The sequence below is a fragment of the Ceratotherium simum genome, chromosome X, assembly GCF_057802395.1.
Source record: "Ceratotherium simum simum isolate JZ-2026a chromosome X, ASM5780239v1, whole genome shotgun sequence".
Classification (NCBI taxonomy): domain Eukaryota; kingdom Metazoa; phylum Chordata; class Mammalia; order Perissodactyla; family Rhinocerotidae; genus Ceratotherium; species Ceratotherium simum.
The window spans coordinates 44,677,801-44,821,979 of NC_141940.1; the positions used below are offsets into that span (position 1 = coordinate 44,677,801).

Here is a 144,179-nt window from a genome sequence, read left to right on the forward strand (position 1 = left end):
TAGGTCTTCAAGCTGTCCCTTTTAGGCACTCACTTTGGCTTCAGCCCACCTCCAAATGCCCAATACACCCCTGTTTTACAAAGCCCTCTGCTGCAGTTCCCCATTCTAACTAACCCTTCTTGCCCAATGTCCCAATTACAGATCTTTCTGTTTTTACCTTGCCTTCAAATTTACCTGTCTTAGGTCCCTTTCTCTCTGGACTCTGCCCTCTATGAAAATATAATGAGTAATAGGTGATAGTGTGTTGATTATGACGTTACTTTCCTCTTCCTTGAGCAGAAGACCAACCTCACCCATCACGAGGTAACAATGAAATCTAACCATAGCCTCTGGGGACAAAGCTTTTTCCCAAAGGAATAATTCCAGTGGTAAGAATTTCCTGCCCTATAAAAGACGAATGAAAAGGCTATTTTTTAGTGGGGTGGGGAGGAGGAATATCTTTTTGAATTTCTCAAAAAATTATACAACACAGGAGACTGCCTATATGACCTACTTATACTTTCTGCTCTACCTCTCATCTGCTCTGGTCTCATTAAAAGCAACATTGTCTTATGTTAGAACTGGAGCCATGAAACTGTCAAATGACCAGCTATTTTATGTTTATGTACAAAGGAGTTACAATTCCAAAGCAAGAGAAGCAACAGAGATCTGAATGTAGGCTTTTCTACAGATGATAGTACATTACTTGGTATTTACTGAACCTTAAAGGATCCTGATACTATTTAACCAATATTTCACCCAATAATTTTCCTATAATTTTTTCATTTTTTTGGTAGAATTGAAACTAGTTATCTAAAACTATTTTTTTAGGCCTTCAACCCACAGCATAAAATATTTTAAATGGCTTGTTCTCATGCCCATTTATAGAAACAAAAATGGGCTCCTCAAGAGGTAAATTTTGCTATACTAGAGATGTAAATGATTGTCTGCTCTACCTATGCCATATCTATACCTAAAGTCTTTTCATGTCCTCCTCCTGCCTCAGTGGCCATGTTCTGCACTAATAATCACATTAATTGATTGGATGATCACATAACCCAGGGATAGGCAAACCCATCCAATAGAATGGCCAGCAAACACATCTGGCCTGGAGCATAAGAAAGGCTGGGTCAATCAAATTATATTCTTAAGAATATTGATGAGGGAACAGAAAAGATATACAGATGAGAGCAAAGGTAATCCATAGAAAGAACAGAAAATATACACTTGAAAATAGGCCCTCTTTTTTTTTTTTTTTTTTTTCTGTTTGCAGAATGTTGAGTTGGTTTCTGTTCTTTGAATCACAGGGGTGAGAAAATAAACAATAATGAAGGAAAAAGCATCGGAGCCTGGAGGGATAAATGAATGGTAGACTATGAAGTCAGTGGCTTCTGCATAAATAGAATATTAAAGACACTCCTTCCATCCCTGTGCTGCACTGTGAGCTCCTTGAAGGAAGGGACTATGTTTTATTCATCTTTGACTTCCTCACACCAATAAATATCGAATACAAAATTCAATTTTCTATGATGAACGCAAGTCTTCAAGATCAGGCAGCATAGTTTGGTTGATCCCAACCTTTTCATCATCTAGGACTTCTTTCCTTATATTTCTCTCCATAGACCTTATATTTTGAAAAATATTGTTTAACCTGTATTAAGTAATAATGATTTTTTTACAAAGTGGCCATGAACTTCATTAATTTTCAAATTATAAAGTCCTAAAGAATATCCATATTAGTGATTAGAATTAAAAAGAATTGGGGCTGGCCCCGTGGCATAGCGGTTAAGTGCGCGTGCTCCGCTGCTGGTGGCCCAGGTTCGGATCCTGGGTGTGCACAGATGCACTGCTTGTCAGGCCATGCTGTGGCGGCGTCCCATATAAAGTGGAGGAAGATGGGCACAGATGCTAGCCCAGGGCCAGTCTCCCTCAGCAAAAATAGGAGAATTGGCATGGATATCAGCTCAAGGCTGATCTTCCTCACAAAAAAAAAAAAAAAGAAAAGAAAAAAAAAGAAAAAGAATTGAGCTAGGTTCTTGGATACAAAATAAATGTATCAATTGAATCCTATATAGATGACAAATAGATAAAATTTAAAATACCATTCAAAATGCCAGGCAATAAAAAATATGAACTATGAGGAAGAAATATTCAGAAAAATATGCAAGACTTCTATGATTAAATAATAATACTTCATGGAAAGACACTTTAAAATACCAAAATGCTGTGTCCTAGCCCTGGGGTTTAAATTTTCTCAGCTCATATTCCCTCCCAGAACAGATGTGGAAGCTCATCCCCACTACCCCAATAGATGTCCAGGGCTTACAGGTGTTAAGAACTGGAGGGTCTGGAATTTTACCTTACTTACAAGCTAATAAGTGAGACTGCCTGTGTCATAGATGCTGGTGAAGACATGAGACTCCTGGGTCAGAGACAAAAAACTTTGTTACCCATGGCACAGCAAGCAGCATGAGCTTCATGTTGGTTTGCGTGGGTTCCCCATGCCTCTCAAGTCTCACAGGGGAGAGGTAAGCAGGTAGGGGAGGGCCAGGCAGATGCTATGCGTGGAATGGGTTTGCTTTGTGGCCAAGAAACACTCAGCTTGGGGGATTCACTGATTTATAGCAAGCAGAAGCAAGCCCACTCTTTGTCTGTCGGGAGATATTACCTCATCTCTCAAGGCTGCTTGCTGCAAATACAACTCTGAGAAATGGCCTGAGCAGATCAAGATCTTGCATTCTTGGCATACCCAGCAAGATTTGTAGGAGCGTGAGAGACTCATGAGAGAGTAGCTCCCCCAATAAGGGGTGTTTGTGGGTATTGTGGGGAGATATCTGCATGGGATAAGTAGTTGCTGAAAGAGCAAAATCTTTTTTTTATTGACATATAGTTAACATATTTTGTATACCTCACAAAATGATCACCAAAATAAGTCTAGTTAACATTTGTCACCATACGTAGTTACAAAATTTTTTTTTCTTGTGGTGAAGAGTTTTAAGATCTACTCTCTTAGCAACTTTCAAATATGCAGTACAGCATTATTAACTATAATCACCATGCTGTACATTCCCCTAGCAAAATCTTATTGTAAGTAAAATGGTGCAGCCACTGCAGAAAACTGTTAGACAGTTCCTGAATAAGTTAAACATAGACTTACCAAACGACCCAGCAATTTCACTCCTAGGTATATACCCCAAAGAACTGAAAACAGGTGTTCAAACAAAAATTTGTGCATGAATGTGCATAGCAAAACTATTCATAATAGCTAAAAGGTGGAAGTAACCCAGATGTCCATCAATGGATGAATGGATAAACCAAATGTGATATATCCATACAATGGAATATTATTCACCAAGGAAAAGAAATGAAGTCCTGATATATACTACAACATGGATGAACTTTGAAAACCTCATATTAAATGAAAGAAGCCAGTCACAAAAGTCACATATTGTATGATTCCATTTATGTGAAATGTCCAGAATCGGTAACTTCACAGAGACAGAAAGAAGATACCAGAGAGCAGAAAGCAGTTGCTAAGGGCTGGGGGAAGGCAGGAATGGGGAGTGACTGCTTAATGGGTACAAGGTTTTCTTTCATGGCGACAAAAATTTTCTAGAACTAGATACTAGTGATGATTGCATAACATTGGGAATGTACTAAATGCCACTCAGTTGTGCATAAAATGGTGAATTTTATGTTATCTGTTATTTTACCACAATAAAAAAGTCTCATTGAAGTCCAGGCATTGCTCCTTCCCACAGGATGGTCAGCTGGTAAAGCTTGGGGCAGAATAGAGGCACCTTCTTGCCAGTATGCAGACTGGAGAACCAATGGATACAGGCCCTGGGTGCAGGTATTGCCTTTTAGCATAGCTCTTCTCTCAATGCACTTGACTATCTATAGGTGTGGGGACAGAATTCTAGGATTGAGCCCCAGAGCACCTGGGCCACCTTCCCTAACCCATCAAGCAGTTCTCTTCCTTATCTCCCCCACTCCAAAACCTCCCTAGGTTTCCCGATACCTCCTCTCTATCCAAAGCCCAGTTCTGTTTTCTTTACCAAGAGACTGTGTGACCCATGGTAAAGAACCTCAAATCAGAGTCCAAATCCTTAACAATCAAAAACCTTTTTCTTGACAGCAAGGAAAGCTCAGTCTTCAAAATTTAGATAATCTCATCTTATACTCTCTGGAAGGTAGGGCAAATATTTGCATCCTGTTCTGGGAGAGTTCCCTTACACCTAGAAAGAGCTAAATGTTTCTAATACAACAAACGGAAAGGTTTTTTAAAAAGCAGTTGCATTTCCTTATTAAAAAGACCAATCATTTATATCCTGGTTTACTTGCAGCCAAAGTTCTAACTTATTTACCTCACATAACATGTTATGCTAATGGTAGGGACTAGAGACTGTCAATGTCTAGCTCTGAAAACTTGAGGTTTTATCTTCTTTTTCAGCAGAGTAGGAAACTGAGAGCCAGAATACAGTTGCAGGAAAATCATTTCTTGCTATCTGTATTAGTTTCCTATTGGTGCTATAACAAATTACTATAAACTTGATGGCTAAAAACAACACAAATTTCTTATTTTACAATTTTGGATGTTATAAATCTGCAGTGGGACTCACTACGCTAAAATAAAGGTGTTGGCAGGGCTGCATTCTTTTCCGTAGGTTCTGGGGGAGAACTCATTTCCTTGCCTTCTCCAGCTTCTAGAGGCTGCCTACATTCCTTGGCTCCTGGCCCCTTCCACCATCTTCAAAGCCAGCAACAGAAGGTCATGTTCTTCTCATATCACATCGCTCTGAACTCTTCTTCTGCCTCCCCCTTCCACTTTTAAGGATCCTTGTGATTACATCAGGCCCATCTGCATAATCCAGAATAATGTCCCTATTTTGAGGTCGGCTGATTAGCAACCTAACTCCATCTGCAACCTTAATTCCCCTTTGCCGTGTAAGGTGACATATTCACAGGTTCCAGGGATTAGGATGTGGACCTCTTTGGGGTTCCATTATACTGCCTACCACACCATCACTTGACAAATGTTTATTGAGCACGTACTGTGCATAGAGAGCTTCGTGCTCTGCCTTAGGGAGCCATCTGGGTGAGACAGGACTTATTCAGAAAAGGGTAAATAACAATAGAAGGTTTCACAGACTGTGCTAGAGGTAAGAAGATAAGAGGAACTACTGCTATGAAAATTAGTAAAGGGTGTGGTGTGATTGTTGAGGTGTTCAGAGAAGGCTTCCTGGAAGAGACAGAACTTGCTCAATCAGTATTAAAGGGCAAGACTTGAATATCGTTTCAACGATATTGAAACGTTGAACTGAGTTCAATGAGCTGAACAAGTCTTACATACTGTTAAATTAATTAAATAAGGAAGACACTAGACTGAGGTGGCTAATGCTTTGGTGGCCTACACAAGGAGACTAAAACCTATACTTGTAAATGCCTCAAGAGAAATAGAAACCTAAGGATAACCAATCAGAACCAACAAACTAGGCTTTAAGCTGTAGCAAATAAGATAATTTCCTTTTTTTGCTTCTGTACCTTCTCTATATAAGTCATTCCCTCAGCTCCTCTTGGTAGAGTGCTCCTAACTACTTCCGGTTTGGTGCTGCCAGATTTGAATTGATTTTTACTCAAATAAACTTTCAATATTTTTAATATGCCTCAGTTCATCTTTTAACAATGCACACTTTTGAGTGTAGCTTTCCAATGTAACAGTTGTAAAATGAAAGTACTCACTGCTGTTCAAGTGATGTCTCCATAACAGTTATCAGCTTAAAAAACACTGTTTTAAGCTCATTTGATGCTCATCACAGCCCTGTGAGGGAAGTAGAGAGGGCAGGGAGCCACATGAACCTTGCCACCATTAAGTCCCCAGGCCCCTTTCCAGGCCTAGGTCTGCTCCCCATATTCCTCCATGCTTGAAGCAACAGGGACACAGCCTGTTTTCTCTCCTTTTGGTAGCTACCTTCCTAAGCCTAGCTGCAGAATGAGACACAGTCTCTCCACCTCTCCCACTTCCTTGCTGCCATTGAAGCCAAGCATATAGGCTCATTCAATTTTAAGGTTTATCTGCTAACTACTCTGGAGAAACAGGGAATAAAGCTAACAGACATAAGGGAGTGGCAAAGATTCCATAATCTTACAAAGTTTTTATAATCATGGCCTCTAATCTATAATTTCTGCTCCCCTTTTCAAGGGCAAAAGAAAGTACCATTGCGGGGGCCAGCCCTGTGGCGTAGCAGTTAAGTGCGTGTGTTCTACTGCTGCTGGTCCGGGTTTGGATCCCGGGCGTGCACAGACGCACCACTTGTCAGGCCATGCTGTGGCGGCATCCCATATAAAGTGGAGGAAGATGGGCACAGATGTTAGCCCAGGGCCAGTCTTCCTCAGCAAAAAAAGAGGAGGATTGGCATGGATGTTAGCTCAGGGCTGATCTTCCTCATAAAAAAAAAAAAAAAGAAAGAAAATACCATTGAGTTCATGCCCTCTGCTTATATTTTCTTAGGGATCATCATCATCAAAGCAGCAAGCAACTATGGAATGCATTGTTCTAATTGCTTTACATATTTTAACTCATTAATTCTCACAACAACCCATTTTATGGATAAGTAAAATGAGGCAGACTTCAAATCCAGGTAGATTGGCTCTGGAATCTGTGTTTCTAACCACTATACCATACTGCCTCTGCCTCTTCCCTACCATCACTCCACCTTCTGCCTGTCAATATAGGCTACTACTTGGACATTTTCTCCATGAGGAATGAGTGCACTAAGTTACAGATGAAGAAACTGAGGCCTAGATAAGTTAGACTTTTCCAAAGCAGCCTTGGTAGTGAGTGGGGAGCTGGGAGTTAAATCCAGCTCTGTCGCACCATGTTGTCTTTAAGAAAGGCTACTTTGTGAGGTCTAGTTCTGATCCAACATAGTGAAAAGAATTGATGTTAACTCCACATACATCAATCTCTCTTATCACTATAGGAAGTTTCCTTTTTAGACGCTGTGATCAAGGCCAGATTAATACCTTAAGAGGCTCTAAGCTTTAAAAAGAGAAGGATGTCCTCCCAACACCATCCTCTACAGATTCAGCTTGCAAACCATTATAGACCATAAAATAAATACAACAAAGTACCAATTTTTCCCATAATGACTTTTTAAATTTTTCTTTTTGAAATACCAACAATTCTTAAAAAAGAATTCTTAAAATTATTTTTCTGGGTGTCCTAAGTGCATGTTTAAATGGTTAGCAATTCAGCACTGACGGTTACATACTAATTCCTGGAAAAGATGTACAAGGGTTATAATTGTAAAGGTAAGTTCGGGACGAATGGTGATGGAAACAAGTGATCAGGAAGGAAACAGAGCAAGCAAGTCAGGGAGTGGCTCTGTGTTTACAATTTACAAAATCCACCTACCATGGGTGGGATCAACCATCTACAGGAAATCTTTCCAAAAGAATACAGCCTGTAGTATAACTGTTACTGATGTCATTTAAGAACTCCCTACAGATCTCCAGGAAGAAGTCAACCTCAAAATTAAATAACATCAATCTATAAACCTGGGAAATGCAAACATTAAGACAGTCTGGAGAAACAAAGAGGGAGGGGAAGTATTATGAAGTCTTGAGGCAAAAGAAGGAAAGGAATTCTTGGAGAATTTACAAAAAGAGCAACTTGATGGTAAGAATTTTTTAGTGTGTCCAGCGTTGCCTGAGGAAGAGGGGCCTCAGATTTGCAGCATGAATTTTTTTTTTGTGAGGAAGATCAGCCCTGAGCTAGCATCCATGCCAATCCTCTTCTTTTTGCTGAGGAAGACCAGCCCTGTGCTAACATCTATTGCCAATCCTCCTCCTTTTTTTCCCTTTTTCTCCCCGAAGCCCCAGTAGATAGTTGTATGTCATAGTTGCACATCCTTCTAGTTGCTGTATGTGGGACGTGGCCTCAACATGGCCTGACAAGCGGTGCATCGGTGCGACCTGGGATCCAAACCCTGGCCGCCAGTAGCGGAGCACGAGCACTTAACCGCTAAGCTATGGGGCCGGCCCTGCAGCATGAATTTTTTAGTTGGATTAGCTAGTATCATCTTTTTTTTTTTTTTTTTGGTGAGGAAGATTGGCCCTGAGCTAACATCTGTTGCCAATCTTCCTCTTTTTGCTGAGGGAGATTGTCCCTGAGCTAACATTTGTGCCCATCTTCCTCTATTTTGTATGTGGGACACTGCCACAGCATGGCTTGATGAGCAGTGCGTCGGTCCACGCCCAGAATTCGAACCTGCAAACCCCGGGCCACCAAAGTGGAATGCACAAACTTAACCACTGTGCCACCGGGCCGGCCTCTATCATCTTGTTTTGAAAAAGTCCAACTGATCCTGCTGCTGCAGTTTAGTAATAATATTCCATTAAGATCATCTGACTATCTTTGCTTAGATTCTATGCTCATCAACTTATCAATTGACATCCTAGGAGTCTGATATTGAGAATGGGAGCCCCTACTCAGAGACACAAGGCTCCATTCAGCATGGCGTATATAATCCATTAGGTAATACATAAATTGTCATCTAGATTATAAATCATTCTCTTACAAATTACAGGATCTCAAGGTTGGAGGATACTTCAAAGACATTTACCCATCCATCTGGTGCTGACATTCCCCCTACAAAACAGCTGGCCAGGCGTTGTTCATTTTTCCTTGAGCATCTCAAGAAACAAGAAATTCATTACCTCTTCACTTCTTTGAACACCTGTGTTAGAAAATTCTGCTTTATATTGAACAAAAATGTGTTACTGTAGAGCCTCCAATACTAGGTTGACTCCTTGGGTCCAAATACAAAACGAACTAAACCTCCAAAAAAATATAGATAAGCTCCTGTCCCTGACAAACCTCTTTTCCAGGCCAAATTCCCTAAATTCTTTAACACTTCCTAATATAGGATGGTTTCAAACCATTACATCATCCTGATCACCCTCCCATGGACAGGCTTTAATTTCTATCTTAAGGTGTAGTCTTGGGCATGATCAAGTGTTTTTGAAAAATTGAAAAAGTGAGATATTTTCATCGCAAATGGTTAAGATGACTGTCTTTTTCTGTTCCTTCTTCCCCTCTGTCACACTTCTTTTCAAGTCAGGCAGTGCTGGAGTGGCCATGAGCATTTCTGGAATAAAGCTCCTTAGCTTTACTGTGTTGTGTTGTACTGATGCTGTGTTGATGGTGTATTTAGTTTGGGTTTAGGAGAATGTATATCATGTGCTTCACTGACACTTCCATGTATAGTTAACTGATTGCTAGCTGTCTTGGTGTAGGAATAGCTTCCAAGAATACTCCTAGCACTCACTATGCTAATTTCACTCAGCATTGTGACACTAAGTGGCAGGTGTGTTAGGCAGCTAATTAAAGTGTTATGAGTTTTGTAATATTAAAGAGATTTTTCCGCTTTTTAAAATATAAAATGTGCTATGAGTTTCCCCTTACAATGGGGAAATTTTATGGTACATAAATTATACCTCAATAAAGCTGTTAAAAATGTGCTGTGGGGGCCGGCCCAGTGACACAAGTGGTTAAGTGCGCGCGATCCGCTGCGGCGGCTCGGGGTTCGCCGGTTCGGATCCTGGGCACGCACCAAATCACCGCTTGGCAAGCCATGCTGTGGCAGCGTCCCATATAAAGTGGAGGAAGATGGGCATAGATGTTAGCCCAGGGCCGGTCTTCCTCAGCAAAAAAAGAGGAGGATTGGCAGATGTTAGCACAGGGCTGATCTTCCTCACACATACACAAAAAATGTGCTGTGATTTCTTTTCTTACTTTAAATAAATATTAGCTTTTGAGCCTAAAGTAAAGTAAAATAAGAATATACAGCCAGGTATCTACAAAAAGCTACACCAAACATCATACTTAAGGGTGAAATTTTGAAAAAAGTCCCCTTTGGAAACTAAGAATTAGACAAGGGACTCACTATTACTTCCTCTGTTCAACATTATATTAGAAGTTCTCTTTTTTTTTCACGAGGAAGTTTGGCCCTGAGCTAACATCTGTGCCAATTTTCCTCTATTTTATCCTCCACAGCATGGCTTGATGAGTGGTGTAGGTCTGCACCCAAGATCTGAACCTGTGAACCTGGGCTGCCGGAGCAGAGCACAAAGATCCCAACCCTGAAGAACTTCTCCAGAATCCAGGTTGCTGAATCTTCCCTGCTGCCTAGAGAGATTCCATATCACCTCTTGACAATGGGAAACTGGGTGATTAACCAGTGGCTCTCAGTTTTGATTCTGGTAAGTGGTGTTTCATTTCTATTCAAGCCATGCTGTGGCGGCCTCCCATATAAAGTAGAGGAAGATGGGCATGGATGTTAGCCCAGGGCCAATCTTCCTGAGCCAAAAAAAAAGAGAAGGATTAGCATCGGATGTTAGCTCAGGGCTAGTCTTCCTCACAGAAAAAAAAAAAAAACATAAACAACATGCTCAGCCTCACTAGTAATCAGGGAAATGAAAATTCAAATCACAATAAAATAGTATTTCACTCTCACTAGAATCATAAAAATAAAAAAGTCTAGAAAATACCAAGTGTTGGTAAGCATTTGAAGGAACTGGAATTTTCATTTACGGCTCATTGGAATATACATTTATGTGAGCACTTTGGAAAAGGGTTTGGTGTTATGTAGTAAAGTTGAACATTCCCAGGAGACAGAAATTCCACTCCAGGGTATATACCCTAGAGAAACTGTAGCATATGTACATCATTCCATCAACATTGTCCCATCATCATATCCAACAATAGTAGAATGAATAAATAAACTATGGTATATTCATGCAATGGAATATTATATAGTAGTGTAAATGGACTGAAACTACATGTACCAACATGTATAAATCTCAAAAACACAATGTTGAGTAAAAGAAGCAAATCACAGAAGCATACATACATATAAACAGCTAGGTTCCATTTATTAAGTTCAAAAATAGGAAAAACTAAACAATACATTGTTTAGGGATGCATTTAGTTAGTAAACTATAAAGAAAAACAAGGCAATGATCCCCATTGCCACCCTGCTCATTTCAGGATAGTGGTTACATTGGCTGGGGGAAGGAGAGGGAAAGAAGGGGGATGCGATCAGGGAGGGACACACAGAGGGCTTTAAGATCCTGGAAATAAAAGTTCTATTTTTTTAACCTAGGTAGTGAGTACATAGATATTCATTCCTTAATATTATTCTTTAAATTACAAATGTATGTTTTATACACCTTCTGTGTATGATATACTTCACCATTTTAGAGAAGGAAAAAAATAGTGCCCCCCAGAACTCGAGCTAATCCATTATACTAGGAGACAATCCCCTCCCTCATTTTGCATCCTCTGACTCTGTTTTTTGAACCGAGGTGTACATTTATATCTGCTAAATTTTCTCTTAGTCTACTTGGCCATTCTTTTCACTTGTCCTGCCAGCCAATCAAGCTGTCCCCAGAGCCAGATCATCCTCCAGATGCTGAAGTTTCTGGCTAGCCAGGCTGAAGTCCAAATTGCAGCTGGCAGATGCAGCGGCTCTTCTGAAAGCCCACCTTAAAGCAATTTCCTTAACGTGATTGCTCTCTGCCCTGCTTCTCCTGAGGTCATCTGTTTATAGCCCCAGCCAACTGTTTTTGTTGTGAGAAAACTTAGCAAATGTCTCATCAAGGAAGGCAATGCCTCACATTAGGTCATGTTGATAAGATGATGAGAGAGTATATTCTCACTCAAGAAGATTGCTATTTCCTGAAGGGATAAAACCCCACCAGGGAAAACCCCTGTGGTTCTCATAGGTAGGGCTGGTAATATAGTTCCATTCCGAGGAGGAAGGCAAAATGCACTTATTCATTCCTGGAAGCTTTGTGGGTAGATGTGCATCTTTCACATCTTAAAGACTCGCAGACACTGAGCTGGACAAAGATCCCAACCCTGAAGAACTCCAGAATCCAGGTTGCTGAATCTTCCCTGCTGCCTAGAGAGATTCCATATCACCTCTTGACAATGGGAAACTGGGTGATTAACCAGTGGCTCTCAGTTTTGATTCTGGTAAGTGGTGTTTCATTTCCCATTAATTACTCTTAACAGAGTAAGGAGACATCATGTTTGTTAATATTTGTAAAGTTATTTGAAAGGGAAAGATTCCATGCCAATATTGGGCTTATCAAGGCCAGTTAATTAAAAAGTCCAACTCTAGAATTACATATGTATGTTTTATGTACTCTTCTGTGTGTGATATATTTCACCATTTTAGAAAAGGAAAAAAACCAACTCGAGAAATTGATTGCTAAAGAGACAAAAGATATGCAATTGTTCATGTTGTCAAGCCACAAGTACTTAGAATTTCAATCAGTTTTCATTTTCTTTTTTTTTTATAATTTTATTTATTTATTTTTTCCCCCAAAGCCCCAGTAGATAGTTGTATGTCACAGCTGCACATCCTTCTAGTTGCTGTATGTGGGACGTGGCCTCAGCATGGCGGGAGACGCGGTGCGTCGGTGCGCGCCCAGGATCCGAACCCGGGGCGCCAGCAGCAGAGCGTGCGCACTTAACTGCTAAGCCACGGGGCCGGCCCTCAGTTTTCATTTTCTGTCTTCTCTTTTTCTCTTCCATCATTTCTAACTACTGCCATGGGGCATTAATTTCTCTTCGTCCTTCCTATACTGCCTCACATCAAGATTTCATAAAATCATTGAATGTTTGAGATAGAAGTGATCTTAGAGATCATCTGGCCCAGCGCTGTCCACTAGAAATATAATGTAAGCCACATATGAAATGTTTAAATTTTCTAATACTTACATTGAAAAAGGTAAAAAGAAATAGGTGAAATTAATTTCTAGTAATATATTTCATTTAATCCAATATATCAAAAATATTAGGGCTGACCCTCTGGTTAAGTTTGGTGCCCTCCACTTCAGCAGCCCGGGTTCAGTTCCTGGGCATGGACCTATACCACTCACCAGCAGCCATGCTGTGGCAGCGACCCACATACAACATAGAGGAAGATTGGCACAGATGTTAGTTCAGGGCGAATCTTCCTCAGCAAAAAAAAAAAAAAAAAAAAGTTATCCTTTCAACATGTCATCAATATTGAAAATATTAATGAGAATTTATATTCTTTTATTTTTACCAAAAGTTTGAAATCTGAAGTGTAATTTACACTTACAGCACATCTCAATCAGGACGCGCCACATTTCAAATGCTCAGTAGCCATATGTGGGTAGTGGCTATGGCATTGCATAGTGCAGATATAAACCAACTCCTTGATTTTACAAGAGAAAAAGTGAATTGATTGCAGAGCCGTCACTCAAACCCAGCTTCCTTGTGTTCAGGCCAGAACTCCTTTACACAGTACATGTGCACAATCCCTTCCTCCTAATGCACACACATTTCCCCACTCTTATTCTTCCATTTCTGAGCCACCCCTGAGCCTGGGACTCCCTGTGTCCTTTGTCACTTTCCTAGATCTTCATGTCATTGCTCCTCCTGGGCTTCTCTCTTTCTTCCTTGTTTTCCTTTGGGTCCCATAGGACTACCCAGGTGCTCCAGGGAAAAAGGTGTGCAGAGCAGTCATGTTCCCCTGGAGGGTTGTTTGTTTTGCATTTAGTGAAAGGCCAAGTGCTTATTTTGGCACATTATCCTATGACATATTTTCAACACTCAATGCCCTATATTTAATTCCTGTTGCACTAAATTAGGAGACAGGGAACCTTGGAATTAGTTTCAGTTATGCTATTAATTGGGTGACTTTGATCAAATTATTTATCCTCTCTAGACTTCAGATCACCTGTGTGTGTATGTGTGTGGCGGGGATTAATGAAGTGACTAGATTAGATACAAATATAAGGGTATTTCTCGCATTAAAATCCTCTGTGCTTTTTATCCCTCTCTTATTTTTTGCTTGAAGAGTTCATCGCCCATGGTGGTGACTCACATTTAACTATCTAGCTTTGAATTTCCATCCCCCACCAATCCTGCTGGCAGGCTCCGACTTCTTGCTATCTCTGACATATACTCCTATGCACTAATTTTTTAAATGAAAAATAAATTACTCAAAAAATATTTTTACTCCTCTTTTCTGCCAGGTCTTCTACTCCACTTTCTTTTCCATTCATAGTGGAGGAAATGATAGTGAAGGTGGGAAATGGAATTCCTTGCTCCCAGATGTCACTATTTTTCATCATTCACCTTGCCTACAATTCATGATGGGCTGACACAGAGTTCTTTGTTTCTGTGTCCCTCTAGGATCCTGAAATATTTCTGCTCCCTCTAAATAAATTTCTCTCCTCTGTCTTCTGAATCTTGAGGTATCTGTGGCTTTCATCTCTCTTTTTCCATTAGGATCAAAGAATCTCTGTGAGACATTCAACTCTGGAAAGTGTGTCTGAGCAAAGGATTCAGGAAGAAAGTGATTGGTAAAGCCAGTCTGGTAACGATGCAACTCTGTAGCCAGCATTTGTTAAGCTCTTACTATGCACCAAGCATTGTATTCATTACTTCACATGCATTATTTCACGTAAGACTCACAGCATTGCTGTGAGGTAGATATTGTTATTATCCTCATTTTACAGGTGAAGAAATTGAGGTTCAGAGATGTTAAATCACATGTCTGTCTAAAATTACAGAGCTAGAAAGTGGTAGAGCTAGACTTTGAGCCCAAGGAGTTTGACTCCAATATCACACTTTAAATCACTATGCCATGCTGCTAAAGGTGTGCGAGGGGTCCAGATCTAGGGAATCTGAATGGGCCATGTTCTAGGATAAAGGCCCTCTAGCCGTGGGGCTGAGATGGTTCTGATCCATCCTGGGGCCAAGGATATATATTAGAGGCATCCCAGGGCCCTAGAGTCCTGCTCAGTTACAGACCAGCAAGTCCAAGCTTGAGCTAGAGCCCATTTGGTTGGTCTCTAAGGCAATGGGCAGTGGGTTCCAAATCTCCCCCGCCCCTGCCGGTGCAGAGACAGAGCTTGGGATGGATAAAAGCAGTCTTAAGAGCTCAAGTGAGGGGCCGGCCCAGTGACGCAAGCGGTTAAGTGCGTGCGCTCCGCTGCAGCGGCCGGGGGTTCACCGGTTCCTATCCCAGGCGCGCACCGATGCACCGCTTGTCAGGCCGTGCTGTGGCGGCGTCCCATATAAAGTGGAGGAAGATGGGCATGGATGTTAGCCCTCGGCCAGTCTTCCTCACAAAAAAAAAAAGGAGAGAGCTCAAGTGAGTCCAAAGCAATGATAGGTTAATTTAAAAAAACACGCACAATCTAAAAACGGAAAAATGTGTGTCAGGGTATAATTAAAGAGGCAGGCCCATCTGGAATGGTTTAGTCCTTTGCAGATGGGTATTGTTATAGATGTTAAATTTATTTTTCGATTCTTTAGAAATCCATTTATTCACTTCTTGCCATCCTTTAGGTGCAATAGTTTGAATGCTGTAGTCTAGAAGTTGGCAAATGTTTTCTCGAAAGGGCTAGGTAGTACATATTTTAGGCTTTGCAGGCCATATGGTCTCTGTCACAACTATTCAACGTTTCCGTTGAGTCATGAAAACAGCCATAAACAATACGGAGATAAGTAGGCATGGCTAAGTTCCAATACCACTTTATTTATGGACACTGAAATTCGAATTTCATATAATTTTCAGCTGTCATGGAATATTATTCTTCTTTTGATTTTTTCCAACCATTTAAAAATGTGAAAACAAAAAAAAAATGAAAACCGTTCATAGCTTGTAGGCTTTACAAGCCACTAAACAAGTGGTAAACTAGATTTGGCCCTGGGCCTGGGCCCTGCTTGATAGTGGCTAATGCACATCTTGAAGTGCTAACTCACTCTGAAAGTAAGTTAGATACTAAAAGGCTTGTATTCATTTAAAATGAGAACAGATAAACACAAAATAGCCAAAATGGTGACACTATTTCCTATCCCTCATCTACTCCTTCTCATACCCAAATTTCACTTTACTCTTTGCTTGTTTTTTCCTCCTCTAGGCTATTTGGTTGGGGCTGAATGTTTTCCTGTTTGTGCACACTTTCCTGGTGTATGAGAAGGGTATCAAGTACTTCTACACAAGAGAAATCCTGGGGGTGAGTACCACAGTTGTGATGTGGGGAATATAGTTTTTTCTTCTCTCTGACCCTGGCTCCTTTGAGACCCAGTGCCTTGATTTCCTCTTGGACTAGGGTTTCCAGAAAAAATACAGGATGCCCAGTTAAATTTGAATTCCAGAAAGATAACAAATCATTTTTTTTGGTATAAGTGTGTTCCAAATATTGCATCAGACATAGGTATACTAAAAAATTATTCTTTTTTTTTTTTTTTTGGTGAGGAAGATTGGCCCTGAGCTAGCATCTGTGCCAGTCTTCCTCTATTTTGTATGTGGGACGCTGCCACAGCACGGCTTGATGAGCAATGTGTAGGTTGGTGCCTGGGATCTGAACCCACGAACCCGGGCTGCTGAAGTGGAGTGCGTGAACTTAACCACCACGCCACCAGCCCTGCCCCCAAAATTATTCATTTTTTTAATCTGAAGTTCAAATTTAGCTGAGCATCCTGTATTTTTGTTCACTAAATCTGACAACACTATCTAGGGTATACTCCCCGGACCCAATAATGAAAGCACACAATAAAGAAAACTATTAAGCAGTGATTTTCAAACTGGTTTCCACAGAAGCTCAGGTGCTCCTACAGGGTGTGAGGGGAAGGCTAACTGGGCAGTGCTTCTGCCCCTGCCCCTGTGTCAACCAAAGCAGCCTTTATCTGTCTAATGGACTCCTGCTTATGATTTTAAGAAAGAGTTTGGTTAAAAACAAATAAACGACCAATCCAATCTCTGTCCCTATGTGTTTGTTTATTGTTGTTATTATCTACTACTTAATGAAGGGAATCATACGGTATTTGACCTTCTCCCTCTGACTTATTTCACTTTGCATTATACCCTCAATGTCCATCCCTGTTGTCAAACCAATGTTACTGCAATAAACAAAAAATTTAAAAAAATTTAAAAATAAAAAATAAAGTGACCTAAAGTGAAAAACAAAAACAAAAACAAATAAACGGACCATTTGAAAACCACCGCTGTGGACTGATCTCACAAATACCTCTCTACCAGAGGAATACTGGGGGTGGGGTGGGGGCAGGGAGGAGGTGTCTATGGAGTGGATGGTGCTGCAGAACTCAAGGCCTGCAGACAGGTGGAGTTAGGTCAAAGTAACAGGTTAGAGAAGGCGGGGAAGTGGTGGATTAAGAACAGAAGAGGAAGGGTTGGGAGTGGGTAGGGCACTTTGGTGTGGAGGTGACCAGGAAGAAGCATAGAGGTGAGAATGGTTTTTTACAGGCTCATTAATCTGGCCACTACCTGATTAGAAAAGCAAATTTGACTGCTAGCTCTAGTCAGTTATTCAGTAACAGGTAAGGGATTTGGTTAAATCACTTTCATCTTGACGGTGCCTTTTTTTGTTAGCTTTCCACAAAGACCCACCCAATGTACATGTTTAAAGACAGCTTGTCCTTTTTAAAAATCCTTCTTTTCTCTCCATAATCAAAGGATCCATGTTGAGATTGCAACTAATTTGAATGTTTTGTTCATGGCTTATTTTACCCTGCTGTTTTCCATTTTAAATGTTGGTCCTTGATCCTTCTTTGGAAAATATAACTCCAAAGGAAGTGTTAATTTGTTTTAAAAATAGCTTTTTATTAAGAGAATGATGCAATAAATGTGACTAGTTATTAAGAGCTGAACTGTTTTATGACCAAAAAGCAGCAGAAAAATGAATCATGCTGATATCCTGTGGACATTATATTTTTAAAAATCCTCTTTACTAAAAAAATTAATTATAAATAATACTGCTTTCAAAAACAATAAAAGAAAATAAATAATACTGCTTTCAATGAGATCAAATGATCTAGAAGTGTACAAGTAAAATGTGAAAAGCCCTCCCATCCCTCTCCCCAGAGATAACCACTGTTAATAGTTTGGTGTGTGTGTCTATATAAACACACTGACATGCTCACAAATGTATCAGACATATAGGTTTTGTTGTTGTTTTTGAGGTAGGTACTATTCTTATTTACTTATTTATTTTCTGTATGCAGTAAAATTTGCTCTTTTTTGGTGTACTGTTCTATGAGTTTTGATAACACATAGAGCAGGACACAAAGTTTTTTGTTTTAACCAAAAAGAGATCACATTGTAGATATTGGCTGGAAATTGCTTCTTATACTTAATGTATCTCAGATATCTTTCCATGTGAGTATGGAACCGTGATGTGCTGAAACCGGCTCACACCGGCTTGCAATAGCCAGTTGTGTGTATCTTTTCACTACTCTGCATTCAGTGGTGTTCAGTGACATCAAGTTGGTATCTTGAAATCTGCCATGGTGGGAGAAGTTACATCATGTAAATAGGAAAGTGCTGGAAAAGACCTCCGCCTTCCCCTTAAGCTGATTGTTACATATTTACCACCCCTACACCACTGCATATAGCACTCATCCTTTTAAGAGCATAGTAGTCCATGGCATTGAGGTGCCATAATTTATTTAATCATTCTGTAGAGTATTTATTAAATTCGTGCTTCCTCTAGGAGAATACAAAGAGTTACTTGATTCATTATGAAGCAGAGCAAATAAGTAGCAGAGGAAGGAGTTTAAATCCATAGTCAATGAGGCATTAATGACAGCAGCAGTTGAATTAGAACATCAGTTAATGTCCATGTTGAAAAATCAATATGAATTAGGATATTTCAGTGTACTGCAATGGGGAAAAAAGAGTTGCTCTAAAAAGAATTCATCCCATATAGATAGCCCCCACAGAATATGGAGCTGTGAAATTATAGTCCTACATTTTCAATTAACTTGCCAATTTTAGCTTGAAGAAACCTCTGTGACTCAAATAAGCAAGCTGTGGGAACCAATGTGGAAATGCAAGATCTTTGAGATGAGCAGAGAAAATTTACTCAGAAATGGAACAGACTGGCTGTACCAAAAACAGTCGGACTGTGACTCAGCAGAGGGAGAAAACACAGGTCATGTGGAAGAGCCAGAAATGGAAAACAGTAGGGCAGCCCTTGTTCACTGCACTGCCTGACATTTGTAAGCCATTATCGACGCTAGACAGATCTCGACCTAGCTTATTAAACTGACATCACATTGTCCCGGGTTTAGGTTGTATGGAAAAATAGTTTTTGTGCCGAAAAGATAGTTAGAAAACAGCTGAGAAATTGTTAACTCTAATTCATATTCTTCCTTTTAGCAAGTCATTGACAGGCACATATGAAAGGCTGGCCAGTCAGCTGAAGTGCAAAAAAATTGCCTGGCTGCTGCCACCACCTCAGCTGCTGCTGCAAGATTATCACCCTCTGTAGCCTGCAGTCCCAAGTACATAGAACCGAGTCAGAGACCAGTTGTACAGAGTTGAGGAGAGAAGTCAAACTTAGCTCCCATGGAGTTGAGCACATTCCATCCAGCCTATACCTAATCAAGCCTGTTTCTGGGCTAAATACTTCTCTGAGGCACTGATTCCTTGTCTCCTTTTCTAGCAGCCTCTACTGCTGGATCAGATTGATCTTGATGTATGCTGCCTGGCCACCCAAGGAAATCAGTTTGAAATTCTGTTCTCAGTTCTCCCTTCTCAAATCTCTACCTAAGTTTAAAATTTTTGCTCTGCGGAATTCACTAATTTTATCTAAGCTTTATACAATTATTAAAGACATCTTAAATATAAGCAGTTAAATCTTTTTTATTACATGATTGGTACATGCTTATACTTGCAACATTAGAAAATACAGAAAAGAGAAAAAATAGTCACCATCTGTAATTATACCTCTAAATATATAGGCTTTATTTAAAATGCAAATAAAAATATATATGATCCTCAAGATTGTTTTACAAATGACAAAAAATAAAATCATAATTGAGGGGCCGGCCCGGTGGCGCAGGTGGTTAAGTGCGTGCGCTCTGCTGCACGGCCCGGGGTTCACCGGATTCGCTGGTTCGGATCCCAGGTGAGCACCAACGCACCCACTTGTTAAGCCATGCTGTGGCGGCATCCCATATAAAGTAGAGGAAGATGGGCATGGATGTTAGTCTAAGGCCAGTCTTCCTTAGCAAAAAAGAGGAGGATTGGCATCAATGTTAGCTTAAGGCTGGTGTTCCTCACACACACAAAAAAATCATAATTGAGTGCATTACGCAAAAATAATTCTTGCAAAGTATTACACCCATAGAATGTATTTGTTAACATGGGATCGTTAAATCCTGTTCTCATTCATATTGATACATGTATAGTCAAACATTTCCAAACCATTCTTATAGGAATTTCTTTTATTTTTTTGTGAGGATGACTGGCCCTGAGCTAACATCCGTTGCCAATCCTCTTCTTGCTTGAGGAAGATTGTTGCTGAGCTAACATCTGTGCCAATCTTTCTCTACTTTTTTTTATATATGGGACGCCGCCACAGCACGGCTTGACGATCGGTGTGTAGGTCCGTGCCCAGGATCTGAACCCGTGAACCTCGGCCCACAAAAGTGGAGCATGCGAACTTAACCACTACGCCACCAGGCTAGCCCCAGGAATTTCTTAATTGAAAATTAAGTTCATGGGCCAGCCCCATGGCTTAGCGGTTAAGTGCGCGCGCTCCGATGCTGGCGGCCCGGGTTTGGATCCTGGGCGCGCACCGACACACTGCTTCTCTGGCCATGCTGAGGCCGCGTCCCACATACAGCAACTAGAAGGATGTGCAACTGTGACATACAACTATCTACTGGGGCTTTGGGGGAAAAAAATAAATAAAATTAAAAAAAAAAAAAGAAAATTAAGTTCAGTGAATTTTATGTCGTTTGCAAACAGAGAGCCTGGACTGATTGTGCTAGCTAATGAGAAAGAGGGGAGGAAGCTGCAGCCCTGCCCATTTCCAGGTCTCAGACAAGTGGACTGGGCCCCTGCTTATCTGCTAAATGGTGAGATGAAGCAGCTGATGATCTCTTCTCTTCTCTGCTCTAGTCAGCGTTGGCCTGGGCCCGAGCCTCTGCTCGCTGCCTGAATTTTAACAGCATGCTGATCCTGATTCCCGTGTGTCGAAATCTGCTGTCCTTCCTGAGGGGCACCTGCTCAGTGAGTCCCAACCACTCATAGGTCAACTATCACATTAAAGACAAGAGACCCTGAACTCCTCAGTAGGACAGCCCAACACCAAACCCCTAGGAATGGAAGCCAGAGGTCTCCTTTGGGAGCCAAGGGGATGGCCAAGTGTGGGTGGTATTGGCATGCTCTGTGCAAGACATGTTGGTTATGGGTTAGTGAATTTCATAAAGCTGCCTGGAGACACTTAACCTTGATCACTTTACATTTGTAGTTTTGCAGGCGCACCCCGAGAAAGCAACTGGATCACAACCTCACCTTCCACAAGCTGGTGGCATATATGATCTGCCTACACACAGGTAACTGAGGCAAACCATGAAACTGTAGGCTCCCAGGCATTCCGAGTCTAGTTTCATTCATCCATGCATGTAGACATACAAAAAATATTTATTGAACACTTGCCACTATTTGCTAGGCACTGTTCTAGGCCTATTTTCATGGAATTTACATTCTATTCCTTTGGGAACAGAGTGAGTATAAAAAAGATCTTGGAGCTCTCTGCCCTCAATGTCCATTGGGCACCTTCTGTGGACTCAGCATTCTGCTAGACACTGTACATAGGATTCTCCTTTTCTAGTGGGGCTTGCTTGCCATTATGTTCCTGAGACACCTTTCACATTTCTTTGCGTCTTTCCATTTAGCTATTCACATCATTGCACACCTGTTTAACTTGGAACGATACAGCAGAAGCCGACAGGCCACAGATGGATCTCTTGCTTCCGTTCTCTCCAGCCTATCTCATCAAGAGAAAGAGGGGAATTCTTGGTTAAATCCCATCCAGTCCCCAAACATGGTGAGTTTACTCAATGGCAAAGCATCTGGGATCTGGGTATGAGCAGGAAGGACATGGTATCCTTGGTGGACATTGTATCAGGCTGAAATTTCTCCTTTCATAGACAGTGGAGTATGTGACATTCACCAGCATTGCTGGTCTCACTGGAGTGATCATCACAATAGCTCTGGTTCTCATGGTGACTTCAGCTATGGAGTTTATCCGGAGGAGTTATTTTGAGGTCTTCTGGTATACACACCATTTATTTGTCATCTACTTCATCGGCTTAGGTATTCATGGCATTGGGTAAGGTCCTCAAACCCCCATTCTCATGCCCTAGCTCCTGACCTTGCATAATTCTTTGCTGCAAACTGTCCTTCTTTGTCTGTCTCAGTGGAATTGTTCGGGGTCAAACAGAAGAGAGCATGGAGGAGAGTCATCCTCACAGGTGTGCAGAGTCTTTCGAGAAGTGGGATGATCGTGACTCCCACTGCAAGCGTCCCCAATTTGAAGGGCACCCTGCTGAGGTAAGAACCCTATGGACAAGGATAGACTCTTGTTAGGATCTGTTATTGTTATTGTTGTTATTATTATTACCATTATTAGCTCAGCCCTGGTCTGGGTCCTATGGAGGATATATCTACAATGTTCCTACCTTGGAGCTCCTATTAAGGACCTATTAATTATTATTAGCAGGGGGTCCTGAAAAGGAAGGAGTCATGGTTATTGCATGTTGGGAGACCCTCTCCAAAGCTAATAATGATAGCCCACATTATTAATGGTGTTTACCATGTGCCAGGTTTGCTGTATAACATGGATTTTTTCATTTATACATAGCAAAAACCTATGAGGTAGGTACTTTTTTGTCTCCATTTTGAGACAAAAGGACTAGGATTCAGAGATATGAAGAAAACTGTCAAGCTCTCACAGTAAGTAACTAGTGGAAGCAGAATTCAAGCCCAGGCCTTTCAGGTTCCAAAGATTGTGCTCTTGACCACTGTACTGTCCCAAAGCTTAGCTGTGAAATCCCAGTCAATTCTGGGGGGGAAGAAAAGCATTCTTTTTTCTGGCTTTATTAAGGGGTAATTGACAAATAAAATTGTATATATTTAAAGTATACAATGTGATGAATGATATATGTATACTTTGTGAAATGATTAGCACACTGAGGTTAATTAACACATGTATCACCTCACAGAGTTACCTTTTTATTGTGGTGAGAATGCTTAAGATCTACTCTCTTAGCAACTTTCAAGTACACTATACAGTATTATTAACTATAGTCACCCTACTGTACATTAGATCCCCAGAACTTATTCGTCTTGTCACTGAAGGCTTGTACCTTTTGACCAGCATCTCCCCATTTCCCTCACCCACTCGAGCCCCTGGTTAACCACCTTCCTATTCTCTGTTTCTATGAGTTCAACTTTTTTTTTGGAGCATTCTTGAAGTCAGCTTTCTTTGGTGTTATAAGAACACGCTTGGAAATTACTTTTAGTAGTGGATGATCAAGAAACTGGGTTCCAGGACACTTGAGATGTGCCTCAGGGTAATTATCGTGGATATTATGCTTTACCTTTGCTTGCTTGTAAAATACGTTAGATTGAGGAAAAAATTGAAGGGAAAGGTTGACTTGTGCGTCACGGTGCTCTGAGGATGATTCAAGTCTTTAAATCAGATGCAGAATTAAGAGCAACAGCTCAGTCCTCATCTAGAAAGAGAAAAATATCTTCAAAAAATCCCCTAAAGTTGGCATTTCAAATCAGTGGGAAATAAGATTATTCGATAATTCTTTTAGGATAATAAAATAGCCATCTAAGAAAAAAAGCTGTACCTTTATTCCACACTTTACACTAAAATATGGATCAAGGATGCATGGATCAAGGCAGAGAACAGATTGGTGGTTACCAGAGAGGAAGGAGGTGGGGGGAGGGCAAAAGGGGTAAAGGGGTACATTTGTATGGTGACGGATGGAAACTAGACTTTTGTGGTGAACACAATGCAGTCTATATAGAAACTGAAATATAATGACGTACACCTGAAAATTACACAATGTTCTAAACCAATGTGACCTCAATAAAATTAAAAAAAAGAAAGAAAGAAATCATAAAAGCACCCTAAGACCACATGGGAAATTTTTTTTCTAATACTGGAATATTAGTAAAAATACTTTCTAAATAAGAAAACGAAAGATAATAAATTTGAATAAATATTGAAATTTATTATCTATCTATCTATAATTTTTATGGCAAAAAAACCCACCATAAATAAAGACAGGTGACAAGTTACTAAGTAGGAAAAGTATTTACAACTCACAGACCATGAATGAATTTCCTAATATGTAAATAACTCCTATAAATCAATAAGAAAATGCCTAATAATCTGATAAAAAAGATATAGAAGATATGAACACAATGATCACAGAAATGAAGATATATGTTAATCTTAAATATATGAAGTGATGCTTAACGTTATTCATAATAGAAGAAATGCAAAATAAAACTACATTAAGATACTTTTTTTTTAATTGATTTTTTTTTTTTTTGAGGAAGACCAGCCCTGAGCTAACATCCATGCTAATCCTCCTCTTTTTGCTGAGGAAGACCGGCTCTGAGCTAACATCTATTGCCAATCCTCCTCCTTGTTTTCCCCCAAAGCCCCGGTAGATAGTTGTATGTCATAGTTGCACATCCTTCTAGTTGCCGTATGTGGGATGCGGCCTCAGCATGGCCGGAGAAGCAGTGCATCGGTGCGCGCCCGGGATCCGAACCCGGGCCGCCAGTAGCGGAGCGCGCACACTTAACTGCTAAGCCACGGGGCCGGCCCAAGATACTTTTTTTTTTAAACTAACAGATTAGCAAAGATAAAAAAATTTACTCATGTGCTATATTGACAGTGCTGTCATGCATTGCTGGTGAGAGTGTCATCTGACACATTGCTTGTAAGGGTGATTTGGCAGTATTTATCAAACTTTAAAATTCTACTTCCAGGAATATATTCTAAAAATATATTTGCATATGTGTTTTTTTTTTTTTTAAAGATTTTATTTATTTATTTATTTATTTTTTCCCCAAAACCCCAGTAGATAGTTGTATGTCGTAGTTGCACATCCTTCTAGTTGCTGTATGTGGGACGCGGCCTCAGCATGGCCGGAGAAGCAGTGTGTCGGTGCTCGCCTGGGATCCAAACCCAGGCCGCCAGCAGCGGAGCGCATGCATTTAACCGCTAAGCCACGGGGCCGGCCCTGCATATGTGTTAAATTACATGTATTAGGTTATTCATTGTATTCGTTGCTTGATAGAACAAAAGATTGGAAATAAGTGCCCATCAGTAGGGGACTAGTTAAATTATAGGACTTGCCTACAATGGAATACTCTGCAGTCATTAAAAAGAAAGAGGCATCTCTTAAAGGTACTAACATGGACCAGCCTCTAAGATGTTAAATGAAAAAAAGGCAGGGCAGTGTGTATAATCTGCTACCATTTGCACTTAATGCAATATTATCACTTAAATACATATTCTCCAGAAGGATTCACAAAGCAATAACATTGATTGCCCCTGGGGAGCTGGGGGATAGGGATGGAAGGGAGATTTACTTTTCATTGTGTACCCTTTTGTTCTTTTAAATTTTGTGCCATGTACATGTATTACATATTTAAAAAATAATTTTAAAGAGACATACCTGGCATTTGTTAACAGCACATTTCATTTCTAAAGTCAGAGGAACATGTAAGCTATAACCAGAGATCTATATTATTTGACCAGTAGACAAGAGGCCCTTAAAGACAGGAAGCTATAAAGCTTGATCAGCCCCTTACTAGCTAAGGCGATTAATCCCGTTTTACCTTGCACTTCAACTTTTGTCTTTTTCCCATCTATTACCTGAGATTAGGTAAATTTGGCCTATTTGAAGGTGTACTTACAACTCGGGGGTTGCTTTGACTGGTCACATAATACCCCAAGGGAGAGAACACCAGTTTTGCCATCTGTTTGAATGTATTGATTTGTTTCTTCCATAAACATTAAAAAAATACTCTCTCCATATTCTCTCCATTTAAAAATTATAAAAATAATACATGTTTATTGTAGAAAGTTTGGAAAACACAGAAAAATATTTAGAAGAAAATAAAAATTTCAGGGCCGGCCCCGTGGCTTGGCGGTTAAGTGCGCGCGCTCCGCTGCTGGCAGCCCGGGTTCGGGTCCCGGGCGCGCACCGACGCACTGCTTCTCTAGCCATGCTGAGGCCGCGTCCCACATACAGCAACTAGAAGGCTGTGCAACTATGACACACAACTATCTACTGGGGCTTTGGGGGAAAAACAAATAAATAAAATTAAAAAAAAAAAAGAATTCAATACAAATTTAAAAAAAAAATAAAAATAAAAATAAAAATTTCAGAGTTCTACCACCTAGAGGTAATAATTTTTTCCCCTTAATCTATATCATGGGTGCTTTCCTCTGTTATCAAATATTCTTCTGAAACATTTGTTCTAAAAAAGCTGTATGGTATATACTTTTTGTCATTTTTTTCTACATGGTAATTTTTTTTTATTTTATTGAGGTCATATTGGCTTATAACATTGTGTAAATTTCAGGTGTACATCATTATATTTCAGTGTCTCTATAGACTATATTATATTCACTACCAATAGCCTAGTTTTTATCCATCACCATATATATATGCCCCTTTACCCCTTTTGCCCTCCCCCCACCTCCTTCCTCTCTGGTAACTACTAATCTGTTCTCCTTATCCCTGTGTTTGTTTATCTTCCACTTATGAGTGGAATCATATGGTGTTTTTCTTTCTCTGTCTGACTTATTTTGCTTAGCATAATACCCTCAAGGTCCATCCATGTTATTGCAAATGGCATGATTTTGTCTTTTCTATGGCTGAGTAGTATTCCATTGTATGTATATACCACTTCTTTATCCATTCATCCATTAGCAGGCACTTGGGTTGCTTCCACATCTTAGCTATTGTGAACAATGCTGTGATGAATATAGGGCTGCATACATCTCCTTGAATTGTTGATTTCATGTTCTTTGGATAAATACCCAGTAGTGGTATAGCTGGGTCATATGGTATTTCTATTTTTAATTTTTTGAGAAATCGCCATACTGTTTTCCATGATGGCTGCACCAGTTTGCATTCCCACCAACAGTATATGAAAGTTCCTTTTCTCCATATCCTCTCCAACACTTATTTCTTGTCTTGGTAATTATAGCCATTCTGACAGGTATGAGGCAATATCTCATTGTAGTTATTTTGTTTGTTTTTTGGTGAGGAAGAGTGGCCCTGAGCTAACACCTGTTGCCAATCTTCCTCTTTTTGCTTGAGGAAGATTAGCCTGAGCTAACATCTGTGCCCTTCTCCCTTTATTTTGTATGTGGGTCACTGCCACAGCATGGTTTTGATGAGTGGTGTAGGTCTGCACCTGGGATCCGAACCCTCGAACCTGGGCTGCCGAAGTGGAGCACACGAACTTAACCACTACGCCACTGGCCCAGCCCCTCTCATGTAATTTTGATTTTCATTTCCCAAATAATTAGTGTTGCTGAACATCTTTTCATGTGCCTGTTGGCCATCTGTATATCTTCTTTGGAAAAATGTCTGTTCATATCCTCTGTCAGTTTTTTGATCGGGTTGTTCATTTTTTTGTTGTTGAGTTGTATGAGTTCTTTATATATGTTGGAAATTAACCCCTTGTCGGATATATGATTTGCAAATATTTTCTCCCAGTTTGTGGGTTGTCTTTTCTCGTTTTGTTGATCTGTTCAATAAATGGTGTTGGGAAATCTGGAATGCCATGTGCAAAAGAATGAAAGTAGACCATTATCTTACACCATACACAAACATTAATTCAAAATGGATTAAAGACTTTAATTAAGATCTGAAACCATAAAACTCTTAGAAGAGAATATAGGCAATACACTCGTTGACATTGGTCTTAGCAGTATCTTTTTGAATACCATGTCTAGTCAAGCAAAAGAAACAAAAGAAAAAATAAACAAATGGGACTATATCAGATTAAAAAGCTTCTGCACAGCAAAGGAAACCATCTGCATGGTCATTTTTAATGACCTTAAGAGCATTATGCTAAGTGAAATAAGTCAGACAGAGAAACACAAATACCATGTGATCTCAGTTATATGTGGTATCTAATTAAAAAAAACAAAGCCGAGTTCATAGATACAGAGAACAGATTGGTGGTTGCCAGAGGCAGGGAGTGGGGAAAGTGGGTGAAATGTGTGAAGGAGGGCAAAATGTATAAACTTCTGGTTATAAAGTAAATGAGTCATGGGGATGTAATTTACAGCATGGTGACTAGAGTTAATAATACTGTACTGTATATTTGAAAGTTGCCAAGAGAGATCTTAAAAGTTCTCATCACAAGAAAAAAAATTTTTTGTGACTATGTATGGTGACGAATGTTAACTAGACTTATTGTGGTGATCATTTCACAATATATACAAATATTAATGGTATATGTCAATTATATCTCAATACAAAACAATAAACAAAAATAAAAATTAAAAAAAGACAGTTTGGTATTGGCAAAAAAAAAAAAATCTGTATGGTATACCATTTTTGTCATTTTTTTTTAGTAAATAATGTGGCCATTACTATACTCACATACTTTGTGCATACCTTAATTATTTCTTTATGCTCCATTTCCTAGAAGTAAAATTCCTGGGTCAAAGAGAATGAATACTTTCAAGGCTGTTGAGATATATTGCCAAATTGCTCTCTGGGAAGATGCTACTAATTTGCACTTCCACCAGCACATGTAAATGTGTCCATTTCTTTGCATCCGAGTTAATGGTGGGCATTGTTGTTTAAAGCTATTTTCCAATTTGAGATGCTAAAATGCTATTTTGTTTTACTTTCTCCGTTGTATGCTCTTAGATGCTTTGTCAAAGATTGCTATTTTGTTTTAATATTCATTTCTCTGATTACTTCTGAGGCCAGTTTTTTTTTTTCCACATTGTTATAGCCATTTCTTAAATATATATTTTTTCAGGTCTTCTGAATTCAGCTGGGAATTTTTTTCCAAATAAGAAGTAACATCAAATTGTATAATGCCCACTCTCAAGTTTACTAGCCCCATTTCTGCACCTTTCTTCCCTAGAGATACCCAAGGAGGTTATCTTCCAGAAAGAGCATAAGAAACCTCATTCCACATATTCGGATGTGTCACGCTCGAGCAATTGTGCAAGAAAAGACATGACTTAGCATTGCTAGGAAATACATTTTTAGTAGCTCCTGTGCATGTGGAAGCAACCTGCTACCGTTGAGAACGCAGGGATAGGAAGTCTGCTTTTTAAAAAAATGTGGACAAGATAAAAAGTATATTACTATGTTAGGTGTTTTGAGTGCCTGAGAAAAGAGGTGATGGATAAGTACCAAGGTTTATATATTGTTGGTACCAATAGTGTCAGTACTTTCCCTTTTTTGTTACTTTGTTTTGTTTTTAATCATCTGCTTCTATTTCACATCTACCTTCTCTGTTGGTTTTTCAGATTGGACAGTTGTCCTGGAAAACAGTCTTGGATTCCTAAAATTAAATTTTATATGTAATTTAAGAATATATATATTATGTATATTAGTATATAATTACCATGTATTTTATTTCTGTGCTTTTCTTTTGCTTCCTGGTGAGACCTGTAAAATTTCAGGAAATGATCTGCTTTATAAGTAACAGATTAGGAAACAAAACCATTGTAGTTTATTCCTTTCCATTTCCGTCCTCAAGATTTGGTGAAAGTGGTGGCTTAATAATGATAAGCACCAGAGAACTCAATAAATATTTATTGATTGAAGGAATGAACTGCTACACAAATAAATCCTAAACGAGAGATTAATGTGTAATCTCATTCTTTACTCTCTGTACAGTCTTGGAAGTGGATCCTTGCACCAGTTGTTTTTTATATCTTTGAAAGGATCCTCCGAATTTATCGCTCCCAGCAGAAGGTTGAGATTATCAAGGTAAAGAATACATACTTTCCCCTTGCTGTGATAAGAGTTCTGTTCTTCCTGATTATAGAAATAAATCACGGGCCGGCCCTGTAGCTTGGTGGTTAAGTGCGCGCGCTGCGATGCTGGTGGCCCGGGTTCGGATCCCAGGTGCGCATCGAGGCACCACTTCTCCGTTCATCCTGAGGCCGAGTCCCACATACAGCAACTAGAAGGATGTGCAGCTACGACATACAACTACCCACTGGGGCTTTGGGGGGAAAAATAAAATAAATAAAAAAAAAAAAAAAAAAGAAATAAATCACCATGTTGTCACCCTGAAGGGAATATAAAAGAACTTGGAGGCAACATACTTCAGTTCCTCCAATGCTGGACAGAACTATGGGAAAGAGCGGTTTGGCAGAAATCATCAGCATGGGTCTATGTCAGAGGCTGCAAACAGGTGGCCTGCATCAGATCTAGCCCCACAGACATATTTTGTTTGGCTGACACACTGATTGTTTAGAAAGTCGAATTAGGGCCGGCCCCGTGGCTTAGCGGTTAGGTGCACGCACTCTGCTGCTGGCGGCCTGGGTTCGGATCCTGGGCGCGCACCGACGCACTGCTTCTCCGGCCACGCTGAGGCCGCGTTCCACATACAGCAACTAGAAGGATGTGCAGCTATGACATACAACTATCTACTGGGGCTTTGGGGGAAAAAATAAATAAATAAAATTATAAAAACAAAAAGTCGAATTGGTTGCTAACATTTAAAAATCTGGATGGCGGCTTTCACATTAAAAAATGGCATTTCTGGCTTCTCTTGGAATCAGGCAACCTGACAACGCTGAGTCGTGGTTCCGTAGTGCAACCGTTGTCTGGACTAAGTAACTGCTGCCCCCTTTAGAAAGGACTTGTGCTTGCAGTTCACCACCGTCACCAGCCCTCCAGCTTTACTCATCTACTTTATCTGCCTGCCCCTGTCGCCATTTGAATTTGCCTCCTTTGGTCTCTGTGCTTCATTCATAGGTTGTCATGCACCCATCCAAAGTTTTGGAATTGCAGATGAACAAGAGTGGCTTCAGCATGGAAGTGGGACAGTATATTTTTGTTAATTGCCCCTCAATTTCTTACCTGGAGTGGCATCCCTTTACCCTGACTTCTGCTCCAGAGGAAGACTTCTTCTCCATTCATATTCGAGCAGTGGGGGACTGGACAGAAAATCTCATAAGGGCTTTTGAACAACAGCATTCACCATTTCCCAGGTAGGTCCTTGAGAGCAGCAGAAAGTCAGATCAGGATGCAGAGAGGCAGAAAAGAGAAAGCAATTCCTCATTGAACCTTAAGTCTGGTACAATAGAATATGATTAAAATAAATTGGCAGAAGTCAACCGTGGGAACAGCTATGTCTCTGGAAGGATATTTGAGGTTGGGGGTGGAAGTGAGACTTCATTTGCCCATTGTCTTCTGTCTTCTGCCAGGATTAAGGTGGATGGTCCCTTTGGCACTGTCAGTGAGGATGTTTTCCAGTATGAAGTGGCTATGTTGGTCGGAGCAGGAATTGGGGTCACCCCTTTTGCTTCCATTTTGAAGTCCATCTGGTACAAATTCCGGCGGGCTGATCACAACCTCAAAACACAAACGGTACACTCCTGCATACCACTTTTCATCTGCTCTGGGCCTTCCAGTTCCGTTGCTTTCATGGGCTAAGCTCTTTACAATTGATAACCCTCCCTGGAGTTATGAGAGTGAGTGATCACTTCTCTCTGCCAAGGCATCTGCTTCTACAGATTTACCATAAGAACAGGGTCTTCATTTTCAATTTGGAGTTTAAAATCGCCTTGAACCAAAGATGATGTTGGAGATCTCTTTCTATAAGGGAAGTTGTCAGGACTCTGGACATTCATGCTGCTTACGGTCTGTGGCTTTGTAGAGGTGATTTTTCAGGTCACCCTTAGACTTGATCAACAAATATAGAGTATATATACATAATCACATCACCGCAGTGTACATCGTAAAGGGCACTTAGTAAGGTTATGTTTTTTCTTGCTGATTCCAGATCTATTTCTACTGGATCTGCAGGGAGACAGGTGCCTTTGCCTGGTTCAATGACCTATTGGCTTCCCTGGAACAGGAGATGGAGGAATTAGGCAAAGTGGGTTTTCTAAACTACCGTCTCTTCCTCACCGGATGGAACAGCAACATTGTGAGTTCGAACAACACACTAATTCCTATGTTAGATACAAGATGAATGTTAGACAAAAGATAGTGCATGCTGATTGGAAATAATTATTTCTTATGATTTCCTACCTGCCCTCGCCCTCACACCCAAGTTTAAAAGTGGCTGAAGGAAGAGACAGCTATCAGGACGGCTTTTTCTAATTTCTTATTTCTCTGACTCCAGGCTGGTCATGCAGCATTGAACTTTGACAAGGCCACTGACATCCTGACTGGTCTGAAACAGAAAACCTTCTTTGGGAGACCCATGTGGGACAATGAGTTTTCTAGAATAGCTACCACCCATCCCAAGTAAGTGTATGCTCTTCTAGTTAGTTGAGTTTGCAGAGTTAGGGTTTTGGAAAGGTAATACAGCCTGTTGAACACTCTTGGGAAAAGATCTCTGGGGCAGAAACTATTTGCACCATTCTGAGATTCTTGCTTAAAACTGAGGAAATTCCATCTAGGGTTTTAGCCAAATAAGGGTCATGATCTTATAATTGATGAGAGGTATTTGCTGTCCCAGGAAGCCTCATTCATACAGTGAGGCAAGGAGACTCAGTTTCAATCTGTATTGCCAAACACAATAGAGAACTGGAACAATTCAAATGTGTTGTTTTTGGCCTTAATGACCTCTACTTAAAGTAACAAGGGTTTGGAGTGTATTACCTAGTTAATTGATGACCTCACCTTGGTCTTTCTAGAGGGGTTTTGAGACATGCTGGAGCATACAGGAAAAACTGGTGCCATGAAATCAGCCATCCCAATGGGAAGGAGATTAAGCTGATAGTGTTAGATAAATTTCTGGAACAATTTGGCAGGTGAAGATCAATTCAATTCCACAAACATTATTGTTTACCTTCTATAAGCTTAGCACTCACTATTCTAGAAGCATTGGAGGTTGAAAGAGAAATAGGATGTGGTTCTTGCCCTCAAGGAACAAACATTTTAATAAGAGATGCATACAATCAATTCAAGGCAGAATGATGCACTCCATGAAACAGGTACATGGACACTGAGGGAAGGAAAGTCTATGCCGACGTGGAGTGATCAGGAAAGGCTTCATGAAGGCAGTGGTGAGAACATGTAGTGACTCAGATTCAGATGATCCTGGGTTCTAATGCTAGTTCTGACACTTTCTAGTTCTGAGACCTTGAGCTAGAAAGTCCCCTGATCTTCAGATTTCTTATCTGTAAAATGGGAGTTATGTTAGTAGTTGCCTGCTCTACTCACTTGCAGATTGTCAACTCACTTGCAGATTGTCATGAATTTTAAGCGAGACAATATATAAAAATGCTCTGTGAACTGTAAAGCAGCATAGAAGCAACAAATATGATGTTAATTATTGTGTCAAGTTAACCATAGTAGAAGATGTGAGAATGGATGAGGTTGCTAGGAGAGAGAGAGTGGCACAGGACAGAGTATTAAGGAATGCTTACATTATGTGGAAAAGGAGAAAGATGAACCAGGGGAGAAGCAGGAGAATGTGGAGAAGTGGTGTCACAGAAGCCAAAGGAGGAAATATTAGAGAAGTGTGATCAACAGTGTTGGAGGAGTGGCAGGGTCCAGGAAATGCCTATTTAGCATAAGGACAATCTAAGCATTTTTATAAACAGAACAAGAGCCAGTAGATAGATAGGAGTAAAATAAATATACAAAAGGGAAGAGAGGGCTAGAATGGCCATAATACAAAATAGGCAATAAGAGTTGGAAAGAAAGTGGGGAAATTGTAGGAGGGTTCCTCTTACATTGCTTGTCGGAATGTGAAACAGTGCAACACTTTGGGATAACTGGCGTTTCCTCAAAATGTTAAATGTAGAGTTACCACATGACCCAGCAAGTTCACTCCTAAGTATATTCCCAAGAGAAATGAAAACATATGTCCACACAAAAACTTGTACACGAATGTACATAAAGTAAACAAAAAATGGAAACAACCCAAGTGTCCATCAACAGATGAATGGATAAACAAAATGTGGTCTATCCACACAATGGAATATTATTCAGCTGTAAAAAGGAATGAAGTACTAATACATGCTACAGCATGGATGAACCTTAAAAACAGTGTTAAGTGTAAGAAACCAGACACAAAATGTCACATATTGTATGATTCCATTTATATTAAATGTTCAGATTAGGCAAATCTAGAGACAGAAAGTAGATTTGATTGTCTAGGCCTGGGGGTGCAGTTGGGAGGAAATAGGAAGTGACTGCTAACGTGTATGGGGTTTCTTTTTGGGATGGTGAGAATGTTCTCAGATTAGATAGTGGCGATGGTTGAACAACTTTGTGACTATACTAAAAAGCACTAACTGCACACTTTAAAAGGGTGTATGTTATGATCTGTGAAGTCTATCTCAATTAAGTAAAAAAGAGGGGAGAGGAAAGTATGAAAGAAGGAAGGAAAGGGTGAGACCCAGAGCATAGTTAGAAAGATTATCCTTGGCAAGAAGGACCACCACCTCTTCGGTGTGAGAGATTTTGAAGTAAGGATAAGCGCATAATGGATGGCTTTAATGGCAACTAACATGTATACACTTGCTATGTGGCAGGCATTTTTCTAATTGCTTTATCTGTTTTTCGTTTAAACTTCAAACCAACCCTATGAGGTGGGTACTATTTTTATCCTCATTTTACAGATAGGAAAACTGAAACAGAGGTTAAGAAACTTGCCTAAAGTCACACAGTTGGGACAAGTGTCAGAGTTGGGATTTGAACCCAGACAGCGTGGCGCCAGAGTCGAGCGCTTAACTACTACACCATACTACATCTCCTGAGTGTCTGTTCTCAGTAGACTAGGAAAGGCTGAATGCTGAGAGTGATAAGGGCTGGGAGCACATTTGAGGCTAGCAAGCAGAAAAGATGAGAAAACTACCATGAGGAATGTGAGAGCGCGTCAACAAGGGAATTTTTATGTAAGGTTGTTAGGAGGAGTAGAGGCCTAGCAGAGGCCCTTTCTCCCTTCTCTCTAACCACATCAGCAGCCTTGTTGCATCCTAGTCCTCACTATTGTTCTATTCCTGCAGGTCTGTGGTGGGAGTTTTCTTATGTGGTCCTCAGACTTTGGCAAAGAGCCTGTGCAAACGCTGTCACCAATACTCCAGTGTGGATCCTAGGAAGGTTCAATTCTACTTCAACAAAGAAAATTTCTGAATTACAGGAATAAGGACGGTAATCTGCATTTAGTCTCTCCTTTGTATCTTCAACAACTTACTTGGTCTGGTCAGCTTTGGGCAGCTGCCACTGAAGGATAATAATGTGCCTCTCAAGCCTTGACTCCCTGGCATTCTTTTTAAATTGGATTCAACTTCGTTGTCACTGAGCTTTCACGAACCCACGCACTTCAGGAGTCATGATACTCTCAAAGCCCATGGATCCTTTCTTGGGAAAAGAACTGTAAATCCTTTTGGAATGCCATGACTGCAGCAAGGCCTGATAGCAGACGTGGCTGACAATTATACAACTTAAGCCCAGGTGATTTTGTTGATTCCAAGTGTTACCATCTCCTGGACTTTGGGTCATAATCTCCCCTCCTACCCACAAAGAAGATTTCTAAGTAGGATGGTTTTTTAAATAAAAATTTATTGAAGAATTAATGACAAAACATAATAAGCATAAATAATAAAACAACGAACATAAAATTACCAAGAACCCCATCCCTATATAACACTATGTACATTCGTACTGTTATTTTAAACATGGTCTTATCCAGTGTGAACAGCAATTTATGCTTTACTTATTTTTGCTTGTCAAAAAATGAAGGATTTTCTTCTTTGCTTAACAAATGATTTGTTATTTTATCTGGGTTCTCCATTTGGGAAAGAAAATCTTGCAAATGTGTTAATCGTAATTGAAATTATTAGAATTGAAAGCTATATTGTCATTAGTTTGCATTGTTCTGTTAAAAATAATTGTGAAAACTCGAACTCCATCTTAGGATGACTTAGTCAGTCAACAGGGGTTCTTTATTGCCATTTTTATTAAGGGAGTTTATTAACATCCAGTTTTAAAAAAAGATAATTTAGAATTTTGATAACATTTTTTGGGCTCCTACCTACCTAGTCACTAAGGAATCATTACCTAATGACATAGGCAAAATGCCTTTTCTTTCTCCTATCAAAATGCTTTTTATTTCTCCCATACACTCGGCTCTGGGATATTAGTAGTCACAGTGAATCAGTAGGAGGAAAGAAGACTGAGGCCCTTAAAAGAAGGAAAAAACACACTTCATTGTGCCCAAAGACAATTCAACTCATTATAAATTTATAAGAATGTTTCTACTGGATTAGCATTATAGCACCTATTTCTCTACCATTAAGTAAGTGACCAAGATTGAATAAATGGTTGTTTCTAATTATCCAGAAACCTATATGACTTGAAGCATTAGTAAGATTGAATTTTTTCAGTCACTAGTCTGAACAAAGTAAAGATAGGTCATGAACTCATGGTAGCTAATTGTGTTTCATTTACTAATTGGACATCAGTAAAAAATACTGAGTGTTTCTATAGGAATAGATTGGGGTACCCCTGCTGTTGCCAATTTCCCAGATTTCAGCTATCTAAATTAATTTAATAAGGTTTTAGGAAAATGCACAAAGGAACCTTGACGGTATGGTTCCTAGTAGACAACTGCTGACCAAATGATAATTTGATCTTCAATGACTTTGATTTGGAATCTTAGTGTTCCTTGAAACTTATAATGAGTTCCTAATGAGAAAGGCTTCACTCTTGGTCTCAATGTCTAAATATATTGACACTTCAAGATATGACTGCTGCTAAAATCAACATATCAAGGCCTACAATATTCATGGCAGCAAGCAGAAAAGGTAATGATAATAAATCCCAAGCATGATCAACATCCACGCCCGAATTGGGGATGAGCAGGATACCCAGAAAACTCCTCAGCTGTTTTGAGCATGTTTTTCTTCCTAGGTTGTAATATGAAGTATCTTCTTATTCAGCCAATTTTTGTTGTAAATTTTGATATATCAGAGTAGAAAATCCCTCAATTTCAATGTCTCTCATAAAGTTATCTTACCTTGGCATTCTTTTGCTTGACACGTAAGCAATATGCTATTACATTCTCTAAGCCTATGGAAGGCTTTTAATTCACTTGACCATAATCCTAACCCAGGGGATAGGATTCTGAGAATATAAATAGGCTCAAGAGTAGTTCCAGTGGAACTTTACTAATTACTAAGGCACCTCTTAACCTCTTGAGGTTGGCCTGATGGAGAGAAAACACGTTCCTCCTTAATGCCACCATGAGAGAGAATAGTAGGCTGGAAGAGCCATTGGTTAGAGCTAGTGGCACTAATTATGTTCATACCTATCTGCAAGGAAGCAGGCAAGGGGAAGGCCTAATGGACAATCTGACTGCTTGTGCTCTGCATTTGGTCCTCTTAAAATAAATGAGAAGAATGTAAAAGTCTTAGGGTTTTCTGTTTTAATTTCACAGAATAAATTTGGTTACAGGGTAGGGTTGTAGGTTAGTGAACTCTAGAAGATAGGATGAAATGTATTTTGCTCATTTGACTTCTGTTCAGTTTGTATTTCATCTTGAACATATGAAAAATTAGTGGCTTTTTTAACTTTTAAAGTTGACTATCCAGACTGAAGAGTTTTAGAATAGACAAGTAAATGTCAACAGTCTCTTGTTTTGTTGACACACTTGAACCGGTGCTAATACATCTTTGTCTTAATTCTGAACTATGCATGTGAATAGACTTGCTATTGACATAAAAATGCACTTACTTTGATATTTGGATTTTTTTCTAAACTAAATACACTGCTCTGTTTGTTAGGCTCTTTGCTTTGTTGGCCTTCTAACCATTTTACAGCTCTAAGCACGTGCTATTTTCCCCTAGTAGACTCAGAAGTTCTAGCAAGTTCTCAAAAGGCAAATCTTATGCCTGCTGGAAGCAAACTAAGCAAAAACTAGGTTCCAGAAAACACTGTTTCTGAGAAATCCTCAAATATTACCGAGAAGAATAAATGGTTAACTTAAAAGGAAAAACAGAGCTATGGCAATATATTAAAGTACAATACTGCGATAAGGGTAGAAAACACATCTAAGGTTTCACCCTTGGTGTTCAGCTTTTTAAAAGCAAAAAGGTCATGTATATCAATTTGCAGTATACTAAAATTGTGTTCAAAGTTTATTTCAAGTTACAGAAAATATACAAACTAAGACAACAGAATGAACTGATTTTGTTCTGAGAGAAGGTGATGGGAGTCCTCCACCTGGCACCAATTTGAGTCATTCAAGGGTTAGGATGCAGAAGTCATCTTTTTGCAACATTTCAACCAAGTTATGGAATTAATTTCCAGATTTGTTGCCAGGTATTTTTGAAAACCTGTAAGGAAAAGTTGGGAGAAAGCCATTAGAAGTGGAGACAAAGTTCTCTTCCTCAAACGCCAGGAAAAAAATTAATTAAAAGGCTGGAGGAGGGAGGCTATGCATCAAAGCAAATCAGCAGGGACAGATTCCGAAGGTATTTGCTTCTTGCCTCCCAAAAATAATCATCCCTTACAGCAGAGTTTCTCAACCTCAGCACTACTGACATTTGGGGGCCAGAAAATTCTTTGTTACGGTGGATGTCCTGTGCATTACAGGATGTTTGGCAGCATCTCTGGTCTCTACCCACTGAATGCCAGTAGCACACCGTACTCCCTGAAGTTATGACAACCAAAAATGTTTCCAGACATTTCCAAATGTCCAGTAGGGGGCAAAACTGAGTCTGGTTGAGAACTACTGATCTAATGGTAACACTACATAAGCCTGTCAGTGGTGGCACAGATGGATCACAACTAGCGAGGTACAGGATGGAAGGAGAACCAACATTTTGGCTACAGTATACACAAATACCAGCAAATACACATTAAGACTTTGCCTGTATAACATTGCCTAGAACTACACACAGACAACACACAAACACATTAATGTAGGTTTAAAACAAATGGTGAAAACTGAATAAGGTCTGTAGTCTAGTTAACAGAAATGTACCAATGTCAATCTCTTGGTTTTGTACTACAAACCAAAAAGGTATTGTACAACAGCTTCTCAAGATGTTGTTATCATTGGGGGAGGCTGGATGAAGGGTACAGGATGCTTTTTGTACTATTTTTCCAACTTCCTGTGAGTTTATAATTACTTCAAAATAAAAGGTAAAAAAACTGAAAAACCTTGCCCTGTGGTTTATGTGTAAGACTCTGAAATAAGATATCTCGTAAGCAAGAATACATAAAGAAAGATTTCAGAAAGATTTCTACTTCCACTATCTAAATACAATAATTTCCTCACGTTGTAGGGAATACCTTCCCTAGCATAAATAAATTAGAAAAAGTAAAAGAGAGGAATAATTTTTATCTGTTCCTCTGAATATAACAGGTAGCCTATGCTTTTACTGAAGAAAATAGAATGCCTAGGGTGCCTGGACTAAAAAGTTAAAGTACTGGTCATACTGAAAGTTACCTAGCCACCCATCTATGATAGCTTCCCATTAGAGTGCAGTCACTTGAAGTCTAAATACAGATATGATGCATATTTCCAGTTTGGATGTTTTAATGATATTACAAATATGGATTAAAATACTATATTTAGTAAAGATTGCTAATTAGCGTAAATGAGTTCACTATTATATGATAATATATGGATGGGAATTATAATACAGATGGGATAAAAAGCAGAAATTCAAAATGTGATAGTCTAGCTGATACTAGAACAATGTGAATTTTAAACTGTTTTTAGAAAACAGACTTGTTTATGTAATACAAGATATTGGGGAAAAAATTTTAAAAAGAAACACCAATACATATAATCAAGTTAAGTCACATGATTATGACCCTTTTTACCTGACTGATAAGCAAGAAAAATAAGGGCAGCAGTGTCCAGCAACCTCTGAACTGTACTGGGACTGATGGTGACAGGAGACATTCACTACCTTAAACTGTGTGCTATAATAGTTTAACCTCAAAATATCCAATATAAAATAAAGGAAACTAAAATATTTATACTGTTTATTGAAATGCTTTGTATTTTCTCCATTTTGATGGGACAGTTTGGAATAAAGTAACATAACTGATTCTAGAAGGATGCATACCAAACTGTATTTAGAGGTTATGTCTGGGCAATGAGATTGAGGAAGCAGAGCTTTTCACCCTCAACTTTCTACATTTCTATATTTGATTAATTTTGTTAAAATGATCGTATGTTACTTTTGCTATTAGGAAAGAAAGGTTAAAAAAGATTATAATCAATTCAACACCCAAACAAATGCCCCATAGCCTTCCTCTATCCTGACGGGCTGACCTATGGAAGGGTGAAGAGTCTAGCCAAGAGGAGTGCAGGCCTCAGAGAGTCTTGAGAACAGGAGAGTCTTGTCAGTTCAGGTTGAAAGTATATACCCCAAACGCACGAGGAGCTTGTCCGACTCAGGCACGGTACGTCTGCTCACCTTTCAAGGCGCTCCAGTGGATTTCTGTATTTGTTCCTTTAAGATCAGGATACTCTGCCTTTGCTCAGGAGGCAGCATGGCGATTTGGTCTGCAGTCAGTTGAAGAACCTGCATGATCAAAGCAGCCTGTGCAGAGAAAAAAAAAGGTAGTGAGTTTTAACGATGGCAGCTAAAAAAACACCACCACCTTCTGTCCAAAAAGGAAGGATATTTTACACACAGAAAATAGCAGGCCAAAAAAGAAAAAAATCAAACCAAACCAAAACCCAAAACCAGCTGGTGAGAAAAGGTACAATAAAAGAACAAGTACAAAGATAACCTAAGATGAGAAGACTCAAGATAGACACTTTAATGAACCCAAGACTCTTGCAGACTAAGATGGTACCTAGGAGCCCCGGGAAGTCTTCAGTTTTTAATCCTGTTTTGAAAGTCTCTCCTTTTCACAAGTTTGAGCTTTTCCATCAGACATGAGCTCCCCACAATGGTCAAATATAGAAACAGAAAGATATACTTGTGGGGAATCTGCTATTGTTTTTAGGGATAAGGTAGAAAGGGGAGGAAGAAAGGGATTTGGATTTTCAGGTCAATCCAGCCTGCACAAAAAAACTGCTATTGGCAGATAAGCCTGAAGTGAAAGATAAGCTGCCATTTACATACATCCATTTAAGAATTTTAGGACGAGGCTCACAAATTTTCAGGTAACAAGATCATAAAGAGTTCTAAGAGTAAACATCACTTTCAAACGGACTCTGAAGACCCAGAATCTCCACGTGGTAATTGTGAAGAGAGGAATCCAAAAGATTTGTGCATATGGAGACAGACGGCACTGCTTACCTTTTCATGGTCCTGTGGAGTGACTTGGTTCTGGCCAGGACTAAAGCCACCAGGCTGGCCTCCACCCTGAATGCTTGCTCCTTGCATGGCTGCTCCCTGCATGACTGGGACCTATGTGCACAAAGAGAGATAAGGAGAGATTTTCGGAACTGTTCACATAGGTAACCAGAATCCAGTAATAGCAATGTGAAAAAATATGATCTGATTATGGATATGAATAAAAAAGCAAGTTAATGATTCTGGTTTTTTTTTTTTTTTTGGTGAGGAAGATCAGGCCTGAGCTAATATCTGCCAATCCTCCTCTTTTTGCTGAGGAAGACTGGCCCTGGGCTAACATCCGTGCCCATCTTCCTCCACTTTCTATGGGATGCCGCCACAGCATGGCTTGACAAGCGGTGCATCGGTGCGTGCCCGGGATCCGAACCGGCGAACCCCGGGCCACTGCAGTGGAGGCACCGGCCCAAGTTAATGATTCTGAAGATCATTTCCTACTGTTAGCAATGGCAGAAGGCAGGGTTTAGCCAGAGATCAACTAGCAAGTTAGACACATTTGCTTCCAAAGTTCCAGCATCATCCACAAAGACCACACAGCACAACTGGATACCATTAAATCAAGCAAAATTCAGCCACATAAGCACAGAGAAAACTGAGAGTATCCAGGAAACCAGTGCTCAGTAGAAACAGAAATGAAAGCTGATGGATTCTAGAGATAATGTATGCTGGTCCACTGGGGAAGCTACATTCACAGGGATACCGCCTACCTCTAGTTCAATCAGACATAGGCAGTTCATCCCAAAGGGCCCTATCCCACAAGTAAGGCAGAGACGATCATAATGGCAGAGGTAGAAAGGAGATGGGAAGGCCTCTGGGGAAAAGACTGCTATTAGCCCGACACTTGCTTTTTATAACTTCCCATAGAGAACAGGCAGTAGATCCTTTCTGCTAAATACAGACCAAGAAACATGACCCGAGTTAAAAGAATAAAGCACAGTTCTATCACACATTGGTATTTAAGATCTTCAGTGAGTTCAATCTTTTGAAAGACTACCAGAACCCAAGGAAAAGGCCTCAGAGCACCTAGAATAACTGTTAAAAGGTCCCCCTGCTGGAGTTATGTTCACACTCAGGCATCCACCAAGAGCTTAGGTACTCTTATTAAACACAAATTGTTAACAAATTTGTTACTCGCTTCCCCAGCAGATTAGAAGCAGCAAAGCATAAAAAAATGTGGATAAACTATTAGGAACAGATATGACTGCAATGTGAAGGGCCAGGTGACAGCCTGACGGTGGAGAAGACCAGAAACCAAAACAGGAGATAACTATGCTTTCTATTATAGCATATACAATAATGGGTACATTTAATGATGACTTTGAGTAATCAAAAACGATTAAAATCACTTTTTATATCCTGTTTAAGAAGTGAAGGAAGCATAATATACTTGATAAATTATTTTTCATTATTTCATAAATTTCATATTTCATTAAATTATTTTTAAAAACTTGGTAGAAGAGTTCTATTATCTGGAACATTCACTTATATGCATTAACATTTCCCAAAGACACTAGAGAGATGAAGGATTAGTACAGCCTTGTACAGATTGCTAGAATATTATCACTTTCTGTTCTTTATCAATACTGAATCCAGACACCAGTCTGAACCATAATGATCTGTTACAGATCTGAAACATCTATGAGAATAACCTTTTTGAAGCTTCAGTCAATACTAATTTGAGGTACCATAATGGGATCTAACCGTTCAATAACGGCCATTTAAAGTTTCTAGGAATGCCTGTTTTAGGCAGACAGGTAATAATATAGGCGACCACACATCCAGGTTTGCCTAAGATAGTCCCTGTTTATGCTTTTGTTAGTAATTACTAACAGCACTCTGACTCTCAAACGTGTCCCTGTTTGGATGATAAGTTATACAATCACCCTAGTAATAGTAAGCCTTTTACCAAAAAGTTTCCAACTAGGTAGAATCGAGTTAATTTTAAAATCTTACTTAAAATTATGAATTAAGGATATACTGTTATGTAAAAAAACAAGGTGCAAAACAGTGAAAGGGGAGAAAATAAGAATATATATGTATTTATATTTGAAAAAATAAGAATATTCTTATTTGCTAGAAAAATACATTAAAAAATCTAATAAAAGCGATTATCTATAGGAGATGGGGGTCACAGAGGAGATGAGTTCAGGGGAGGAAGCGAGGTTCTTACTATATATCTCTTATATGCCAGTGAATGTATTTTATACTTTTATTTACAAGTGAATATATTAATTAAACAACTTAAAAAATGTTTGAAGATAAAATTTTTATCTTCTCCACCTCAGATCTAATTAGCTTTATAGAATCTACTAATGAAAATTATATAAACCTAATATTACAGAGTAATGAGTTCAAGCACTAGCAGAGATAAAGGAACAAGACATTATCCAGAAATGTTCTTTTTTTTTTTTTTTTAAAGATTTTATTTATTTATTTTCTCCCCCCAAAGCCCCAGTAGATCGTTGTACGTCATAGTTGCACATCCTTCTAGTTGCTGTATGTGGGACGCGGCCTCAGCATGGCCGGAGAAGCGGTGCATCAGTGCGCGCCCGGGATCCGAACCCAGGCCGCCAGCAGCGGAGCGCGCGCACTTAACCGCTAAGCCATGGGGCCGGCCCCAGAAATGGTCTTCTAACCATTATTTTCAACATCTTTCTCCACAGAATCATTGACAGAATTACACAAGCACATCATGTAGTTATTTGTTGTCAGTCTCCCCAACTAGAATGCAAGCCCCCTGGGGGCAGGGACTTTGTTTTGTTCACGCTGCTATATCCCCAGTACCTACGGCTCTGTCTGGTACGTAGTAGGTGCTCAATGAATACTTGCCAAATGACTGAATGAATGCATAAAAACCCTTTTTATTGTGAGACTACTGACCACAGAGGGCACAATAAACACAAGGCCCATAAACACGTTTTTTTAAAAGCATAACTTGAAAGACAATAGAAAACAGCTTTCTTCTACACATACCAGAAAACAACATATTCATAATTCATATTAAAGAGGGGGAGGCAGACACACACAAACACATACACAACGTGCAGATGACAGGACAGAGTAGTACAGTAGAAAAAATTGTGGATTCTATTCCTTGTACTGCCACTTTTTAGTTGTGTGAATTTGGGCAAGTCACCTGAATTCTTGGGTCTCAGTTTCCAAACCTATAAAATGAGCGAATTGGATGACTGCCATGTTCCATTCCAGCTGACATTCTCTCTCTCTTTCTCTCTCATACACACACACACACACAAGGGGAGAAAGACACATAAACATATGGAAGAGGTAAGAGAAACAGAAGTACAGAGAGGAAGGAGGAAGACACATATAGGAAAAAGGAAGGTGGAGGGGCTAGAGGGAGATGAAGGTGCTAGCATATAAAAACTCAGGGGAGACACACACATACCACCTTCCCACAACCAATTGGGGGTGAAGGGGGAGGAGATGACAATGCGTCGATAATCACAGACTACCATATAAACACAGGTGAAGAGAGCCAAATAAAAGAAAGAGATAAGAATTCAGGTTTTAAGGTGAGCATTTGTAAATTGCCTTTCACACTCCACTGGTCACTTAGGTTATGTGATGAAAGTAAATTAAAATAGGTGTCTGCAAAGCTAAGATTATCTAAATGACCACTAATAGCTCTTCATATGCTCTAAAGCAGGGGTTCTTAGGGTTGTGCATTAGAATCGTTTGGGGGAAGTTTTTTAAATGATCCATGCCTAGATTCTACTGATACACTCTCTATCTCCTAAATTTTCAGGGGCTCTGCTCTGAATGGAAGAGTTCCTGAAATTGTGGGATAAGGTTGCCCTTTTGGACTATAATCCTGGTGGCCAGAAAATCACCACCCTAAGGGAGAGAGAAACCAAAAGAAGGGAGATTCTAATCTTTCTAACAAGCTGAGAAATAGCCCAAATCAGAAAGCAGTAATAATCAGGCTCAAAAATCGATTCCTGAATAGATCAAGATTTCACATGGAAGCTAGAAGTGAGTGTTACACATACCTGTCTGGATCCCTGGGGGCCAACTGCCCCCATGTTAATTGGACTGGGACCCTGGATTCCACTAGGTATAGGGCCTCTAGGGCCAGGGACTGGGCCCCTTGTATCCATGCTTCTGGCCTCCATCCCTCTGACTTCCATTGCGCGGGCCTCCATTGCACGGGCCTCCATCGCGCGGGCTTCCATTGCACGGGCCTCTAATCCTCTGGCATCTAATCCTCTTGCCTCCATGGCTCGTGCCTCCATCCCTCGTGCATCCATGCCTCGGGGATCTCTTCCACCTATAAAGAAAGTTGCAAGAAAACCACTGTGTAGCTTCTCACCTTTACTGCAAAAAGAACCAACAAAGCAAGATAGAAATCTATTCCTCTAGGGGCCGGCCCAGTGGCGCAAGCGGTTAAGTGCACGTGCCCCGCTGCGGTGGCCCGGGGTTCGCCAGTTCGGATCCCGGGCGCGCACCAATGCACCGCTTCGCAAGCCATGCTGTCACGGCGTCCCACATAAAAAGCGGAGGAAGGTGGGCATGGATGCTAGCCCAGCGCCAGTCTTCCTCAGCAAAAAAAAAAAAAAAAAAAAAAAGAGGAGGATTGGCAGATGTTAGCCCAGGGCTGATCTTCCTCACAAAAAAAAAAAGAAATCTATTCTTCTAGTCACATCTCCCTAAAACTACACGAGACTGCTTTCTCTTCCCCAATTTCTCAGATTTGCAGATATATCTTAAAAATGCTTGCCACGCCTATTGCCCCAGCATTCTTTATCCCAGATTAAAGCCTAAGACAGCTGGGTTTATCATCAGCCCACAACTGTCAGTCAGCCTTGTGACATGGTCTCTCCTTACCTCTGCCATCCAAGGGTGGACCCCTCTGATCTAGCATGGGTCCTCTTGGCTCTGCCATTAGAGGTCTGGGCTCAGCTAATGGCCCTCCCCGCATCTCATGTGGCGGTGGGCCACGGCTGTCATGGCCAGGGACATGGTGCATGGGTGGACCCTGATGAGGTGGTCCCAGGTAACCTCTAGAGATGGAGAAAAATGTTATATTTTAAAATAGAACAAAACAACAAGAAAAAGTGTCAATCAGAAGATCAAAAAGCAAAATTCAGACAACTAATGCAAACATCAGTCCACGAATTCTGCGAGAAGAACATCAAACACCCTATGGAAATGTAAATCCACGTATTCTAGAATTTCATATTTGGTTGGGGTACTCATAATTAAGGAGAAATTAATGGATATCCATTATATATAATGAGTATGCAGTATAGTGCTTAAGAACATGAGTTACTGTATGGGCTGAAATCTAGGCTCTATCACTTATTAGCTGTGATCTTGAGCACATTTACTTAATTTCTCTATGCCTCGGTTTCTTCATCTGTAAAATGGGACTGATATTAGTATCAATTTCATAGGGTTGTGTGGATTTAGTGAGATGATCTAAGTAAAGTACTCAGAGCAGAGTCAGAGGCATAATCCCCATTAATATCAATTATTATTTTATTATTATTATTGCTATTATTAATATTACTACTACCAGTGGGCCGGCCCTGTGGCTTAGCGGTTAAGTGTGTGCGCTCTGCTACTGGCGGCCTGGGTTCGGATCCCGGGCGCACACCGACGCACCGCTTCTCCGGCTATGCTGAGGCCGCGTCCCACATACAGCAACTAGAAGGATGTGCAACTATGACATACAACTATCTAGTGGGGCTTTGGGGAAAAAAAAGGAGGAGGATTGGCAATAGTTAGCTCAGAGCCGGTCTTCCTCAGCAAAAAGAGGAGGATTAGCACGGATGTTAACTCAGGGCTGATCTTCCTCACAAAAAAAATAAAAAAATAAAAAAAAATATTACTACTACCAGTAAGCAATATAAGTTTTTTGCTGTTCAGGTGTGTGTGCTGGAATTTCCAATTTCCGAAGGTGGAATAGCCATGGTTAGTTCAAAATGACATACTCAACTACACAGTTCTGCCCAAGGAGAAGTGCTTAGTGTTGGACAGCGGCCATGAATATTTATTTATCTTTTGAAGTAGGCAAACAGGTATAACTGGTACGAAAAGACTTTGTTCTCAAAGCAAGGGAAAACTCTGATTCCTCCAGTCTTTTCCTTCTATGTTAATGCTTACCTAGGCTCCACCTCTCCAGTTACAGAAAGTAAAGTGCCTCCACGTGGGTCATTTGGAGCATCTCCTAACAGACCTCGAGGAGTTGGGACATTGGTAGGCAAGGGCCCACGCTGCATAGCTGCTCTGGGGTCTTGCATCGGCACTGACAGGGAAACAAACAGGGAGTTACTGGTGTGAAGGACACATAAGGAAACAAGAAATGACTCTATATACCACTGACAATGTAATTCAGACACCTTAGAGTGGGTGAAACCTCACCACAGCAGACTCCTCTTGCAGCTCAAGAACAGAAGCAGGGTGTAGGCAGAATGTGTGCCATATCAGAGGTATGGATGGAATTATAATAAAGAACAAACTGGGGAGCAATCTGCCAAGGACTAGCACTGCAACCTGAAGAAACTTATGTTCCTGGTTTTCCTTATAATCAACCTTAGTTCAAGGACCAGAGTCACAAAAAGAGAGGTAGGGTCTTGGCATATATGAACACTGCCACGGCTCTGCAAGAACCCGCTGTCTCCTTACAGACTGCTATTCCATCCAAGCCTCCTGACACCAGTAGGGAGGGAGTACAGCCTCGGACAGATGCCCATATCATCCATGTTCTCTGCCCTGTGTGAAGAGGTCAATCTTAGGCTTGTGGCCCCAAGAAGAAAAATTAAATAACAAAAACCCAAAACACTACCCTTTTGGGTTCCGAACGTGAGGATGACTGCCAAGCAGCCCTTGTCCTCTCAACATCCCACCCTGAACACCACAAGCAAAAGGAAACCCGTAGATACAATGGGTACCTTGAACTCGCTCAATTGATGCAGGCCCGGTGGGTCCCACGGGCGAGTGCTGTAGGGTTCCTAGGTGAGCAGTAAGTTCAAAAGGAGAAAGAGCAGACACTTAAAATAGCTTGCACACACACGCAGAAACATACACAAACAGACACTGGAGATTCACACATATAAGTTAAAAAGCCAAGAGTTCATTAGCTTGCCCCAGGCTACAAAATCTTCCTAAACTATATTAGCTTCTTTGGGATCTGAAACCGTTCCACTTTGATGAGATTGCTTCCTACAGTGAAACCCATGGGTCACTGATTTTATTTGGGCAGGAATAACCAGCCATTTCTAATTTTCGTCTCTGCTACTACGATCCCCCCAAATCTCCTTATGATACCATTAAAAAAAAAAGAAACAAAATATAAAAAGGATGATTCTGAATCTCTAGTTAGGCATAGAACATAAACATATTTTCATAAGCAAAAAGTGAAAGAAGTTGTACTGAATCTGGAAGGCAAAGATGTATTCTGAAGAGGTCCATAACACAAGTGGGGCAGTACCACTTTTGCCATATTTTAAAGCACAAAAATTTTTGCTATCAAAAAGTATCAAATGGGGAAATGCAGTGAATGAACTTTAGACAACGAAAGACTATCACTCCTCAAGAAATACTCTGCCACTGCAAGTCTTTGATAATAAATAAACATTGTAACAACAGCAAACAAAAACTAATGGGATGACAAGGGCACCAACATTAACCAAAGGCGGCAGAAGGCAAGAGGAAGTATCTTCTTAAACATCTCACTGTCTCCTTTCACCATTACACATGCAAAAGCACGGATTCCAGGGAAAGAAAGAGAAACTGGGTACATATGGATCGATTCTTGTTTCCTCTGCTGGGCACTGAAGGAAAACTCTAAAAAAAACCTCATCTCACTTTGTCTCTTCATGAAGACATCTTTGACATACTTTCAAAACTCGAGTCATTTCCCTTTGTTAACTTTTGACTAGAAAGATGAAGACAACTCTAGCAGGAAGGCAGATGTCTCGTGGAAGAAAGTACTCAATAGCTAATGCTTGATTGATTGATGGCTTGGGGAGAGTTTTGTAAAAGAATGACTGAAACCCCAATTCCTTCTCACTACTGCAAAAATACTTTGGGGTACATACACGATCTACTGATAGTGGCTGAGGGGGTGCGGCACAACAGCACAAAAGCATAGGCTGCTCAGATGAGGTATTTGGCCAAGAGCTTGTCCCACTGTCAACCGTCTGACAAGATTATTAGTTCCATTACTTCAGCAATCAACCCCAGTGTACAAATCATAGACAAGGAGTACAGTACTATATCTTAGGCCTATATCTTAATATTTTGCTTTAAAAAAAAAAAATGGGGGCTGGCCCAGTGGCGCAAGCGGTTAAGTGTGCGCACTCTGCTGCGGCGGCCCGGGGTTCGCCGGTTCAGATCCCGGGTGCACACCGACGCACTGCTTGGCAAGTCATGCTGTGGCGGCGTCCCATATAAAGTAGAGGAAGATGGGCACGGATGTTAGCCCAGAGCCAGTCTTCCTCCGCAAAAAAAGAGGAGGATTGGCAGATGTTAGCACAGGGCTGATCTTCCTCACAAAAAAACAAAGAAAAAAAAAAACAAAAAAGGGTTTCACTTAAAGGCCATATGCTAAGAAGGTGTAACTTAAGCTTCTCTATGCTTGTCCCAAGTAGTTCTTTCTCATTGCAAGGACACAATGAATAAGAACAGAACACAGTGAAGAGTATTTTTAATTAATAGAGGTGGTATGGATTGACAGAAAGAGGATAGATTTTGGAGTCAGAGACTTCAGAATCTTAGCTCTGCCACTTACTAGCTGGAAGAGAAGATGAGAGCACCACGTCCAGTCCACGTTACTCAGATATTAGTATTTACTTACCATGTCCCCTGGAGTAACTTAAAACTCTGAGCTTCCAACTCTTTACCTGAAAACTGAGGTGCTGCCACCTAACTCACAAGGTTGTTTATGAAAATTAAAGTGCCTAGCCTAAAGTGCCTAGCATGTACTCTTGTTTTATTGTTAGTTCCTTCTGTTTTCTTACTTCCTCTCCTCCTAACATTGTTTTCGACTGACCCACTGCATTTTCTTTTTCTTGAAACTCCAAAAACATAGAAAAATAATGTGGAGATTTTGGAGCAGCTGCCACTGTGGTATTCAGTGTTACTGCCACAGTACAACATACACTTATCAATTAAGCTTCATAGATCTTTGATCCCCTCCCAGTTTTCTCTGGGGTTTAAATTTAGTCTTCTACATACCCAGCCACATATTACATGCTTATTATTAAAACTCCTTACTCAGTCGATAGATGTCCACAGAGGGAGAGAGAACTTGTCAGTAGAATCATTAGACAACCAGGAAAAGGTGATATGAATTACATAGAAACAAAGGATCCATTTGCTTTGTCATTAATTCTTGTAGAGCTAGGCTCTGAATCACTAGATGGAAAGTCTAGACCAGGGCTGTCCAATAGAATTTTCTGCAGTGACGGAAATGTTCTATATCTGCAATATCCTGTACGGCATCCATTAGCCACATGTGGCTATTGGGGACTTGGGATGTGGCTACCATGAAGGAGGACCTGAATTTTAGATTTTACCCAATTCCAATTTAATTTTAATTAATTTAATATTCAAATAGCCACATGTGCTAGTGGCTGCCACATTAGACAGTGCAGATATAGAACATTTCCAAGTCTAGTCCACATTAATCTGACATTAATATTTATTTACCTTGTCCCCGCTCCATGGACACTGGTCCACTTCCTGGCATTCCAACTTGGGCCTGCATTCCTCCTAGAAGATAAAGGGCAGGAAAGAAAAACACAAATTAGGACAGTGGGAAAAACAGTAGGACAGTGGCTGAGTTAACAAATTTCCTTTTTCTGCCCCACAAGCAGAAACCTACAAAGAAAGATCATAACTATCACTAAACAATGAAGTTACACAGAAGATGGAGTTTGTTAGTATCCTTTGGCTTCAGTGGTAGAAAAGTGAGTTAAAAAAGAACACTTAATCTCATTGGTTACCAAAACCTTGGCAGGAAGTTCTTCTGTGATACAGGATAACAACGGCACTTAACTCCTCTCATAGGAGGCAGTACTGTTCCCAGGGCATTTTGTAAATATGTGGGTATACTGTTTCGCTTGTGACAAAGATTTGTGGGAGCATGGCTGGCATTTAATGAGAAGACGACAGGGATACTGGATGTCCCGCTATGTTATGTCACAGTCCCACAAAATCAAGAAATACCCTGTCTTGCAAAACTTTCAAATGTCTCGCTGAACATTTACACAAATGAAAACCTATTTATAGGCATCTGAACTTAGAACCTAAGTCTGTTTTATTTATCAACAAAAAGGTTCTTTGCCTTGTTTATACACACACACACACACACACACACGCGTATATATGTATATATATACACACACACACACTAAATTTTCCAGAAACGTAATTACTGAGTAAACTATGGGTACTGCATTTTGTTTTGTTAAGAACCTTACCAAGAGTTTTCACCATTTCAGAAAATCACATCACCAACGTCAACAGTTCTTGTGGTATTTGAGTTGCTAAAACAATATACCTGTATCTGTCTACATCTGTAGCTTTTATATTCATGGTACAGGTGCACACATCTGACTGCCACCTTTTGTTTTCTAGTGTAGTTGTGCCTGAACACTTGTATATTAAAAATATTTTTTATTATAAATTAATTCCTTTTATTTCTCCTTTAAATTATAGTTAGGGCATTATACTAATTTTTTTTTTTTGGAAATCATGTTAAATAGGTTATATCATCTGTGCATTTCATTTCAGGATAGTAAAGAGTCACTGCAAAATATCTGTTATGAAAAGAAGCCACTGGGTCTAACAGGGTTGAAAATCACTGGTCTACTCTAACTAGTCAGGGTACAATGACTGCTATACAAAGAATAATCATGTACCACAAGTACTTGTCTGGTCCTTCTCACATAGAAATAATTCTCTTTCCTCAAAGGAACAATATACGCTATGAGTAGGGAGAAAAGACAAGCTGAACTGTTTGCAGTTCATTAATACTTACCTAAAATATCAAGTACATGTCACACTCTCTTATTCCATTTAACACGTCAGGCACCAAAGAGCCATGGATTAAGAACCTGAACCTGTGCTAGCTCTACCCCTGCTACTAAGTAATTGTGATTTTGAACAAGTGATTTGATAAAATTAACATATTCCCAGGCTTCCTCATCTGTAAAGTGAATGAGTTGGTCTAAACCAGTGGTTCTCAGAATGCGGTCTCCAGACTAGCAGCGTCAGCATCATCATGAACTTGTCAGAACTGCAAATTCAAAGGGTCCTACCTCAGACCTGCCGAATTAGAAAGTCTGGGGGTGGGGCCCAGCAATCTGTGTTTTAATAAGCCCTTCAGGTGATTCTAACATACACTCAAGTTTGAGAACCACAGGTCTAAATGATTTCAAAGCTCTCTTCTAGCCATAACATTCTATGACTAATTCAGACCACTCACCAAAATAATATAAATATTTAGGATCTGAGGAAAGTGGTTGCAGAAGGATTTATGGGCATAACTTCTCATATTATACACTGTCACATAATGGTGATTTTATTTGTATAGGCTAGCTTCCCAGAAGTGGAATTGGTGGGTCAAAGTGTATATAAATTTTTAATGTGAGACTACTTTCTTAAAAGGCTGAAAAACTTCACATTTCCACCAGCAACGTATGATACCACTTTTCCCACTCCAGATGATAGTAAGTGTCATCTCTCTCTGAAACTTTTGCTAGTCTGACGGGTTTAAGTAAAGTGAAATCTCGTTATTTAATTTGCAATCCCCTGACAATAAACAAATTTGCTTTCGTTTGTTGCCATTTGGATTTGCTCTTCTGTGAGGGCCCCACTCATTTTCTTTGCCTACTAGAAGTAGGCTGTTCACTCTACTCATCAACTGTCAAAGAGCTTTGTACAGGGTATCTCAAAAATCTTAGTAAAGTTTTAATAACTTCAGAAGGATAAATGCTACAAACTCACAAAAAATATCACTTGAAAATTCAATTATTTAAGTTCCTTTTACACTTACTTTCAACTTTTATATTTATTAATTCTCTCTTCTTTGTATCTTGTTTTTTTATAAAATTTTTCTTATTCTTTAAAACTAGTACTTAAGAGTTCCTTTATTCTTTAATAATATAGACATTTAAGAATATTCATTTTCCTTTAAGTACTGCTTTCACTATTTCCTGTACTTTTTTGTATGAGTGTACTACTTTTTGTTGTCTTTTAATCTATAAATTTCTTTTCATTTCCTCTTTAATTCAAAGATTACCTAGAGTATATTCCTTAATTTTCCAAGTAAAGGTTTTTTTAAGTCACCTTTTAATTATTTATTTTTAATTTTATTGACATAGAGAATGCGGCCTGTAGAATCTCTACATTTTTAAAATTATTTTTATTTTATGGCTAAGTACATGGTCAATTTTTTTTTCCCATTATTTTATTCCTCAATGTCCTTACTTGCAGTAGTCTTCCCTTATCCTTACTCACAGTCAAATGCGGTCAGGAAGCAGATAAGTAGATGATCCTCCTTCTGATGTATCATCAGAAGGTCAATAGCAGCCTAACTCTACATCACAATGCCTACGTCATTTATCTCACTTCATCTCATCCCGAAGGCATTGTATCTTCTCATATCATCACAAGATGAGTACAGTACAATAAGATATTCTGAGAGAGACTGCATTCACATAACTTTTATTACAGTATAGTGTTATATAATTGTTCTGTTTTATTAGCTATTGTTGTTAATCTCTTACTGTCCCTAATTTATAAATTAAATTTTATCATAGGTATGTATGTATAGGAAAAAACATATATACATAAGGTTTGGTCCTATCCTTGGTTTCAGGCATCCACTGGGGGTCTTGGAACGTATCCCCCACGATAAGGAGGGACTACTGTATTTTTTGTCCACCAGCACAATGCTACTCAAAGTGTGGTCCACAGACGATGCTGATCCACACACTGTTTATGTTAACAGTTCATGACAATGTAAGCACAGAAATGGAAAGCAGACACTTAAAAACTTTTATAGCAATTTGACATTGCTGTGATATCCAAGTGCATGATCGCTGCAGTTGTCTCACTGAAGAGGTATAGACCAGTCTGAGCGTTTTTCAACTCATGTAATGAGCTGCCTATGTCCTGTATGCATACTTGCCATGTGTAGTAGGACCGCATTACAACTTGTGATATTTTAAGGTAACTTTGGCATCTATAACTCAAAAATGTATAAAATACAGAATCCATTTCTTTCACTGAAAGATAATTTAACTATAACTCTATAGGATAAATGAAAATCATGAGTTTGCTGAAATTTCTTTAAAAATCTCTTCTTCTATTCCCTGGTAACTCAACTCTGTAGACTGGTTTCTCTACAAAACAGAAGAATTGAGACTCCAATTATCTCCCATGAGTAGCACTGTAGTCAATCTAACCTAAATTAATAAGAAGCAAGTTTGTTGCATAAAAAACTTTATATATTGATATACATTGTGTATTCATACAAGTGTTTCATATGAGGAATCACTATTTCATTTATAACTTTTTTAGTTATGATTGTTGAATGACGAAAAGCTACAACTGTAATAGCAATACTCTATTAATTACATATATATACACTATCAATGAAAATATATAGGCTTTAAAATTCTTTTCTCCTTTTCTTGTTTGGTCTTATTTTATTTAATGAAATGCAATTTTATGCCTGTTAAATAATAACAACAAACTTGACCGTGTGTTTTGTGATTTTTTTTTTTTTTTGTGAGGAGGACCAGCCCTGAGCTAACATCCAATGCCAATCCTCCTCTTTTTTTGCTGAGGAAGACTGGCCCTGGGCTAACATCCATGCCCATCTTCCTCCACTTTACATGGGACGCCGCCACAACATGGCTTAACAAGCGGTGCGTCGGTGCACACCCGGGATCCAAACCGGTGAACCCCCGGGCCGCCGCAGCGGAACGTGCGCACCCAACCGCTTGCGCCACCGGGCCAGCCCCTGTTTTATGTGTTTTTTAAATGTGCTTTTTAACCTAATCTAACAGTCTCTGGCTTTTAATGGGACAATTCAGTCCATTCAAATTTAGCAGAATAACGACTATGCAAGATTTTACTGCTTCCACCTTACTTTATGTTTATTTATACTTCACAATGTCATTTCCTTTTCTCTGTATTTGCTTGCTTGGTCCAGTTACCATTCATTCCGTTTTTCCCCTCATTAATTTGGAAGTTTTACTGTAGTTTTCTACTTAGGTGTCCTTTTCCCTGCTCTCATAATCAGACATAGAGTAGTCCCCCCTTATCCATGGGGGATATGTTCCAAGACCCGCAGTGGATGCCTGAAACCAGAGAGAGTACCGAATCCTATATATACTATGTTTTTTCCTACACATACATACCTATGATTAAATTTAATTTACAAATTAGGCATAGTAAGAGATTAACAATAACAACTAATGATAAAATACAATTGTAACAAGGTACTGTAATAAAAGTTACTGTAGATCTTAGCAACCTCAGCATTTTTTTTTTCCTTACTAAGTTGAGAACTTTCACCTTTTCACTTAAAAAAAAGCACTTTACGGCTTCTCTTTGGCCTATCTGAATTGCCAGCATCACTACTCTTGTGCTTTGGGGTCATTATTTAGTAAAATAAGGGTTACTTAAACACAAGCACTGTGATACTGCAATAGTCAATCTGATAACCAAGAGGGCTACTAAGTGACTAAAGGGTAGGTAGCATATACAGTGTGGATACACTGGACAAAGGGATAATTCATGTCCTGGGTGGGATAGAGTGGGACAGCACAAGATTTCATCATGCTACTCAGAATGGCTCACAATTTAAAACTTATGAATTGTTTATTTCTGGAATTTTCCATTTAATATTTTCAGACCATGGTTGACTGTGGGTAATTTGAAACCACGGAAAGTGAGACTGTGGATAGAGGCAATTACTGTATAGGATTTGTATACAAGAAATCAACGATTACCTCCACCTAGGAGATATATTTCCTAGCTGTATATTAATTTTATATCAAGATCTCATTATCACATAATAACTTGGCTACACTATGCCATTTGCTATAACAAAACTTTAGCAAAATACCAAAATGGTGAAGACTGTAAATAAAACATACCTCCAGGAGCTAAGGAACCAGGGCCAGGTCCTGTTACAGCAGCTGGTATTTGTCCTGGTGTTGGAACTCCAGCTTGCATAGAAGCCTGCATCAGAGGAGGTGTGCCATTGACGTGCATTCCACCCTGACCCAGAGAAAAACCAGAGTATGTACGTGCCTTAGTGGAGACTCAACACATAGTCTATGACCTTAAAGAACTCTGCAAATTGACATCCCCAAATATTCTACCAAATATCCTATGTGTATAGCATTCTTATGCTGCATTAGATTTACAACACACTTTGGACAGAAGCTGGAATATGTGCAATGAGCCTGGTTATATGAAACACAGTTAAGATGGACCATATTCTAAAAGTAGACATTGACAAGTCTTTTCTGCGTGGCGTGGCCACATGTAGCACCTATTGTTGACTTCATGACTGGGGCCTGGCACTAAGTGTAAAAAGAAAAAGTGCTTTGAACCCAAGGAGAAAAAGAGGAGACTGAGACTTTTTTCCAAAGGAAACGCTGGCAGTCTGCATTTTTAAGATGAAATTTATTTTATTTATTTATTTTTTTTGGTGAGGAAGATCGGCCCTGGGCTAACATCCATGCCAATCCTCCTCTTTTTGCTGAGGAAGACTGGCCCTGGGCTAACATCCATGCCCATCTTCCTCCACTTTATATGGGACGCCGCCACAGCATGGCCTGACAAGCGGTGCATCGGTGCGCGCCCGGGATCTGAACCCTGGCCGCCAGCAGCAGAGCCTGCGCACTTAACTGTTACGCCATGGGGCCGGCCCCAAGGTGAAAAAATTTTTTATTTGACCAATCTTTTCTTATTCCTGTCCTCAGATATAACTCTGGTTTTGGGGGAATGTGAATTTTTTTTTTAACGCTATATTAGAGCTCCTGGAGGGAAAGAGAATGTTATGTTTTCATCTGTGTATTTCCCAGAGAACTGAGCAGTCCCTTGGAATAGAAAGAGCTCAAGAGAGAAAGAATAAAAGCTAAGTGATAAAAAAAAAAATCACATGTACTCTCAATGAACACACAAAACTCTAAAACGGAAAAGAGGAAACTCTATAGTGAGGTGGTTAAAAGAAAACAGGCTGAAGTCAGATAGAACCAGGTTCAGATCCCAGATTTGCCACTTACAATTATGTTATTTTGGGACCAGTTAACCTCTTGAGGCCTTAATTTATTTCCTTTCTATTTCTGAAAAAGTATTTATTGAATTAAAGTAGGGGTTGGCAAACTATGGCCCCTGAGCCAAATCTGGCTCACTGCCTGGTTTCATAACTAAAGTTTTATTGTAACACAACCACACACATTTATTTTTGTATTATCTGTGGCTGCTTTCACATTCCAACGGCAGAGTTGAGTAGTTAAAACAGATCCCAAGGCCTGCAAAGCCAAAAATATTTACTATCTGGCCATTTACAGAAGATGTTTGCTGACCCCTGCCCTAAACCTTTGTACAACCCATCCAAGTTATTTACCTCTGCCCATCTGATAGGTGAAAAACGGTAGCTTATTGTACTTTCTGTTTACATTTAGCTTATTTTGAGGTTGAACACTTTTTCATACATTTAATATATATTTGCATTTCCACTGTTTTGAACTGTTTATGTCCACTGCACACTTTTCTACTACGTTATTTGTAATTTTCTTATTAATTTATGGGAGGTCTTTGTTTATTATGAAAAATTCCAGATTGTATAGAGAATAAAATAACCACACAGCTTAGGAAATAAATCAGGGCCAGCCTGGTGGCATACTGGTTAAGTTTACGTGCTCTGCTTTGGGGCCTGGGGTTCGCGGGTTCAGATCCCAGGCGTGAACCTACACACTGCTTATCAAGCCATGCTGTGGCAGGCATGCCACATATAAAGTAGAGGAAGATGGGCATGATGTTAGCCCAGGGCCAATCTTCCTCAGCAAAAAAAAAAAACAAAAAAAACCACAAAAAACCACACACAAAAGAAATAAACCATATATACAATTGAAATCTCCTGCATGGTCTTCCCCAATTGCATCCTGTATCCCCTTCTTAGCCAACCATTTCAGAATTCTTATAGATGTTTTGAAATTTTATGTAAATCATTACACACTGAACATATTCTTTGCAACTCACTGAACACATTTTTGCCATATATGCAAATACATATCCCATACTTTGGGAATGCTTCCACATTCACTTATTTTCACTTCTGTATGGTACTATGTTTTTGATTTATCTGTGTCCATACTATGTATCCTAGTTCATCTTAACTGCTATATGGAATTATGTTTTTGAAAGCCATTCATGGTGACACATGTAGTTTATTTAACTGTTGTAGAGTATTTCACTGGATAAATATACCACATTTTCTCCATTCTTCCACTGATGCACATTTAGGATGTTTCCAATTTTTCACTATTATAATGTGACAATAAACACTCTTGAACACAACTTAAGGGTTCTTAAGTAATCAGTCTGTTGTCCATCATTTGTGTGGCAAATACTTTTTCCCAACTTGTCATTTGCCTTTGGTGTTTCTTTCCTTTCTTCCACACAGAAATTTTTCAGTTTTCAAATATATCAATTTTTTACAGCTTCACAGTTTTGTGTCATGCTTAGAAAGTGAGCTTTACTTTTTTTTTTTTGGTGAGGAAGATTAGCCCTGAGCTAACATCTGCTGCCAATCTTCCTCTTTTTGCTGAGGAAGACTGGCCCTAGGCTAACATCCGTGCCCATCTTCCTACACGTTATATGTGGGACGCCTGCCACAGCATGGCTTGATAAGCGGTGTGTAGGTCCACGCCTGGGATCCAAACCTGCGAACCCTGGGCCGCTGAAGTGCAGCACGTGAACTTAACCACTACACCACCAGGCCAGCCCCCGAGCTTTACTTTTTTCATTGGTAAGAATGGAGATAATAAGAGTGCCAACCTCATATGACTGCTCTAAGTATTAAATGAGATAACGTATATTGAATAACAAAGTGTCAACCACAGTGCCATGCATGCACATACACACAAATTTAGTTTAAAAAAAGGGCATAAAGGAAGGATCCTTTTGTTTTACAAACTTGGCACTGACTCTATATTTCTTCAGATGCCATGTACTCTGCAACCTGGAAATTGCTTTTATGCCTGGAAATTGCAATTATCACCTTTGGCTCTTCTTTCAATATATCCTCCTAAAATGAAAATGACATTCTAAGACAGGTAAAACAAATGTTAAGGGATAAGGCCCTACCAAAGACTGGGCCTGAGGGGCCTGAGGATTCTGCTGGTTCATTGACACATTGGATCCTGAGCCAGGCCCAGCACTGTGGACTGGCTGAGGGTTGCCTGCAATCAGCGTTGGGATATTCGTCTGGCGATGGAGAATTTTCTAAAAGGTGAAAAGACAAATCCATGAGCTATCTGTTTAATGAAGCAATCAGGCAGTTCCTACCCCACTCAAGGTTTACCTTAGCATTTCCATAAGAGAACCAGAAGCACTCACCAAGGCAATCTCTGGATCCACAATTCTCATCACTACCTGTGCTTGTAGCAGAGCATAAGCCAGTTGAGGGTTCTGAAGCAACATGTTCCGTGCTTCCTGGGGACTATTCTGGACACAGAGCTGAGAAGATAAACAGATTCATCATCAGGTTCAATACTTATTACTTAGAAATTAATAGTGATTTAGTGCCATTCCCATCTGAGAAATGTAGTATGCAAGAGGCTTTTTAAGCTATCATCAGTTTTTGCATAGCAAACAAAATCTTGGTCATGGCAGGCAAGAGAAGGAAGAAGCATTTCAAATACCATAATACTATCATTTAGGAAAAAAGTCACATTTTAATATCTACATCTGATATCTATGGGCCACAAAAACCCAGCCAGATTGTGTAGGTGTGTTGGTGTAACAAAAATGGAAAGCTCTTTGCATGAAATGTGAAATACACTGTGCACATATAGAATATTGAAGGTGCAAGAAATGGTGGTCAATAGGCACACTTTCTATTTGAGCTCAGAGAATCATTTCCATTAACTTTATTAATTAACTCCTTGTAAATCTGATGTGATTTGATTTATTCATAACCTAATGCCTCCTCCCACCTTCATCTGTTTCATCAGCTCAAACATCTGCTCTGGTGGAAGACTGGCAACTGCTTTGCTAATGGACTCAGGGGCATCCTCAGGACTGATGGTCTCTCCATAAGGTGATTCAATGACAGGGGCACCAGTGCCAAGGCCTGATCAGGAAGAAAGTACAAAATGGTTAAGAAGACAAAATAAAGAGCTAAACCACTTCAAGTATCTACTTTCCAGGGCTGCTGTAAGGACCTGTTGATAACTTTAAATTCTCTGGAGCTGAGAAATAACTGATTTACGAGTCTCTTATTTCTGTGGAGGAAGTGAAGGAGTGTATTTTCTGCTCTCAGAGGAAAGCTGGGACACATGGGTGGACAATGTTAAATTAGGAATGAGGCATATCGATTTCTTTTGACAAGTCATTAAGCAAAAGATTTAAACAGAAAAGGATGTTAACCTCAAAATGGAATTCCTGGATCTATTACCTCATGAAAAAAGCCATAAGAACGCCTTAGTAGTCCCACCATTTACAGATCTGGCATAGTTACAGGAATGGCAAACACTAATGACATAGTTAACACTACTAATGGCTTGGTAAGCCTGAACTCATCTTTAACTGGAAATCAACTCCCTGGCAACTGAAGGACTTCTAAAGTCAACTCTCTAAAGTCAATTTTACCTTGTCTCTCAAAGATATACACTTCCCTAAGCAGGCATTTCAGATGGGTCAAGTAAAGAAAGTGTGTGGCTAATCACTTCAGCAGATGCTAAAACATATCATAAATGGAAAATCTTCATTGTTACATCTTTACTAACTCATGTTACATACAACTTGGGTTTATACTCACTCTTTAGCTCTTCTTTGTTCTTTTCACTGGCAGCATTGTCTACTCGAAGTGCTCTCCCACTGAATTCACGCCCATTCAGGTTTCGCATGGCACTAAGTGCCGTCTCTTGGTCTTGGTATTCACAGAAGCCATAACCCTTTGGTTTTCCTGTCTCCCTATCATATACCAATCTGGAGAGCAGAACCAAGTATCAGGCACAAATGTTACATACACACAGGGTTCCTGCTAACGTTGCTATGTCCTGATCTGGTCCACTGTAAGACAAATAACCTCATCACTCTGCCTCACTGAAATATTTTTTAAACATTTTTTTAAATGAAAAAAATGGGGGCCGGCCTGGTGGCAAAGTGGTTAGGTTCACGTGCTCTGCTTCGGTGGCCCAGGGTTTGCAGGTGTGGATCCCGGGCATGGACCTACACACCGCTCACCAAGCCATGCAGTGGCGGCGTCCCATATACAAAATAGAGGAAGATGGGCACAGATGTTACCTCAGGGCCAATCTTCCTCAGCAAAAAGAAGAAGATTGCCAATGGATGTTAGCTCATGGCCAATCTTCCTCACCAAAAAAAAAAGGAAAACAAAAAAAAGAAAAAAAATGTACCTTTTAGTAAAATTAAATGTGAATTGAATGGTACATGAATTATACCTCAATAAAGCTGTTACAAACAAAAAAAGAATGCATGTATAAAGTCACCAGTAAAAACCTTGCCACTATTACTAAGGGCCAAATTTGTGGGGCTTTTTAAGAAACTCTCACCAAGGAGTAAAAGGGGATCTCACCTGAAACTAACAACAGGTCCAACCTCAGAAAAGATGTCCTTTAATTGCTCTTCAGTAGCCTCATATGGAATGTTCCCCACTAAGGAAGAAAATAGCATATTAAGTTCTGAGTTTGTAACCTAGATCTTTATAGTGAGAAAGTACAGTGTCTACTTATATCATTGAAAATGTAACAACTGGCTCAAAATATGGTGTTTCTCCAATCCCAGTTTTGTGGTACTCCCTTAGACAAGATTTCAATCTTGCCTGCTAACTTTAATTACAAGAGAAATAAACCACTGAGACTAACTACAAAAGGTGTAGGCACTCCTAAATATCACTTCTCAGACTGATCTGACAAGTGTTAGATTTTCTTTAACTTTGGTGAAAATAAATACTTAGGCATTGGTATTTACCTGAAAGTCTCCAAGTCTTAACAACAACAACTAAAAATATCAATATTATAATTTTTAAAACTGGCTTCTATGTCCGTATTTCCACACACACACACACTCAAAGGAGAATGACCATGAATGTAGTGGAGGATGTTTAAAAATTATTCTGAACTGTTTTGTCATGTCCTTCCAAAAGGTGCTTTAAATCATCACATGTACTTTGATAAAAAACAACTTATTTCGGCTGAAAACATTACTCAGAATAGATTCGATCCTCTTTAAAATTTCTTTGACGAGGTCTTAGTCGTTCATTCATTCATTTATTTACAATCCACCTTAAGATGCCAGATGGTCGCTACCGCTATCGACGAACTAAAATGTTAGGGGCAAAAAGCAGAGAATGAAAGTCCTCATGAGAAGGCGGAAAGTGGGCACAAGGATCTATACCTTCAGCACATAATCTGTATTCTGGGACAGGGAGTGAGAAGTAGTACGGGACAGTTGCCATGCGCCCTCGCTTCTAGATAATAATTGAAGCTCATGGAAGGAGAAACACATAGAAGCTGAACGCTATTTAACTTCCTCAGGCACATCGTGGAAAGGCTGCGAAACCTCGGGGTTAGGGGAGCGTCACTTTGCCCACGAGTCCACCAGGTTGGCCGCCCCACAGGATAGGCAGGTAGAGCTGCACGCCCGACCCACAACCGGCTCCCGCGGCGATTCACGAGGTGCAAGGGACACTCCTCGCCATTCCCTCTCTTTCTGTCCCCCACCGATGCTTGGCTCCACCGAATTCCTCTCACCGAACACCGAACGTAGAGAACGATCCACCGCAGGATCTCTCGCAGTCAAACCCGCCATCGCTCTCTTCCGGCGGCTTCCGGTGCGCCAGAACACACTTCCGTACGGCGCGCGAGTCCAGCGCCGAATACGCTTCCGTACGGCGCGTAAGCCGGAAGCGCCTGGGCCGGGCGGACAGTGGGCCCCTCCCCTGGCGTTATTCCGTCAGCAGCAGGCGCGCGTTATGTCCACGAGAGCGCTAACCCACTCTGGCTGGGCTGTAGCTCCTTTCGGAGCCGGATTCCGGCGGCCCCAGGCTCATTTGAAGGATTTTAGTTTGTAGAATTCCTTATTCATTTTTTTTAGGCTAACAAGTAATCGTCGGCCTCAATAAAGATGGCGGTAGCGGTTTTACCATGGTAAGGGGAAGTCGTTTGCTAACAACCGGCACTTTCATTTTAATCCCGCCCTGTTAGGGGAGGGGAATACTTGGCCCCGCCCACCAGCGTGGGGATTATTATTTTGTAGAAGCTGAGTGTACGGAGTGAGATGCGGAAAGAGGGTCGCGGCAGCTTGAGAGAGTGAGGGGCTCTCGACGTGAAGGCGCCGGCATAGCGGAGGAGATGGGGAGGTAAAGGGTGACGTGCCTGGCTGCTCTCGCATAGCCCCTGGGCTCCGTGTGTTTGGCGGTGGTGAGGGGGTGGGGCGGCGGAGTACATTGGCAGGCAGGGTATCCGAAAACATCATTGACCGGTGGTACACAGCAAGCAGCTAAAGCATGGTTTGAACTCAGGTTGCTTTGGCTCCAGAGGCTGAATGCTTAACTGCTGTATTTTCTGCCTTCCAGTATAACTGAGAGAATATGGATAGCTCAATATACTTTATTACCATTTTTGGAAACGAACTGAGAGCGTGTGACCTGGTGATGGTGGGTCAATGACTAATAGTAATGAACCACTCAAGAATAGGTTGAGGCACTTAACCTGGGCTGTTCTGCTGCCATCAGCCGTCTGTGGAGAATGGGTTGTTGGTTCTATCACTTCATCAACCAGCCCTATTCTACTAGTTATAAAAGAGGAGATGTGTGGGAGGGATATTTCCTAAGCTTTTGCTTTTCAACATTTGTGTTTCGTTTATAGGCCATGTGCGAGTGGGCCCTGCCTCAGTGCCTGTTGTCCACGAGAGTCTTCCTGTCACTGCAATGCTCCCAGAGTGACACATTTCTTTTGCCTCTCGGTTATAGAAAAATGAAGACAGAAGGTGGGACATTGGATGCTGTTGTAGGTATTCTGACTGAGGCTCAGTTAACACAACGATATAGGTGCAGTATGAAGAGGTAGGGGGAAAACTAGGAAAGATGCATTTCTACACAAATGGGGCTAAATATATAGAATAAGTGTTATTTTGGGGGGTTTGAGCAAAAGAGAAAGGGTACATAATGGAGAATCAAAGAATTTGGGAAACCACAGTTAAGATTTGTGGGGCATTGGCAGAAAGTTTTGTGGAAAAGTCCTGAGTTCTTATCCTATCTTGTTGATGATGTTAAGAATCTTGGATAAGGTACAAGTGAAGCAAGCAAAGATGTTCAAGATTGTGAGAGCATAGAGACTCGGGTTCTTTCTGCTGGCCGTAGAAGGTCAAACTTCCAAGGCCAGGTAAGTACTACTTCATGTTTGACCCACATTTAAAGCTCCTCAAAGAGTCATGGAATGAAATCCCTCATTGGTCCTCCAGGGAATATCTGGAAAGGCAGCAACTCCTGGATAGACATATTGCATGAGAAAGATTCCAGATGGCACTGTAGCATTACCCATGTTAGGAGAAGTCCTCAATGAGCAGCGCCTAAAAGAGCTAAGGAAACTTGGGGCTCTCAGAGAGCACCTGAATGCTGACACAGATCCTGGTCAGTATCTGGGTGTAGGTACCAAGTGGCTTGCTTTGCAGAAAGAAACACCATTCCTAACTTTTGCACTACTGCATTATCACACTGGTTCTGCAGCAATATCTATGCTTTCTGGGAATATGTGAGGGTTCAACTCTGAGGTTACAGAGAGTTGTCCAGTCCATCACAGCTGGTCATTCTAGTCTTGTGATTTTCATTTTCATTTTTTATTTCTTATCTAACTATTTTTGTTCTCAATTCATGCTTAATGAATACATTTCCTTCCCCAGAATCCTCTTCCTTCAAAGAAATTTCAGGATTGTTCACCTGCTCAAAGAGATATGCCTTATGAGATATGTTGCTGGGTAGCAAGCCAGGGAGTTAGGTGGTCAACTGAAGTGGAGGAATATTTACTTTGTTCTTGGCAATGCCATGGTGACCTCCTGTTGCTGAGTGGGGACTGCTTCCAAGCCAAGCTTTGGGGAAAACTGAGTAAAGAGGAGGAAGTCCCTGAGTTTTTTTCCCTAGAATCCACCAGGCTTGTCTAAAACTTATATCTATTTGGAGGCTTGTTCTGTTTCAGAACCAGAACTATGGGACACTGTTGCCTTGGCACATGAAATCCAGGATTTAGCAAAATGGAGGTGGATATCATTGGACAGCACTTGAACTCCAACAGTATACTGCTGGGTGAGCATAGCTGGGTAGAGCATGTGGGTAATGGGATCAGGTTGGGGTAAACAGGGTGATAATGATTAAAAAGAGCTGATGTTTGTGAAGAGCCATATAGATTACAAAGCTTTTCTACATAGATCTTACTTGATTCTTATAAAACCTCAGAGATAGTTTTAGTTTGCTATTTTTTTTAAAGATTTTATTTATTTATTTTTCCCCCCAAAGCCCCAGTAGATAGTTGTATGTTATAGCTGCACATCCATCTAGTTGCTGTATGTGGGACGCGGCCTCAGCGTGGCCGGAGAAGCGGTGCGTCGGCGCACGCCCGGGATCTGAACCCGGGCCGCCAGCAGCGGAGCGCACACACTTAACCGCTGAACCACGGGGCCGGCCCTGCTATTTTTTTTTGTTCTAGTGAAATACACATAACATAAAATTTACCATTTTAACCATTTTTAACTGTACAATTCAGTGGCATTAAGTATATTCACATTGTGCAACCATCATCTGTCCATCTCTAGAACTTTTTTATTTTCCCAAACTGAAACTCCATGCCCATTAAACACTAATTCCCCATTCTTTTCTCCCTCCAGACCCTGGCAACCATCATTCTACTTTCTGTCTCTATGAAGTTGACCGCTCTAGGTACCTCATGTAAGTGGAGTCATAACAGTCTTTTTCCTTTTGTGACTGGCTTGTTTCACTTAGTGTAATGTCTTCAAGTTTCATCCATGTTGTAGCATGTGTCAGAATTTCCTTCCTGGGCCGGCCCCGTGGCTTAGCGCTTAAGTGCGCGTGCTCCGCTGCTGGCGGCCTGGGTTCGGGTCCCGGGCGTGCACCGATGCACTGCTTCTCCGGCCATGCTGAGGCCGTGTCCCACATACAGCAACTAGAAAGATGTGCAGCTATGACATACAGCTATCTACTGGGGCTTTGGGGGAATAAACAAATAAATAAAATTATAAAAAAAAAAAAAGAATGTCCTTCCTTTTTAAGGCTGATTAGTATTCTGTTGTATGTATACAAACAAACACATTTTGTTTATCCATTCATCCGTTGATGGACACTTGGGTTCCTTCCACCTTTGGCTATTGTGAATAATGCTGCTATGAACATGGGTGTACAAATACCTGTTTGAGTCCCTGCTTTGAATTATTTTGGGTATATACCCAGAAATGGAATTGCTAGATCGTGTTGTAATTCTATGTTTAAGTTTTTGAGGAACCGCCTTACCATTTTCCACAGTGGCTGCACCATTTTATATTCCCACCAGCAATGCACAAGGGTTCCCATTTCATCCTCACCAACAGTTGTTATTTTCTGTTGTTTTTTTTTTTTATGATAGCCACCCTAATGGGATGAAGTGGTGTTCCATTGTGGTTTTGATTTGCATTTCCCTACTGTGTTGGAAAAACCTACCATTCTCCTCTCCTGTGTGTCTCCTTTACTTTCACACAGAGCACTTCACTACTGACAATTCTGGTCACCAAACGTGTGGGGGTTTTTCCCCACAGTAAGCAATTCTCTGTGACACCTGCTGGGTATCCTACACTTGAACTCAATTCTGCCACTATCTACTTGGAGATAGCATCAGATCCCACAGGTTACAGGCTCAGTGCCACAAGACTGCCTGCATCCTACTTCAGATGCCAGTTGCAAGTCCAGGTTGTCTTCTGTGCTTCTCACTGATTGGCTATGAATCAGAGGTTCCAATGACCCCCTCCTCGGGTTCAGTTAATTTCTTAGAGTGGCCCACAGAACTCAGGAAGACAGTTACTTACATTTCCCAGTTTGTTAAAGGATACGAGAAATGATACAGATGAACGGCCAGATGAAGAGATACATAGGGTGAGGTCTGGGAGGGTCTCAAGTGCAGGAGCTTCTGTCCCCGTGGATTTGGGGTGCATCACCCTCCCGGTACATGGATGTGTTCACCCACCTGGAAGCTCTCTGAATGCCCTACTTTTGGAGTTTTTTGTGGAGTCTTCATCACATAGGCATGATCAATAATTAACTCGATTTCCAGCCCCTCTCCCCTCTCTGGAGGATGGTGGGGTGGCGCTGAACATTCCAAGCTTCTAATCATGGTTTGGTCATTCTGGTGACCAACCCCCATCCGGGAGCCCACCCAGAGTTACCTCGTTAGAACAAAAGATGCTCCTAATGCTCTTAATCACTTAGGAATTTACAAGGGTTTTAGGAGCCCTGTGTCAGGGGCAGGGTTAAAGACCAAATATTAGAACATGAGATGCTCCCAGTGCTCTTATCACTTAGGGAATTACATGAATTTTAGGACCTCTGTGCCAGGAACCAGGGGCAAAGAACAATATATATGTTTTCTATTATCTCACACCTAATGATTAGTGAGGTCGAACATCTTTTCATGTGCTTACTGGCCATACATATATCTCCTTTGGAGAAACGCCTATTTAAGTCCTTTTCCTATTTTTTAATTGGCTGTTTGTTTTTTGTTGTTGGCTTGTAGGAGTTTTTTATATATTCTGGATACTAACCCCTTATCAGACATATGATTTGTGGATATTTTTCCTATTTTCTGCGTTGCCTTTTTACTCTGTTGATAGTGTCCTTTGATGCACAAGTTTTTAATTCTGATGGAGTCCAATTTACCTATTTTTTTATTTGTTACCTGTGTGTTTGGTGTCATATCCAAGAAATCTTTGCCAAATCGAGTGTCATGAAACTTTCCTCCTAGGTTTTCTTCTAAGAGTTTTATAGGTTTAGCTCTGAGATTTAGGTCTTTGATCCAGTTTGAGTTAATTTTTGTATATGGTTTAGGGTAAGGGTCCAACTTCTTCCTTTTGCTTGTGGATATCCAGTTTTCCCAGCACCGTTTGTTGAAAAGACTGTCCTTTCCCTATTGAATGGTCTTGGCACCCTTGTTGAAAATCGTTTGGCCATATATGTGAGGTGTTATTTCTAGGCTGTCTATTCTATTCCATTGATCTGTGTGTCTTTATGCCAGTACCACACTGTTTTGATTATTGTAGCTTTGTAGTAAGTTTTGAAATTAGGAAGTATGAGACCTCTAACTTTGTTCTTTTTTGTGAGTGTTCAGAATCCCTTGAGATTCCATATGAATTTTAGAATGGATTTTTCTGTTTTTGCAAAAATGTCTTTAGAATTTTAATAGGGATTGCTTTGAATTTGTAGATCACATTTGGTGGTATTGACATCATAACAATATTGAATCTTATAACTAATGAACATGGGATGTCTTTCCGTTTATTTGTGAATTCCTTGATTTCTGTCAGCAACCTTTTGTAGTTTTCAGTGTAAAAGTCTTTCACCTCCTTGGTTAAGTTTATTTCTGAGTATTTTATTCTTCGTTTTTATATATATATATTTTTTTTATTCAGATATAATTGACATATAGCACTATATTAGTTTTAGGTGTACAACATAATGATTTGATATTTGTATGTATTGTGAAATGATGCACAATAAGTCTAGTTAACATCCATCACCACACATGGTTATAACTTTTTATTCTTGTGATGAGAACTTTTAAGATTTACTTAGCAACTTGCAAGTATACGATACAGTATTATTAACTATAGTCACCATGCTGTACATTATGTCCTCAGGACTTATTTATCTTATAACTGGAAATTTGTACATTTTGAGCACATTCACCCATTTTGCCCACCCCCTCACCCCCTGCCTCTGGCAACCACCCATCTGTTTTCTGTACCTATGAGTTCTTTTTTTTTTTTTTTTTTTCAGATTCCACATATAATTGAGATCATATGGTATTTGTTTTTTTCTTTCTGACTTATTTCACTTAGCAAAATGCCCTCAGGGTCCATCCGTGTTGTTGAAAATGGCAAGATTTTCTTTTTAATGGCTGAATAATATTCCGTTGTATATATATGCCACATTTTCTTTATCCATTCATCCATCCATGGACACTTAGGTTGCTTTCATGTCTTGGCTATTGTAAATAATGCTGCAGTGAACATGAGGGTGCATATATCTTATGAGTTAGTGTTTTTGTTTCCTTTGGAAAAATACCACGAAGTGGAATTGCTGGATTGTATGATAGTTCTATTTTTAATTTTTTGAGGAACCTCCATACTCTTTTCCATAGTGGCTACAATAATTTACATTCTCACCAACAGTGCACAAGGGTTCCTATTCTCCATATCCTTGCCAACACTTGTTGTTTCTTATCTTTTTGATAATAGACATTCTAACAGGTGTGAGGTGATAGGATATCTCATTGTGGTTTTTATTTGAATTTCCCTGATGATTAGTGATGTTGAGCACCTTTTCATGTACCTGTTTGTTGGCAGTCTCTATGTCTTCTTTGGAAAAATGTTTATTCAGATCCTCCCCCCATTTTTTAATCAGATTATTTGTTGTTTTGCTATTGAGTTTTACAGGTTCTTTTATATAAAGAATTCTTTTGGCTATTAACCCCTTATCAGATACATAATTTGAAAACATTTTCTCCATTTCAGTAGGTTGCCTTTTCATTTGGTTGATGGTTTCCTTTGCTGTGCAGAAGCTTTTTAGTTCGATGTAGTCCCACTTGTTTATTTTTGCTTTTGTTACCTTTGCTTATTCTTTTTGGTGCTGTTATAAATGGAATTGTTTTCTTAATTTCCTTTACCAATTGTTCATTGTTAGTGTATGGAAGTGCAACTGATTTTTGTGTGTTAATTTTATATCCCCAAAATTTGTTGAATTCATTTATTAGTTATAATGGGTTTTTGGAGAGGGAATATTTAGTGTATTGAGATCATCTGCAAACAGAGGTAATTTTACTTCTTCTTTTTCAATTTGGATGGCTTTTATTTATTTATTTTCCCTAATTATGTGGGTAAAATTTCCTTTGTGATATTGAATATTGTTTATCTGAGAGTATCTTAATTTCTCCTTCATTTCTGAAGGACAGTTTTGCCAGATAGAGAATTCTTGGTTGACATTTTTTTTTCAGCCCTATAAATGTATTATCTCATTCCTTCTGATCTCTGAGATTTCCACTGAGAAATTCACTGATAATGTTATTGAGGATCCCTTGTACATGAAGTGTCACTTTTATCTTGCTCTTTTCAAATTCTCACTTTGGCTGTTTACAGTTTGAGTATAATGTATCTTGTTGTAGGCCTCTTTGGATTTATCTTACTTAGAGTTCATTGAGAGTCTTGGACTTGTGAATTTGTGCTTTTCCTCAAACTTGGGAAGTTTTCAGCCATTATTTGTTCAAATAACCTCTCTGCCCCTTTCTTTCTCTCTTAACCTTCTGAGACTCCCATAATGCATATATTGCATGATGGTGTCCCATAAGTCTCTTAATCTCTGTCCATTTTTCTTCATTCTTTTTTGCACCTCAGACTTTGATAATTTCAAATGATTTGTCTTCAGCTTCACTATCTTTCTTCCTGTTTGAGTCTACTGTTGAAGTCCTCTGGTGAATATTTCATTTTGGTTACTATATTTTCAACTCTAGAATTTCTGTTTGGTTCCTTTTTTATATTTTTATCTCTTTGTTGATATTCTCATCTTTTAAATATATTCTTTTCCTCATTCCTTTAGTTCTTTGTGTTTTCTTTTAGCTATTTAAGATAGTTGTTTTAGTGTTTGTCTAGTACTTTGGATGCCTATGTTTTTTCAGGGACAGTTTCTGGCACTTTATTTTCTTCCTTTGAATGTGGTGTATTTTCCTGTTTCTTTGTTTACTTTGTGTTTGTGATTTTTTTATTGAAAATTGTGCATTTGAAAAAACAGCCTCGCAGATAGGCTCTGTGCTGAGGAATTAGCAGGGCTTGCTCTGAGCCTTGGGATCAGCCTCATGTGAAGACTTAAAGTTTTCTTAGACCTTTTCTAGGCATATATCTTATCTAGGCATATAGATATATGCTTATCTTATCTAGGCATATATTGTGCTTTTTTAAATTCAGCTATATACACATCTATTTTTAAGTGTCTTAATTTCCTGAAGAGTCTCAACTCTCCTTCTGGGGGCCTTTGATGTTCTATTGTGTTTCTCTACCTCTTATCTCTTGCCCCAGGTATTGTGAGGCTGTAGTCCCCCTGCAGCTTTCACAAGCAGTGTCCGTGATTTCCTGTGACGTTTCCTAGCCTGAGATCCGAGCTATGCCAGTTTTCTCTGTCTGAACTCCAAGTTAGGTGAAACAGAGACCAGTGCCTCAGGCAGCCTCTAGACAGATTCGAACATTGCAAAAAAGGTCCACCTTCCTCTCTCCAGTTAGAGGGAGGGAATTGGCAGCTTGGCCACTGCTTCCCCCAGACTGGGCTGCGATGCACTGCCAGAGAAGGAGGAGTGGGGTACAGGTAAGTAAAAATGCCACAGAATTTCCTACCATTTTCTGTGTGGCTTTTTCTTGATGAAGCAATCACTTGGTTACTGTACACTGTTTTCCAGACCTCCTATAAAGTTATTTTGGCCAATCCCTACTTGTTTTTTTAAATATTAATGTGGGTAGGGGAAGGAGGGCTTGGGGCTTCCTAGTCTGCCAACTTGCAGATGTCACTAAAAAAATAGTATTCTATTTTAAAAACAGGGATACCAAAGCTCAGATAGTGACTTGTACAAGGTTACACAGTTAGTAAGGATAAAAGCCGGGATTTGACTCTTGTTCTTCTTTTTCCAGGTTTTGTTATTTTTAAAAATGCACTCTGTATTTTAGAATAATTTTAGATTTACCAAGAAGTTGCAAAGATAGTATAGAGTTCTAATATCTACCCACCCTCTGCCCTGCACACAGTTATCCCTTTTATCAACATGTTAGATTGGTATGGTACATTTGTTAGAATTAATGAACGAATGCTGATACATTATTATTTTTTTGTTATTGAAATATAATTGACATACAATATCCTATTAGTTTCAGGTGTACATCATAGTGATTTGATATTTTTATACATCACAAAATGATCACCACAATAAGTCTAGTTACCATCTGTCACCATGCAAAGTTATTACAATATTATTTACTGTGTTCCCTATGCAGTGCATTAAATCCCCATGACTTTTAACTGGAAGTTTGTACCTCTTAATCCCCTTCACCTATTTTGCCCGCCCCCCCAACTCCTCCTCCCTCTGAGAACCACCAGTTTATTTCCTGTATTTATGAGTCTGTTTCTGTTTTGTTCATTCATTTGTTTTGTTTTTTAGATATCACATATCAGTTATTGTATTCTTCAGCTCTGATTGTTTTTTTCTTACATTTTCTATCTCTTTGTTAAAGTTCTCACTATGTTCCTCCACTCTTCTCCCAAGTTTGATGAGCTTATTACCATTACTTTGAACTTTTTTTTTTATAATTTTATTTATTTATTTTGTCCCTCAAAACCCCAGTAGATAGTTGTATATCATAGTTGCACATCCTTCTAGTTGCTGTATGTGGGACGCACCCTCAGCATGGCCGGAGAAGCAGTGCATTGGTGCGCGCCCGGGATCCGAACCCGGGCCGCCAGCAGCGGAACGCGCGCACTTAACTGCTAAGCCACGAGGCTGGCCCTACTTTGAACTCTTTATCAGGTAAATTACTTATGTCCATTTCATTAGGGCTTTTTCCTGGGGTTTCATCTTGTTCTTTTGTTTGGAACGTATTCCTTTGTCTCTTAATTTTGTTTGACTTTCTGTGTTTGTGTCTATGAATTAGATGAAATGGCTACCTCTTCCTGTCTTGAGGGAGTGGTCTTGTGTAGGAGTGTCCCCTGCATGTGTCAGGTGGCTTTAGCAGGCTGGCTGGAGTGGCAGTGGGCATGGGCCTGGAGGGGTCCAGGGGTGTGCTGCATCTGGGCTGCCTTGGTGGGACAGGTGGAACTAGAGTGGGAGAAGGCCAGAGGTCCAGGGCTGCCCAGGCAGTACGGCTGGAGCTTGTGCAGGTGTTGGCCGCGGTCCTGGGGCTGCCCTGGTGGGATAGCTTGAGCCAGGGTGGGCGCTAGCCAGGGAGGTCCCAGGGCACAATGTGCTGTGGCCGCCTGATGGGACGACTGAAGCTGGAGTGGGCCCTGGCTGGGGGTGGGCTCTCAGGATGTGCCACACTGAGGCCACCTTGGTAGGGTGACTGGAGCTGGAGTGGGCACAGGCCAGGGATCCCGTGGTATGCTGTGCCAGGCCTGCCCTGGCAGGAGAGCTGGAGCTTGAGCAGCCATGGGCTGAGGGGGTCCCAGAACTGTTTATGTCAGAGATGCCCTGGTGGGACAGCTGGAGCAGGCATGGGCTGGGGGCCTGGGACATGCTGGGGCGGCCTTGGCAGGCTGGCTAGAGTACCTGGACTGTGCTCTCACCCACACTATCGTGGTGGAGGGGGAATGCAGAAAATAGCACTTGCTGTGCTTCTGATCCTAGAGAGAGTTCCAGCAGTTCCCTGCCAACATTTGGCGAATATTGTAGGGTTAGTAAATAGATTTTCTTTGCCTGTAGTCTAGGTGCCCTTTAAACCACTGTTTTTTCACTGTACCTGAGCGCGGGCGAGGCTGCGCAGAGGCCCCTCAGTGATATACCTCCCTACTGCAGGTTGCTGTCTGGGGGGTGGGGTTCCCGTGGGTACCATGTCTCCGTCTCTCCTGCTGGTCTCTATGTGGTCCCTCTGTTGTTTGTTGTGCAGAAGCTGTTCGTTCAGCTCTCTGTTCTTCTTCAGGAGTAATTGCTCTATATGTAGGTGTAGATTCGGTGTGTCCATGGGAGGAGGTGAGTTCAGGGTCTTCCTATGCTGCCCTCTTGGCCCCACTCCTGATACATTATTGTTAACTAAAGTCCATACTTTATTTAGATTTCCTTAGATTTTACCTAGTGTTTTTTTCTGTTCTAGGACCCAATTCAGGATACCATGCTGTCATGTCTCCTTAGGCTCCTGTTGACTCTGATAGTTTCTCAGAATTTCTTTGGTTTGATGACCTTGACAGTATTGAGGAGTACCATTTAGGTATTTTGTAGACTGTGCCTCAGTTGGGATTTGTCTGATGCTTTCCTGTGGTTTGAATGTGGTTATGGGTATTTGGGAGGAAGACTACACAGGTAAAATGCCATTCTTATCATATCATATCAGGGCCTTGATCAGCTGGCCAAGGTAGTGTTTGCCAGGTTTCTCCTCTGTAAAGTTAGTTTCCCCGCTTTCTATACTCTTTAAAGGGAGATCACTAAGTCCAGCCCACACTCATGAAGTGTTAGGGAAGATTAAACTCTACTTCTTGGAGGGTGAGAATCTACATAAATCATTTAGCTTTCTTCTGTAGGGAAGAATTACTTATTTTGTTTCTCAGATTGTTCCAGCTTTGTCCATTGGAAGCTCTTTCACATTGGTTCCTATGTTCTTTGGCATGACCCCATCGTTTTGTCTTTTGAGCACTTCATTACTTTCTGGTACTACAGGATGCTCATTTTGTATATTCCCTGCCACAGCCATTGGAGAATCAGCCATTTCTCCAAGGAGCCTTGGTTCCTTTTAGTAAATCAAGATGTCTTCCAGAATATGGAAGATCTGGTAAACTGTGGTGGTGCCAATGGAAACCCATGTGAAGGGGTATGTGTGTGTACGGGGTGGTTAACAGGGGCGAAAGAAAACAAGAAAACTGGAAGTCATAATCTAATTCTCTCCTAAATGGTAGTTTACTATAGATTTGGAGGCAATTTAAGAGCACCAGTTACGAGTCAGATACCTTAGGTTTAAATGCCAATTCTGTCACTTTCTAGCTGTGTTTCTGTGAACCTCAATTTCCTCGTCTATAATATGGGTATAGTAATCTCATGAGGTTGTTGGGGTGATGATTAAATGATACAGAATACATGCTTTGCACAGTGCCTGGCACATAGTAAGCATTCATATGTTAGTTATTGTTACTAGTTTCAATTTTTTGCTTGTCTGAACTAGCTACTGTAATGTCATGAACAACTGTGAGCCCTTACTTTTTTTGTTTGATGCCTATGTTATTCCACTTCCCTCTTGTTAGATTTCTTTTGCTAGGAATAATTTTGATATGACCCAGTGCATGTTCTCCTTTGAGATCATCACCAAGAATCTGTGAGTGGCATCACTGCCCTGTACTGGAGAAGTACTGGGGGGGTCTCTGTGCAGGTGACAGTTCTAGGGACTATTGGCTTGAAGTAGCTGCCTCTTCTCCAGACCGCTATTCAGGTTCAGTCTACTCTTAAGTCTTTATCAGTCTTTTTCTTCTAGGCCATAAGAAAATCATGTCGTTCAAATATGATATATTCATATTAAAGTACACTGAACACCAAATCTATTTTTGTTAATACAATAAAAATTCTTTATTACTCTCCTAGCAAATTTAGTGTCCCCCTGTCAGGTCCCCCTCTTTAAAGTGATTCCTTTAAGAAGAAATTGTCTTCCTTTTGATCGTGTGATTCTCTTAAAGGGCCTTCCTATTTCACTATGGATGAAATCTAAAATCCTTAGTATCAGCAGCCACTATTAGATTGCCACATTTTTTATACCTGTGAGCCTTCTCCCATGACTGCCACACCTGATATGTTCTTTTCACATAATTTCCTTCATTAGACTATCATGCAAGTAACTTTTCTAACTCCATCTGGAGTAATTTAAGGAGTGCTAATACCTCCCTGTCTACTCTCTTTTGAACAGTACTGTTCAATTATCCCCTAGAATGCACTGGCCCTTGATATGTGCATGGTGTAAATACTCAAAGTATTCAACATTTGCTTATGTTTCTATGTATCTTCTAAGTATTTGTGTTAATATTCTCTTCTCCCTAATATTATATAAATGTAGTACCCTTGCCAAGATAGTACAGAGTATCTGCTTATTGTTAATGAGGAAGAAGATAAAGACTTTCTCTGTTAGGTCTAGAGTATAGTCATCTACAAATTTGAATAAGGGAACTTCTTCTTACATCTGAGGTAGTCAGTTTCACTGCGCCTTCTTTAGTCCCTTGGCTGTGATTATAAGAAATTAACTCCCAACTCAGTCCAAAGCTGGGTGTTCCCTCAAGGAGACTGCTATTTCTGAGTCTCAGAGCTTGGAACCTTTATTTATGGTTGGTTGCTCGGAGCCCATAAACTTAAGCAGTGTGTAGTCTTTCTGTGGGGATTATTTTACGTTGCCATTCCTAATTCATGCTGGTGCTACCTTTGTCCATGCCTGTGATTGGAATCTTGATGCTGTAGCTGGTCTGAGAAAAAAATCTGGAGATAAATGAAGTGGCAGATTGGTGCCAGACATACTTGAAGGATAACAGGAAGGTGAATGCAGGAGAAATATATCTTTTGACAACTCAGAGTGACTTTCCACATATACTACCAGGCAGTAACTTTCAGAAAATATCCTTTTCTTTTCTTTTTTTTTGTGTGAGGAAGATCAGCCTTGAGCTAACATCTGCCAATCCTTCTCTTTTTGCTGAGGAAGACTGGCCGAGGGCCAACATCCGTGCCCATCTTCCTCCACTTTATATGGGACGCCACCACAGCATGGCTTGCCAAGCAATGCGTCAGTGCGGTGCGAGCCGGGGATCCGAACCGGCGAACCCTGGGCCGCCGCAGCGGAGCGCACGCACTTAACTGCTTGCGCCACTGGGCCAGCCCCTATCCTTTTCTTCAAAAACAAAACTAGACCAACTGTATTGCTTGCTTTCATCATCTCGCTATACGAAGTACTGCCATTGAATGATTTTACTCAGAGAAGTTGAGTGATACAGTATAGAAAGTTAATTGCGTGTAATTGGGTGGAGGACGGGATTAGGTAAGCAGCCAAGGTCTGGAACCAGTACAATAATAAAGTGGTTGAAATAAAACTATGGGACTTTAGATTTTTAATGCTGTTTAAAGATATGGATTGTCTGCTCTGAAAGAAATTGGAAAGGAAAATGATGGGAGAAATGTTAAGTTGGAGTGAAAACTCATGAAAGGTGAGTCATCCTCATTTCCTACAGAGTAAAGTGGAGAAGAATCTGTTTGGTTTTTTTCTTTTTTCTTTTCAAAATACACAGCTGGAAAAGAGAATTGAGAAAATCTATGTAGTCATTTTCCCTCTTGATCTGCTATGGTATGTCCCATTTGATTGTACTGCTGTTGTTCTTCATTTCATTTTCTTTACACCTCTTGTAGCTGAAACTGTTGCACATCACTGACAGGGTAATTCTGGGGCTGGGCCTTAGCTCTGAAGAAGGCTGGTTCATGGCCTGCCAGATGTTATATCAGGACACTGGGGGCATTTTGCATGTCCACCAAAATGTGGAATCTTTCCTGGGGAAGAATCTCCATCTTCCTGGAAGCAAGGAAATAGAGGAGAAAAAGCACTGTGATTATCCTCAACAAATTATTAATGACCAGTTGAAATATAAAGCTACCAGGGTTTCTGTGAGGGAAATGCTGGCAGTAGCCACCAAACCAGAGTGGCAAAGGTGGGCTTAATCTGTAGAAACTCGCATTGCCATTCTTCGTCAGCAAGTGCACAGCAAATCATGGAAGACACAGATCCTACATATTTAGCCAGTAAAATCTTGTGCTGCCCATGTGATTCACATAGTCCTGGATCTGAACTGTCACTCCTGTCCTCTAGTTGACTAAAGGAGGTGAATCCTGGGGCACAAGTGTTCCATGTGTGAGTGAGCTTCCATAGTTGATGCCCTTAACTTAGCTCAACCCAGTTCTAATCCCCTTTTCTCCTAGTGATCTGTTTTAATTTTTTTTTTTAGGAAAAACAGCTTTATTGAGATATAATTCACATTTGAAGTATACAATTCAGTGGTTTTTAGTATATTCCGAGTTGTGGAACCATCACCACAGTCAATTTTAGAATATTTTTGTCATCTCAAAAAGGAATCCTGTAACCTTTAGCTATAACCACCCCAACCCCCCATTCCCTCAAGCCCTGGGCAACCACTAATGTATATTTTATCTTTCTATATTTGCCTATTCTGAACATTTCATATAAATGGAATCATATAATACATGGTCTCTTGTGACTGGCTTCTTTTACTTAGCATAATGTTTTCAAGGTTCATTTATGTTGTAGCATATATTAGTACTTTATTCCATATGTATGTGTGTGTGTATGTGTGTAAAACAGCTATATTGAGACATTATTCATATAATGTACAATTCACACATTCAAAGTGAACAGTTCAATGGTATTTAGTATAATCTCAGAGGTGTGCAGTTATCAGTCATTTTAGATCATTTTAGAACATCTGTTTTCAATTCTTTTGAGCATATAACTAGGAGTGGAATTGCTGGGTCATAGGGTAATTCTATGTTTAACTTTTTGAGAAAGTGCCAAACTTTCCACAGTGGCTGCACCATTTTACTACCCCACCAACAATGTACAAAGGTTCCAATTTCTCCTCTCCTCACCAACACTTGTTAGTTTCTGTTTTTTTGATTATGGCCAGCCTAGTGAATGTGAAGTGGTATCTCCTTGTGGTTTTGTTTTGCTTTTCTCTAATAATGCTGTTGAACATCTTTCCATGTGCTTATATAACTTCTTTGAAAAATGTCTATTCAAGTCCTTTGTCCATTTTTTAATTGGGCTGTCATTTTGTTATTGAATTGTAAGAGCTCTTTATGTATTTTGGATACTAGACCCTTATCAGATATATGTTTTGCAAATATTTTCTTCCATTCTATGAGTTATCATTTTTTTGAGCAGTTGTAAGTTCACAGTAAATTTAAGAAAAAGCTATAGAGATTTCCATATACCCCCGTCTCCACACATACATAGCCTCCCCCATTTTCAACATCCCCCACCAGAGTGGTACTTTTGTTACAATTGATGAACCTATATTGACACATCATAATCACCGAAAGTTCATAGTTTACCTTAGTGTTCACTCGATGTACATTCTGTGGGTTTGGACAAATGTATAATAACATGTATCCGTCATTGTAGTATTATGCAGAATATTTCCACTGCCCTAAAAATACTTTGTGCTCAGTCTTCCCCTGCCCTGCAACTCCTGGCTACCACTGATCTTTTTACTGTCTCCATAGTTTTGCCTTTTCCAGAATGTCATATAGTTGAAATCATAAAGTACATAGCCTTTTCAGATTTGCTTCTTTCACTTAGTAATAAGTATTTAAGGTTTCTCTATGTCTTTTCATGGCTTGATAGCTCATTTATTTTTTAGTGCTGAATAATATTCCACTGTCTGGATTACTACAGTTTGTCCATTCACCTACTGAAGGATATCTTGGTTGTTTCCCAAGTTTTGGCAATTGTGAATAAACCTGCTGTAAATATTTGTGTGTAGGTTTTTATGTGGACATAAGTTTTCATCTTCTTTAGGTAAATACCAGGGAGCATGATTACTAGATTATATGGTAAGAATATGTTTAGTTTTGTAAGAAACCACAAAACTGTCTTTCAAAGTGGCTGTACTGTTTTGTATTCCCAGTAGCAATGAATGAGAGAGTTCCTGCTGCTCCACATCCTCACTATCATTTGGTGTTGTCAATTTTCCAGATTTTGGCCAATCTAATAGGTGTGTTATAGTGTCTCCTTGTTTTAATTTGCAATTCTCTGATGACATCTGATGTGGAGCTCCTTTTCATATGCTTATTTGCCATCAGTATAACTTCTTTGGTGAGGTGTCTGTTAAGGTCTTTGGTCCTATTTTATTTTATTTTATTTTATTTTATTTTTTGTGAGGAAGATCAGCCCTGAGCTAACATCCATGCTAATCCTCCTCTTTTTGCTGAGGAAGACCGGCTCTGAGCTAACATCTATTGCCAATCCTCCTCCTTTTTTTTTTTTCCCCAAAGCCCCAGTAGATAGTTGTAGGTCATAGTTGCACATCCTTCTAGTTGCTGTATGTGGGACGCGGCCTCGGCGTGGCCGGTGAAGCGGTGTGTCGGTGTGCGCCTGGGATCTGAACCCAGGCCGCCAGCAGCAGAGCGTGTGCACTTAACCGCTAAGCCATGGGGCAGCCCCTTATTTTATTTTTTTTGTGAGAAACATTAGCACTGAGCTAACATCTGTTGCTAATACTCCTCATTTTGCTGAGGAAAGTTGGCCGTGGGCTAACATCTGTGCCCATCTTCCTCTACTTTATATGTGGGACGCCTGCCAGAGCATGGCTTGATGAGTGGTGCGTAGGTCTGCGCCCGGGATCCGAACCTGTGAACCCTGGGCCACCGAAGCAGAGTACTCGAACTTAACCACTACGCCACTGGGCCGGCCCCGTGGCCTATTTTTAATGGGGATGTTTGTTTTCTTAATGGTAATTTTTAGGAGTTCTTTGTATATTTTGGAGAATAGTCTCTTATCAAATGTATCTTTTGCAAATTTTTTTTTACTGAGATATAATTGACATACAAGGTTATATTAGTTTCAGATGTGCAACATGGTTCAATATTTGCATATATTGCAAAATGATCAGCACAGTAAGTCTGGTTAACATTCATCACCACATATAGTTAGAAATTTTTTTTCTTATGATGAGGAATTTTAAGATCCACTCTCTTAGCAATTTTCAAATATACAATACAGTGTTATTAACTATAGTTACTATGCTGTATATTACATCCCATGACTTATTTATCTTATAACTGGAAGTTTGTACCTTTTGACTCCCTTCACCCATTTCACCCACCCCCCACCCCTGCCTCTGGAAACCACCAATCTGTTCTCTGTATAAGTTCATTTTTTTTGTTTAGTTTGTTTGTTTTAGACTCCACATATAAGTGAGGTCATACAGTACTTGTCTTTCTCTAACTTATTTTGCTTAGCATAATGCTTTCAACATCCATCCATGCTGTCACAAATAGCAAAATTTATTATTTTTTTTAAATTTTGTACTCCTTTATTTTTTATATTGAGATATAATTAACATATAACATTATATTAGTTTCAGGTATACAACGTAATGATTCTATATTTGTATATATTGTGAAATGATCACTGCAATAAGTCTAGTCATCACCACACAGTTACAAATTTTTTTCTTATGATAATTTTAAGATCCACTATCTTAGCAACTTTCAAATATACAATACAGTATTATTAGTTATAGTTACCATTCTGTACATTACATCCCATGACTCATTTTATAACTGGAAGTTTGTACCTTTTGACCACCTTCATCCATTTCACCCATCCCCCATCCCCTGCCTCTGGCAAACATCAATCTCTTCTCCTTACCTATGAGTTTGTTTTTTTTTTCAGATTCCACATATAAGTGAGGTCATATGGTATTTGTCTTTCTCTGTCTGACTTATTTCACTTAGCATAATGCCCTCAAGATCTATTCAGGTTGTCACAAATGGAGAGATTTTCTTCTTTTTTATGGCTGAATAATATGCCATTGTACATATGTACTACATTTTCTGTATTAATGTATTCATTGATGAATTGATAGGCTGCTTCCATGTCTTGACTATTATAAGTAATGCTGCAAAGAACATGGGGGTGCATATATCTTTTCAAGTTAGTGTTCTTGTTTCCTTCAGATAGATATCCAGAAGTGGAATTGCTGGATCATATGGTAGTTCTATTTTTAATTTTTTGAGGAACCCAATACTTTTTTCCACAGTGGCTGTAGCAATTTATGATTGTAGCAACAGTGCACAAGACTTCCCTTATCTTTTTGATACTAGCCATTCTAAGAGCTGTGAGGTGACATCTTATTGTGATTTTGATTTGATTGAATTTCCCTGATGATTAGTGATGTTGAACACCTTTTCATGTACCTGTTGGCCATCTGTATGTCTTCTTTGGAAGAATGTCTATTCAGGTTCTCTGCCCATTTTTTAATTGATTGTTTGTTTTTTTGCTGTTGAATGGTATGAGTTCTTTATATATAAGTTTTGGGTATTAACCCTTTATCAGATGTATGATTTGCAAATATTTTCTCTCATTTTATAGGTTGCCTTTTCATTTTGTTAGTGATGTCCTTTGCCATGCAGAAGCTTTTTAGTTTGTCATAGTCTCACTTGTTATTTTTGCTTTTGTTGCCTTTGCTTTTGGTGTCAAATCCAAAAAGTCATTGCCAAGATCGATGTCAAGGACCTTACCATCTATGTTTTCTTCTAGGAGTTTTTTATGATTTCAAGTACCTTCAAGTCTTTAATCCATTTTGAGTTAACTTTTGTTATGGTGTAGGATGGCGATCCAGTTTCATTCTTTTGCATCCAGTTTTCCCAGCAGCACTTATTGAAGAGACTGCCCTTTCCCCATTGTATATTCTTAGCTCCTTTGTCGTAAATTAAGTGATTATATATGCATGGGTTTGTTTTTGGGCTTTTTATTCTGTTCCACTGATCTGTGTGTCCGTTTTTATGCCAATACCATACTGTTTTGATTACTATAGCTTTGTAATATAGTTTGAAATCAGGAAGCATGAAGCCTTCAGCTTTGTACTTCTTTCTCAAGATTGCTTTCACCACTCTGGATCTTTTGTGGCTCCATACAAGTTTTATGATTATTTGTTCTAGTTCTATGAAAAAGGCCACTGAAATTTTGATAAGGATTGCCATGTATCTGTAGATTACCTTGGGTAGTATGGACATTTTAACAATATTAACTCTTTCAATCCATGAGCAAAGAATATTTTTCCATTTACTTGTGGTCTTCTTCAATTTCTTTCATCAGTGTCTTATAGTTTTCAGTGTACAGGTCTTTCACTTCCTGGGTTAAATTTATTCCTATGTATTTTACTGTTTTTCCTGCAATTGTAAATGAAATTGTTTCCTTAATTTCTCTTTCTGATAGTTTGTTATTAGTGTATAGAAACGCAACAGATTTTTGCATGTTGATTTTCTGTCCTGCAACTTTGCAGAATTTATTAGTTCTAAAAGTTTTTTGGTAGAGTCTTTACAGTTTTCTATATATAATATTATGTCATCTACAAATAGAGACAGTTTTACTTCTTCCTTTCTGATTTGGATGCCTTTTATTTCTTTTTCTTGCCTACTTGCTCTGGCTAGGACTTCCAATACTGTGTTAAATAAAAGTGATGAGAGTGGGCATCCTTGTCTGGTTCCTGATCTAGAGGAACAGCTTTCAGCTTTTCACTGTTGAGTATGATGTTAGCTGTGGGCTTGTCATATATGGTCTTTATTATTTTGAGATACATTCCTTCTGTACCCACTTTGTTGACAGTATTATCATAAATGGATGTTGAATTTTGTCAAATGCTTTTCTATATATATTGAGATGACCATATGATTTTTATCCTTCATTTTGTTATGTGTTTTGGTGTATCACATTGATTTGCAGATGTTGAACTATTCTTGCATCCCTGGAATAAATCCCAATTTATCATGGTGTATGATCCTTTTAATGTATTGTTGAATTCAGTTTGCTTCATTTTGTTGATGATTTTTGCAGCTATGCTTATCAAGGAAATTGGCCTGTAATTTTGTTTTCTTGTGGTGTCTTGATCTGGTTTTAGTATCAGTGTAATGCTGTCCTTGTAAAATGAGTTTTGAAGTGTTCCCTCCTGTTCTGTTTTTTGGAAGAGTTTGATAAGGATTGGTATTAATTTTACTTTAAATGTTTAGTAGAATTCACCTGTGAAGCCATGTGGTGTTGGGAGGTTTTTGATTACTGATTCAGTTTCCTTACTAGTAATTAGTCTATTGTGATTCCCTTTTCTTCATGATTCAGTCTTGGAAGGTTGTGTGTTTCTAAGAATCTATCCATTTCTTCTAGGTTGTCCAATTTGTTGGGGTATAATTGTTCATCATAGTCACTTACTATTTTCTGTATTTCTATATCGCTTGTGATGTCTTCTCTTTCATTTCTGATTTTATTTATGTGAGTCCTCTCTTTTGTCTTGGTAAGTCTAGCTAAAGGTTTATCTTTTTAAAAAACGAGCTTTTAGTTTTCATTGGTCTTTTCTATTGAATTTTAGTCTCTATTTCATGTATTTCTGCTCTGATCTTTGTTATGTCCTTCTAGTAGCTCTGGGCCTTGATTGTTCCTGTTTTTCTAGTTCCTTGAGATGTAAAGTTAAGTTGTTTATTTGAGATCTTTCTTATTTCTTTTTTTTTTAATTTTTTATGTATTTATTTATTTTAAAAAATTTTTTGTTTATTGCAGTAACATTGGTTTATAACAAAGTATAAATTTCAGGTGTACATCATTATACTTCTATTTCTGCATAGATTGCATCACGTTCACCACCCAAATACTAATTACAACCCATCACCACACACATGTGCCGAATTATCCCTTTTGCCCTCCTCCCTCCCCCCTTCCCCTCTGGTAACCACCAATCCAATCTCTGTCTGTATGTGTTTGTTTATTGTTGTTACTATCTACTACTTAATGAAGGAAATCATACGGTAGTTGACCTCCTCCCTCTGACTTATTTCACCTTGCATAATACCCGCAATGTCCATCCATGTTGTCACAAATGGCTGGATTTCATCGTTTCTTATGGCTGAGTAGTATTCCATTGTGTAGATATACTACATCTTCTTTATCCATTCGTCCCTTGATGGGCACTTAGGTTGCTTCCAAGTCTTGGCTATTGTGAATAATGCTGCAGTGAACACAGGGGTGCATGTATCTTTATGCATTGGTGTTTTCAAGTTCTTTGGATAAATACCCAACAGTGGAATAGCTGGATCATATGGTAGTTCTATCCTTGATTTTTTGAGGAATCTCCATACTGTTTTCCATAGTGGCTGCCTCAGTTTGCACTCCCACCAGCAGTGTATGAGAGTTCCCTTCTCTCCACATCCTCTCCAACATGTGTTGTTTCCTGTCTTGTTAATTATAGCCATTCTGGGCATGAGGTGATATCTCATTGTAGTTTTGATTTGCATTTCCCTGATAGTTAATGATTTTGAACATCTTTTCATGTGTCTATTGGCCATCTGTATATCTTCTTTGGAGAAATGTCTGTTCAGGTCTTTTGCCCATTTTTTAATTTGGTTGGTAGTTTTTTTGTTGTTGAGATGCATGAGTTCTTTATATATTTTGGAGATTAAGCCCTTATCAGATGTATGGTTTGCAAATATCTTCTCCCAATTGTTAGGTTGTCTTTTCGTTTTGTTGATGGTTTCCTTTGCTGTGCAGAAGCTTTTTAGTTTGATGTAGTCCCATTTGTTTATTTTTTCTATTGTTTCTCTTGCCCGGTCAGACATGGTGCTTGAAAATATGTTGCTAAGACCGATGTCGAAGAGCTTACTGCCTATGTTTTCTTCTAGAAGTTTCATATTTTCAGGTCTTACATTCAAGTCTTTAATCCATTTGGAGTTAATTTTTGTGTATGGTGTAAGGTAAGAGTCTACTTTCATTTTTTTGCATGTGGCTATCCAGTTTTCCCAACACCATTTGTTGAAGAGACTTTCTTTTCTCCATTGTATGTTCTTGGCTCCTTTGTCAAAGATTAGCTGTCTATAGATGTGTGGGTTTATATCTGGGCTTTCAATTCTATTCCATTGATCTGTATGTCTGTTTTTGTGCCAGTACCATGCTGTTTTGGTTACTATAGCTTTGTAGTATATTTTGAAATCAGGGAGTGTGAGCTCTCCAGCTTTGTTCTTTTTTCTCAGGATTCCTTTAGCTATTCGGGGTCTTTTGTTGTTCCATATAAATTTTAGGATTCTTTGTTCTATTTCTGTGAACAATGTTGTTGGAATTTTGATAGGGATTGCATTGAATCTATAGATTGCTTTAGTAATTCTTCCAATCCAAGAGCACGGAATATCTTTCCATTTCTTTGTGTCTTCTTCAATTTCTTTCAGCAATGTTTTATAGTTTTCGGTGTACAGATCTTTCACCTCTTTGGTTAAGTTTATTCCTAGGTATTTTATTATTTTTGTTGCAATTGTAAATGAGATTGTATTCTTAATTTCTCTTTCTGCTACTTCGTTGTTAGTGTATAGAAATGCAACTGATTTTTGTATGTTGATTTTGTATCCTGCAACTTTACCATATTCGTTTATTACTTCTAAAAGTTTTCTGGTGGATTCTTTAGGGTTTTCTATATATAAAATCATGTCATCTGCAAATAGTGACAGTTTCACTTCTTCCTTTCCAATTTGGGTCCCTTTGATTTCTTTTTCTTGCCTGATTGCTCTGGCTAGGACTTCCAGTACTATGTTAAATAGGAGTGGTGACAGTGGGCATCCTTGTCTGGTTCCTGTTCTTAGAGGGATAGCTTTCAGTTTTTCACCATTGAGGATGATATTAGCTGTGGGTTTGTGATATATGACCTTTATTTTGTTGAGGTACTTTCCTTCTAGCTCCATTTTATTCAGAGTTTTTATCATAAATGGATGCTGTATCTTGTCAAATGCTTTTTCTGCATCTATTGAGATGATCATGTGATTTTTATTCTTCATTTTATTAATGTGGTGTATTACGTTGATTGATTTGCGAAAGTTGAACCATCCCTGCATACCTGGAATAAATCCCACTTGATCATGGTGTATAATCTTTTTAACATATTGTTGTATGCGATTTGCTAGTATTTTGTTGAGAATTTTTGCATTGATGTTCATCAGTGATATTGGTCTGTAATTTTCTTTTTTTGTGTTGTCCTTGTCTGATTTTGGTATCAGGGTAATGTCGGCTTCGTAGAATGAGTTAGGGAGCTTCCCCCCTCCTCAATTTTTTGGAAGAAGGATAGGTATTAACTGTTCTTTGAATGTTTGGTAGAATTCACTAGGGAAGCTGTCTGGTCCTGGACTTTTATTTTTGGGGAGGTTTTTGATTACTGTTTCGATCTCCTTACTGGTGATTGGTCTATTCAAATTCTCTACTTCTTCCCGATCCAGTTTTGGAAGGTTGTATGATTCCAAGAATTTATCCATTTCATCCAGATTGTCAAATTGGTTGGCATATAGCTTTTCATAATATTCTCTTATAATCTTTTGTATTTCTGGGTGTCTGTTGTAATTTCTCCTCTTTCATTTCTGATTTTACTTATTTGAGCCTTCTCTCTTTTTTTCTTGGTGAGTGTAGCTAAAGTTTTGTCAATTTTGTTTATCTTTTCAAAGAACTAGCTCTTGGTTTTATTAATTTTTTCTATTGTTTTTTTTTAGTCTCTATTTCATTTATTTCTGCTCTGATTTTTATTTTATTATTTCCCTTCTTCTACTGATTTTGGGCGTTGTTTTTTCTTCTTTTTCCAGTTCCTTTAGGTGCATTGTTAGATTGTTTATTTGAGGTTTTTCTTGTTTGTTGAGATAGGCCTGTATTGCTGTAAACTTCCCTCTTAGAACTGCTTTTGCTGTATCCCATAAATTCTGGCATGTCTAAGTCCATCTGGTCTAACATGTCATTTAAGACCAATGTTGCCTTATTGATTTTCTCTGGGTGATCTATCCATTCATGTAAGTGGGGTATTCATGTCCCCTACTATTATTGTATTGCTGTCCATTTCTCCCTTTGTGTGTGTTAATATTTGCTTTATGCATAGGTGCTCTTAGGTTGGGTGCATAAATATTTACAAATGTTATATTCTCTTGTTAGATTGACTCCTTTATCATTATATAATGCATTTCTTTGTTTTTTGTTACAGTCTTTGTCTGAAAGTCTGTTTTGTTTGATTTAAGTATAGTACTCCAGCTTTCTTTTGGTTTCCATTTGCATGGATTATCTTTTTCCATCCTTTCACTTTTAGTCTACATGTGTCCTTGCATCTAAAGTGGGTCTCTTCATAGGGTGGCTGAGTGGATTAAAAAACAAGACCCATAGATATTCTGCATACAAGAGACATACTTCAGACCTAAAGGCACTCACAAGCTGAAAGTGAAGGGCTGGAAAAAGATACTCCATGCAAATGGCAATGAAAGGAAAGCTGGGGTAGAATACTTACTGAATACTGGGGCAGATAGACTTTAAAACAATAGAATACTGGGGCAAAATAGACTTTAAAGCAAAAACTGTAAGAAGAGACAAAGAAGGACACTACATAATGATAAAAGGAACAAACCAACAAGAGGATATAACGCTTGTAAATATCTATGCACCTAACATAGGAGCACCTAAATATGTAAGGCAATTGTTAACAGACAAAGCGAGAAATAGACAGTAACACAGTAATAGCAGGGGACTTTAACACTCCACTTATACCAACGGATAGATCATCCAAACAGATCACTAAGGAAATATTGGCCTTAAATGACACTGTAGATGAGATGGACTTAGTATATATATATACAGAATATTCCGTCTGAAAACCTCAGAATACACATTCTTTTTGCACGCACATGGAATATTCTCCAGGATAAATCACATATTAGGCTACAGAACAAGCCTGATTAAATTTAAGAAAATTGAAATAATACCGGGCCGGCCCTGTGGCTTAGCGGTTAAGTGCGAGCGCTCCGCTGCTGGCGGCCCGGGTTCGGATCCCGGGCGCACACCGACGCACCGCTTCTCTGGCCATGTTGAGGCTGCGTCCCACATACAGCAACTAGAAGGATGTACAACTATGACATGCAACTATCTACTGTGGCTTTGGGGGGAAAAATAAATAAATAAAATCTTTTAAAAAAAAAAAAAAGAAATAATACCAATCATTTTTTCTGACCACAATGATATGAAACTAGAAATCAAGTACAAGAAGAAAACTGGAAAATCCACAAATATGTGGAGATTAAACAAAATGCTACTGAACAGCTATTGGGTTAATGAAGAAATCAAAGGATAAATCAAAAAACACCTGGAGGAAAAAGAAAATATTACATGCCAAAATTTATGGGATACAGCAAAAGCAGTACTAAGAGTGGAGTTTATAGCAATACAGGCCTACCTTAAGAAACAAGAAAAATCTCAAATTAAACAATCTTAACAGTACACCTAAAGGAACTAGAAAAGAAGAACAAACAAAGCCCAAAATCAGTAGAAGGGAGGAAATAATAAAAATCAGAGTGGGAATAAATGAAATAGAGACTAAAAAATAATAGAAAAAATGAATGAAACTAAGAACTGGTTCTTTGAAAAGGTAAAGTTGATAAACCTTTAGCGAGACTCACTGTGAAAGAAAGCGAGGAGGCTCAAATAAAATCAGAAATGAAAGGAAGAAATTACAATGGACATCTCAAAAATACAAAGGCTTATAAGACAATGCTACAAAAAGCTCTGTACCAACAAATTGGATAATCTAGAAGAAATAGATACATTTTTAGAATCATACATCCTTCCAAAACTGAATCGAGATTAAATAGAGAATTTGAATAGAACAATCACCAATAACGAGATTGAAACAGTAATCAAAAACCTCCCAAAAAACAAAAGCCCAGGGCCAGATGGTTTCCCTGGTGAATTCTACCAAACATTCAAAGAAGACTTAATACCTGTCCTTCTCAAACTCCTCCAAAAAATTGAAGAGGAGGGAAACTTCCTAACTCATTCTATGAGGCCAACGTTACCGTGATACCAAAACCAGACAAGGACAACACAAAAAAGAAAATTACAGGCCAATATCACTGATTAACATAGATGCAAAAATCCTCAACAAAATGCTAGCAAATCAAATACAACAGTACATTAAAAAGATCATACACTATGATCATGTCCGATTTATTCCAGGGATGCAGGGATCGTTCAACATCCACAAATCAATGAATGTGATACATGACATTAAAATGAATAATAAAATGACATGATCATCTCAATAGAGGCAGAGAAAGCATTTGACAAGATAGAGCATCCATTTATGATACAAACTCTGAATAAAATGGGTATAGAAGGAAAGTACTTCAACATAGTAAAGGCCATATATGACAAACCCACAGCTAATATCATACTCAATGGTAAAAAACTGAAAGCGATCCCTTTAAGAACAGGAACCAGACAAGGATCCCCCCTTTTGCCACTCTTATTTAACATAGTATTCAAAGTCCTAGCGAGAGCAATCAAGCAAGAAAAAGAAATAAAAGGGATCCAAATTGGAAAGGAAGAAGTAAAACTGTCAGTATTTGCAGATGACCTGATTTTATATATAGAAAACCCTAAAGAATCCACCAAAGAACTCTTAGAAATAATAAATGAATACAAAGTTTCAGGATACAAAATCAACATAAAAGTCAGTTGCATTTCTATACACTAGCAATGAAGTAGCAGGAAGAGAAATTAGGAAAACAATCCCATTTACAATTGCAACGAAAGGAATAAAGTACCTAGGAATAAATTTACCAAAGAGGTGAAAGTCCTGTACACCAAAAACTATAAAACATTGTTGGAAGAAATAGAAGAAGACATAAAGAAATGAAAAGATATTCTATGCTCTTGGATTGGAAAAATTAACATGAAGATGTCCATAGGGCCTGAAGCAATCTACAGATTCAGTGCAATCCCTATCAAAGTTCCAATGACATTTTTCACAGAAATAGAACAAAGAATCCTAAAATTTATGTGGAACAACAAAAGACCCAAATACCCAAAGCAATCCTGAGAAAAAAGAACAAAGCTGGAGGTATCACACTCCTTGATTTCTACATATATTACAAAGCTATAGTAACCAAAACAGCATGGTATTGGCACAAAAACAGACACACAGATCAGTGGATCAGAATCCAGAGCCCAGAAATAGACCCACACATCTACAGGCAGCTAATTTTTGACAAGGGAGCCAAGAACATACAATGGAGAAAGGAAAATCTCTTTAGTAAATGGTTTTGGGAAAACTGGACAGCCACAGGCAAAAGAATGAAAGGAGACCATTATCTTACACCATACACAAAAATTAACTCAAAGTGGATTAAAGATGTGAATGTAAGACCTGAAACCTGAAAACTTCTAGAATGAAACATAGGCAGTACACTCTTTGACTTTGGTCTTAGCAGCATCTTTTCGAATACCATGTATCACTAGGCAAGGGAAACAAAAGAAAAAATAAGTGAGACTATATCAAACTAAAAAGCTTCTGTACAGCAATGGAAACCATCAACAAAATGAAATGACAACCTAAAAATTGGGAGAGGATATTGGCAAACCATATATCTGATAAGGGGTTAATATCCAAAATATATAAAGAACTCATACATCTTAACAACAAAGAGACAAACAACCCAATTGAAAAATGGGCAAAAGATCTGAACAGATATATTTCCAAAGAAGATATACAGATGGCCAACAGGCACATGAAAAGATGTTCAGCATCACTAATTACTAGGGAAATGCAAATCAGAACTAGAATGAGATATCACGCCACACCCATCAGAATTGCTGTAATTAACAAGGCAAGAAATAACAAATGTTGGAGAGGATGTGGAGAAAAGGGTATTCTCATACACTGCTGGTGGAAATGTAAATTGGTGAAGCCACTATGGAAAGCAGTATGGAGATTCTTCAAAAAATTAAGAATAGAACTACCATATGATCCACTATTCCACTCCTGGGTATTTATCCAAAGAACATGAAAACACAAATGCATAAAGGTATATGCACCCCTATGTTCATTGCAGCATTATTCACTATAGCCAAGACTTGGAAACAACCTAAGTGTCCATCAGGGGATGAATGGATAAAGAAGATGTGGTATATGTATGCAATGGAATACTCCTCAGCTATAAAAAAGCTGAAATCTTGCCATTTGTGACAACACGGATGGACCTTGAGGGTATTATGCTGAGCAAAATCAGAGAAAGTCAAATACCCTATGATCTCACTTATAAGTAGAAGATAAAAACAGCAACAACAACAAACACACACATAGATACAGAGATTATATTGGTGGTTACCAGAGAGGAAGAGGGGAGGGAGGAGGGCGAAAGGGATGACAGGGTACATACATACAGTGATGGATGGTAATTAGTCTTTGGGTGGTGAACATGATGTAGTCTACACAGAAATCGAAATATAATCATGTCCACTTGAAATTTATATGATGTTATAACCAATTAAAAAAAAACACATTTCTTATAGATGGCATATAGATAGGTCTTGTTTTTCTATCCATTGAGCCTGTCTGTCTTTTGGTTGGAGAATTTAGTCTGTTTACATTTAAAGTAATTATTGATAGATATGTACATAGTGCCATTTTGTTAATTGTTTTCTGGGTATTTTGCAATTCCTTTGTTCCCTTCTTCTCTTGCTCTTTCATTTTTGATTTGGTGATTTTCTGTAGTAGTAAGCTTAGATTACTTTCTCTTTATTTTTGCATGTCTCCTATAGGTTTTTACTTTGTGGTTACCATGAGGCTTACATAAAATAACTCGTATTTATATTAGTCTATTTTAAGTTGCTAATAACTTAAGTTGAAATGCTTTCCAAAGCTCTGCATTTTTATGACTTGTCCTGTTTTATGTTGTTGATTTCACAATTTACATCTTTGGTATCTTATGTATCCCTTAACCAATTTTGTATAGTTATTTTTACTACTTTTGACCTTCATACTAGCTTTATAAGTGATTAACCCACCACCTTTACAACATTATTTTGCTATATATTTACCTTTGCCAGTGAGATTTATACTTTCATATATTTTCCTCTTACTAATTAACACCCTTTTGTTTCACCTCAAAGAAGTCCTTTTAACATTTCTTATAGGGCTCATCTGGTGTAGCTTTTGCTGATCTGGAAAACTCTTTCTCTCTCCTTTAATTCTGAAGGATAACTTTGCTGAGTGGAGTATTCTTGGTTGGCAGTTTCTTTCAGCACTTGTAATAAATATACTGTGCCACCCACTTCTTTTTTATTTATTTATTTATTTATTTATTTATTTATTTATTTTAATTTTTTGTTTATTGCAGTAACATTGGTTTATAACATTGTAAAAATTTCAGGTGTACATCATTGTACTTCTATTTCTGCATGGACTACATCATGTTCACCACCAAAATACTAATTACAACTCATCACCACACACATGTACCGAATTATCCCTTTCACCCTCCTCCCTACCCCCTTCCCCTCTGGTAACCACCAATCCAATCTCTGTCCCTATGTGTTTGTTTATTGTTGTTATTATCTACTACTTAATGAAGGAAATCATATGGTATTTGACCTTCTCCCTCTGACTTATTTCACTTTGCATTATACCCTCAATGTCCATCCATGTTGTCACAAATGGCTGGATTTCATCGTTTCTTATGGCTGAGTAGTATTCCATTGTGTATATATACCACATCTTCTTTATCCGTTCGTCCCTTGATGGGCACTTAGGTTGCTTCCAAGTCTTGGCTATTGTGAATAATGCTGCAGTGAACACAGGGGTGCATGTATCTTTATGCATTGGTGTTTTCAAGTTCTTTGGATAAATACCCAACAGTGGAATAGCTGGATCATATGGTAGTTCTATCCTTGATTTTTTGAGGAATCTCCATACTGTTTTCCATAGTGGCTGCCTCAGTTTGCACTTCCACCAGCAGTGTATGAGAGTTCCCTTTTCTCCACATCCTCTCCAACACATATTGTTTCCTGTCTTGTTAATTATAGCCATTCTGATGGGCATGAGGTGATATCTCATTGTAGTTTTGATTTGCATTTCCCTGATAGTTAGTGATTTTGAACATCTTTTCATGTGTCTGTTGGCCATCTGTATATCTTCTTTGGAGAAATGTCTGTTCAGGTCTTTTGCCCATTTTTTAATTGGGTTGGTAGTTTTTTTGTTGTTGAGATGCATGAGTTCTTTATATATTTTGGAGATTAAGCCCTTATCAGATGTATGGTTTGCAAATATCTTCTCCCAATTGTTAGGTTGTCTTTTCGTTTTGTTGATGGTTTCCTTTGCTGTGCAGAAGCTTTTTAGTTTGATGTAGTCCCATTTGTTTATTTTTTCTATTGTTTCTCTTGCCCGGTCAGATGTGGTGTTTGAAAAGATGTTGCTAAGACCGATGTGGAAGAGCATACTGCCTATGTTTTCTTCTAGAAGTTTCATAGTTTCAGGTCTTACATTCAAGTCTTTAATCCATTTGGAGTTAATTTTTGTGCATGGTGTAAGGTAAGGGTCTACTTTCATTTTTTTGCATATGGCTATCCAATTTTCCCAACACCATTTGTTGAAGAGACTTTCTTTTCCCCATTGTATGTTCTTGGCTCCTTTGTCAAAGATTACCTGTCCATAGATGTGTGGGTTTATTTCTGGGCTTTTGATTCTATTCCATTGATCTGTGTGTCTGTTTTTGTGCCAGTACCATGCTGTTTTGGTTACTATAGCTTTGTAGTATATTTTGAAATCAGGGAGTGTGATACCTCCAGCTTTGTTCTTTTTTCTCAGGATTCCTTTAGCTATTCGGGGTCTTTTGTTGTTCCATAGTGTGCCACCCACTTCTGACCTGTGAAGTTTTTGCTGAAAAATCTGCTGATAGTCTTATGGGAGTTGCCTTGTACATAACTTGTTTTTCTACTGTTGCTTTTAAGATCGTCTTCTTGTCCTTAAGTTTTGACACTTTAATTTTAATGTGTGTTGCTGTGGCTGTCTTTCAATTCATCCTATTTGGAACTCTCTGGACTTCCTGGATCTAAATGTCTTTTTCCTATCCTAGTTCAGGGAAGTTTTCAGCCCTTATTTCTTCGTATAGGTTTTCTGTTCCTTTCTGTTTTCTTCTGGGACCCTTATAATGCAAATGTTTGTCCACTTGATGGTGTCCCAGAAGTCCTTTAAGCTATCTTCACTCTTTTTCATTCATTCTTTCTCTTTTTTTTGGCTGCTCTGATTGGATGTGTTCCACTGCCCTGTCATTGAGTTCACTGATTCTTTCTTCCACTTCATCTAGCCTGCTGTTGAACCGCTCTATTTTATTTTTCATTTCAGTTATTGTATTCTTCAGCTCTGTGACTTCTATTTGGTACCTTTGTATATTTTCTATCTCTGTTGAAATTCTCAGTTCATCCATTGGAATGTTCATCCATTTTTTTCCTGAGTTTGGTGAGCATCTTTATGACTGTTTTGAATTGTTTATAAGGTAAATCATTTATGTCCATTTCATTAAAGTCTTTTTCTGAAGTTTAATTTTATTCTTTTGTTTGGAACATATTCCTCTATTTCTTCATTTTCCTTGACAGTCTCTGTGTTGGTTTCTATGCATTAGATAAAACAGCCACTTTTCTTAGTCTTGTAGGAGTGGTCTCATGTAGGGGATGAATCTTATCGCTCAGCCCTGCCCTAGCTCTTTGTTGTCTCTCAAATCTTTGCAGTTGTTCAAGCAGCCTGCTTTATTCTTAGTGGCTCCCAATAGTTGAGGGTGTGCCCAAACCAGTCAGTATCCCAAAGGGGAGGAGCTCAGTCAGCACCTAGATTCAGGCTGATTGGAAGCCAGACCCTCAAGCAGCTGCTTTTAATGTATGCAAATACACCCTTTTCAGGGGAAGATTGGGAGATTGGCATTTCTGTCTGTTCCATCTGCACTGAGCACTGGTGGTGATAGCCAGTTAAAAACTCCTTCTTTGCTACCATCCTGTCAAACCTGTGAACACAAGCCCCACTGGCCACCAGAGCTAGGCTATCAAGGGATGTGTCCCCTGGGTGGCAACTACAAAAACTGAGGTATCAGATGTGTACACAAGCTCTTTTCTCAGAGATAGCAATGACCTGGTGTGGGGTGGAAGGAAAGTACAAAGATGGCACTCAGTGGTTTCTCAGATCTCTAGAATGGATTATAGTCAGTCCTTAAATGTGTGTTTAATTAGAAACCTGCCTTTTAAGCCATAGCTGTGAAGGTAAGGTAATAGGCTTCTTTCATAGAAAGACCTGGAGTGTATTTCAGCCTGCTGTCTCTTCCCTGTGTCCCGGAGTGTGGGATAGCCAGTTAAGAACTCTTTGTCTGATTGTTACAGTCCTGTGGGACCCACAAACATAAGTCCCTCTGGCCACCAGAGCCAGGTGATCAAGGGGTGCTCCCCGGGCAACAGCTGCAAAAACTGGGCCACCAGATGTGCACAAACTCCTTTTAAGGAGATACTGGTGACCTGGAGCAAGGCAGAGGGAGAGCCTGATAGCTCCCACCCTCCAAGGTTTCTAGAGAGGATTACATTCAGCTTAAATGTGTTTTAAATTAGAAGCCTGCCCCTCAGGCTGCAGCTATGAAGATAAGCTAATAGGCCTCCTTCACAGAAATTCTGGACACCTCAGTCTGTTGCTCCTCCCCTGTGCCCTGGGGTGCAGCCAGTAAGGCCTCGTTCTCTGTGCATTACAGTCCTGCATGACCTGCTAGTGCAATTCCTGCTGGTCACCAGAGCCGGATGATCAAGAGGCATCCCCTGGGCCACGGTCACAAAAATTAAGTCTCCAGCTGAGTACACTACCTCCCCCCTGGGAGATACCAGTAACCCAGAGAGAGGCAGAGGGAGAGTGCAAAGATGGCACCCACCAGCCTCCATCTCCAGAGAGTATCTCAGTAGGCCCCTGGATGTGTGCCAAACCAGTAGCCTGTCCCTCAAGCAGAAGCTCCAAGACAAGCAAATAGGCCTTGTTCACAGGAAGATGGGGTGTGTGTTTCAGTCTGTTGTCTCAGCACTGTGCCCTGGGGGTGGTAGTCAGCCAAGAACTGTGTCTCTGTTTGTTACAGTCCCATGGGACCAATGCATGCATGCTTACCACCAGAGCAGGGACTCAATGACATTCCCTGAGTGGCAGCCACAAAAACTGGGGTGTCTGGGCCGGCCCTGTGGCTTAGCACTTAAGTGCACGTGCTCCGCTACTGGCGGCCTGGGTTTGGATCCCGGGTGTGCACCGACGCACCGCTTGTCCGGCCATGCTGAGGCCGCATCCCACATACAACAACTAGAAGGATGTGCAACTATGACATACAACTATCTACTGGGGCTTTGGGGAGAAAAAGGGGCAAAAAAAAGGAGGAGGATTGGCAATAGATGTTAGCTCAGGGCCGGTCTTCCTCAGCAAAAAAAAAAAAAAAAAAAAGGATTGGCATGGATGTTAGCTCAGGGCTGATCTTCCTCACAAACAAAACAAAACAAAACTGGGGTGCTAGATGCAAAAACTGGGGCACTGGCTGTGCGTAGAAGCTCCCTTCTGGGATATACTGGTGACGTGGAGCATGACAGAGAGAACGCAGAGATAGTGCCCACCTTCTGAGGTCTCTGGAGAGGTTTACAGTCAGACCTTAGATGTGTGTTTAATTAGAAGTCTGCCCCTTAGGCCACAGCAATGAAGATAAGCTAGGAGGCCTCTTTCACAGAATATTGAGCACCTCAGTCTCTTGCCTCTCTGCTGTGCCCTGGGAGTGGTAGCTGGTTAAGAACTCTTTTCCCATTTGTTACAGGCTGTGGGACCTATGAGCATAAGCCCCATTGGTCACCAGAACCAGTTGATCGAGAAGTGTCCTTTGGGCAACAGCCACAAAACTCAGGGCACCAGGTGAGTTCACAAGCTCCTTTTCAGGAGATACTGTTGAGCTGGAGCGAGGCAAGAGGGCGCAAAGATGGTGACCACTGGCCTCTGTCTTTCCAGAGTATTTTAGTAGGCCCCTAGATGTTTGTTAAATCAGATACCTGTGGGCTGAAACTTTAAGACAAGCAAATAAGCTCCTTTGACAGAAAGACTGGGTGCTATTCAGTTGGCTGTGTTAGGCCCTAGGGTGAGTGAGTTCAAGTGCATGAGCCCTTTAAGACTGTTTCTCAGTTCACTATAGCTTTGTGGATCTTGTGGATGCAAACCACATTTGATACCAGCCCTGATATCCGTTACTGTACATTAACCCCAGCATATATGGGGTTAAAACCAAAAAGACCTGTCTTGACATGAGTACAGCCATGTTTGGCTGATCCATGAACCTACAGCCACCAGCACACAAAGAAATATAAAGCGTCTTTCTGTGTGGTGGGAACTGGCCCTTCTCCCACAGAGATAGTTGTAATTTGTAAGATTACAGGGTGTCATAGCTGGGACGGACTGGCCATCCGTGCCAGGCTAGAGCGATAACCAAGGAGCTCAATGCACATACACAACTGATAACCATTTGTACATGAGAACACCAAATGTTTACTCTGGAGATTACTCATACTATATAAACTGCTGGAAACTGGGGCCTGGTAAGAGTCTCGCCTGTCGGGGGGACGCCTTGCCCAGGACCTCTTTCCACTGGCACTCCTGCCTAACCGTGTCAGTTAAAGGGACTCTCCCCAGTGTAAGGGCGTTGATGTTGTAAGTACGTGGTCTGATGTTTCTCTTTCAATTGATCTGATGTTTCTCTTTTTCAATTGATCTGATGTTGTTTCCTCTTTTTATTGACTTATTTGGATAAGTACCCAGTCTGATGTTTCTTTGGATATAGCTACTTCCTGTATTCTCCATATCTATTCACTGACTTTCACCTTTATCCTTCCCTATATAATAAAGTGTGCACTCAGTCCATTCGTTTGGGTTGGGAAGTTCCTTTTTACCTCTCCGATCGAATCCATCAAACCTCTTACAACACCCCAACCCCTTTCCCTGCTTCTTTAGTTACATTTATATGTAAATATTGGTTTCTTTAACCTTTGTATCCCTGAGCCTCACATATGCGTGAAACTAGTGTTGGGATTAGAGCACTGACCTCCACCTCACACAACACACGTAGAAGTTACAAATTGTTAAAACCCAGGTGACTTCACACTGAAGTCTTGGCTAATTACAGGTCCTTGAAGTTTATTGCAGGGAAACTGATGTCCAAAGAATATCAAGAAACTAAAGTTTCCCAGACCCCAACTCCTCGGCTTCCTGGTCCTGGAATCCACCATCCATCACGCAAGCAGACAACCAAGGACACTCACCTGCAGATTCCCTTATCTTGCCAACCGTCTCCCTGCACATAGTCACATTCCTCACAACCTTTATAACTCCTTGCCTACCATCTTTCGAGGAGACAAATCTGAGTGCTTACTCTCGTCTTCCGGCTGACATCACCTGAAATAAAACCCATTTCCTTACCACAAGCCTGGCATTCCAGTTTTTTTTTGGCCCTCTCTTGTGTGGTAGGTGAAGGAACCTGTGTTTGTGTTTGGTAATAATTTGGCGAGCCAGCCAGGAGGCTTCTTGCCTGTGGCTCTGTGGCCCCAAGCTGACTGGGATTTCCTGGGAAGCAGTCCATCAACTGCCTGCGTGATTTGCCCTAGGGACTGTCCCTGGTATTTTCTGTCTAATCTGGTGCCACTGGCCCTAGGCACATTTTTCTTGTGGCAAGGAAACAGGCTCTAGATTTGTTTGTTTTTGCTTCTGGTGAGTTGACAGGCTCAATCTGGAGTAGGTAAGTTGCCTTGGTGTATACAACCAAAAACTCCCTTCCCCCTCTATCTGGGGTCCTCCCTCTCTGAGAGGAAGGACTGTCTGGGTGATAGGGTGCCCAACCGAGTAGGAATAGTTGTAGGGCTTGTAGCTGGAATCTGGGAACCGGTTAGCTGTTGTCTGGTTTTTCTTTGCGTCTGTGTGTCTGTCCATCTCTGTGTATCGGAATGGGGAATGCACCATCTGTCCCCAAGGGGAGCCCATTGTGGCTTATTCTGAATAGATGGTCTGAATAGATGGTCTGATTATAGTTATAAGCCAATGTCTAAGAAAAAGATGATTTTCTTTTGTAACACTACATGGCCACAATATTCTTTAGACTCTGGAGAGAAAATGGCCAAACAATGGATCCTTAAGTTGGAAAATTTTTTAGAGAGCTCTCATCATAAACAGCTGTTTTATTGGTACCTATGAAAAGACCAAATTAAAAAGAAAATACAATGACTAGTCTTAAGAAATTAATCAAACTTGGGCTCTTGGCTTCCTTTCATGGTTTTACAGATGCTAATGAAAACATTAACAAAAAATAAGAAGAACCTGAGAGAAAAGGAAAGGGACTCTTCTCAACAAGGTGGAAATTTTTAAAGAGTTTTTTTTTTCTTTTAAATAAGGTAAAACAAATATTAAAGGGGAGAAAAACAAAGAGGAATCAGAAAGGGAAGAATCACAAGACTTATCCCAGCTGGATGGAAATCTTTAGCTAGTTATTAAAAAGAAACATGGGATAAACAGAATAGATATGAATGAAGTTAGAACAAAGGTTTTAATATAACACTGCCTAAGATTGGGCAGGCTAAAGGGACGCACCTACTGGCCCCCCAACATTAAAGTACCACAGACAGGCCTGTTCTGTTCACCCCAGTTTGAAAAAATTTAAAAAGCCAGAAGGCAGAAATCACAATGAGAAACCTGACCAACAATTGTCTGCAGCAACAGGCTACTAAGATTAATAAGATTACAAAGATTAAAGTGTTTAAGGTAATATTATATAAAGAGGTCATGTCAACTTTGCCTGAATGTTTTTTTGGAAATGAATGATATGTCTGGCTTGGAATGCTTCCCCTACACAGTATTATAATACCAAAACTTGTTGATGGAATCCTAGTGGAAGTTCTAATTAGAGATATAAAAATTGATAAAATTAAGATAAAATTTTGTAAAAATTGGTACATTTAAATGGGCTTTATATAAAATGATTGCATCTCTTTTGCTTCGTTGTATTGTAGATGATGTTATGGGGGTAAACATTGAGTCTCACTGGGAAACGTTTCCCCTGCATGATATTGTAAGAACATATAAATCTACCCTTCAGGCAATGTTAATTAAACGTGCTACAGGAGATCTCACTTTAAAATGGCCAAAATGGGGTAATTTCAGTTTACCCAAACTGGTGTATTTGCATATGCAATTGGAAAAATCAGAACTGCTTTAATGTCACATGAAGTTTTTGAGAGTAATTGAAACACAATTGTTGGGAACAAATGATTTAGATAAGTGAAAATAGGTAAGAGTCTTTGGGTACGATAATTATGTTTTATGGTATATATGCTTGAAAAACAGCTCCCAAAATCTTTTTGGTAACTTGAAACTTTGGAGTTTTGCTAAATTAGGTTAAATGATTGAAATTTATTGAGTATCTGGGTCTTTTCCACATAAGATAAAATATTAGAAATTGCTTGTTAAACAGATGTGTCTGCCTTTGGTTTCTTATCTCAAAAAAACTAAAGGATGCTTGGGTTTATTAATAAACATGTTTTGTACCATGCAGGGACTTTTCTGTGAAAAAACACATATTTCTAAAAAGTCTGTATAAAAGGAAAGTAAAGTGTATGTTTTCAGTAAAGAAGGTATAAAGAATGAAAATATTTTTGTTTTAAGAAAGGCAAATTTGTCCTAAAGTACTAGGAGAAAAGAAAGAAGACATGAGACAAATTCTGAATGTAAAAAAAAAAAAAAAAAGTTATAGAAGGTTTGTGGAGGAGGAACCCTGAAAAAAGAATTTTATGTATGGTCATGTTGGCTAAGATTAAAGTAAATCTAATTAAGTAACTGAGTTTTAATGTCAAAGTAAGCTGATAGAAAATTAGAATTTGGTTTTCTTTCTTTTTTTTTATAATTTTTATTTATTTATTTTTCCCCCAAAGCCCCAGTAGATAGTTGTACGTCATAGTTGCACATCCTTCTAGTTGCTGTATGTGGGACGCGGCCTCAGCATGGCCCGAGAAGCAGTGTGTCGGTGCGCGCCTGGGATCCGAACCCCGGCCACCAGCAGTGGAGCGCACGCACTTATCCACTAAGCAACGGGGCTGGCCCCTGGTTTTCTTTCTTAAAAGAATAATTTTCTTGAACTTTAGTCTGCTCTTGCTAAAGAGATTATGAAAGACTTTTTTTCTTTGAGTATCCTACCAGAAGGGTAGTGATTTTATGTTTTATCATAATAAATTTCCTGTATTGTTTTTATCAGGTCTTTTAATCATAGGGGCCAAGGTTTTTCTTACAGCTGTTTAATTTTCTGCATTGGCCTGAAAATATTTAATTGTGACCATGGTTAAATGGATAGCTAAGCATTGTTTCATAGGGACCTGTGATATTATGTGGGTAAATGTTATTGATATAAGTGTTTTATTAATTTTTTATTTTTTTATAGTTTATTTTTATTTTATTTATTTTTTTTGGTGAGGAAGATTAACCCTGGGCTAACATCTGTTGCCAATCCTCCTCTTTTTTGCTGAGGAAGATTGGCCCTGAGCTAACATCCGTGCCCATCTTCCTTCACTTTATATGTGGGACACCTGCCACAGCATGGCTCGATGAGTGGTGTGTAGGTGCATGCCTGGGATCTGAACCTGCAAACCCCAGGCCACCGAAGCAGAGCGTGTGAACTTAACCACTACACCACCGGGCTGGCGACAAGATATAAGTGTTTTAAAAATTACAATAACATTCCTAAAATTCTAATTTGTCCTGGTTGTCGGCCATAATTCTAGTTATTATCTCAGTGTTGTGTGTCCAGAGAAATAGCCAAGTTTCTTTGTCAGTTACCATTTTTGAGTGTTATTTACAGACAGTTGTTGTTTTACTCTGATGTTTTTGCAGATGTATTTCATCTTCAGAGAGATTCACTAAAAGGACTCTGACTCTTGCTCTAGAATGCAGGTTTCTGATAAACTTTCAGATTATAAAACTGAGCTGGGTGAGAAGTTACAAAACTGTAACGGAGAAACTGATGGCCTCATGAAACTCCTAACAGAAAATCAAGAGTTGATATCATGGGACTGAATAAATTGATGAGGATGATTATAATTATGACTTTTCATTTAAAATATTGCTAACTTTTTAGTGTTTTGTTTTTTTCAGATTTAAGGAAACCTTTTTCTCTCTTCTCTTAAGCTAACTATGACTTATAACAATTCAGTAAATTATACTTTTGTAAGCAGATTTGAAACATTCGTCTTTTTCTCCTTACCTGATGCCTCCAGAATTTGGAAACTCCTAGTGAATGTTATTTTCATGGCAATGTAGTTATTTGTATAAGTTCAATAAGAATCTGATCTCCTTACAGCAGGACACAATTGGAAACATTGGTTATATTACCAAGGCTTTGACTGGAATGTCATTTGTAAAAAACATACATAGACTCAGATATGACAAGACAGCTTTTGAGGAACAAATATTGGACTTTGTGAAATAAAGCCTCTTTGAAATATTGGCTAGTACCTTGCTTATAGGGTTCCCAGCAACCTTACCAGGTGAGTAAAGATCACTTCCCTGACAGGTGCAAAGAACCCCAAGATATTTTGGGGACCTTAAGAAGAATTCACTCAAATCTGTAGGTATTGCAGGTGGAGTCTGATGACAAGTCCTTGGCTTGGCCTGGTCTTGAGAGGCCTATAAATTTCAATCTGAGATTCCTTCTAAAAAGTTCCAGCAAAGTAGATTTAAAAGAGCCTATACGATCAATTGCTATTCTTGCTGTACTTATGTAAATAATTATGCCAAGTTTATTAAAACTAGACTTATTTTGCGGACCAGTGAGTCTTAATTTGACAATCTTTGGTAAAAATAAGGGTGATTTTAGAGAGAAAAATTATGTTTTAATAGAAACTATAAAACACATTTGTCGATATTAGATTCTAGTTCTGTTAATTGTCTTTGAGGTTTTTGTTTTCTACCTGTAAACTGGACCAGATCCTGAATTCTTCTAGTCTCCTGAAATATCTGGCTACAAATCTCCAAACCAACATTTTCAGTTTTTTTCCATTATTTTCATTTGGGATCATTGAGGACTGAAACCACCCTTATTCCTAAAGCCAGAAAACTTGATATAAACTTAAGAAAGATCACCATGATGATCTTTTGCTATGTATGCCTATTGCTTTGTAAGCCACTCAAAAGATACCTGAATACCTGATGGCATCATCAGAGCTTCCTGGTTTGGGGGTTCAGGGATGACCTGGTGGGGAAAAAATTAGTGATAATTCCAGTTACTGTAATCTTTGTTGATATTTGCCTCTGTTGTGGTGTCTACTGTTGTCACAACTTATGCATAAATTTATAAGATAGGTTACTACAACCTCTTGTAAAACCCCATACTACAGTCTTTCTCCAGACACGGTTTCAGGCCAGTCCCATTACTCGGCTTCAAGCCCAACAATTTCATTCCTCCTCTTGTCCCTATGACGCCCCCATTCAGCAGGAAGTAGCTAGATGAGAATGATACGCAAATTCTTCAAGATTGAGGATGAACATAGAATAGGGTGGATTGAAACCAGTGCTGATATCAGTTCCCTTACATTAACCCCAGCATATATGGGGTTAAAAACCATAAACACCCATTCCCTTTCCTTGCTTCTTTAGTTACATTCATATGTAAATATTGGTTTCTTTAACCTTTGTATCCCTGAGCTTCACATATGCATGAAATTAGTGTTGAGATTAGAGCACTGACTACCTGCTCAGTAGTTAATTCTAAACTCACTGAGGCCAATTCAGACCTCTCTCAACTTGCATTTTTCTCTCTATCCTTTGAAGTTGTAAATTTCACCATGTCTTTAGAATGTCAACACCCTAGGAGACAATTGTTTCCAAGCTGATTCACGGCTTTTGCCATCTGCAAGAGTTTTCCTGTTTGGCCACCTTTTGGCAGCTCACAGCTATTGCCGACTGGAAGGGTTTCTCTGAGCCAACTATGGCTGCTGCTGTCTAAGTGTTCATTCTGTATCTGGTGAGTGCTCAAATTCTCTTTTGTGTCATTTGTCCAAATGGCTGTAGGCAGTGGGTCAGAAGTGCAGGTAACAACCTGGGGCTTGCAACTGGTGTCTCCTGTCTCTTTGTAAGTTAACATGAGAATTTTATCTTCTAAAAGATCCTGAGAAGTTCTTCCCTTAGGAACTCCAGCTGGGTTTATATTTAAGAACGACGGTCCTTCCTCTTGTAAATTTTTGTCCTGGTTGACCAATAATACAAAAGATGATTTAAAATTACAGTGGCCACTTTGGGGCTCTTTTGAGCTTCCAAAACTTGTCTTTTTGCACACTAGATTTGAGAACTGCAGACCAGACAAATTGAATGCAATCTTTAATTTCTAAAGAATCAAGTGTGCCACCTTCTGGCACACCTGCTTAAAAACTATGGTCCTGGAAGCCGTAAATATTTATAGAGAACAGCAAAATCTTACTAAGCTTGCTTTGTGTCCTGAGAGCTTGGCTTGGTAACTTTCAGGTTGGGGGCCCAGAACATGGTCAGAAATGCTGGTCGCACCCTGTTTGCAGCTAGGGTCCTACCAAACTGCTGCCAGCTCTCAGGGGAATTATGATGAACGTTAATTAGAAGGAACATTCCAATTAGATAAGATCATTTAAGTGTACTGAAAATCGAAGTCTTCAAAATTCCAAAATAGCCTTATTGAAAGTTTCATTGCAAAAAGCTAATAAAAAATTAAGATACAAGAGATACCTAAAAGAAAAGATTATACAAAAGTCCGTTAAATTAATGCCTTTACAAACACCCCCGTATCTACTTTTGAGGAGGGCCCCTCCCAGAGTTAATGAGACTCTGAGAGATTTTCTGGTAAACTGCTATGTTATTCCCTTAAACAGCCAAAGGAAAACTAGAATTAAAATTAATGGAGTTGTTTATTATTGCCAGTAACATTTACTGTTTGTCCTGTCTAAAACCTGACAAGATATTTGAAAGGATTTGGTAACTTATTATCAGAAATTTTGACAAATTAGAAGGTGATAGAGCCTGATAGGATTTTTTTAAGGCTTTTCCCCCTACTAAACTAAAATAAAACTTTGTACCCAGAGGGAAAGAAACAAATTAAAGATAATGTAGTTGGATGGGTATGCCTGTCCTTTGATAAGCAACTAACCTCCCGAGTTTATCTCAAAAAGCTTATAACCTCTCCAGGAGCTGTTATCTAGACCATCTCTAATTCCTAAGACTGAAGGGAAAAAAGTGGAGAAGAAGGTTTTGGAGATGTAGACTGCTATGGAAGCATCTTTGCCCAAAAATCTAAGGAAAATTTTAAAACAGACGCCATAAGATCTTTGTATCTACCTGTATATTTATGTATGTGTCTATATATGTATGTTATAAATATGTAATGTTTTTCTACCTCCAGATGGTATTATCAAGACTTGTTTGTAAGAGAGCTCCATTTAATTGACTTAAAACAAGTGCTATATAAATTGATATACTCCCAAAAACAAACAAAAAAAAATAGCAGAAACTAGCCCAAATGAATTTCAAGATCATGTGATCTAGGGAACTATTGGGTGTTAAACCTAATTTAAATTTGTTGAGTTTATTAAAATAAGCATGTCTTTAGAGTTATCAGCATTGAATATAAATTTTTTGTTCTACCTAGGTTTACAAAAAGTTAAACAAATTCATGTTATCTCTGTTACAAAACTTGACAACAACAAAAAATTCATGGCTGACTTTGTCTAATAATGTCTCAAGAAGTCTTTGTAGATACTCTAAACATAGCTATTGGGAACAAGTAAACTAAACAGATGGAAGTAAGATAAAAAGTTTGGGGGTGAACTTTTTAACAGTAATTATGTGTTATGGTATGTGCATTTAAAAAATAGCTTCCAAAATCATTTTGGTAACTTGAAACCTTAGAGGTTTGCTAACTTAAGTTAAATGATAGAAATTTGTTGAGTATCTTGATCATTTCCTAATAAGATAAAATATTAGACATTAATTACTAAGTATAGGTTTATCTACTTTTGGCTTCTTACTACATAAAAATTTTAGAATATTTGGGTTTATTAATGAACATGTTTTGTATCATGCTGAGAAATTTTCTATGAGAAAGCACATTTCTAGAAAATATTTATAAGTCTGCCAGTCCACAGAATGGTAATGTCAAAGACAGTTTATAATTGCTTACTTCTTAGTTTTTACTAAAAATTAAAGTTTCTAAAAGCTAAGGATTCTAATTAATATATGTGATCAAAGCTAGTAAAAATTAATAAGGGAAACATCTTTATATTAGAAACTTGGCCTGATTAAATGAAAATAAGAATACTCACTGAGAGTTTCTGAGTTCTGGAGGAATCAGGGAGGGAGAAAAAGTAAATGTTTCATCTTTATTCAGAAGGGTATAATTTACCAAATTATTGATAACTTAAGAGAAAAGATTTCCTTAAATCTAGAAAAGGAAACCTTACAAGGAAAATAAGATGTATGTTTTCAGTAAAGAAGGTATAAATAATGGAGATATTTTTGTTTGTTTTGTTAAGAAAGTAAATTTTTCCTAAAGTACAACTGGTTATGGAAAAGAGGAAAGTAATTTTTGTCCTAAGGAGAGGCTAGGAAGGAGAGAAGGCATGGGACAAATCTTGAATCTAAAAAAGTAGGTTATAGAAGGTTTGTGGAAGAGGAACCCTGAGAAAAGACTTTTGTGCATGGTCAAGTTGGCTAAGATTGAAATGAATTTAATTAAGTAAATGAATTTTAATACCAAAAGCAAGCTGGTGCAAAATTAGAGTTTTGTTTTCTCTCTCTTAAAAGGAGTTTTCTTGGACTTTTAGTCTGCTCTTGATAAAGAGATTATGAAATGTTTTTCTTTACCTTTGAGTAAACCTACCTAAAAGGCAGAAATTCTGTGTTTTGTCAAAATAATTTCCTATGTTCAGAAAGCTGAAGTCTCTATTAAGAGAGCTAAGTTTTTTCTTTTTAAACTGTTTAACTCTCTATGTTTGCTGTTAACATCTTCCAGTGTCACTTTGGTTAAATGGATAACTATGCATTGTTTCACAGTGACTTATGATCCTATTTGACCAAGTGTTTTAAAATTTTTTGATATTTTTGACAAACTTCACAAAATTCAAATCCTAAATAAAATCTTCTTTTTTTGTGACCTGAAGGTTACTTTGAGAATTTCCAGTGGGCCTCTGGGACTTCTCAAAGAATTTGTTCTCTCATCCTATAAAAAGGGAGATATTAAAATAATTAGGCTTATTTGGTATGTTAAATTGAATGGGAAGCGTTGTCAAATAAATGATAAACCTTATGTCATATTGTGTGGGTGAATGTTATTAATAAAAATTATATAAAATTTCTAAAATTCTTATATGTCCTGGTATAATGTTATCAGTCATAATTCTAGCTATTACCTTAAAATGTTATATGTCACAGAAATTACCAATTTTTCTTGTCAATTGCATTGTAATGAGATCTTTAATCATGCCACTTTAAGTCTTTTGTCATTTAAAGATAGTTATTATTTTACTCTGATGCTTTTGCAAATATGTTTCCTCTTCAGAGAGATCCATGGAAAGGACTCTGACACTCTAGAATATAGGATTCTGATAAAATTTCAGATCATAATACTGAACTGGGTAAGAAATTACAGAATTCTAATGGAGAGGCTGATGGCTTCATAAAACTGCTAACAAAAGGTCAAGAACAAATATGAATTCCATGGGACTGCATGAACTGAGGAGGATGCTCTAATATTTTGTTTTTCAAGATTTAAAGAAATCTTTCCTCTTAAGCTATCAATAATTTGGTAAATTATACCTTTGTGAATAAAGATGAAACATTTACTTTTTCTCCCTCCTTGATTCCTCCAGAACTCAGAAACTCTCAGTGAGTGCTCTTATTTTCATTTAATCAGGCCAAGTTTTTAATATAAACAAATTACCTTTACTGCAATTATCTTCTGGGAAAAAAAATTTTTGAGGGTAATTGTAGAGAGAAAAATTACATTCACACCTTTGTAGATATTAGATTCTAGTCTTACACTAGTATGACAGCTACTGTAAGTCTCTAATGTCTGATACTCAAGCCTATCATAACAGGTTAGGGAAGCTTTCTTGGATTCCAATTTAAAAGATCCTGCTGATCACAGTCTAGAGCCTGGTGACTGGGTATTCTGGAAGCATCATCAGGGGAAGACAGCCCTCCAACCTCATTGGAAATTACCTTACCAAGTGCTCCTAACCACTGATGCTGCTGCAGAACTAGAATGCGTTTAACCTTGGAGATACCTCTCACAGCTAAAGAAGGCTCCACCTGACGTTTGGTCCTGTATGGAGGTTGGAGACCTCCAAATCAAATTGACTAGGAAGAGAAGCAACTGACATCTGAGACAGACAGCTTTCCCCCAGATGGTCAGACCGGGCCTGTATACCTTTTACTTGCTCTTGCTTCTTACCTTTCTTTTCTCCCTCTCTTTCTTGGAAAGACAATACTGTTATCTGCATCTCCCAATCTATTACAAATGGGGGAAATCTTTCTGACTATTGGATTTGTCATCAGAAGCCTCATCCTATACGTGAATCTAGAGATCCTTTAGTACATTTAATTACCAATCTCTCTGCCATTACTTTCCTAATTCCTTGTGCTAAGTGTCTAGAACTCCTTTCGTAACCGATCAAATCTTTGATTTAGTCAATCTCATTATAATGACTCCATGATTTGTGCTCCCTTAGGGTTTATTTTCACTTGTACTTGGCAGAAAGACCTATGGGGAACACACTATTTAAATCCCTATCAAACTAAAGGTCATTATGCAATTGGATTATTGGTTACACCTATTTTGTTATATGATCAATCAGAAGCTTGGCATAGGGCATCACCTTTGAATCTACTTCACAGACTAAAATGTGAAACTAGTTGCATGCATAGTCAAGAGTGTTTAATGCCTGGTGGTATCAACCCCATTTTTGGAAAAACACTTTTTCCTTGGGTAGACACTGCCATGAATGAATATATGATCAGAAATTTATCTAAAACCCTGGAGAATATTGCTAAATCTGCCACTAAAGCAATAACTGCCAAAGATAAATCTTTGGATACCCTTGCACGACTTATATTAGACAATAGAATTGCTCTTGATTACCTCCTAGCTGAACAAAATGGGGTTTGTTTTGTGATAAACACCTCTTGTTGTACTTGGGTAAACACCTCTGGTAAAGTAAAACATGAACTAGATCAAATCTGAGCACAGGCCTAATGGTTAAATGCAGTGCCCACTGACATTTCATAGTTCTTTGATCTCTTTAGCTGGCTACCCTCATGAATTGCCTCCTGGTTCAGACCTATTCTCCAATTTGGACTTAGCGTTTTGTTTATTATTATAGGAATTCTCACTGTTGTAAAACTTTGTCTCTTATGTATAGCTCGATGTTATAAAAACACCACTCAGATAATGGTCACTCAGCACTTTGAAATGATTACTAAGGCTTATGAGCCTTCACCTGAGAAACTTTGAGGAACTACAATGTTTATTCGTAAAGGAACTTGACAGTAAGGCTTTTCTCTGCTCTGGCAGTCTTGTTGCTCAAATGTGGCCTAAGGCTCCTCAGGAAACCATTTTCTCTTATGTGGGACATGACATACTGAGAATGCACCTCCCTGGCAACGAGGGATCAACGATGCTTTGATGGCTGATCAGCAATGCTTTCCAATAGTCGAACAGCAGTGCTTTCAAATGGTTCATCAGCGATGCTTTCAAAGAAAGATCTCGATCAAAAGGGGAAAATGTCAAAATTGATTATAGTGGAGGCATTTTAAAATGGAGTTGGAGTTGCTTTTCCAGAGAAACTGCTTTGCTGTCTTGAACTTTGGACTGGGCCAAAATTGCAATTGTTTTACAAGCAATTGTTTGAGAAGTCAGCAGGAGAATGGACATCCTGATCAAAGACTGAGGATTATGGGCTTTCTGAAGATAGAATCAATGTTTAGATAAATCACTGTTTAGCCAAGACTAGCTCTCTGCCTTCAACTCCAGTTAAAATTCTTTGTTATACAACCTCCCTTCTTTGCCTTTAGAAGCTCCTGACTTTTACTCCCTGGCAGGACACTATTTGGGTTTCTGTCTGAATCTGTGCTCCCTGAACTGCAATTCTGAGACCCCAAATAAATTTTTTGCTTCTCTTGAAGTTTATGCCTTTTATTCGTTGACAAAAGCTGAGTGTTTTGGGGGCTCATCTCTAAGGCGAAGGTCTTAAAAGTTGGGGTGCCAGATGTGGGATTCAAATTCATTGCTTTTCATGGAGAAGTTCAAAGTTGTAAGTTCCCTCCTGATGGTGGTTTGTCACACTGGGGGTGGGGTTTATGGCAAGATTGTATCTCAGCCTCTCGTACCCATTTTGATGTGGGTTTTTTCTTGTTCACCCGATGTGTAGGAGTCACTCAGCTAGTTTCTGGGTTTCTTTCAGAGGAAATTGTTACATACGTAGCTGTAGATTGGGTGTGTCCATGGGAGGAGTTGAGTTCAGAATCCGCCTACATTGCCATCTTGAACCAGGACCTCTTTTGCAAAGATTTCCTCCCAGTCAGTGGCTTATCTTTGCATTCTCTTGACATTGTTTTTCACAGAGCAAAAGTTTTTAATTTTAATGAAGTTTAGCTTATCCATTATTTCTTTCATGGATCATGCCTTTGGCACTGTATTTGAAAACTCATAGCCATACCCAAGGTCCTCTAGGTTTTCTCCTATGTCATCTTCTAGGAGTTTTATAGTTTTGCATTTTACATGTAGGTTTATGATCCATTTTGAGTTAAGTTTTGGGAAAGGTGTATGTGGGTTGTCCACTTTTTTTCAGGTACCTTTTTATTAAGGTATAACTGACAAATTGTAATATATTGAAAGTGTACAATGTGGTGATTTAATAAATGAATACACAGTGAAAGAATTCCCACCGTTGAGTTAAATAACACATCCATCACCTATTTACATTTTTTTTTTGGTGAGAATACTTAAGTTCTATTCTTTTAGCGAATTTCGATTATACAATACAGTATTATCAGTTGTAGTCACCATGTTTTACATTAGATCCTCACACTTTATTCATCTTATAACTGAAAATTTGTACCTTTTACCAGACTCTCCCTATTTTATCCCCCCCCCACCCAGCCCCTGGCAACCACCATTCTACTCTCTGTTTCTGTTTGAATTTTTTTTTTTTTTTTTAGATTCCACATGTAAGTGATAACATGTAGTATTTGTCTCTTTCTCTGGCTTATTTCACTTAGCATAGTGTCCTCCAGGTTCATCCATGTTGTCACAAATGGCAGGATTTCCTTTTTTTCAAAGCTGAATAATATTCCATTATATATATATATATATATATATATATATATATGCGCCACATTTTTGTTCTCAATTCATACATCAGTGGACATTTAGTTTGTTTCCATACCTTGGCTACTGTGAATAATGCTGCAGTGAACATAGGAGTACAGATATCTCTTCGAGAATTTGTTTCATTTGGATATATACTCAGAAGTGAGATTGCTGGATCATATGGTAGTACTATTTTTAATTTCTTGAGAAACCTCCATTCTGTTTTCCAAAATGGCTGTACCTATTCCTACCAACATTGTATAAGAGTTTTCTTTCTTCCACATCCTTACTGACGTTTCTTATCTCTTGTCTTTAGATAATAGATATCCCAACAAGTGTGAGGTGATATCTCATTGTGGTTTTGATTTGCATTTCCTTAATGGTTAGTGATGTTGAGCACCTTTTCGTGTACCTGTTGACCATTTTTATGTCTTCTTTGGAAAAATGTCCATTCAGGTCCTTTGCCCATTTTGTTAATTGAGTTTTTTTTCTATTGAGTACTGTAAGTTCCTTGATATTTTGGATATTATCCCGTTATCTGACACGTGGTTTGCAAATATTTTCTCTTATTCCATAGGTTGCCTTTTCATTTTGTTGATTATTTCTTTTGCTGTGCAGAAGGTTTTTAGTTTGATGTAGTTCCACTTTTTTTATTTTTGCTTTTGTTGCCTTTGCTTTTGGTATCAAATCCAAAAAATTATTGCTAAGACCAATGTCAAGGAGCTTACCCCCTATGTTTTCTTCCCGGAATTTTTCAGTTTCAGGTGTTACATTCAAGTCTTTAATCTATTTTGAATTGATTTTTCTGTGTTGTGTAAGATAAGGGTCCAGTTACATTCTTCTGCAGGTGGATATCTAGTTTCCTCAACACCTTTTATTGAAGAGACTATCCTTTTCCATTTGTGTATTCTTGGCTTATTTATCAAAAATTAATGGCCCAGATATGCATGGGTTTATTTCTGGGTTCTCTATTCTGGTTTTATTAATCTATGTGTCTGCTCTTATGTCAGTACCATATTGTTTTGATTAATACAACATTGTAATATAGTTTAAAATCAGGAGGCTTGATGCCTTCACTTTTGTTCTTCCTTCACAAGATTGCTTTGGCTATTTGGGTTCTTTAGTGGTTCCATATGAATTTTAGGATTGTTTTTCCTATTTTTTTGAAAAATGCCATTGAAATTTTGATAGAGATTTTATTGAAACTGTAGATTGCTTTGGGTAGTATGGACATTTTAACAATATTAATTCTATCAATCCATGAACATGGAATATCATTCCAATTATTTGTGTCCTTCAGTTTCTTTCATTAGTGTTTAATAATTTTTGGTATACAGATCTTTCATCTTGTTGGTTAAATTTCTTCCTACGTATTTTATTGTTTTTCTTTTTTTTTTGTTTTGTGAGGAAGATCGGCCCTGAGCTAACATCTGCCAATCCTCCTCTTTTTTTTTTTTGCTGAGGTAGACTGGCCCTGGGCTAACATCCATGCCCACCCTCCTCCACTTTATATGGGATGCTGCCACAGCATGGCTTGACAAGTGGTGCGTTGGTGCGCGCCTGGGATCCGAACCGGTGAATCCCGGGCCGCTGCAGCGGAGCCTGCACACGCCTAACCGCTTGTGCCCCCGGGCCGGCCCCAGTATTTTATTGTTGTGGATGCAATTGTAAATGGAATTATTGTCTTAATTTCTCTTTCCGATAGTTCATTGTTAGTGTATAGAAACTCAACTGATTTTTGTATATTGATTTTGTATCCTGCAATTGAGATAGTTTTTGTATATGTTATAATGTAGAAGTCAAAATTCATTATTTCCCGTGTTGATATCCAGATATCACAACACCATTAGTTGAAAAGACTATTCTCTTCCTACTGAACAGTCTTGGTACCCTTCTCAAAAACTATTTGACGATAAATACATAGTCTTATTTTTTAACTTTCAATTCTATTCCTTTGATTTATATGTCTAGCCTTATGCCAGTACCACACTGCTTTGATTATTGTATCTTTGTAGAAAGTTTTTAAATTGGAAAATTTTAGTCCTCCAAGTTTGTTTTTCTTTTTCAAGATGTTTTTGGCTATTCAGAGTTCCTTGCAATTTCATATGAATTTTAGGATCAGCTTGCCCAATTCTGCAAAAATGTTAGTTGGAATTTTGAAAGAAATTGCATTAAATCTGCAGATCAATTTGGGGAGGGTGGCCATCTTAATACTAAATGTTTCAAATCTATGAACACAGAATGTCTTAACATTTATTTAGGTATTCTTTAATTTCTTTCAGCAATGTTTTGTAGTTTTTAGTATACAAGAATTTTGCCTCCTTGGTTAAATTTATTCTTAAGTATTTTATTCTTTTTGATTCTATTGTAAATGGAATTGTCATCTTTTTTTTTTTTTCACTGAGGAAGACCGGTTCTGAGCTAACATCTATTGCCAATCCTCCTCCTTTTTTTTTCCCCCCAAAGCCCCAGTAGATAGTTGTATGTCATAGTTGCACATCCTTCTAGTTGCTGTATGTGGGACGTGGCCTCAGCATGGCCGGAGAAGCAGTGCATCGGTGTGTGCCCGGGATCCAAACCCAGGCCGCCAGTAGCAGAGCGCGTGCACTTAACCACTAAGCCACGGGGCCGGCCCAAGGAATTGTCGTCTTAGTTTTCTTTTCACATTGTTCATTGTTAGTGTATAGAAATGTCACTGAATTTTTGTATGTTGACCTTGAACTTTACTGAACTTTTTTATTAGATCTTATAGTTTTTTTGGTGGATTCTTCAGGGTTTTCTCTGTGAGGTTATGTCATCTGCAAATAGAGATAGTTTTATTTCACTGTGGATGCCCTTCTTTCTTCCTTTTTCTTGCTTAATTCCTCTGGCTGGAACTTCCAATACAATGTTGAATAGAGGGGGCAAAAGTGAACATCCTTGTTTGTTCCTTATCTTAAGGGGAAGGCTTTCAGTCTTTCACATTAAGTATGATGTTAGCTGTGGGTTTTTCATACATGCCCTTTATCATGTTGGGGAAGTTCCCTTCTATTCCTAGTTTGTTGAGTGTTTTTATCATAAAATGGTGCTGGATTTGTTAAATGCTTTTTCTACATCTGTTAAGATGATCATGAGTTTTTCCCTTCGTTTGGTTAATATGATGTATTACATTGATCCTTTTTCTTTCAGTTTTATTGAGATATAATTGACATACAGCACTGTATAAGTTTAAGGTGTATAGGATAATGACTTTATTTACATATATTGTGAAATGGTTACCACAATAACTTTAGTTAACATCCATTATCTCATATAGATACAAAAAAATGTTTTCTTTCCTTGTGATGAGAACTTTTAGGATTTACTCTCTTAGCAACTTTCATTACATCCCAGTATTTATTTATCTTATAACTGGAAGTTTGTACCTTTTGATTATCTTCATCCAATTACCCCATTGCCTACCCTCTGCCTCTGGTAACCACAAATCTGATCTGTTTTTCTATAAGTTTGGGGTTTATTTGTTTTTTTTTTTTTAGATTCCACATGTAAGAGATCATATGGTAATTGTCTTTCTCTGTCTGACTTATTTCACTTGTAGGTTGTATTCAGCAGTGGGCAGCGTTACAAATTAGCTTCCTTCCTGGGGTGGGAGGGGGACTGCAGAGCATGCCGCAAGGCTGGCAGGACTCTTGTTTGGGGAGCTAATCAGGCAGACCTGTGCAGCAAACTCTCTGGCCAGACAGAGTTGCCAACTTGTCTCTGCAGATAGGTAGAGCCACTGGCCAGGCTCTCTGCTCAAGTGCTGCTGGGCCAAGCAGTTTTCCACATGGCCAGGCCAAGCTTCCTGGTTGGGTGGGGCCAGCAGTTACACTCAGCAATGGGAGGGACTATGAATTGGCTCCCCTGCCTGGGTGGCGTAGGAGAACTGGATCCAAGTCCAGCAAGGCTCTTTGTGGTCTTCACTCAAGCTGACCCTCGCCCCAAGTTCACTGACCTGTTGGGGCCACTGGCTTTGGTCTGGGGATGATCAGCTCTGCTTGCCAGGCTCCCCACTTGAGTGTTGCAGTGCTAGGCAGCTACCAAGGTGTTTCAGCCAGGCTTTCTGGTCAGGCAGGGCCAAGAGCTACACTCAGCAGTGGTGAGATCATGACTTAGCTCCCATGCTTGGGTGGAGAGGCAGACCAGTCTCCAGGGCCAGCAAGGGTCTTTGTTTGAGGTCTCAAATCAGGCACAACTGCACCCTGCCAAGTTCCCTGGTCAGACTGTGCCACTGTCTTGGCTCTGTAGATGAGCAAAGCTGCTAGTTGGGAGTACTACTTGGTCATTGTGAGTAGGAATTTGATCTGCCAAGATCGGAGTGCTGATTGATACAAGCCCCTCCCCCTTCTCTGTCACAACCTGATTCCCAGTGGTCAAGCTTTGAAGACTTCCCCATAATCCCCATGAGATGAGATCAGAGTGGGACACCCAAGAAATGACCCACAATGCTGGGGGAGCTGGATGTCCACCCTGGGCTCTCTTTTCCCACTTGATGAGCTATAGGCTCAGGGGAGCCCCTTTGTTTTAGTGCTGTGCTGGCCTAGGGGACGGGCAATGCTGTCATCATGTATCCGCTCCTTACCCTTCTAATGTGGTCCCTCTAGGTCTCAGTGGTGCCAGGGGGGGTGCTTCAGCCTCACCTCTGAGTTCTAGGATTTTCACAGTGGTGTTTTGTCCGTGGATAGTTGTTGTTCTTCTTGTGAAGGGGAGCATAGTCACGAATGACCTATGTCACCATATTGGTCACATTGATTTTTGTAAATTGACCACCCTTCCATTTATGAGATAAATCCCATTTGGTCATGGCATATAACATTTTTATATGCTGCTGGATTCAGTTTATAGTATTTTGTTGAGAATTTTTGCATGTATATTCTTAAGGGATTTTGATCTATCATCTTTTCTTGAAATGTCTTTGTCTGGCTCTGCCACTGGCCCCATAGAAGGAGTTAGGAAGTGTTCCCTTCTCTTCTATTTTTTGAAAGAGTTTGAGAAGGATTGGTATTCTTTAAATGTTTGGTAGAATTCACCAATGAATCCATATGGTCCTGCGCTTTTCTTTTTTGGGAGGTTTTTGATGACTAATTTCTTTACTTGTTGTAAGCTTGTTATTTACTTGTTACTTCCCATAGACTGAATGTTTGTGTCCCCCCCCAAAGTTCACGTGTTGAAACCTAATCCCCCAATGTGATGGTATTTGGAAGTGGGGCCTTTTGGAGGTGATTAAGTCATAAAGGCAGAGCTCCATGAATGGGATTAGTAACTTTACAAGATAGACCCAGAGAGCTCTCTTGTCCCTTCCACCATGTGAGGACACAGTTAGAGCTGTCTGTGGACTAGGGAGTGGATGCTCACCAGACACCAAATCTGCCAACACCTTGATCTTAGACTTCCTAGGCTCCAGAACTGTGCAAAATAAATGTTTGTTGTGTAAGCCACCTGGTCTATGGTATTTTTGCCCAAACAGACTAAGGCAGGTCTATTCAGATTTTTTCTTACTTTTTGAGTCAGTTTTGGTAGTTTGTGTATGTCTAGGTATTTGTTCATTTCATCTAGGTTATCTAATTTGCTGACATATAATTGTTTATAGTATTCCTATATAATTCTTTATATTTTTGTAAGGTCAGATGTAATGTGCTTTTTCATTCTTGAATGTAGTTATTTGAGTCTTCTCTCTTTTTTACTCATTCAGTCTTGGTAAAGTGTTGTCAATGTTGTTGATCTTTTCAAACAACAAACTTTTGGTTTTGTAGATTCTCTCTGTTGGTTTTCTATTCTCTATTTTGTTTATCTCCACCTAAATCTTTTTTCTCTGCTTTGTGCTTGCTTTAGATTTAATTCACTTTTATTTTTGTAGATTCTTATGGAGGAAAGGTACTTATTGATTTGAGATTTTTCTTCTTTTTTAATGTAGGTGTTTACAGCTATAAATTTCCCTCTTACAGGACACTGCTTTCACTGTGTCCTGTAAGTTTTGGTATGTTGTGCTTTTGTTTTCATTCATCTCAAAGTATTTTCTTATAATTTTATTTATTTATTTATTTATTTATTTATTTATTTATTTATTTATTTATTTTCTCCCCAGAGCCCCAGTAGATAGTTGTTGCTGTATGTGGGACGCAGCCGGAGAAGCGGTGCGTCGGTGCGCGCCCGGGATCCGAACCCGGGCCGCCAGTAGCAGAGCGCGCACACTTAACCGCTAAGCCACGGGGCCGGCCCTCAAAGTATTTTCTAATTTCCTTTGTGATTTCTATTTTGACTCATTGGTTTCCTAGGAGTTATGTTTAATTTCCACATATTTGGAATTTTCCAGATTTAATTCTGTTACTGATTTCTGGTTTCATTTGTCATCAGAGGATATACTTTGTATGATTTCAATTTTTCAAAAATTTATTGGGACTTGTTTTGTGGTTAATACATAGTCCTGGAAAATGTTCCATGTGAACTTGAGAAGAAGGTGTATTTTGTTGTTGGGGAGAGTGTGCTATAGATATCTAGCTTACTGGGATTAGCAGCTACTGATAGAGCCTGGTAGGAGCACTTAAAGAGTAATTCCAAGTCCCATTTGCCTTCATTTTCCCATTAGTGGTCCTCAAATCCAGAAAGCTCAGTGTTACCATGGGCCTACAACCCTAATTCTGACCCCACAATTTTCTGCTCTGACAGGTAAAGTGGACTGATGGAAATTCTTTGCATCCTTATGTGGGTAAAAGGACATACATCCTTATGTGGTAAGCTCTGGGATAACAAGTGTTGGCAAGGATGTGGAGAAAAGGGAACTCTTGTGCACTGTTGATGGGAATGTAAATTGGTGCAGCCACTATGGAAAACAATTGGAGCTTCCTCCAAAAATTTAAGATAGAACTGCCATATCACCCAGCAGTCCCACTTCTGGATATATATCCAAAGGAATTGAAATCAAGATCTTGAAGAGATATCTGAACTCCCACATTCATTGCAACATTATTCACAATAGCCAAGATATGGAGACACACAATAGCCAAGATATGGAGACAACCTAAGTGTCGATCAACAGATGAATGAATAAAGAAGATGTGGGTATATGTACACAATGGAATATTATTCAGCCATGAAAAAGAAGGAACTCCTGCCATTGCAACAACTTGGATGAACGTTGAGGGCATTATGCTTAAGTGAAATAAGTCAGATAGAGAAAGGCAAATACTCTATGATATCACTTATTGGGGAATCTAAAAAAGCCAAACTCATAGAAACAGAGAGTAGAGTGGTGGTTGCCAGGGGTGGGGGCTGGGCGAAATGGGGTGATACTGGTCAAAGGGTACAAACTTCCAGTTATAAGATTGACAAGTTCTGGGGATCTAATGTACAGCATGGTGATTGTAGCTAATAATACTGTATTATATACTTGAAACTTGTTGAGAGACTAGATCTTAAATGTTCTCTCCACAAAAAAGAAATATAATTATGTGACAGGATGGAGGTGGTAGCTAATGCTATGGTGGTAATCATATTGCAATATACAAATGTATCAAATCAACATGTTATACACCTTAAACTTACACAACGTTATATGTCAACTATGTCTAAATAAAGCTAGAAAAGAAGACTAGGTTCTAGGATATCAATAACTGTTAACTGGATTGTAAAATAGAGAATGCAAATGAAATTGCTTCACTTATTAAAATGATCGCAAAGATTTCCTGAAGTTCATGCATTTGCTCCCCATCCTGAGTCCATGCAATGTATTTATTTTAGGTACTTGTGCAATAATTTGTGTTCTCTGCAATCAAGTCAGTCATATGTTCTGAGATATATTTTATACAGGAGCATTACTTCCTGTGATACCCTCAAGCTTACTACTCAGGGCAAGACGTTCTATTATATGACACACAATTTTAAAAGGATCAATTTGATCTCTGGGAGACTGACAGGGAAATAGACAATAACCTTTTAGCAGCACTTTTTTGGGAGGATCAATGACAAGACGGTAACAATAATAATTAACATTTCTATAACACTTTACAATTTAGAAAATGCTTTGTAAATACTGTCTTACATTTTGAGTTTTGAGAACCTTTATTTAGTTTGATTTCTATAATAAAAAAAAAGAATAATTGACTAATTGCTGGAGACTGTGGATTAGCTTGAGAGATAAAAATTTGGGGGGGCTCAGCCTTATAGGGACCACACATTTTCATGAGTTTTATCTCCAGGAGCCCCACCAGGTTCTCGGGGTGAAAATCAGAGAAAAATCCTCTCCTGCTTCTAGCAGGGAGGAGGTGAAAGTAACCATTTGGAAATATATCCAGATGCTCTGTTCACTTTAAAAAGGCCTGCTCTCGGGCCGGCCCCGTGGCTTAGCGGTTAAGTGCGCGCCCTCCGCTGCTGGCGGCCCGGGTTTGGATCCCAGGCGAGCACCAACACACTGCTTCTCCGGCCATGCTGAGGCCGCGTCCCACATACAGCAACTAGAAGGATGTGCAACTATGACATACAACTATCTACTGGGGCTTTGGGGGAAAAATAAATAAATAAAATCTTTAAAAAGGCCTGCTCTCAAGAGAAACTATTTTTCCAGAGCCTAACTTTTGTTTATCAGAGCCTAAACAACCTGGGAGTGGGGAAGTACCCAATTCCAGCACCCTCTACCTTCTTCTTTCACATAAGGGGGAATGATAATCAGAAACACTTGTGAAGGTCACAGCCCAGGGACACAAGCTCAATAAAAGACTGATACCAAATCAAAGGATTATAGAATGCCTCCCCTGCCCCCACACCTTACCATCACATTAACAGGACTCCTGTGTAATAACAGGGTGTTACAGCTGAAAGAACTGCAAGCCTCAGACCCTATTTAAGAAGCAGGCTTTAGGGAAATCTAAAGATAAGAGGGGGTAGACAAAAACAAGGATGGTAGAAGAAATTTTAGTGAATGACGCTACTACTACAACAAACAGTAAACAGCTTAATTCCTAGCCAAATAAACATAAAATCTCATGCTAACGGCCTATTTACCTCAGTTCATTTTATCAGCTTTCAACAAAATTTATAAGACAGGCTAAAAAGAAAAAACAGTCTGATGAGACAAGGCAAGCATCAGAATCAAACTCATATATGACAGAGATTTTGGATTTATGAGACCAGGTGTTCATAATAACTGATTAATATGCTAAGGGCTCTGTCTTTGCTCAGGGTGCTATAACAAAATATCACAGACTGGTGGGTTAAATGACAGAAATTTATTTCTCACAGTTCTGGAAACTGAGATGTCCACGATCAAGATGCCAACTGATTTGGTTTCTGGTGAGAGCTTTCTTCTTGACTTGTGGATGGCTGCCCTCTTGCTGTGAACTCACACAGAGAGGAGAGGAGGAAGGAGAAAGGGAGTGGGATAGACAGAGAGGGAGCAAGCTCTGTTGTCTCTTTCTCTTCTTATAAGGCCACCAGCCCTATTGGATTAAGGCCCCACCCTTATGACCTCATTTAACCGTTATCACCTAACAGGCCCTATCTCCAAATACAACCACATTGAGGGTTACGGCTTCAACGTGAATTTTGGAGGGAGAACACATTTAGTCCATAAAATTCTGCCCCAGCCCTGTAAAATTCATCTCCTTGCATGTAAATACATTCATTCCATCCCAACGACCTCAAACTTTTTAACTCGTTCCAGCATAAACTCTAAAGACCAAAGCCTCATCTAAATATCATCTAAATCAGATATGGGTGAGACTCCAGGTATGATTTATCCTGAGGAAAAATTCCTCTTCTCTGAACCTGTGAAACCAGATAAGTAGGTGCTTCCAAAATTCAGTGGTGGGACAGGCATAGGATAGACATTCCCATTCCAGAAGGTAGAAATAAGAAGGAATAGGTGATGGGCCCAAAACATGGCAAGGCAAATTCTAATAGATCTTAAGGTTTGTGAGTAATCCTCTTTGGTTTTATGCCCTGCCTTCTGGACCCCTGGGTTGGCAGTCTCTCTTCAGGATCCATTAGGGTGACAGTCCCACCTCTGCAGCTCTGCCAGGCAGGGGTCACTCTCCCAAGGCTCTACCAGGGCTGGATCACTCCCCTCAAGGCTCTACTGGACTAGGGTCTCACCCCCAAGGCTCTGAAGGGTGGCTCAGCCCCCAAGGCTTCAGTGAGAGGTTTTCTGGCCTGTTGAAACTGAGGCAATGGCTCCACTCTTTGAAATGGAGGAGGCAACCCTGATGATTTTTGAATTGCTTTTGTAGTCATTCTTTCATTTTGAAGAATAGTGCATGTTCACAGCAGAATAGCTCTCTTGTCTAGTCTTGTAGGATCTAAGTCCAACAGCCTTCCTTTATTTCTCTTTTTTCTTGTCCCCTTTAGTACCAGTTGGCAGTGTTTCTGCCATTCTTCTCAAGCTCCTTGGAACCTTCACCAAGATAGGCCACATTCTGGGCCATAAAACACACAAATTTAGAAGAATAGACATCAGATAATGTCTTCTCTAAGACCATAATGGAATTAAACTGTAAAGCAATAACAGAAGGATAACTGGAAAATTCCAAAATATGTGGAAATTAAACAACACAGTTTTAAATAACACATGGCTGAAAGAAGAATCTCAAGAGAAATTTAAAAATACTTTGAACTAAATGAAAATGAAAACACTACATCAAAATTTGTGTGATGCAGTGAAAGCAGTGCTTATAGGGAAATTTATAGCATTGAGTGTTATATATTAGAAAATATATTATTAGAATATATATTAGAGGGCCGGCCCCGTGGCTTAGCAGTTAAGTGCGCACGCTCCACTGCTGGCGGCTCGGGTTCAGATCCCGGGCGCACACCGACGCACCGCTTCTCTGGCCATGCTGACGCCGCGTCCCACATACAGCAACTAGAAGGATGTGCAGCTATGACATACAACTATCCACTGGGGCTTTGGGGGAAAAATAAATAAAATTATAGAAAAAAAAGTATATATTAGAAGAGAAGATCTAAAATCAATAATTTATGTTTCCATCTTAGGAAACTAGAGTAAGAAGAGCAAATTAAGTCCAAACTAAGTAGAAGAAAAGTAATAATAGAGTGAAAATCAATTAAATTAAAAAGAAAATCAATAGAGAAGAAAAATTAAACCAAAAGCTGGTTCTTTGAAAAGATCAATAAAATTGATAAGCCTCTAGCCAGTGTAACAAAGAAAAAAAAGACACAAATTACTAATATCAGAAATGAAAGAGGGGAGATCATTATAGGTCCTATGGACATTAAAAGAATAATAAGGGCAACTCAGAGCAACTGTCTTCCCACAAATTTGATAACCTAGATGAAATGGACCAATTCCTTGAAAGACAATCTTAAAACTCAAGAAGAAATTAACAGTATGAATAGGCCTCTATCTATTAAAGAAATTGAATCAGTAATTCATAACCTTCTAAAACAGAAAGCACCAGACCCAGATGGGCTCACTGGTGAATCCTACCAAACATTTAAGGAAGAAATTAGACCAATTCTCTACAGCCTCAGTCAGAAGATAGAAGATGGACTACTTCCTAACTAATTCTATGAGACCATCATTGCCCTAATACCAAAAAACAAAGACATTACAGAAAAGGAAAACTACAGACCAATATCTCTCATGAACATAGATGGAAAAATCCTCAAGAAAATATTAGGAAATTGAATACAACAATGTATATAAAGAATTATATAGATGACCAAGTAGGATTTATCCCAGGTATGCAAAGCTGGTTAGCATTCCAAAATCAATGAATGTAATCCATCACATCAACATTTGACAAAATCCAACACCCATTCATGATAAAAACTCTCAATAAACTAGAAATAGAAGTGAACTTCCTTAACTTGATATAGAATGTCTACAAAAAACCTACAGCTAACGTACTTAATGGTGAGAAACTTGAAGCTTTCACAAAGATCATGTGCAAGGCAAGGATGTCCCCTCTCACCACTCCTTTTCAACATCATTCTGGAAGTTCTAGCTAATACAATAAGGCAAGCAAAAAAGTAAGTTATAGAGATTGGATAGGAAGAAATAAAACTGTCTTTGCTCACAGATGATAGGATTGTCTATGTAGAAAATTCTACAGAATCAACAACAAAAAAAACTCCTGGGGAGTCTTATCAGCAAGATGGCAGAGTAGGAGATCACATCTTCCATCCTCCCACAAAAAAGAACAATTAGACAACTATCCACAAGTGAAAAAAGGTTTGGGGGAGCTCAGAAATCCATTGAAAAAGCTATAGCAACATAGTGGAGCAAAAAACCCAAGAATAGTTGCACGAAAAGGATAGGAAGAACACTTTCGTTTTTCCTGCATCATCCCATTTCCCATGCAGGCACTGCTCAGGGCCAAGAGTTCCTCTCACAGGGATAAGGAGATAAGGGTGAGTGACCAACTTTCCCAGACTTTCAGGGTACTGCCCAAAGGACCTGCTTTTGTTTCACTTCACCCAGATCACTGGGGAGACCAGCATAGCATAGATGTCTGGAAATGGCTGGGAAAAAAGGAAAAGGGCAGAGGCTATCAGTATCAGCCACTCAGGAGAAGAAACTGTGGTATCCAGTGGCCTGCACTGCAGAGGACACCAGCAATCTTTGCAACTAAGGACTTCAAAATCCCTCGTGGACACCAGAGATCCTCTCAGGTTTAACCACCAAGGACACTGTAGTGTTAACCATTTTGGACCCCAATGGCCCACTCCACAGAGGACCCCAGAAGATTTTGTTGCTGAGGAAACTGACAGCCAGCACAGCCATCACAGACTCTCCACAACTTTTGCTGGTGAGGGCCCTGCAGATTTTCCACTTTGTAGATTCCAGCTGCCTGAGTACCCCCCAGCTCCTGCTGGAGCCACCTCAGCCAGCACTGCCATAGGCACCCCAGCATCATGACCACTACATTTGTGCCTGCAGCCAGACGAATCTCAACAGTTGCATACACACATGCAACTGTTTCCCATCACCATGCCTGCAGTTGGCCCCTGCAGCCACATGCATGCATGCCAAACAGCTCTGGTCCTGCGGCTACAAGCACCTGGAGGCAGCCCTAACCATGTCACTGGAGTTCACCACTGTGCACATGCCTATAGCTGGCCTCTGAAGCTGTGCATATGAGAGCCACCAAATCTGGCCGCCATGATTGTGTGTGTGCCCACAGTTAGACCCACACTGGCCACTGGCCCCAGCTTTTACCACATGAAAGCCTATAGCTGGCCACTGCCAGCATGCATGCATGCACCTGCAGCTGGCCCTGCAGCTAAGCATGTGCACACTAACATCCCTGGTCACCACCTCCACCTGCCCTGGTCCCTTGCTGATGGACGCTAAGGCACCACTGAGCACCCCAACATTCTCACAGCCACTGTGGATCCCCCAAGCTCTCACTGCCAATGTCCAAGCAGTTGCTGATGTTATGGACCCCCCACTGCTTGAGCCTACAAGACACAGAGAAGAAAAAAAAAAGAAAAGGAATGAAGAAAGCCTACAGGATTTATCAGACACAATCAAGAGAGCTACATTTGCATTGTGGGAGTCCCAGAAGGAGAAGAGAGAGAGCAAAGGGCAGAAAGCCTATTTAAAGAAATAATGGCTGAAAGAGAATTTTCAAAGCAGTAAGAGAAAAGAGGCTTGTCACATACAAGGGAACCCTTATATAGCTACCATATTTCTCAGCAGAAACCTTGCAGGCCATGAGAATATGGGATGATATGTTCAAAATGCTAAAAGAAAAACATTGCCAACCAAGAATACTTTACCTAGCAGAGCTATCCTTCAAAACAAAGACATTCCTAGACAAAAGCTGAAGGTGTTCATTACCACTAGACCTGCCTTACATGATACGCTACAGGGAGTTCTTGAAGCTGAAATGAAAGGACACTAATTACTAATATGAAAAAACATATGAGGATTGAAATTCACTGCTAAAGGTAAATATATCATCAAATTTAGAATACTCTAATATTCTAATAGTGGTGTGTGAATCACTTATAACTCTACTATAAAGATTAAAAAACAAAAGTATTACAAATAACTATAGATACAATTCATTAATGAATACAAAATATAAGAAGATGTAAATTGTGACAGCAAAAACATAAAGTGAGAGAGTGAGAGTAGAGTGTAGAGCTTTTGTACATGATCAAAGTTAAGTTCTTATCAGCTTAAAATAGACTGTTATAATGATAAGATGTTGTATGGAAGCCTCATGGTAACCACAAAACCAAAACCTATAATACACAAACTATAAAGAGAAAGGAATCAAAGCTTCACTATAGAAAATCATCAATTCACAATGGAAGACAACAAGAGAGGAGGAAAGGAACAGTGGATCTACCAAACACCCAGAAAACAATGAACAAAAAAGCAATCATAAGTCCTTACATATCAATGATTACTTTAAATGTGAATGGAGTAAATACTGCAATCAAAAGTTATAGAATGGGTGAATGGATAAAAAAACAATATCCAACAATATGCTTCCTACAAGAGACTCACATCGGCTTTAAGAACACATATAGACTAAAAGTGAAAGGACAGAAAAAGTTATTACATGCAAATGGAAAAAAAGAGATTGGGGTAGCTATATTTATATCAGACAAAATAGATTTTAAGACAAAAACTGTGAAAAGAGACAAATAAGGTCATTATATAGTGATAAAGAGGTCAATTCATCAAAAATATATAACAATTTTAAATATATGTACACCCAACATTGGAGCATCTAAATATATTAAGCAAATATTAACAAATCCGAAGGGACAAATAGACAGCAATACAGTAATAGTAGGATTTCAATACCCTAGTTTTGACAATGGATATATCATCCAGGGGAAAAATCAATATGGAATCACTGGATTTGTATTATACTTTAGACCCAATGGACCTAATAGACATATAGTGAACATTCCATCCAACAGCAGCAGAATACAAATTCTTCTCAAGCACGCGCTGAACATTCTCCAAGACAGGTCATATGTTAGGTCATATAATAAGTCTTAACAAATTTAAGAAGATTGATCATACTGTGTATCTTTTCTGACCACAGTGGTGTGAAACCAGAAATCAATAACAGGAGGAAAACTGAAAAATGTACAGATATGTTGAAATTAAACAAAACCCCAGAACAACCAATGAGTCAAAGAAGAAATCAAAAGGGAAATTTAAAAAGATCTTGAGACAAACAAAAATGGAAACACAACACACTAAAATTTATTAATTATAGCAAAAGCAGTTCTAAGAGGGAAGTTTATAGTGATAAATGCCTACATTAAGAAAAAAAAAATCTCAAATAAACAACATAACTTTACACCTCAACGAACTAGAAGAAGAAGACTGAATTAAGCCCACAATTAGCAGAAGAATGGAAATAACAAAGTTCAGAGCAAATAAATCAAATAGACACAAGAAAAACAATAGAAAATAGAAAAGATCAACAAAACTAAGTGTTGGGTTTTTGAAAAGATAAAACTGACAAACCTTCGCCTAGACTAAGAAAAGAAAGAAAAGACTCAAATAATATGAGAAATGAAGGAGGAGACATTAAAACTTATATTACAGAAATACAAAGGATCCTAAAGGAATAGTATGAATAATTATATGCCAAAAAATTGGATAACCAAGAAGAAATGGGTAAATTCTTAGAAACATACAACCTGCCAAGATTGAATCATGAAGAAATAGAAAATCTGAATGGATCAAAGATGAGTAAGAAGATCGAATCACTAATCAAAAACCTCCCAACAAAGAGAAGCCTAGGTCTAAATAGCTTTACTGGTGAGTTCTACCAAACATTTAAGGAAAAATTAACTCCAATTCTTCTCAAACTCTTCCAAAAATTTTGAAGAGGTGGGAACACATCCAAACTCATTTTACAAGACAAGCATTACCCTGACACCAAAGCCAGACAGGGACACTATGTGAAAAGAAAATTGCAGGCCAATATCCCTGAACATAGATGCAAAAATCCTCAACAAAACACTAGCAAACCAAATTCAACAGCACATAAAAGGATGATACACCATGACCGAGTGTGATTTATCCCTGGGATGCAAGAATGGTTCAACATACTCAAGTCAATAAATGTGTTATACCACACTAACAGAATGAAGGATAAAAGTCATATGATCATTTCAATAGGTGCAGAAAAAGCGTTTGATAAAATTCTATATCCTTTCATGATAAAAGTTCTCAACAGTTTGGATATAGAAGGAACATACCTCAATATAATAAAGGCCATGTATGACAATCCCATAGCTAACATCATACTAAACAGTGAAAGGTTGAAAGCTTTTTCTCTATGATCAGGAACATGATAAGTGTGCCAACCTTACCACTTCTATTCAACATAGTACTAGAAGTCTTAACCAGAGTAGTTAGGCAAGAAAAAAAAAGGCATGAATATCAGAAAAAAAGAAGTACAATTTTATGTTTGGAGATGACATGATCTTATGTTTAGGAAACCCTAAAGACTCCACCCAAAAACTTAGAATAAATGAATTCAATAAAGTTGCATAATATAAAATCAATATACAAAAATCAGTTGTATTTCTGTACACTAACAGCAAACTGTTCAAAAAATAAAAATAAAATTGTCCCATTTACAATAACATCAAAAACAATAAAAACTTAGGAATAACTTTAACCAAGGAAGTGAAAGATCTGTATACAAAATACTATAAAATGTTGATGAAAGAAATTGAAGAAGACATAGATAAATGGAACGATATCCCATGCTCATGGACTGGAAGAATTAGTATTGTTAAAATGTTCATACTATGAATGTGCTACAGATTCAATGCAATCTCTTTCAAAATTCCAATGGCATTTTTCACAGTTACAGAGAAAACAATTCTAAAATTCATAAGGAACTACAAAAGACTGTGAATAGCAAAAGCAATCTTGAGGAAGACTAATAAACGTGGAGCTATCACACTTCCTTATTTCAAACTTTATTACAAAGCTAGTGATTAGACAGTATGGTACTGGCATAAAAATAGGCATGTAGACCAAAGGAACAGAATAGAGAGCCCAGAAATAAACCTGCACATGTACAGCCAACTAATTTTGACAAAGATGCCAGGAATACACAATGGGAAAAAGGTAACCTCTTCATTAAATGATGTTGGGAAAACTGGATATCTACATGCAGAAGAATGAAATGAGAATTTTATCTTACACAATACATAAAAATCAATTCAAAATGGATTAAAGGCTTAAGTGTAAGACCTGAAATCATAAAACTTTAGAAGAAAACACAGGGAAAATCTCATTGACATTGGTCTTGGCAGTGAGTTTTTGGATTTAATACCAAAAACACAGGCAATAAAAGCAAAAATATATGGATCTACATGAAACTAAAAAGTTACTCCACAGCAAAGGAAATAACCACAAAATGAAAAGAGAATCTACAGAATGGGAGAAAATATTTACAAACCATATATCTGACAAAGGGTTAATATCCAAAATATATAAGTAACTCATGTAACTCAATTGCAAAAAACAAATATCCCGATTAAAATATGGACAAAGGACTTGAATAGACTTTTTTTTTCCCCTAAAGAAGACATACAAATGGCCAACAGGTATATGAAAATGTGTTCAACATCCCTAATCATCAGAGAAGTACAAATCAAAACCACAATGTGATATCACCTCACACCTGTTAGGATGGCTATTATCAAAACGTCAAGAGACCAAGATGGTGACATAGGTCATTCCTGACTTTGCTTCCCCTCACAAGAAGAGCTAATATCTATTCAAGAACAAGACACCACTTAGAGAATCCTAGAACACAAAGGTGAGCCTGAAGCACCCCCCTGTGCTTCAGAGATCAAGACAGACTGCATTAGAAGCATAAGAGAAGCAGCTACATGTTGACCACATTGCCCCTCCCCAAGGACAGTGAAGCACCATGTGAAGAGGTCTCTCCTGAGCCTCCAATTTCTCCAGTGGGAAAAGAAAACCCAGGGGGAAAATCAGCCCCCCCCTAGCATTTTGGGTTGCTTTGTGGAAGCCCATACTCTGATCTCTCACCACAGGGATTTCAGGGGAATATGTGGGGCTCAGACACTGGGAATTGGTGATGGAGAAGGGGTGAGGGGTTTGCAACAACCACTACAAAAATCTTGGCAGGCCAAGTTCATACCTGCAGTGTCCAAGTAGTAATCTCAACCGGCAGCTGTGGTTTTCTGCAGAACTAAGTCAGAGGAGCATGTTGATCAGGGAACTCAGTGGGGTTCAGATATGCCTGATTTCAATCCTCAAATAAGGTGTTTTGCTGGCCCTAGAGCCCAGTTTGCCCACACCCAGGCAAAGTGCTGAATCACAGCCCCACCTGTTGTGGAGAGTGTCTTCTAGCTCCATCTGACCAGAAGGGCTGCTGAAAATTCCTGAAAGCTGTGCAGCTCAGCAGCACTCAAGCTGAGAGGCAGGTGGGCAGAGCTGATTGCTGCCATAGCAAAGCTAGTACCCAGCATGGAGGCTTCCTCTGCTATGCACAGGCAGGGATGTTAATTCATAACCAAGACTGAGAGTAGCTCCTGGCTCCTCCCAACCAAAGAGCCTGTTTGGGAAATTGAGGGTAGTCTGGAGCATCCCCTCCCGCCTCAGGCAAGGGGACTGAGACATAGCCCCACCCACTGTGGACAGTGTCTTCTGGCCCCATATAACCAAAAGGGCTGGCAAAAACACCTAAAGTCGGTGTGGACTAGTGGTGGTTAAGCTGAGAGAAGGGCAGACAGATCTGCTAGTTTGCAAAGCAAAGCCAGTGGCCCTGTTCAGCTGGGGAACTTGGGGTGTGGGTCAGCTTGAGTTAAGATGACAAAGAGCTTTACTGGTTTTAGAGCTGCTGCTTCTGCTGCTCCTGGGTGTAGAATCTGATTGATAGCCCGACTCATCACTGAATACAGCCTTCAGCCTGTCTGACAAGGGAACCCAACCAGAGTACATGGGAAGCTGTGTAGCCCATTCATCAGCCTTACGTACAGTGGCATTTGAACAGAGAGCACAGCCTGTGGCTTCCCCTGTCTGCAGAGGAAAACTGGTGGCCTCACCTAACCAAGGAATTCAGTGCACACTCAGGCCCCCAAACAATGAGCTCCACAGGCCCTGAGCCCTCACCTGCTGCCCTGCAAGGGCAGGGAAGCTAATTCATAGCTCCATCTACTACTGAATATAGTACCCTGTCCTGATGATCTAGTAAGCCTAACTGGAGAATTCAGGCAACCATAGAACCCATCCTACAGCCTCACATGGGTAGGGAACAAATCCAACCATTCTATCCAGCTGTTCTCAGCCAGTGGCACACCATCACATCCCGATCTTCAGAGCTTGAACAGTTGCCTTGCCCCCAAATAGGCCATAATAACAGGACCCACCTGCCCAAAGACATTATCAGCAGATACACTCAGAAACCCAAAGTGAGCTGACTGGTAAAGAACTGTCTCTGCCAAAGCAAACCTGTAAGGTCTGGAAGAGGATCCCCATTACTCAAATGTGAAGATTCCAATGTAAGGAATGAAGGGTCATTAAAAATCCAGTAACTATGACACCACCAGAGGAAACTAATAAAGCTCCCATAACTGACCCTAAAGAAATGGAAATCTATGGACTTTCAGACCAAGAATTCAGAATAATCCTCTTAAGGAAGTTTAGTGAACTACAAGAAAACAATGCATGAACAAAATGAGAAGTATGACAAGGAAATAGTAACCATCAAAAAAACCAAACAGAAATCCTAGAGTTGAAAAATACAATAACTGAACTGAAGAATTCAATAGAGAATTTCAAAAGCAGAGTCTATCATGTAAAAGAATCAGCGACCTGGAGAAAAGGGCATTGGAAATTACCAAGTCAGAGAAGCAAAAAGAAAAAACAATGAAAAAGAGTGAAGAAAGCCTATTGGAATTATGGACACGATGAAAAGAAACAATATTTGCATTATGGGAATTCCAGAAGGAGAGGAGAAAAAGAAAGGGACAGAAAGTATATTTAAAGCAATAATGGCAGAAAACCTCCCAATCCTGTGGAGAGAAATGGACATTCAGATCCATGAGACCCAAAGGACCCCAAATAGGTTGAACCCAAATAGGGCTACACCAAAACATAATTAAATTGCCAAAAGTCAAAGACAAAGAAAGAATTTTAGGAGGAGCAAGAGAAAAGAAAGAAGTTACATACAATGGAATCCCCATAAGGTTATCAGATTTCTCAACAGAAACTTTTCAGGCCAGGAGAGAATGGAATAACATATTCAAAATATTGAAAGAAAATAACTCAACCAAGAATTCTATACCTGGTGAAGCTGTCTTTCAGAAATGAAGGACGGATAAAGACTTTCCCAAGCAAACAAAAGCTGAGGGAGTTCATTACCACCAGACCTGCCTTACAAGAAATGCTAGGGGCTGGCGCGGTGGCATAGCATTTAAGTGCGCACCCTCCACTTCAGTGGCCTGGGGTTCACAGGATGGGGTTCGCTCACCGATGCACTGCTTGTAAGGCCATGCTGTGGCAGCATCCCATATAAAAGTAGAGGAAGATGGGCACAGATGTTAGCCCAGGGCTGGTCTTCCTCAGGAAAAAGAGGAGGATTGGCATAGGATGTTAGCTCAGGGCTAATCTTCCTCACAAAAAAAAAAAAAAGAAAAGAAATGCTAAAGGGAGTTCTTTGGAAGTAAAAGAATGCTAATTAACATCATAAAAACACAAAAAGGTGACATAAATCTCACTGATAATCATAAATATATAGCCATAGTTAGATTCTGCAACATGGTAATGGTGATGCGTAAGTCATAACTGTAGTTTGAAAGTTAAAAAATAACAAACATAGCAAAAATAATCGTAAATACAATAATCTGTTATTAGTTACACAATGTAGAAAACATGTAAATTATAACAGCAATAACCTAAAATGTGAGGGGAAGATGAAGTAAAAGTGTAAAATATACAAATTCTATTGAAGTTAGGCTGTTATCAGTTTAAAAGAGGATAAGTTTAAGATATTTTATGTAAGCCTCATGGTAACCACAGGGGAAAATCTTGTATTAATTACATAAAGAAGTCAAGGCATACTGATCCCAAAAGATGTAAAAATACACACAGAAAGACAGCAGGATAAGAAACAACAATGAATCTACAAAACAACCAGAAAACAGTGAACAAAATGGTGATAGTAAGTCCTTATCTATCAATAATTACTATAAAAATAAATAGATTAAATTCTCCAATCAAAAGACATAGAATAGCTGAATGGATTAAGAAAAAGAAGATCCAATAATATTTTGACTATAAGGACTCACTTTAGCCTTATAGAAACACATAGACTGAAAGTAGGGAGGATGGAAAGAGACATTTCAAGAAAATGATAACCAAAAAAAAAAAAAAAAAAACAGGGGTAGCTATACTTACATCAGACAAAATAGACTTTAAACTAAAAATGGTAAAAAGAGACAAAGAAGGTCATTATAAAATTATAAAGGGGTCAATACCTCAAGAAGATGTAACAATTGTAAATACTTATGCACCCAACATTGGAGCACCTAAATATATTAAGCAAAAACTAACAGAGCTAAAAGGAGAAATAAACAGTAATATAATAATAGTTGGGGCCTTTAATACCCCATTCTCAACATTGGATGGATCATCCTGACATAGAACCAATAAGGAAACAGCAGATTTGGACAACACTATGGACCAAATGGACCTAACAGACATGTACAGAACATTCTATCCAACAACAGCAGAATACACATTCTTTTCAAGCACAAGTGGAACATTTTCTAGGATAGACCATATGTTAGGCCACAAAATAAGTCTTATAAAATTCAAGAAGGTTGAAATTATACCAAGTATCTTCTCTGACCACAAGAGCATGAAACTAGAAATCAATAAGAGGAAAACTGGAAAATTCAAACACATAGAAATTAAACAACACTCTCCTGAACAATTAGTGGACCAAAAAAGAAATTAAAGGGGAAATCAAAGTTTCTTGAGACAAACGAAAATAGAAACACAACATACCAAATCTTAAGGGATGCAGCAAAAGCAGTTCTAAGAGGGAAGTTCATAGCAATGGACATCTACATTAAGAAGCAAGAAAGATCCCAAATAAACAAATTAACTCTACACCTTAGGGAACTAGAAAAGAAAGAACAAATTGAGCCAAAAGTTAGCAGAAGAAAGGAAATAGCAAAGATTAGAGCACAAATAAATGAAATAGAGGAAAGAAAAACACTATAAAAGATTAACCAAACTAAGAATTGGTTCTTTGCAAAGATAAACAAAATTGACAAATCTTCTCTAGACTAACTTGGGAAAAAAGAGAAAGGACCCAAATCAACAAAATTATAAATGAAAAGTGTTCAATTCAGAAATTCAAAGGATCATAAGAGGCTACTATGAACAACTATACACCAACAAAGTGGACAACATAGAGAAATGGAAAAAATTCTTAGAAACATACAACTTACCGAGTCTGAATCAGGAAGAAATAGAAAATCTGAATAGACCAATTACAAGCCAGGAGATTGAGTCTTAATCAAAAATTTCCTAAAGAAGGAAAGCCTAGGACCAGATGGCTTCACTGGTGAATTTTACCAAACATTTAAAGAAGAATTAACACCAATCCTTCTTGAACTCCTCCTAAAAATTGAACAGGAGGAAACACTCCCAAACTCATTTTACAAAGCCAACATTATCCTGATACCAAAGTAGGAAAAGGACACTACTAGAAAAGAAAACTACAGGCCAATATCTCTGATGAATTGGTGCAAAAATTCTCAATAAAATAGCAAACCAAATTCAGCAACACATTAAAAGGATCACTCACCAGATCAAGTGGGATTTATCTCTGGTATGCAAGGATGGTTCAACATACACAAATCAATCTGTGATACATCACATTAATAGAATGAAAGAAAATAATTATATGATCATCTAATGGACACAGAAAAAGCATTTGACAAAATTCAACATTCATTCATGATAAAAACTCTTAACAAAATAGGCATAGAAGGAAAATATCTCAACATAATAAAGGCTATATATGATAAGCCCACAAGGAACATCATTCACAATGGTGAAATGTTGAAAGCTTTTCAGCTAGATCAGGAACAAGACAAGGGTGCCCACCCTCACCACTCCTATTCACCATAATACTGGAAGTCCTAGCTAGAGCAGTCAGGCAAGGAAAAGAAATAAAATGTATCAAAATTGGAAAGCAAGAAGTAAAATTGTCTCTATTTCCAGACAACATAATTTTATGTATAGAAAATCCTAAAGACTCAACCAAAAAACTGTTAGATCTAATCAATGAATTTAGTAAAGTTGCAGGATACAAAATTAAGATATAAAAATTAGTAGCATTTATATACAGTAACAATGAATTTTCTGAAAAAGAAATAAAGAAATTGATCAAATTTACAATAGCGGCAAAAACAATGAAATACTTAGGAATAGGTTTAACTAAGGAGGTGAAAGATCTCTACACTGAAAACTACAAGACATTGATGAAAGAAATTGAAGAAAACAGAAATAAATGCAAAAGTATCTCATGTTCATGTTTGGGAGAATTAATATTGTTAAAATGTCAATACTACCAAAAGCCAGCTATAGATTCAATGCAATCGCTATCAAGATTCCAATGGCCTTTTTTACAGAAGTAGAAAAACCACTCCTAATATTTATACGAAACTACAAAAGACTCCAAATAGTCAAAGAAATCCTGAGAAAGAAGAACAAAGCAGGAGGTATCGCACTTCTTGATTTCAAGCTCTACTGTAAAGCTATAGTCATCAAAACAGTATGGTACTGGCATAAAAACAGGCAAATAGATCAATGGAACAGAATAGATATCCCAGAAGTAAACCTAAGCATATATAGTCAACTAATATTTGACAGGATCCAAGAATACTTAATGGAGAAAAGACAGTCTCTTCAATAAATGGTGCTGGGATAATTGGATATTCTCATGTAAAAGAATGAAACTGGACCCCTATCTTACAGAACTCACAAAAATTAACTCAAAATTGGTTAAAGACTTAGATGTAGGACCTTAAACCATGAAAATACTAGAGAAAACATAGGAACAAAGCTACTTGACATGGGTCTTGGTAATAATTTTTTGGATATGACACCTAAAGCACAAGCAACAAAATAAAAGGAAATAAGTGGAACTACATCAAACTAAAAAGCTTCTGCACAGCAAAAGAAACCATCAACAGAGTGAAAAGACAACCTATGGAATGGGAAAAAAATATTTGCAAACCATATATCTGATAAAGTGTTAATACTCCAAACATATAAAGAAGTTATACAACTCAATAGCAAACAACCAAATAAGCCAATTAAAAAATGGGCAAAGGCCCTGAAAAGACATTGCTCCAAAGAATATATGTGAAAGGCCAAAAGATACATGAAAAGATGCTTAACATCACTAGTCATTAGGGAAATGCAAATTAAAACCACAATGAGATATCACATAATGCCTGTTAGAATGGTCATCATCAAAAAGACAAGAGATGAGAAATGCTAGTATGGATGTGGAGAAAAGGGAACCGTTGTGCACTGTCATTGGGATTGTAAATTGGTACAGCCACTATGGAAAACAGTATGGAGGATCCTCAAAAAATTAAAAATAGAACTACCATATGATCCAGCAATTCCACTTCTGGGAATATATCTAAAGGTAACAAAAACACTAAGTCAAAAAGATGTCTGCACCCCTGTGTTCATAACAGCATTATTTACAATAGCCAAGACATGGAGAAACGGTCCATTGATGGATAAATGGATAAAGAAGTTGTGGTATAGGGGCCGGCCCCTTGGCGTAGCAGTTAAGTGCACGCACCCCGCTGCTGGTGGCCTGGGTTCGGATCCTGGGCACGCACCAATGCACCGCTTGTCAGGCTATGCTGTGGCAGCATCCCATATAAAGTGGAGGAAGATGGGCACAGATGTTAGCCCAGGGCCAGTCTTCCTCAGCAAAAAGAGGAGGATTGGCATGGATGTTAGCTCAGGGCTGATCTTCCTCATGAAAAAAAAAAAAGATGTTGTGGTATATATATACAATGGAATATTATTCAGCTGTAAAAAATGAGGAAACCCTACCGTTTGCAGCAAGATGGATGGACTTTGATGACATTATGCTAAGTGAAATAAGTCAGAGAAAGACAAATACTGTATGATTTCAATTATATGTGGAATCCAAAAAAAGAAAGAAAGAAAACCCAAACACAGAAAAAGAGGTCAGACTTGTTACCGGAGGTGGGGGCCTCGGGGGAGAGAGAATTGGAGGAAGGTGGTCAAAAGGTACAAACTTCAAGTTATAAGGTAAATAAGTACTGGGGATGTAATGTACAACTTGATGACTATAGCTAACACTGCTGTATGATATACAGGAAAGTTATTAAGAGAGTAAATTTTAAGAGTTCTCATCACAAGGAGAAATTTTTTCCTTTATTCTTTTCTTCTTTCTTTTCTTTATATTGTATCTATATGAGAAGATGGATGTTAACTGAACCTGTTGTGGTAATCGTTTCACAATGTATGTAAATCAAACCATTATGCTGTACATCTTAAAGTTATACAGTGATGTATGTCAATTATTTCTCAATGAAACTGGTAAAAAAATAAAAAGATAATAAGTTTGGTGAGAATGTGGAGGAAAGGGAACCGTTGTACACTATTGGTGGTGATGTAAAATATTGCAACCACTATGGGATATTGCAACCACTATGGGTTGCAGTATGGATTTTCCTTATAAAATTAATAATGGAAGTACCATATGATTCAGCAGTCCCACTTCTGAGTATGTATCCAAAGGAAATAAAATCACTATCTCAGAGAGATGCCTGCACTCCCATGTTCATTGCAGCATTATTCACAGTAGCAAAGATATGGAAACAACATAAATGTCCATTGAATTATGAATGGACAAAGAAAATGTGGCATATGTATATACAATGGAATATTATTCAGTCTTAAAAAATAAGGTAATCCTGCCATTTGCTACAATATGGATGAATCTGGAGGACTAAGACAGTTTGACAGTTTCTTACAAAAGTAAACATACTCTCACCATATGATCTAGCTATCCTGGTCCTTGGCATTTACCCAAAGGAGTTGAAAACTTATGTCCACAGAAAACTTGCACATGGATGTTTATATCAGCTTTACTCATAATTGCCCAAACTTGGAAGCAACCCAGATGTCTTTCTGTAGGAGAATGGATAAACTCTGGTACATCCAGACAATGGAATATTACTCAGTGCTAACAATAAATCAGCTATCAAGCCATGAAAAGTCATGGAGAAAACTTAAATGCATATTACTAAATGAGAGAATTCAATCTGAAAAGGTTACATACTGTATTATTCCAACTATATGACATTCTAGAAAAGGCAAACTATGAAAACAGTAAAAAGATCAGTGGTTGCCAGGGATTGGGGGGAGAAAGGGATGAATAGGCAGAGTAGAGAGGACTTTTAGGGCATTGAAACAACTTTTTATGATACTATAATGGTGGATACATGTCCTTATACATTTGTCCAAACCCATGGAATGTAGAACACCAAGACTGAACTCTAATGTAAACTATGGACTCTGGGTGATTATGATATGTCAATGTAGGTTCATCAATTGTAACAAATGTACCATTCTCATGGGGGATGTTAATAATTGGGAAGGCTATTCATGTGTGGGGGCAAGGGGTATAGGAAATCTCTGTATCTTCCACTCACTTTTGCTTGGATCTAAAACTGCTTTGAAAAATCAAGTCTATTAAAAAATATAGGACATACTTGAGAGAAATTAAAGAATATCTACATCATTGAATGACAACTAACATTCATAGATTAGAATATTTAAGATTTTTAAGATGGCTATGCTCCCCAGATTCATCTACAGATTCAATGCAATCCCTATAAAAATCCCATCTGTTTTATGACATTAATTGGAAAGCTAACGTTAAAATTCTTATGAAAATACAAGGGGCTCAGAATATTCAACAATCTTGAAAAAGAACAAAGTTGGAGAATTCACACTTCCTGATTTCAAAACTTACTACAGAGCTACAGTAATCAAGATGGTGTGGTACTGTGATGTTGGCATAAGGATAGACATACACATCAATGGAATTGAATTGAGAGTCCAGGAAAATAACCCCTTACATTTATGAGCTATTGAAATTCATCAAGAGTGTCCAGACAATTCAATGGGAAAAGAACAGTCTTTCCAACAAATGGTCCTGGGGCTACTGTATATCCACATACAAAAGAATTAATTGGGACCCTTGCTTCAGACAATGCACAATTATTAACTCAAAATGGATCACAGACCTTAATATAAGGGATAAAATGTATAAAACTCTTAAAAGAAAATATAAGTTAATATTCCTGGTCTTGGATTAGGCAATGGTTTCCTACATATGACACCAAAAGCACAAGTAACAAAAGAATATAAATAAATAAATAGGACTTCTCAAAATTAGAAACTTTTTAGTTCAAAGGATACCATCAAGAAAGTGAAAAGACAATCCACAATATAGGAGAAAATATATTTAAATTACATATCTGATAAGGGATTTGCATCCAGAATATAAAAACTCTTGCAACTCAACAATAAAAAGGCAACTCATTAAAAATAGGCAAAGATTGAATAGACATTTCTCCAAAGATTTGCAAATGACCAATAAGCACATGGAAAGATTCTCAACATAAATCGTCATTAAAGAAATGCAAATCAAAACCACATTGAAATACTACTTCACACCCTCTAGGACAGCTATAATAAAAAAGACAGACAATGACATCTTTTGAGAATGACGTAGAAAAATGGGAACCCAGATGCATTGCTGTTGAGTTGTAAAATGGTGTCATCACTTTGGAAAACAGTTTGGCAGTTTCTCAAAATGTGCAGCATATAGTTACCATATGAAACATCGATTCCACCTCTAGGAATATACCCAAGAGAACTGAAAGCATATGTCCGCATAAAAACTTGCATATAAGTGTTCATAGCAGCATTGTTCTTAATAGCCCCAAATTGAAAACAACCCAAATGTCCATCAACTGATGAAGGTGTAAACAAAATGTGGTATATCCATAGAATGGAATTTTAGTTGGCAATAAAAAATCAAGTAACTATACATGCTACATGAATGAACCTTGAGAACATCATGCTAAGTGAAAGAAGACAATAATAAAAAATCGCACATTATACATTTCTGTTTATATGAAAAGTACAGATAAAGCAAATCTATAGAGACAGAAAGTAGATTAGCAGTTGCCTATGACTGGTACAGGTATACCTCGGAGATATTGCAGGTATGGTTCCAGACCACTGCGATAAAGCAAATATTGCAATAAAGTGAGTCACATGAATTTTTTGGTTTCCCAGTGCATATAAAAGTTATGTTTACCCTAGATGTAATCTGTTAAGCATACAATAGCATTATGTCTAAAATACAATGTACTTACCTTAATTAAAAAATACTTTATTGCTAAAAAATGCTAACCATCATCTGAGCCTTCAGCAAGTTGTGATCTTTTTGCTGATGGAGGGTCTTGCCTCAGTGTTGATGGCTGCTGATCGATCAGGGTGGTGGTTGCTGAAGATTGGGGTGGCTGTGGCAATTTCCTAAAATAAGACAACAATGAAGTTTGCCACATTGATTGACTCTTCCTTTCATGAGCAATTTCTCTGCAACATGTAATACTGTGTGATAGCATTTTACCCACAGTAGAACTTCTTCCAAAATTGGAGTCAATCCTCTCAAACCCTGCCACTGCTTTATCAACCAAGTTTATGTAATATTCTAAATTCCTTGGTATTTCAACATTCTTCACAGCATCTTCACCAGAACTAGATTCCATCTCAAGAAACCACTTTCTTTGCTCATCCATAAGAAGCAACTCCTCATCTGTTAAAGTTTTATCATGAGATTGCAGCAATTCAGTCACATCTTCAGGCTCCACTTCTAATTCTAGTTCTCTTACTGTGTCCACCACATCTACAGTTACTTCCTCCACTGAAGTCTTGAACAAGGGCTTAAAGTCATCCATGAGGGTTGGAATCAACTTTTTCCAAACTCCTGTTAATGTTGATATTTTGACCTCTTTCCATGAATCACAAAATTTCTTAATGGCATCTAGAATGGTGAATCCTTTCCAGAATGTTTTCAATTTACTTTGCCCAGATTCATCAGAAAAATCACTATCTATGGCAGCTATAGCCTTACAAAATGTATCTCATAAATAATAAGACTTGAAAGTCAAAATGACTCCTTGATCCATGGGCTGTAGAACAGATGTTGTGTTAGCAGGCATGGAAACATTTATCTCATTGTACATCTCCAGCAGAGCTCTTGGGTGACCAGGTGCATTGTCAATGAGCAGTAATATTTTGAAAGGAATGTTTTTTACTGAGCACTAGGTCCCAACAGTGGGCTTAAAATATTCAGTAAACCATGTTGTAAACAGATGTGCTGTCATCTAGGCTTTGTTGTTCCATTTACAGAGCACAGGCAGAGTAAATTTAGCATAATTCTTAAGGGCCCTAGGACTTTCAAAATGGTAAATGAGCATTGGCTTCAACTTCAAGTCACCAGCTGTGTTAGCCCCTAATGAGAGAGTCAGCCTGTCCTTTGAAGCTTTGAAGCCAGGCATTGACTTCTCCTCTCTAGCTATGAATGTCCTAGATGGCATCTTCTTCCAATATAAGACTGTTTCATCTACATTGAAAATCTGCTGTTTAGTGTAGCCACCTTCACTAATTATCTTAGATCTTCTGAATAACTTGCTGCAGCTTCTACATCAGCACTTGCTGCTTCACCTTGCACCTTCATGTTATGGAGATGGCTTCTTTGCTTAAACCTCATGAACCAACATCTGCTAGCTTCAAACTTTTCTTCTGGTGCTTTCTCACCTCTCTCAGCCTTCATAGAATTGAAGAGAGTTAGGGGCCTTTCTCTGGATTAGGCTTTGCCTTAATGGAATGTTGTGGCTGGTTTGATCTTCTATCCAGACCACTAAAACTTTCTCCATCTCAGCAATAAGATTGTTTTGCTTTCTTATCATTTGTGTCTTCACTGGAATAACATTTTTAATTTCTTTCAAGAATGTTTCCTTTGCATTCACAACTTGGCTAACTGTTTGGTGTAAGAAGCCTAGCTTTTGGCCTTGCTTATATTTTGACATGCCTTCCTCGCTAAGCTTAACAATTTCTAGCTTTTGATTTAAAGTGAGAGATGTGTGACTCTTCCTCTCACTTGAACACTTAGAGGCCATTGTAGGGTTATTAATTGTCCTAATTTCAATATTGGTGTGTCTCAGGGAACAGGGAGACCTGAGGAGAGGCAGACAGATGAGGGAATGGCTGGTCAGTGGAGCAGTCAGAATACACAAAACATTCATTGATTAAGTTCACCGTGTATTATGGGCGTGGTTCATGGCTCCCCAGCAATTGCAATAGTAACATCAAAGATCACTGTCACAGATTGCCATAACAAATATAGTAATAATGAAAAAGAAATATTTTGAGAATTAGCAAAATGTGACACAGAGACATGAAGTGAGTAAATACTGTTGGAAAAATGGTGCTGATAGACTTGCTCAATGCAGTGTTGCCCCAAACCTTCAATTTGTAAAAAATGCAATATCTGCAAAGTGCAATAAAGCAAAGCACAATAAAACAAGGTATGCCTGTACAAGAGTAGGGATTTGGGAGTACTGCTGATAATAGGTAAGGGTTTCTATTGGGGTGAAGAAAATATTCTAAAATTAGACTGTGGTGATGATAGATTAATTCTATGCATACACTGGAAACCACTAAATTGTCTCCTTTAATTTTTTTAATACTTTTGCTATGTGAATTGTAGCTCACTAAAGCTGTTAAAAATAGTGCATAGAGTCCCCTGTATCATTAAATCAACTTCCCCCAATAGTAACACCTCATGTAACTGTAGAACAATATCAAAACCATGAAATTGATGTTGGTACAATACTGTTAACTAGATGACAGACCTCATTCAGTTTTTATGTGCCTTCATTTGTGTATGTGTTTCTGTCTGTGTTTAATTATATGCACATTTAATAGATTAATGTAACCACCACCAAAACAAGGTGTAGAACTCTTCCATCACCACAGACTCCCTCATGCTGCCTTTTTATATTCACACTCATCTCCAGCACCTGTTCTTTGTCAATCACTAAGACAATCACTAATCTGTTTTCCAGCTCTCTAATTTTGTCATTTCAAGTATGTTATATAAATGGAATCATAAAGTATATAAACTTTTGAGATAGGCCTTTTCCACAAAGTGTAGTGCCCTTGAGATCCAGCCAAGTTGTTTTATATATCAATAGTTATTTTTGTTGCTGAGTAGTACTTCATTGTATGGATGTACCTGATTTTGGGTAACCTTTCACCCATTAAAAGACATTTAGATGGTTTCCAGTATTTTGCTACTGCAAATAAATTTTCTAAAATTCATGGATAAGTTTGTTGATGAACATAAATTTTTGTTTCTCTGGTTTGACTGCACAAGAGTGCTATTGATGGTTCATATGGTAAGTACAGGTTTAGTTTTT

The 144,179-nt window shown here is 38.9% G+C and overlaps 3 protein-coding genes across 21 annotated transcripts; 2 read left to right on the forward strand and 1 right to left on the reverse strand.

Moving 5' to 3' along the window:
• The first annotated feature begins 10,042 nt into the window (after window positions 1–10,042).
• Window positions 10,043–38,328, forward strand: NOX1 (NADPH oxidase 1). 2 transcript variants are annotated; one of them, XM_087427705.1, is made up of 14 exons: window positions 10,043–10,245; window positions 11,871–12,022; window positions 15,955–16,050; window positions 20,964–21,074; window positions 21,316–21,400; window positions 21,743–21,894; window positions 21,998–22,179; window positions 22,268–22,400; window positions 29,768–29,860; window positions 30,857–31,092; window positions 31,309–31,471; window positions 31,887–32,033; window positions 32,232–32,356; window positions 35,071–38,328. In XM_087427705.1, exons 2-14 carry the CDS (start codon window positions 11,978–11,980, stop codon window positions 35,195–35,197), a joined length of 1,695 nt encoding a protein of 564 aa, XP_087283831.1. In that variant the 5' UTR covers window positions 10,043–10,245; window positions 11,871–11,977; the 3' UTR covers window positions 35,198–38,328. The 2 variants fall into 2 exon arrangements, with proteins under 2 accessions (XP_087283831.1, XP_004441053.1); XM_004440996.3 differs by lacking the exon at window positions 10,043–10,245 and having other exon boundaries at window positions 11,807–12,022.
• CSTF2 (cleavage stimulation factor subunit 2) lies at window positions 38,190–63,572 on the reverse strand. 7 transcript variants are annotated; one of them, XM_087427702.1, is made up of 17 exons: window positions 63,384–63,463; window positions 62,838–62,952; window positions 62,207–62,285; window positions 61,427–61,596; window positions 60,603–60,739; window positions 60,004–60,123; window positions 59,752–59,889; window positions 56,529–56,652; window positions 51,064–51,126; window positions 48,303–48,362; window positions 48,037–48,123; window positions 47,515–47,656; window positions 46,234–46,409; window positions 45,399–45,676; window positions 41,335–41,445; window positions 40,501–40,626; window positions 38,190–38,400 (listed from the first exon to the last, which is right to left on the reverse strand). In XM_087427702.1, coding segments are annotated over exons 2-16 (1,809 nt in total). In that variant the 5' UTR covers window positions 62,839–62,952; window positions 63,384–63,463; the 3' UTR covers window positions 38,190–38,400; window positions 40,501–40,503. The 7 variants fall into 7 exon arrangements, with proteins under 7 accessions (XP_087283828.1, XP_087283827.1, XP_087283826.1 ...); XM_087427701.1 differs by lacking the exon at window positions 62,838–62,952 and having other exon boundaries at window positions 63,384–63,572; XM_087427700.1 differs by lacking the exons at window positions 62,838–62,952; window positions 63,384–63,463 and adding an exon at window positions 63,028–63,348.
• Window positions 63,573–63,576: 4 nt separating this feature from the next.
• Window positions 63,577–120,670, forward strand: LOC101407458 (uncharacterized). Of its 12 annotated transcripts, none has more exons than XR_015550719.1 (7): window positions 63,577–63,779; window positions 63,889–63,991; window positions 64,500–65,015; window positions 65,826–65,932; window positions 66,511–66,571; window positions 98,013–98,107; window positions 108,792–111,414. XR_015550719.1 is itself a non-coding variant. In XM_087427707.1 (6 exons), exons 4-6 carry the CDS (start codon window positions 65,881–65,883, stop codon window positions 99,541–99,543), a joined length of 315 nt encoding a protein of 104 aa, XP_087283833.1. In that variant the 5' UTR covers window positions 63,678–63,779; window positions 63,889–63,991; window positions 64,500–65,015; window positions 65,826–65,880; the 3' UTR covers window positions 99,544–103,102. The 12 variants fall into 12 exon arrangements, 3 of the variants coding, with proteins under 3 accessions (XP_087283833.1, XP_087283834.1, XP_087283832.1); XR_015550720.1 differs by having other exon boundaries at window positions 63,578–63,779; window positions 64,500–64,620; window positions 64,908–65,932; XR_015550712.1 differs by having other exon boundaries at window positions 63,578–63,779; window positions 64,500–65,932.
• Window positions 120,671–144,179: the final 23,509 nt, after the last annotated feature.

What these genes read in the sequence shown, in the direction of transcription:
- NOX1 (XM_087427705.1), top strand. Translation starts at nt 11,978, where the DNA reads ATGGGAAACTGGGTGATTAACCAGTGGCTCTCAGTTTTGATTCTG. An exon ending in TATGATCTGCCTACACACAG is followed by an intron (nt 21,401 to 21,742) that starts GTAACTGAGGCA and finishes CTTTCCATTTAG; the next exon opens with CTATTCACATCATTGCACAC. An exon ending in AGAAGGTTGAGATTATCAAG is followed by an intron (nt 29,861 to 30,856) that starts GTAAAGAATACA and finishes CTTCATTCATAG; the next exon opens with GTTGTCATGCACCCATCCAA.
- CSTF2 (XM_087427700.1), bottom strand. Translation starts at nt 63,088, where the DNA reads ATGGCAACTGTCCCGTACTACTTCTCACTCCCTGTCCCAGAATACAGA. An exon ending in GAACAAAGAAGAGCTAAAGA is followed by an intron (nt 60,740 to 61,426) that starts GTGAGTATAAAC and finishes CTTCCTGATCAG; the next exon opens with GCCTTGGCACTGGTGCCCCT. An exon ending in CTTGGATGGAATAGCAGTCT is followed by an intron (nt 47,657 to 48,036) that starts GTAAGGAGACAG and finishes TTTCCCTGTCAG; the next exon opens with TGCCGATGCAAGACCCCAGA.
- LOC101407458 (XM_087427706.1), top strand. Translation starts at nt 65,881, where the DNA reads ATGGAGGTGGATATCATTGGACAGCACTTGAACTCCAACAGTATACTG. An exon ending in CTCCAACAGTATACTGCTGG is followed by an intron (nt 65,933 to 98,012) that starts GTGAGCATAGCT and finishes CATTTGTTACAG; the next exon opens with GCTGTGGGACCTATGAGCAT. An exon ending in CACAAAACTCAGGGCACCAG is followed by an intron (nt 98,108 to 99,375) that starts GTGAGTTCACAA and finishes AGGTCCTTGAAG; the next exon opens with TTTATTGCAGGGAAACTGAT.